This window comes from Gavia stellata, chromosome 1 (genome assembly GCF_030936135.1).
Source record: "Gavia stellata isolate bGavSte3 chromosome 1, bGavSte3.hap2, whole genome shotgun sequence".
NCBI lineage: Eukaryota > Metazoa > Chordata > Aves > Gaviiformes > Gaviidae > Gavia > Gavia stellata.
In genome coordinates this window covers 32,871,657-33,015,835 of record NC_082594.1, presented here as the reverse complement: position 1 = coordinate 33,015,835, position 144,179 = coordinate 32,871,657, and the positions used below count along the sequence as shown (strand labels likewise).

Genomic DNA, 144,179 nt, shown 5'->3' with positions numbered 1-144,179 from the left:
TCCCATCCCCTGCGTCGTCACCCGGGGCAGCCCGAGGGGGGCGTACACCGCGCATCGCCGCTGCTTTCACAGAATCACAGAATCACTAAGGTTGGAAAAGACCTGTAAGATCATCAAGTCCAACCTAAAAAAAAAAAAAAAAGAAAAAAAAAAGAAAAAACACCACAAAACAAAAAACACAACACGCCAAAAACCAACCCACCCAACACCACACAGCACCATGCCCATCAAGCCACATCGCACAATGCCACATCCACACGCTCCTTGAATACCTCCAGGGAGGGTGACTACCACCTCCCTGGGCAGTCTATTCCAATGTTTCACTACTGTCTCAGTAAAGAAGTTTTTCCTAATATCCAGCCTGAACCTCCCCTGGCGCAACTTGAGGCCATTTCCTCTAGTCCTGTCACTAGTCACTTGGGAGAAGAGACCAACCCCATAACAACCCCAGCCCATAGAGCCAGCAGCTCCCCAGGCTGCTGAGCCCCCACCACCCAGGTCAGCAGGGCAGGGTGTCTCTGGGACAGCCTGACCTGGCTGCTGCTCTCAGCCCCTGCTCCTGCCACCCCGGAGCCGCCTGCTTCGCAGCACATTTCCCTGCTGTGCTCCAAGGGCCATGTCTTTGGGAAGTATTTTTGCAGCAATAAAGCAGCATTTTCACTGGGCAAAGCTGCATTTTAATAGTAAGTGGAGAGGGCTGTTAAAAGCTGCAGCAGGCCCTGTTTGGCGCCAGTCATTGCTTTTTTTTTCTCCTCCATATGTACCCCATATGCAAGTACAGCTGAGAAGCTGACATAGAAATTTTTTAAAAAGGAGAGAAACGTCTGAAGCTGCCCTGAGAAGGATGTTCTGGGCTTTTTAACTCTGCTTTTGCAAGAGCTGTGGAGACCCCAGAGATCTCTTACGTCTGCACTTTTGAATTCCCTCCTTGCAGGTAATTAATAATACGGATAACTGTGATGGGGGTGTAGGGGAGAGACATTTCCGCTCCTTATGCCCTCTCCACAGCCCAGCTGCTATTCAATGTTTTGGTACTGTGCCGTGAGAACACCTCCACGGCTGACAAGGCATAGGCAGGTGGGTCCCAATAATACCAACACACTATTTTGCACAGATTTGCATGGCTGTGATGGATCTGGGATGGCGGAGATGGGTCTGCGATGGGTCTCCCACCCCAGCCTCTCCTACAGCCCCTCCACTGCCATGAGTCCAGGGCATCCAACACTGCCTGGTGCATCAACCTACTCTCACCCCAAGAGTTCCTCCTAGCACAGAGCAGGGGGTCACCCAGAACCAAATCCCACCTCCAGGCTGGACTTTATGACCCAAGTTTAGCTGCAGAAGAGGCATGGCAGTACCCTGCACTGTCAATGGGGAAGTCATGCTCACAAGCTCCTTCTTCAGTTTCAGCTGAATAATTCATTGCCTTTGAATTCATCGGTTGCACGTGGATGGGATTGTCTGTGTCCTTTGCTCCCTGCTGCTCATAGGCATTATTAAATAGCTTCCCTTCTTCATACACCCACGTGAAATATGCCATAAAATAAAAAAGACATAGAATAATCTCTACACAGGTGCAAACATTGCTTGGAATCCTTCCTTTCAGGCCCTGAAGCACCCTCTATGCTCACCTTTGTTTCTAAACCAAAACATGCTCTTTAATCAGGCAGCATGAGAAATACATAGATGGGGGGGGGGGGGATGACCCCACATCCTTGCATTTCTTTGGTTTAGTTTTCTCATCATCCTGGAGAACTCTTTGGGATTAGATGGTATCCAAAATTCTCCTTTTGAAACCTCTGGCTTGTTCATCAAGTTTCCAAATCTGTCTGCTCTGACTTACTTTGTGCTAACGGTCATGCAGCTAAAGACAGCATCATACTTGCTATGAAAGGGGCTCCTCTCTTCCTGCCTCCTCTCCCATCATTTCCTGCATGGCACTCTGAGTCCTCCACTCAGCGCTGCCTTGGTGGCCCACACACATCATCACCATGTGGTTGCTCCCCGTGGGCTCAGGGACCTTCTGCTCCCCAAAGGGTGCCCCGTGGAAAGGCTTCTGCTCAAATGTCCTTCCATGAGAGCAAGTGGAGGGGAGACCGGTTCTTGCGTGCATCTGAAGAAACAGAGGGTATGCTCCCAAAACTAAATACATTGAGCTTGCCAGGAGCATTTTACACGTGGACAGACCCTGTGATGCCATCCCCTATTTTTTTTAATATTTGTCAAATGTACATTAGCATAGAAAAGTCTGCAACTAATACTTACAAAGTCACAGTCTTTCCCTGCCCTAATTCCCAGACCCAGATTTCCACTCTTGTTTGCTGTATCCTCGAGCTTCTACAACTCCTCTAGCGTGGTCTTGCAAGTAATTTGGTATTACTTGTATTTCAATGGTGTTCAGCACTATCACTGTGCCAGACACTGTCTAACCAGGCAAATCAGACAAAGCAAGGGCACATGTAATATTTCCACCCCCATTTTACAGCTAGGCCAAGAGAAATTATGGGGAGATCTTAGCATGCCACTTAAAAGGACCCAAACTGCAGCATAAAAAGCTCTTTGTAAGCTGCTCAGGCTCCTGGGTGGCCGCAGTGCCTGTGTTTCCACCAGCAAATATCCGCTTTTCTGAAGTTCTGGTCCTTGTTCCCACATGGACCGCAGGGTTTGTGACCCTTTCAGTGCCACGCATGAGCAAATGAAGGAGCAGGCTTCCCCAGGCTCCCTGCCACCCCTCCCAGCTGGTCCCTAACCACCAAGGATGCCCTCTTCCACAGCCAAAACTCCAATGTCCCATTTCCAAGTTCTTCATGGCAGCAGCACCCAGCTCACAGCAACGTGTCCGCGATGGGGCCACCTGAGGACCAGTCGCTGCAGCCCTTACCCTCCTCACAAAAAGCATGAGGAGCAACAACTGGCTTCTGGGTGCTCTCTTCTGCAGTGCATTTTAAAACATTACCTTCCTTTTCATGGCCCATCAGGTCCCCTGAGTCCCTCCCGGCTTGTTAAAACATACCAGGAGGATGGAGATGAAGATGTGAGTCCTCTTGGCTTGTTCCCCAGCTAAGAGAAATTGGGGGCTTCATCCCTTCCCATGGGGAGAGGAGAAGATGGGGCCTCCTCTGGGACCAGCTTATTGGGGACCAACCCTCAGGCAGCATCCCCCTATCTCAGCAGTAAGACAGAGAAGAGACGCAGATGAGAAAGGAAGAAGCGTGGCAGGGAGTAGAGCTGAGAAGTGAGGGATTTAGACAGTGGACTGTGACAGGGGAAGGTATTTTTTACAGGTTTTCATATTACCTACTGAAAAAGATAATTTCTTACTCTATTTTGACCTTTGTTTACATTTCAGTAGAGCAGACAATGATGCAGTACATGATTCTCTCACAAAGAGCGAGTATTTTTTACAAAGATGCTGCACTGTAATAAATACAGCTCTTGATGGTACTTAGGTCACTTTCCTATGGGGAAAGTTAGGCAAAATATTCAAAACCCTACAGCAATTAATATCTTTTCTGTAGCTTTTAGGAGTCATCCTTGCAAGGAGACACAATTCACTGGAATATCCTATAGGATAGAAAAGGTAAGAGTTGTTATTTTCTATTAAAATCTTTAGGTCATTTTCTGCAAAACCTCTTTAAAACGATTAGTCTTTAGGAGATCCGAACATCTCTGAGTTTTGTTCTACTGCTTAAAGTGTAGTTTTAGAACCACTTCAGCCCTGTTAATGTGCGTCTGCCAGACAATACAGCTGATATGAATTCACCATTAATTGGAGAGCAGGGCTCCGTGTGTACCAGACTAAGTGATTTACTTTCAAAGTGCTGTTATTACGGTTGTAGACTGCGTTTGGTTGCTTAGAAACCATCCTTATCGATGACTCAAGTTTTCTCCTGATAGCACGGTAAACGGATAGCACCTTTATTTTTCTCTCAGCAGTTGTCAGGAGGAACTATTTTATAAAAAACACTGCAAAAGGCAGTATCCCTCCATGGACAGGCAATAGTATAGCTGGCATGTTGATTTAGGCCGAAGCGGTACATTATTCCATGGGAGAAAAATTATTTTAGAAAACAGTATTCGGCAGCACGATGCTCAGAGACCTATTGTTTAGCTGGGGGAAGAGGAAGAAAAAAACTTTCCCATCAAGTGGGAAGACATATCTGACAAACAGCATATCTAACAAGCAACAAATGCTAAGAAGAAGGTCTCTGTAATGTTTCATTGAAACCACAGACACATTACCAATGTGGACTTTAGGCTGCAACTCATTAGTAAATGAATTCTATCTGTGACAGCCTTGTCAAACCCAAGCTTTACTGATTACATTTGGCTTTTAGGCAGTAATCCCTAGGGAAAGTGATTTATTTCAGCACTTGATGAGTTACTCCATCGATAGTAGTGATAATGACGTTATCTTGACATAGGTTAGCATTTATAGGCCTCTTGGAAGGAGTGAGTGTTCAAGGGGGATTTAAATGAAGACAGGAGGGAAGCCAAGCACAATGGTGCGAGAATAGAAATGTTTGGAAAGCGCAGCCCACCTGTAATAGCGAAGGGTTTTACAAAGCTGGGCAAATGCTCCGCTGGGCACTTTTCACAGGCCAAAGCAGAGCACGCTGAGATGAAATCGCTCCCAGGTTAGACAGCAAGCGCGCAGCAGAGGGGGACCGCAGGCTGCCCACCACCCTCCCTCCTCTCCCAGCCCCGTTCCCTGCTGTCGTACAGGGACTGAGCAAATCTGGCTTCGTCTCCTCTCATCTCGCAGCTAAACTAGGGGCTGCAGCAGGGAATGAAACCATTCTCATGTCCTGCTATGACAGGGAAGTTTTTCCAGGTGTAATGAGGAAATTAAGTTGAACGTGTGATTACCAGGGGGTAATGATGTGCAAAACCAGAGAAAGGTATGGACACAAGCAGAGCACTGAGTCAGAATGCTGTGAGGAGTAGAAACAGGGTGTTAGTGGCTAAGACTAATGCCTACATGCTTCCTCAGTAGTCAACGAAGAGAGAAAGGGGAGGGAAGAGGGACAGATCAGAGCAGCCAGCAGCTCTGACTCCCCTTTAGACAATCCTTTTTTCTTCCATTGCCCTTGGATCAACAGAGAGACATTGGGCTTCCTTAAGAGAATACCCCCCTGAGGTCCAGGCATTAATCCTACACACGTCTGCCATGGTAATTCATGTGATACAGACCTGGTGGCCCAAACAATAAATACCCATCTTCACTAGCAAGACATGGAACAGGAGCTCCAGGAGAAATCAGAGCTGCCTTTGAGGTACGCCTGGTATAGGTACCACAGGTGAGATTGCTCCACAGGATCCCAAGTTCTGGCAGTCTGAGCTATGAAGATGCTCTCTGCAATGCAGGGGACAAAACCTGAGCCCAGCCAAGGCCAGGAACCAAGGCTGTCCCAACAACAGCAGTTTGGAAATCCCTTAGTTTGAGAAGTCTCTTCCATCTTAGAAGAAATCAAACAGGGATCTTCAGACGCTTGACAACCCTTCAGCAGATCCAAAGTGCACCTGTTAAGGTTTCTGTTGTCATCCAGCTGGCCTAGCAAGACTCCTTCTGTACGAGGAAATGCACAGCGAGCCACCCTGGGTGTGCCATGGACATAAAATTGAAGCACTAGCGTATTTGAGGGTTGATGCTTTCATAATCTCTAAGACAGCATCACAATCTCAATTCTGCTGATCTGCCTCTATAGAGAATATCGCAGAAACTTACTCTGTGGCAGCAGCATCTGCGGGCCTTGTGCAAATTCAGGAGAAGGTTTTATGTCTGCTGAAATTGTTCTGTCAATTTTCACTCGAGAATACGTCTCTCAAAGTGCAATGAACATGTGCCATGTCATACTGATCCAGTATCACCCTAGCTTTAACAGTGAAAGCAAGAACAGCTTATCTTTTTCAGTAATTAACTCTAATCTGAGAAGACGTGGGTGAGTAATGTGAGAATAAAGGCTATTACACCTCCAAGAAATAAAATTCAATCTGCTTTTTCTTTCACCTCCACTGTTCAGCTGGACCACAAAGTTGCTTCTGTGGCAAATCAAAAGTGTGATATGATTAAATAGCAAATCTACTATTACTGTTTTTAAGGCAATACTGTTTAAGGCAACATCACGTCAAGTGAGTTTGAGATAGGTCCTGCAAAATTCAATTAGAATTTTTGGGAGGGATTCTAAACCATAGGTAGCAAACAGTTGGATTTTAGAAAAACTTATTTTCTTATTTAGGGAAAAAGGGGCAGAATGTTAGGCTAGTACATAGTCCTGAGAGGCTGTTTCAAAATAAAAAGTCTGCATATTAAGTCTTTCACTGGATCGGTGTCATACATATTGTAAAAGGAAAGGAGTGGACTTCAATTTGCCAAATGACCATGGTTATCGTAAATTGTAATGAGTCGTTATCTCGGAGTGAGTGTCAGTAAAGAGGAATTCTGGAGGAACTGCAGGAGGAGATGAAGAACTGAAAAGATGTTTCCTCCAACACACCTAGCCCCAGCTGGTACTGGGGGCAGTGTATGAGCAAACCATTGTGGGGCATCAGCTCCGAAGTTCCCAGGAATATTGTCTAGAGACCAGCTCAGCTTATGAAGCGGTTGGAAGTGCTTGAATGTTGGAAGTGTGTGAATCAAGATAAAAACTATAAGGCTAAATGAAGGGAATTGTTTAGCCATAAGGCTGAATTACCAAATAATGCAGAGAATAATACTTTTCATCATGTAGCCGTATTCATTTCCATACACACCAGTGAGTTTTGAAAACAACATGGGTCAGAGCCACCAGCAATACGTGGCTGCTGTGCTATTTCAAGTGGCCTGTCTGTGCTGAAGACAATGAAAAATATGATTTTATTAATCTTTCATTCTAATTTCATGGCACTCAGCAGTGTTTGTGACTGCGCACAATGACAGGCACCGATCCAGAGCCTGGGCTGGCACAAGCTAGGTTTGTTCCATTGACCCCAGCAGAGCCGTGCTGATTTACACCAGCTGAAATCTGACCCATAATTTCTGCCTCGGAAGGATTAAACTTAATTACTTCTTTATGTTTGACCCACAGCGCAGGGATATCCCAGCATCACAAACCCAAGGGTACCCATCTCTCCCCTCAGCTGTAGTAAACATTCCCATTCAAGCCAATCTCACGACAGCTGACTGGCAAGAAGCAGAAATTGTGCAGTAGCACCAGACCCATTGACTGGTTGGTTTGGCCATGAGGGGTCACACGCCAGGGTTTTCGGAGCCGCGGAGGGCTCCTCAGGGCTCCCAATGCCCGCCCTGGCGGGGGTGGCTTTCAAGACCAGACCCACTGGACAGCAGCCCCCGAAAACCGGCTCCTGAGACGTCCCCCACAGGGAAGAGGGGTTTGACCCTTCCAAGGGTCTGGAGATGCCCTTGGGGTGCCCTTGGTCTGGTGATGCTGGAGAAGGGTGAGTGCGGGGGCCTCGTCTGCCTTGCAACACCGCACACGTGTTTTGTCTGTCACCGCTCCATCCACGTCACCCTGCTGCTGGCTGCCTCTGCCTCCTTCTTCTTCTACCGCTAAATTACCATTCTTGAAAGCTAATATGGAACAGGCAGACTCATGCATAACTGCAGATTTTGCAGTATGCCCTGAAAGTTTCCAAATCTTGGACCGACAGGGAAGCAGAGAGCACTTTCCAGGGGACGATTTAACACCCAGGTCCTGCTACCTGGACGGTGCTCCTGTTTGCAGTGACCCATGGGCAGAGAAACATGATGTAGGCCCTCTGAGGATGTCAGAAGCCAAATCATTTGGGACTTCAGGGGTTAAAACACCTTAGATTGTCTCCCTGTGCCAGAGTCAGGCAGTGGCTTGCCCAGTTCCCAGCATGATCCATTGCCCTTGGGAAGCGCTGCTGAATGAGGACACATTGCCACACTGTCCTGCGCTCACTGCAGTTTGACAAATGCTTATAAGCAGCATCTTACATAGAGCCCATTGTAGCGATCATGCCTTGAGGCTGTCTCCTTTCTTTCCAAGCAGACGAGGTTGAAAGCATGCATGGAAACTATTTCTCACTGGGCACATTGGTGGAGAGAAATCCAACAGCCTTTTTCCCCCGTGCTTCTCAGCCTGCACACCCTCACTCACACTCCTCTCAGACTTCTGGTTTATGCAACTATTAGGACAGTTTAGGGCATCTGCTGGTGAGCAATTTGCAATGGAGGGGTTATTTTCTGGTCTCCAGTTAAACAGGTTCCCTGGTGATGGAGAGTGGACAGGAGGAACATGCAACACAAAACGCATGATGTTCCCCCCTGCGTAACCCAAGACAAGGCAGCATGCTAGGGAAATCCTAGCTCTGGTAAAGTCAATGGTCACCTGCTCCAAGAGCGTTAGGATTGTGCCTCAAATTGTATTTTTTTTTCTATAGGGAACTGAGCAATCTGTTACGTGAGGAACGGTGGCTGGGTTTGTTTTGCGAAGCATAGCCGCGAATGTCATGATGCCTGCCTTCCATGTAGGCACAAACCACTGGCTTGAGTGTAATCATTTAAAAATCTCCTGTTGCTAAGCTGTACCTATATGGAGTAGATTTCACTCTCTCCCTTCACTTGAAGGCTTGCTGAAATGCAGCTGTTAACCCTAAGGTATATCTCCTTACATCTCTGAAGAGTATTCACTGGTTCATTAATTTTGCCATTTCATCTGGGAAAGATCAAATCTAGAAAATTTTTTCTTTTTTTTTTTTTTTTTTCTGTTCTCTTTAACTTGGTAATTACACTGTCTGTGAGAAAACAGAGCAGAAAGGAAATTGTTTCTAAAGGACATGGTAATAAATGTGTCACGTATATCACTTAGCTGGGTTGTGTTTATTATTAACTTGGAATGGGAGAAGACTTGAGCAGCAGCGCGGGAGCATGAAGGACTGGTTCTCCCGGGAGTGCAATTCCAGACCGCGCTGATTATTCTGCATTTGCACCAAGGGGACCCAGCCCATGCAGCGTACCTCATTAGCCGAGTGAGGGACCTGGGAATCCTATTGCTGCATACATTTCTCCACAGTTCAGCAGCAAGGAATTCCCTAACATTTCCCTCTTTGCTAATTTCCACTAACTGAGGATCTGACTAATTTTGATTAAACCAGTATGTACCGAGAATAACTCCTCTGACTTCACATCAATGCCAGCCAACAGAGATGAAAATCTGCCTTGCAGTGCCTCCTCCTTGGCAGTTGTCAACTCGATGAACTTCAGCTGTGATTAACTGAACTCTGGCACCCGTTGAGATGAACTTAAAGATGCTGGCTTGTGATGAATCTCAGATAATTACCTGAAAGGGGGTTGCAGAGAGGTGGGTGTTGGTCTCTTCTCCCAAGTGACTAGTGACAGGACTAGAGGAAATGGCCTCAAGTTGTGCCAGGGGAGGTTCAGGCTGGATATTAGGAAAAATTTCTTTACTGAGAGAGTGGTGAGGCACTGGAATAAGCTGCCCAGGGAAGTGGTGGAGTCACCCTCACTGGAGGTGTTCAAGGAACGTGTGGACATGGCATTGTGGGACATGGTTTAATGGGCATAGTAGTGTTAGTTGATGGTTGGACTTGATGATCTTACAGGTCTTTTCCAACCGTAGTGATTCTCTGATTCTGTGACTCCCAGGGTAGTAGATGCGAAATCCTAGGAAAAGTCTCATAAATTTCTCTGTAACCAAGATTCCATTTCTATCTCTAAGGAATGTACATATTCAGGATAGATTTGCTATCCTACTGCTTTAGATAAATCCCAAGCTGTAAAATAGAGTTAAATCTGTTAAACAAGTAGCTACTTAACCTGGGTTTACTGCTGCTCTGCATAAGTGAAATGGCAAAAAGCAGCTCACATGTGTAGTTGAATCTGGCCAAAGCTTGCCCAGATTTTTCTATTGGAATAATTTCCTTTATAGAAAGACCATGGATGGGCAACCAAGTAGCCATTACAGGTTGGCTTTTGGCTAACGCTGAAGCTAGAGAAATGGTTTGAGCACTCAGTTGTATTGTGGAGCTCCTTTGTTTTTAGCCAAACTTGGAGTAGCTCTGCTTGGAGGGGTGAAAGTGGGGCAGCTGCACCAGGGCCCTCAGGGCAGAGACCCCCTGGCTTTGAAAATGGGGGGAAGTAGGAACAACCTCTCCATGGTGCGAGGTGGGGCCCTGGACCCATCCCAAGACACTGAACTATCACTCAGATTTAGGGAGGACATTCAGATCAGCTGGGTTTGGGTCACTTCATGGAGGTGAGTGCACAGGAGCAATGCTCGGTGAGGAAACGGATGCTTTGATGGGGGGTGGGTCATGGTGATGTCCAGATCAAATGGGGCCAGTTTAGCTCTCTGTGGCCAGTCCCCGGTCAAATACTAGACACAATTAAAAAAAAGCACACACATATCCACAGCTCCTTCCCTGTCACATGAAGTACATTTCTCAGGGCATGTATTTTGAAAGATGTACATTGGCCTTTGTTTTTTTCAGGAAATTAAAAAGGTGGCATCCACCCCCAAAAACTGTTTCTGCCTAATTGAAATTAATAAGCTCCACCAAGACAGCAATTATTCTCCTGTTTGGCTGCTGCCTCTATTCATTATGTGTGTGTGTGCGTATTGTTGTTTATCAGTAATCTCCTTGTAGCTATACAATGACACAAGATTATGACATTCACTGCTCCCAGAGCTTTCTATACCAAACACAAAAAAATGATCAGCAAGAACCATAACAACTGAGCCACTGATCTGAGCCAACCTTTGGTCTGTGGTTGAGGATTCGAGGAATCAAAACATGGCTTGTCAGATTATCAGGACCTTGAGTTTTTACATGATCCATCAGAAAAAGTGGGTACTTTGGCTAGGGCACATTCAATGCACATTCTTTCAAGGATGCTAGGACTTTTTCCTTGGTTGGGGTTTTTTTTCCCCACACATGGCATTGGTTTGAAAGTATTTAAGTAGTGATTATCCCTGATTTTCCTACTTTACTGGCAACAGTGAATCGTAGGGATAAACAGAATATATGCAATGGTGCAAAAAAAATAAAAGCACATTTCTGAGTTAAGAAAATGAACTGTGGAGCAAAGACCACAGCACGATTACACAAGCTTATTCACTGATGGAAATAAGTGCTGTGGCAGGCAATTATTTCCAGATCTTACCATGCAAGAAAGGCAAACTGTTTGCTGGAGAGCATTCATGAGGGTCAGATGATGGAGGGAAAGGCCAGGAAGACAAGAAGGAAAGCTTTCACATCCCTTTTTCAAGCTGTCACATGAAAGAAATGCCTGCAGTAACACTCAGTGAATGTGAACAGGGAGATGTTTGCAAACTGCCAAAACGTCCCTCAGTGGGGCAGAGAAAGGAGGGAGAAGAAAATTATCATTAAATAAAACAATAAGAGAATTGTTGCCATTTCATGTTATTTTTGTCACCCGGAGCTGAGTGAAGAGAAACGAGTGATACCCATCCGGTATGTCCTACCACGATGCTACTCTAGGAACTGCATAGATTTCTCAGGTGCTGCTAGTGCAGAGCAACCCCATGCAGTTGCTGATTATATGCCTTGAGTATTTAATGGCAACCAGGAGGAACTGATCACAGTAAGAGCAGAGTCAATAAAGGTCTTGGACTTGACTCACCACCACATGAGAAAAACAGTAGTACTAAAAGCATGTGCTCTGAGCCCTGTCCCAGCTGCAAAATCACCTGGGCTTGTTCAGAAACCATACTGGTCCCAGTGGCATGTGTGCATACGCTGAATATGCCACACGTGCTTACAGACTTCTGCTGAGCGGGGACTATTGCTATTTGCTGTTCAGCCCTGAGTCAGCAGCTTGCTGGCTGCAGGACCCCTAGATGATGGGCATCTGCCCTAGATGGTGGGCATCTGCCCTGTATAATGTGCAGAGATCGGCCCCTTGGAGGGTCCAGAGTTGCCCCTCTCTCCCCTTGATCGCAGGGGGGACCCAAAGCATACATGCTTCTACCAGAGACACCTGAGTGAGGTGTTCAAAGCCAGGTGGGGTGGTTCTGGACCTGCAGGCACATGTACAGCCTTCCCAAGGCTCAGGTGAGCGCACCCGTTCCTGTGGGTACAACAGCTCCATTAGCCCAAGGAGCTGCTCAGGACGAAGTGATGCTGCAGAGAAAGCTCTTCAGGAAACACAGCTGTTCGGGCGTAAGAAAGAGGGGCCCTGCTATCTATAGATAACAGGCTTAAAAACAGGAAACGGAGGTCAGGAGTAGACAGCCAGTTCTCACAACGGCAGCATGATAGCAGTGACCTACCTCGGGGGTCCGCGCAGCGACCTCGGCTGCTCGGTATCTTCATAAATTGCATGGAAAGGTGGTGAGGAGTGAGGTGGGAGAGTTTGCCGCTGATAAGAAGTTATCTGAGGACAAGGACACGCTGTGAGAACTGCAGACAGGGTGAGTGGTCAAAGGGCAGATGAAATTCAACACATATAACTGCAAAATGAGGTATTTGGAGGGTGAAAAGAGAGTCCTAGATTCACACAGGCTCTGCACAGGCCACCACTGGTCAAGAGCCAGGTCCTGTGTTTAGTGTCCACCAAAGCATGAGCTCAGTCCTCAGCAGCTGTCAAGAAAGCAAGGCAAGCACTAGGAACCTGCAGGAAGGGAACAGAGATCCCAGAGACTGGCAGGGGAAGTATCATAAGCCCTGTCCTGCCTCCTCCCAAAACATCTGGACACAGCTGGAGACGGACGCTGGGCTGGATGCGAAACCAGTCTAACTTAGGCGGCCAAGCCTGCTCTGTCAGCCACCGTGTCACCTTGGTACGCATCCGGGGCGGGAGGTCTCTGCACCACACAGCGTCACGGACACAGCCTTCCTCTCTGCATGCCCAGTAAAATGAGAAGATACGCAAATAATATGAAAATGAGGCCCCTACACCTTTCTACAAAGATAGCACAGTCCCTATCAATGACTGATGTTCTTCCCAGCCCTTAACAATGGGGCATGAAACGTCGATACCCAAAGCAAACACCAGAATACTGACCTTGGGAAGGTCCATCACGTTGTTTGTTTGTCAGCTGAAAGTTGGCTTAAAAAGCATGAAGCAATAGGTTTATTGCTTTCAGGTTGGTAATAACAACCTACGTTGGTTTACGACAGGAGTCACCTGGCCATGCAGCTATGCCATGGGGCACCCTCTCTCTTTTGCCACATGTAGTCGTACTTTTATGCCACAGGTCTTGTTGCAGGGCTACTGCAAGCAGCTGGACAGTTTGCCATGTGTTTTCCTCACTACAGCTTGAAGTAATTCCTGAGGATGTGTTATATCCTGAAAGCTGAGACAGCCCCGGACCAAAGGAGCCAGAGAGCCATCTGCACTCTCATTTCGAGAACCAGCCGGTCTGTCACAAGTGGGCAAGTTACACCAAAGCACTCATGTTTCTACTCCCAGATTTCTCCCCCAGAGGAAAGGCTGTACTCAAAAGGCTCGAAATAAGCGGTGCTCATCAGAGGGTGACAACGTGCATCACAAGAGGAAAGGGGTCTTTACTTTTATCTCAGACAGCACCCTCACTGCTGAGAGATGTTTCTCCCAAATTCACAAAGTGCCACCTCAGGGTATGGCAGCGTGTTGTACTGACATGTCGGCAGCCTCCACTGCCCCAGGGACAGCAAGGGACAAGGAAGCAGGGAGAGCTGGTGGGGGACACACAGGGAGGGTGCAGGGGATGGGCATGGAGGCTTGGTGGGACATGCATTGGGGACCATTGGGGACATGCAGAGGGTTTGGTGGGACACTTGGAGGGTGTGGGGGACATGCATGGCTTGGGGGAACACTCATGAAGGTGCAGAGGAGCACGTGGGGACATGGTGGGACACATGGGGCATGCATGTGGGGGCATGGGAGACACATGAGGGTGAAGGGGGACACTCATGGGGGTGTGGTGGCACACATGGCAGCGTGGCAGGACATGTGGAAAAGCGTGGGGGGACAAGCATGGGAGGACAGCAGGACACACATGGAGATGCAATGGGATGTGGAAGCATGGTGGGCGCATGGAGGGGGGCATGTGGGAGCATGAGAGAGATGGGGGGCAGGCATGGTGGGGCATGGTGTGACATAGGTCGCAGGACGCAGGGGGGTCGCACAGTGGGGACACACCATGGGGCCAGGGGGACACACACAGGGTTTCCCCAGGCAGGCATGCCCACCTCCTATGGGGCCCCACGTGTGTCCCGATGCCATGGCCTGAGGCAGTCAAGGGGACTCGGGCGACTGCGCACACATGGGGGGCCGGAGGAGCAGGTACCAGCAGCCCCAGCTGCATCTCCTCCCCCCTAAAAAAATGTATGCATGATGGATTTATACACGATAAAACATATATAATAAATATATATATAAATTATATGCATGTATATACTTGCAATTAATTTTTTTTATATATATATATATGAAATAAGAAAGCAATGATAGCAAAACAGTGGATCCGGATGGCAAGTGAAAAGCACAGCAAAACCCCCACCCACCGGAGAGGAAAGGTAGCCCAGCCCTGATAAGGCGATGCCGGGGTGGTGCAGGGGGTGGTGGGGCATTATCGGGGTTGTCAGGGGGGCACCTCAGGTATGCTTCCCTGGGGTGCAGGGCAGGCAGGATTTCTTTTTCCCTGGCTTCCTCTTTGAAAGGGAGGGAAAAAACCTGCCTGTTCATTGCAAAGCATGCGTCTGCCCCAGTGAAACCAGTAGAGGAAGCATCAGACCCCACCCTGTAAAAAAACACACGTGTGAATGTGCATGTATGTCTCTATATACAGATGGCTGAAGGGAGTGGTGGCTTTGTGGCCAAAGGGTGCCGAAATCTCTCCTTCGCAGCCGTGGCGGCTGTGCCTGGCTTGTGCCTGGGCTCCGACTCCAGCTCCGCTCCACCGGCGGCATGTCTACCCAGCCACCAATGCCACTCACCAGCGTTTGGGCTGCTGAAGCTGACGATAGCCAAAACCTGGCTTATGAAAGAGGGCTTTTAATTTAAACCTAGTCTACCTTTATTTAAAACTCATTTACAGCTCTTGCTTGGTCTAGATCCACCAACAAAAGGAGACAGCTGGAAAGCAAAGCGCAGATGTACTTCTTTCCTTTCCCTCCATCTGAGCGATGCATCTTTCCTGGGGAGGAAGGGGGTGATTTTCATGGGCTGGTGTCCCGAGGGGGGAGGAGAGAGATCTGTAACCAGGATTTTCGGGTGGCCGGGAGCGGAGCAACCCACTCTGCCTTGGAAGTGGGACTCCACTTCAGCTACGTTTGGCCACAATCCAGCTTTAGTGTTGAATCACCCTCACGTCTCTGAAGATGAACTTTAAAAGAAAATGTTACGGCTCTTGATGTTTTCCAGTCCTCAGGAAAAACTGGTAGATTTGCTTTTCTTCCAGAAAAATGCAACTCAAAGTCAACTATTACAAGCTAATTTAAAACGCAGTGTTTCTGCAGCCCAGTGCCTTTCTGATAACGAGAAGTGAGGGTTTGGTTGGATTTTTTTTTTCTTGTTTACTTTAAATCAAGTCAATCTGTTTTTCTTTTTCGCTCCTGCCACTTGTTGATGTGCGAAGCAGCGCTTGTGCTTGCAGCACCCGTGACTAACGGCAGGAGTTACTGCTCGCGGCATAAACAGCCTGGGATCCTCGGTGGCGGCTCCGGTGCCTCCTCTGCCCGCAGCCCCATGCGCCTCCAAGTCTCACCCCTTGGGTCAAGAGGATGCTCCCGCTGAGTTGCGTTGTGCCAGTTAGCAGGATTTTGCACTTTCTGCCCCAAAACAGTGTTTGAAGCCCGGTTGTCATGCTCGGCACCGAGCAGGGGCATTGCTCCAGGTGGGAGGGGGACCGATGTGGATAAGACCCCTTGAGTCAATGGCCCTGAACCTCCCTCTCTGCTCAGCGGCTGTCTCGGGGATGGGGCACAGCTGGCGGGGCTGCCGAAAGCCCCCCTCGTGCCAGCGGGGACCTGCCCCAGGACCCGCCTCTACGGCGTGGGTACCCAGAGAGCGGGGAGGAAGGGAGGGCTGTCGGAAGACACTAATGGCGCTGAAATTAAAAATGGAAAGGAAAAGGAAGAAAAAAGGGAAGCCAAAGTAGAAATTCAGTTACCCCTCAGAGCCGGGGGGAGGGAGTCAGCCTGTTACACAGCCTTTACTCCGCTGCTGCTAAACTCTACCCATTGAACAAGCCTAATGAGTAATTATCAGTTGATGTCAGCTGTTATTTAAGTCCTGGCAACATCTGCATTTAGAGAACATCTGTTTTTTCTGTGAACCTCTAAGTGCTATAGTTAACATATCAGTATTTAATTCTTTTTTATTTTAAATCTTCAACCTGTTCTGTGAGTACCGTGCTAGCAGTACACATGAAAATGAAACTCAGCGGTCCAAAATTACTATAAATTAATGAACTTCTCCTTTCTATGTTCTTCCCCAGCCCCAGAGCCCTGCCTCACGCTGCTTCATTGTACTGACTCAAAATAAACTGAATAGAAGTTGCGATATCTTAGCATATTCCACATACCAATATTCCTGGCACAGGCTGAAAAGCATCTATTTTAATGGGATTTGAGGGAGGGGGTTAACAATTTAGCTGGTTGTTGGGAGGAGGTGCCTGTGTCAATAGCGACTGAGGCATCTCAACAAAAGAAAACGAAGAAGAAACCTCCTGGGAGAGAAATGCTACGGGGCTTTTGAAGCTTTCAGATCTCAGAGCATCCTCTATTTAATTCACAGCTCCTCTGTGACTAAATACTCTTTTCCAATTACTATATTGTGTTTTTTTTCAGTTAGGCTCCTTATCCTTTCTTCGAAGCAACGTGACCACATAGTAAACTGTTTTTGAGGAGCGTTTGCTTTTGAGGTTAGAAGCTGAAACCACAGAGTTCCTTATCTTGTCTTTCTGCGACTGTTTTTATGTGAGCTAGCAGGGCAAAAGAGCAAAGCGCTAACAACCATAAACTTCTTTTTCCCCTCTCCCCACCCATATTTTTGAGGCCATAGGAGGAGAAGTCCCCTGTAGGACCCAGATGCTGGCTCTCTTTGGTTTTGTTGTCCACGGACCAGGTATGAACATGCTTCCAAAGGGTGGGCAGGGAGGGGAGACAGGGGGCTGAGCTGCAAGGTGGAAAGCACTCACCAGCCTGGCGTGGTTCCCCCTGAAACCTATCTTTGTGGCTTAGGAAAAAGCTCTGGAAAATGCAAAAAAGTTCATTTTGTTACCTTTCCTCTCCAAACTTTCAGCGTTCACTATTGAACTGCTGCTGAGTCTTGCTAACAATGTGTCTGGATGCTAAAGCTGGCGGGAGTCTCGCTCGATACCTGGTGGACTGGGCAGTGTGGAGGTGCTGGTTGGAGTCTTTTCGCAAGGGCTGCATGTTGGCATGCGGTGTGGGAGGGTAGCGACTGCCACTGCTGCCGTCTGAAATAGCTTTAGTAACCCTCAAGAGAACTTTGGATAAGCCCAGGTGACAAAATCTGCTCTAGTGGTTTGATTTTAGGTTACAAGCTTATTAGGCACTTCAAACTGGGATGAACTGGGCCACCTTCCCAGGCAGGGATGGGGGTCCCAGGGGGCTGCTAGATGCAGTCCCTGTGCTGCACCATGCTCTGTTAGTACCTAGAGGCCCTTCAAACCCCTTCAAGCTTTCACAAGTCTTGAAATGCATTTTGAAGGCATTTGTTTTTCACACTCTCCAGTGGTCACACTGGACACATCCCAACAGGATGTTTTTATACCAGGACAAGCATGCTGGTGCAAATCATTTTGAAAGGCTATCTCCTGGAATCCTCCCAGAATTGCATGGGTTCAACAAAGTCTGGCCAAGTTGGGTTTTGTACTTAGTCCTGATCTTTAACAACAGCCTTACTTGGGCTTCTGTGGCTTTTTGACTCTGTGACCTTTAACTAAGAGGGAAAAGATTAAAAAAAAAAAGATAAATAGCTTCTTAGACATATCTGATATGTTATCATTACCTCCAAACAATTGTTCCTTGCCGTGACATGGTATCCAGCCATATCAAGGATCCTCGGGCAGACAGCACAAACGTTGGGTCCTGCGCTCCCTCCCAGTGTGTTCGTCACATCGAACCAGCCCCATAGGAACAAACAGCACAAAATCTGCCCCAGAGCACCTGGAGCACCGGGAGGCCGAGGAGGAGGAAGAGGAGGCAGTGAGTGCGGGAGCTGAAGCATGTTGTGACCGAGAGCAAGTCAACAGTGCACAGCTGACTAGGTAGCCTCATCCGCTGAAGCTGACGGCTGAATGCAGGAGACGACACTGTTTTTCTAGCAGTAAATGATTGCCTCAATCGACAGATTGATTTCTGAGCGAAAACATTTGTAGTATTGAACCCCGAGCGGCGTTCATTATTTGCGCTCAGCCATCAGCAAATTACACGGAAATTTCGCCTGAGAAACAGTATTAGTTTTATTATCTGGACACCCATCTTGAAAACACACTGCGGATAATGACCTAGGTTTAGTGCTGGCTCTCAGAAACTCTGACTTTGTTCTTGAATAAGACGGCCAGGGGGGCTGTGTTTAAGCAAATGCTTCCGGCTGGCAGAAGCTGTTTCCGAATTGCTTGTCAAGCTCCGTGCGAGCCCAGACAGCTTCACCTCGGTGGGTGGCTTCTCCCCACCGCTCGGCCATTATCTCAGAGTCTAACCTGAACCCTGCTCCTCCTTCAGCTTCAGGCCATTGCTCCTCAAAGTAACTCCCAGCTTTCATTTCGGTTGGCACCTGTCACTAGAGCTGTTCCCATCCTCTCCTCGCTCACTTCTTCCCTGGGAGGACCCTTAGCAACCCCAGAAGTTACATGCACAGGTCCATGTCAGTATTCTATGTATTTGAGCTAGTTTTTGTATGCCTTTACTAAACACCAAAGGTCAAAACCACAAACTGCATCTCAGGTTGGCCTCTATAGTTTCATTAACCTCATAGCTTTTACTCATAAGCCCTCCTTCCTATGGGACCAGACATCACTTCACTTCCCAGTGTTTTCCTCCGCAACGCCGTGGCGTTTAACATTAGCCTTGCTGGTAACTGCTCCCCATCCCATCCCCAGGGGCTTGGCAGGGGTTTGGGTTCACAGCTCTAGGGTCCCACGCAGGGGGGTGATTGCAGGATGCGACGGCATTGCCTTCCCACCATGTGTGACTGGTAACCTTCCCAGATGGAGACTCCTGACACGCTATGTCACATTGGAAAGCGCATCTTCTTGACAGCTACTTCATCTCCTAGATAGAGCAAGGCCTGATATCTTTTGTACCTGAGGATGAAGTGTCATTCTTCCCCTCCTTCTTCATTAATTTCCTTCAACAGCCAGTAGAAGCCACCGGCCCCCAAGGCAGGTGCTGCTCGGCTGGGGCTACCTGGGGCTGGAGCTGCAGAGATGGGAGACCAAGTGGCACCTTGCGGTGATGGCGTGAGTGGACCAGAGGTGTTCATCCTCCGAGGCATCCCGATGTGCAGCATCCCTGCCTGAGCACCAGCCCAGGCACTGCTGGGGGTCAGTATGAGGGCAACGTGTCCCATCCGGAGGTAACATAATCCAGGTCTGGAGGGAGGTGTCTCCTCCTTCCCACTGGTTATCGAGGAAGTGAGGTGATGTGCTCAGCTCTAGCTACTTGTTAAATATGTACAACTAAAGCCTGTATGTCCCACTCAGGGTTAAATTAAGGCTTGCAAAGTGCCCGGGAGTGAAAGGCTTCCTGTGGATGCGCATTGTCACCCCTGCTGAAGGTGTCCTCATCTGCCTGCACAGCGGTGGGAGACTGAAGCACGTTTCCATGAACTGGAGCTTGCTGAGGAACCCAGTGACTTCTCTCTTTCCGTATTTTTCTTTGCTAATTCATCTGTTGCACGGGGGCGGGGATTGACAGGTCTTGCAGCATGTTCCGAACCATGGGTTGAGAGCACCCTTCCCCCAGATGCTTGCAGAAGGTGCAGCACATCTGGGTGCTGCAGGAGGCAAAACAAGCAGCCAGCACCCACTCTTCTCACAGCGTCTCCCCGCTTCACCCTTAGCAGGTCGGGGGCAGAGCTGATGCAATTGCTTTTGCTGGTCCCCAGGGGATATTTCCCCATCCAAACCTGTCCGGGTCCCCGTCATGTGTCTCTGACAGCACCCAAAATCTGGCGCTGGCCACAGGCCCGCGTGCTGAAGTGAACTCAGCCTTCTGGCCTCGCTGGAGGCTGAAAGCATCCCTCCATGTGCCCTCCTTGCCTTGGCCCGTCTCACTCCCTTTCTCTGCTTTATTTCCTGTGACAAATTTGCTGTGCCGGGTTTGTGGAAAGCAGCTGGAAGGGTTTCATGCCTGCAGTGTTTTTCTCCTTCTTTATCCCCCTCAGCAGGCTTGGATCTATTCAAATCTCCCTTTCTTTTTCTTTTCTTCTTCTTTTCAGTGCAGCTTCCTACCATTTCAGCTTTTTGGCTGACTCGGGGCTTGAAATCTGTCTTTCCTCTTCCCCCGTGCTTCCTCCTGCAGTAACCCTTCATGCACCATGGGCTTGCTTTCCACAAGCACATGGAGGTGTGTTATGAAGAGCACAGAGGAAAGCTGCTGCCTTTTCAGTGGGAGGGCTCCCAGCACTCCCAAATTACCCCCTTAACCTCCCAAAGGGGGTGGGGGCATTGGCTGCTTCACCCCGCAGAGGCAGACACAGAAGGGAAGAACACTGGGGTGCCATGCTTACAGCATCTATGCAGCTCCTCACTCTCCCATGGGCTTTTCCAGGAAAAAGTGGTTGTGATCTCTGTGTCAGAGCCACTGGGACATGGGGTCTGCCTCCTCCCGCAGCCTTCCTCATGTTTTTAAGATTTGTCATGAGGTTATTGACATCTGCTCTGGGTGACAGTAAATCTCTGAAGCCACTGGTAAAGAAACAAGCCTGATGCCCCGGCTGAACATCGTTCCCTTTCAATGCCCCGCTGTCCCCCTCCTTTCTGTCTTTGGCTTTTTCCTAATATTACAGGCGACACCTGACAAAGCCACATATAAGGTATCCCATGGCAAAAAGTTTTCAGGGCACACTGCAAGCTGTGCTGGCTCCATCCTGCAGATAGGTAAGGGGGGTAGATGCCCAGCATCTTGGCACGCAGGAGGACTGCAGGATCGGGCCCTTAGGGACAGTGGGGGAGTGCAGCCACTTCATGTTGCAGCTGCCTCTCCTGACAGACCAGCTTTGCCTCGGGCTTGGAAACCCCCAGTTTTGATGGCATAAATGCAAACGCATTTCTGGCCATCTCATGTCTTTTGGGGACTCGCCACAGCCTGATCCAGGAAGGCCATCAGTCAGCTGCTCTTCCATTTGGCAGATGCCTGTGCAGCTGGGAGCCCGTACTGGGACGCCAGTGTGATGCTCACCACCAGCCAGCCACGCCGCCAGCAACTGCCCGCAGACATCCAGCGCTTTCGGGACACAGGTACCCGCCATCTCAGCTGCTGCTGTATCAGCAGTGATGGTTTCACATTATTAGATAACAGTTAAAATAGGGCAGGGTGAGTTATCAGAGGGGAATGGGAACCCTCATTGGACTTTTACCAACCTACCTAACAGCAAGGAGCTGCAACAGAAAAGGACATTTTTGCTTTTATACTGATTTTAGCCATGTTGGTAAGCTGGCCCAGAGCTGGTCTGCTGATCTCCCTCCGCTCTCACCCGGGTGTATTCGTGTGATGACTCTGTATGTGTTTGTTTCTGGATGCCGTACGTTGTGTGTATACCATCATATGGTTCTGTTTGACACTGGTACTTTTAAAACCATTATTATTAGTAGTAGTATTATTACAAACGAATGCTTACGCACAACAGTGTGACGTTGGCACCCACTTCCCAAATAGCCAGTGCCTGATGGTTTGAGTCAGATGCGGTGCTCAGTATGCTGATTCCTGGAACAGATCCCCAGCTGCCACAGTTAACCATCTCAAGTTTATGCTCCAGACCAGGCAGTTCTTTCAGGCTTTGGGGTTTTTTAAGAAATATATTCACCAAAAATATGCTCTTGCTCATCTAGAATTTTTTTTGGATGTGAAACAAGCCAACAGCAACAAAGCAAGAGTATCCTTGTTGGACTGCTCAACCTCATCTCTCTTTTTAAAGAAGCCAGGCGTTCCCAGCTCATAGCCCTGCTGACTACACGCCCCATCCCAGTGGCACCATGCGGGAGAGGCTCAGCACCTGGCAAACCCAACCCGGTCAAAAGTGGATGGCAAAGAAAAGACCCCCACCAAAAAAAAGTCACTCTCTAGGAATGCTCTTTCCTACTTTTGCTTCATTTTTTTCTCTGTGTTGGGTTTTTTTCATATCATTTCATGGCATTTCATTAGTGCTGCATATTCTATAAGAATATCTTACTATTTTTTTATTCTGTTTCATTTTAAAACTATTAAAACCATCTGCCACTTAGTAAACACTAACATATTTTCTTTTCTAGATCAAAGTGTCTCCTGTCTGTGTTGTAATGGAAGTTTGACATTATTTTTTTTACAAGACAGGCAGGACACACTTTGATCAGGTGCCAAACCGTTTCACTACAACAAACAGGCAACACTCTGAGCTAGAAATGATAAGATGTTATTATGTGCTGTGATGATTTCACAACATGTCAGCCGTAATGTCAAAAAACCCACCCTACATAACATATAACATTCAACATATCAGTGTGAAATTCCAGATTTTTTAAAAAATGAACAATTTACTAATTGAAAGCATTCCTTTTATATTTTTTGCTACAAAACTGTGACCTTTTTGTAGTGTTTTTGAATATCTTTTTGTAATCCTTTTCATTTCAACAAATCAGAATCTTCTGTCAAAAACGCTCCATTGAAAAAATTCTGATGGACTCGACCTGAAAAGCTTTTCTTGAAAGCCTTTTTTACATAAAGATTATTGTCCCTGTCAGAGAACAAAGAATCACCTGCTGGCTTTTTTGTCATTCCTAAATAAATTAATTGCTCAAGGATTATTTCATCCATATTTCTCAAACATGCTGCTCCCCACTGCTCCCACGAGCCCTCTGTACCCCTATTTGCCTTTTATCCCGAGATGCAGGATGCCTCCACGGAGAGCCCCCAGCTTTCCAATAACACAAACACTGCAGCTACACGCTGGGGAAAAAAAACCATGCACGTTGTCATTTCTATCTTAATTTGCATGCTGAAGAGGAGAAGGGCTCTTCCATAATCATCTATGCCAAGCACCTGGGCACCGAAGAGGGGCAGCCCCTGAACACAGGAGCTGCAGATGGAGCAGGTAAAGACAACCAGCCCCTCTTCTTCCCCCTAAAAGCAGGTCTACTCCTGCTTTGTCGTGAAAAGCTATTCTAGCTTTCCAGGTGGACAACCTCAGCCAAGAAAGGGTTAGTTGTCTCCAATGGACAGGGCAGCTGGAGGGGATGTCCACAGCCCAGAATAACTGGTAGCAGAAGGGCAGCACCATGCATGAGGGGAGCCCGTCTCACCAGGGGGGAAAGATGGGCACTCCTCATTCAAAACTTGCAATTCATCTCACCCTAAAAGAGGTGAGAAACTTCAGAGGCCTGAAATTTGGTTCTCTACGATGATTATAAAGGCATCAAAGATGTCTCTGTTGTACAAACTGGACAAAAGTTGCATCAAAGAAAAGTCTGATTGGGTATTAGGGAAAAAAACATGGCAAAAACTGGAAGAGGGTGTCCACAGGGGCTGTGGGATCTTTGCCCTTGGAGGTTTCCAAAATTCAGGAGGACACAGCCCTGAGTGACTGCTCTAATGCCAAAGAGCCCTGCTTTGAGTGACCAGTTGGATCAGATGACCTCCACAGGTCCCTTAAAGGTTCAGTCATTCTACATCCATGTTATGACATCCCTACAATTATACGGGATGAATCCCAGCTCAGGAGATAACAAGTCTCAGGTTTGCCTGAAGCTGGTCTCGCGTCCTTACCTGCACCCCACTGCAGCAATGATGTTTGCTGCGTCAGTGGTGGTACACATCACCATCTCCCGTGCCCAGGATGTGCCACTGGAGGCACAGCACGCCAACAGAAGGTCCTTGGCTTCCCAGATAACTTCATTTCAAAACATGTGTTCGAACCAGTCTGGGGTTGAAGGACTCGTATCACATCGCCCAAGGTCAGGAGGAGACCCCAGGCAGCACCAGTCTGCGGGCGTTTCAGCACGGGGAGTTGTTTGTAGCAATAAAGCCGCATGCCGGTGCAGCGTCAACACACGGAGCACGTCAGCACAGCCCAGGCCGCCGCACACCGGGGTTTTGTGTCAGTATGCATAGTAAAAACAGACGCCAAGCATGGGCCATTTCACGTTTAGGTTTGCTTTCCTCCCCTGATGCTTTGGGTCAGCGGGTGTCACTGTCCCAAGAATGACTTTCCAGCATCAGCGGAGCAAAGGCTGCTCAAGAAACGATTGTGCCTTAGCTCATCTTCTTCCCTTTTAAATGCAGGCTGTTCAGAAACAAAAACCGTAGGGTTGTGTACATTTGTCATTTCAACCCAGCGGTAAGTACTTTAACATGTAATAAATCATTATTGAGAGAAAAGGTCAGAAATCCAAAGCCTGGGAGGCTAGAGGGGTCCGTTGGGCGTTGCAAACCAACCGACAGGAATAAGTGTCAGGTGTTTCATTCCCTAGGGTTCCCCTAAAATTCACAGCTTTCACGCTTTTCTTCCTGAAAGACTGCATTCAGGGTGCGTCAGTACAAGGCAAAGTTGGTTTATCCTGGAAAGTTGAGAATTCAGTATTTTTTCTCCTATGAGAAGAGGACCTGCTCTCCACAGGTTGTTTATTGTTTGTTCTTACTGGTTCTTACTGGTTTCTCGCCCTCTCCAGGCAAAAATCAAAGCCCTTCCTACCACCTGTGATGCTTTAGTACTCCACAGGGTTAGCAATTAGCTTGTGCTGTTCCTCCACGCTGGATGACCCAGCCGACCACATGGCCCAGCATGCCTAAGGGCTTCCCTCCTCACCAAGAGAGGGAAATCACCGGGAAGTGACAACCACAGCTCCCAAAGAGCCCACCCTTTGCCGGCAGGAAGAATTTGAAGATTGCCAGGGTACCGTGCTGAGGTGCACTGTACGCTAATAGTCCAGGTCCCAAAAGTGTCATTTAAACATGTTTTCGTAAGATGTTCATGCCTCTCCCAGCACCAAAGACATCTCCAGAAGGACTGATCTATTATCTTGCTGTCCCTCTTTGAAGTGCCTTGCCCCCATTAAGTAAACAGCGCAGGAAACCCTTCGTATTTACCCGCTCCAGAGAAGCCCTTTGGTTTAACCTTGTCAGGATGCATCTGCCGGAGCGGCAAAATACTGTATGTTCTGTCTCTCTATTTGCATGGGTCGAGGGAACAGGCTGCCTACACGACCATCTTCCAGATGGAGCGGTCCCATACGCATCCAGACCTTTGTTAGCAGTTGCCAGACTCACGCGGAACATGAGAAATGCTTTACGTGTAATTATAGGGCTGCAGTGTTTTGCTTAATTGTTTGGCTGACAGTAGAATACAGCTGTCGAAGGAATTACCCCTTTGGAAATCTCCCTGTCCACACATTTTAGGACAGGCGAGATAAACTAAATCTCATTATCTGTCTCATGATAGACAGATACAGTTTCATGGGGGCTGGGAGAGAAAAGGGTCGAACTTCTATTTTTAATAAGATCATCTCTTCTCCTTTGCTACGCTCCCGATGTAGTTCTGCAAAGACGACAGCACACGTAGGGGACTGGAGATGGGATCGTTACTGCGGCTGGTTATTTTTGTTGGAAATGGCCCTTGCTATTTTTCAGTCTGGTTGATTTAGCCAGTGGTTTCCGCAGAACAAAAATGTCAGTGCTTTCTCTTGACCCTTCATTGCAAAATGCAACCTGAGCTTTAGGAAACTTGTTGTCAGAGGGCTCCTGTTCCTCGACCTGCCCTCGCCATTGGGGCCACTGTGAGAAAACGCCGAGGGCTGTAGGGTGGCCGCCCACCAGGCACAGAAGGGCACTAGCCCTGGCTACCTGGGCATGGTCTGGGAGAGCCCCTTCTCCAAGGAAGCTATCTACGGCAGAGCAGTTGGTGCTGCACAGTGCCCAGGTTGAGGATGCTATAATAAAAGCACTCCAGAGAGTTTTTTGGGGTGAATGAACGAACGCCATTGCTCCTGAAGCAAAAGCAAAGTCTAATTTTGAGAGGCTCAGTACAACTGCAGCACTGGTGCAACCCCAATTTGAACGCTGCTTCTCCTCGCCTGTTTGCACAGCTAAAAGTGAGCGGCCGTTTGCATTTTCCATCTTTGTACAAAAGGTCAAAACCTTTATTCCTGCCTTAAGGAACAGATTGAAGTGCTTTTGATGATCCAGAACAATGTCATCATTCATTCTCTCTCCAAAAGTAATTAGTATTTCAGCTTGATTATTTGCATATAATATGAGTCACCGGACAAAATACTGTGGGTAGATAAATGCCCCCTAATAAAGAAATCGATAAAAGGTATTTAAGATTAAAGATCCAACATGCACGTAAATATCATGAAACTGCCACACATCAAGAAAAAAATTTCAGCCCTACTTTGTGAACCGGGAAGATCAATCCTGTATTTCTGTTTAACCCCAAACCCTTAATTAATTTCTTGCAGGATCAGTGTGCTGTAACACCAAAGCTTGTGCCACTGTCAGAGCACATGAACATGGCACAGCAACTTTGCTCCAACACAATTTCAGAGCTGTCAAAGCATCCAAAAACCTCCTAAGTCAGGCCCGAATGTGTCATTTAATTTTAAGAAATAATTTCGGATTTTTTTTCTCTCATTTCTTTCCTGATTTCTGGCTCGATGTATTGCAGCTCATTGGTATTTTCAGCCCTTTTCCTCAGAAACTGAAGGCTAGAAGCTGACTCATTCTTAATAGAAGGTATGAGTCTCATAGGAGCAGCATGATTTCAGGAGCTCAGACTTTAATGGGAACATCAAATCTATCTGGCAGTATGATAAGGTCATCAGAAATTAGCAATACTGAAGGTGTATCCCGGGTGTGCTTCTAATATAGATCATAGCCAATATATATATGTCTGTCTGTACTGATGTTGCCAAGTAGCCTCATTGGCAAACTTCGGAGTTAAGTATAGCGAGAAATGGAGTTTTGTGAAAATTTAGACCAAAAGTAAAGGTTGTTTTTCTTTTCCCTCCTTTTAAAAAGAAAAAGGAAATTGATGTCTGTGAGTTTTCATAAGCAACATCTCAAAAAGGTGGAAGTGCTTTCATTTAAAACTTCCCTTAGCTGGGTTGGCCTCAGCCCTGCCAGGATGACGTCCTCATCGGAGAAAGGGAAAGCAAAAGTTTGCACAGGAATGAAAGTGAGCCATTTAACAATGTTTTGTCTAATGATTCACCCTCAAAAGCAAATAAAATCAATGCTAATAAGGGATGTTAATACCCAAAGTCCTCTCCTTTTCCGAAAGCAGAGGATTACTTCTTTTAAGTAATTGAGTGAGCAGGTGAGGGTGGTGGAGGTGAGGAGACAAGGTCTGCGGAGGACACCACGTTAGCCGCACGACCTGAAACGTCAGGGCGAGGACTTGCAGAGGAGCTCACAACAGCGAGTGCCAGGCAACACATGCGGAGCAGAAAACTCCACGTCTGAAGTGATGCCCATGGGCTAACAGCACGGATCCGGGTCAGTGCCGGGCTCCAGCGGTGTGGCTATTTTGGGGAGTAAGTGTGAGCACCAGGGAGCCTGGGGAGACAGACTGCAAAGGGACAACTGGGGAACAACTGCTCTTGCAGAGCGAGCGCAAGAATGGAAATTAATTTAAGCGCATGTCGGGAGGACACATCCAATGGCAACTCTAAAACGTGGGTGTCCAGCTGCAGCCTCCAGTTTGGGAAGTCCCTAAATTGTTCGCTGGGTCAGTTTAGCCAGGCTGGGTCAGTCCTCGCTGACAGCCCAGGCAAGGATGTTATGGATGGATAATACTCCAAGTTGTTCACTTTATACTGAGCAGAAAGCAACACTTTAAATGCAGCAACAACAGTATCACAGTACTTACCCCACCTGGGGTACTGCGTCCAGCTGTGGAATCCTCAGCACGGGAAAGACATGGACCTGTTGGAACAGGTCCAGAGGAGGGACACAAAAAATTGTCAGAGGATCACAACACCTCTCCTATGAAGACAGGCTGAGAGAGTTGGGGTTGTTCAGCCTGGAGAAGAGAAGGCTCCAGGAAGACTTTATTGCAGCCTTCCAGTACTTAAAGGGGGCTTATAAGAAAGATGGGGACAGACTTTTTAGCAGGGCCTGTGGTGATAGGACAAGGGGTAATGGTTTTAAACTAAAAGAGGGAAGATTCGGACTAGATATAAGGAAGACATTTTTTACAAGGAGGGTGGTGAAACACTGGCACAGGTTGCCCAGAGAGGTGGTGGATGCCCCATCCCTGTAAATGTTCAAGGTCAGGTTGGATGGGGCTCTGAGCAACCTGATCTTGTTGAAGATGTCCCTGTTCATTGCAGGGGGGTTGGACTAGATGACCTTTAAAGGTCCCTTCCAGCCCAAACTATTCTATGTTTCTACTTACACTGGATCGATTAATAGTAATAGCCACTGCTGAAATACAACCGTGTTCACACCAGGAGGTCCTGCGATCCCATCCGGGGGCTTGCTCTCTTAACAGAAACCCCCACCTTTAAGAACATAACCAGATTTTTTTGGGCAGTACTTTAGCAACAGCTTTTAAGGGACAAGTCAGCGGGCAGTATTCCAATATCAGGGTGCAGTATTTTTATGCCAGGCACTTCGTTAAGCGGTGTGTTTTCTGCTCACGCCGCGGGTGCTGCAACACGCACTTGGTCAGGTGGGAGCTGAATGGTGATGAGCTACCAGGCTGTGCTGGAAAGACTCCTTCTTGCCCCAGGGATGAACTGGGGTAAGATTTTCATGACCAAAACCACCAAAAGTCACCATGTGCAGAATTGCCCTCGCCTCTGCAGGGGTTTTTTGTTTATTTTTGTTCGGTTGGGGTTTTGCATTGCTCATTCTTCTTGATTAATTCAAATGTCTACCTTAGATTTATCTTGAGAAAGGCAAAGGATCTAACCATCCTACAAACAACAGACTGTAGACATGAGAGCTTTCTCCTCTCTAAATTACTAATAACTGATACCTGTATTTTCACATCCCCAAATTATTTTTTTTAACAAAAGGGGCGTTTGCCGCTGAAGCAGCTAACTCATGGCGAAGTGCAAGCAGAGTTGTGGTGCAGGTTGATTTTACCTCCAGGCTGACTGCGAGCAGCCACGCCGAGATGAAATAAGAGTGCCATGGAAAACTGGAGTGTTTTCCCCTGGGCTACGGGGTGCAGAGGTACAGTCCCCTCCTTGCCCCAGCACTCGCTGGGGGCATTAACCCCCACAAGGAGCAGCACTGAAGCACGCAGGGGTTGGGGTGGCCAAGCCAGGCGCCGGCGGCTCCTCAAGGGAAGGGTGGATGGGCAACGGCGGGCTGAACACCCCCATCCAACGTCACCTGGTCTTATGGGCCCTCCACCTCCTGAACCAACAGGCTCAGCATAGATGGCCTAAGAGGTCCAGGCACGTACATCTGCTCTGTCAAAAGCCAGAGGCTTCCGGAGCAAGTTTAAGCACTGCAAGCGTTGAGGATGTTCCAGTAGAAGAATATCCCCAAAACTCCTCCCCTGGCAACCCTTTAAAACAGATAGGGGCCCATGCCAGACTTCTCTTCCCCTGTAAGATTTCACTTCATTTATTAAAAATATATTAAGAAAATCAATATTGTGAGAGAGGGGAAAAAAAGGGCTCTCTCTTCAAGCCTTTTCAAATTTCCCCTGCTCTACATGGAGGTCATCGTGGCAGCTTGGCCCTGGTATCTGCTCCCAGACCCCGCTGGCTACCAAGGCCACCAAAGCAGCCCAGGGCTGGAGTAAAATCACTGCCCAGCTCTGACATTTCCAATACCAATATTGGCATCCAGCAAGTCACATGAGAATGTGGCCTCTGCCATCATCTCCCTCTATCCTAGATCTACCTGAGCACCCCCAGCCCTGACTTATTTGTGTCCTATTGTTGGTTGGAGCTGCTTCAGTTTTCTTCACACGCCCTGGCAATGCAGCTACTGCCGTTCCTTAGGAAGCCCAGTTGCATTTATGGCACTTAGGTAGTAAATAGGAGTAATTGCCTTCTGAGCAGACTGTCCTGGCTCAGATCCTCTACACAAACCCATTAAATGGGGAGCTGCTGTTCATTAAGAGCATGACTGAACTTGATCCACCACCATTGCTCACTAAAGTTAAAGCTGATGGAGATGGGGAGAAGGGCTAGAAGACTTTTTCCTGCACCGCCTACAAGCACTTACACTTCCATTCTCTTCTCACCTCACTCTGACAGACATGAAGTGCTTTTATTGTCACCGTTGGGGTGGATCCCTTGTGAACGGCAGATGCAGAAAGCCCATGGCTACAGGGTGCTTGCCAAAGCTTTGCTAAATCCTACACGCAGGGGTTACGAACAGGTACAGCACCCCAACCCATTGGGGCTACACTCAGCTGCATTGTCCCGATCCCTGTTTGCTTTTCTCCCATCCCAGGTAAGCATTAAACCTGCTTCTCTATCAACCAGAGTCCGCTGTTCCCTGAAGGCAGGAAAGCTTTCAGTGAGCTGCAAGCCACATCCACGCCCTGCGCTCACCTTCGCTTCTCTTTGGGTTTGGGGTTTTTGCCAACTACATCTTTTCTACAAAGAAGCCCACACAAACCTCCCTCCTAACTGCTTTCACTTGTGATTTTGCGAGCCTTTATAATCAGTAGAAATGCTTTAAGCAAGACCACTAAAGCACTTCGTAACATGCTTCTGGAGCATTTTTAAACAAGGTTGTGGTACGTGTCGGGGACCAGCCCAACATCACTTGGAGGTTACCTTTACCTCGAGGGTCATGGAAGTATTTCCAAAGAGCTGTTCCTTGCAGAGGCTTGGTGGTCTGGCCTGCCCAGAAGGCATTTGGACCTCACCTTGGTCACCTCATAGGATCACTGCAAGCAAGAACGGTGGCCCTGGAGCAGCCAGCAGCAGGGGATATGCATTTACAGCACTGGAGACTGAATTTAAGTCTATGAAAATAAAGAAGTCCGATTTCTTTTGGTATGCACGTTCCCATCAATTCATCATGCTTTCATGCCCATGCAAAAGATGCAATAATTTACCCCTGGAGCACCTTTTGAGATTCTTCATCCTACCTCCCAAGGCAGAAAGACACAACTCTGCAGCAACCGCTTTCAATATGTTATAAAGAAGATTTTGTGGCTCCTAAGTGGTGCCAAGTTTCTAGCTTCTCTCATGCTTTGCAAGGAAGAAGAAATAAACTCCTACCAGTCTCCAATGTATTTCAAGCATCTGTAAGCTGTCGCCGTGCCACCACAACAGGAGGGGGACAAGCCAGTGGCAGGAGGCAGAAGTGCTGGAGCAGGGCCCTGTAGCCCCAGCGAGCCCATGGCGTGGAGGGCACTGTGTTCTGGCAGCGGCCAGTTTCACAGAGATCATGAGTTTAAGCACATATCTAATTGAATTGCAGATGTCTTTTCTGATGGCTATCTGCTAGCAAAGCTTTGATTAAAGCAGCAGCAGAGAGGCAGAACAGGCTGGTTCTCAGTAATAAAACTAATGGAAGGAAGAATGACCATTTACTGCAGCCTCCACAGGGAGCATAATGCAGGCAGATAAACAAGATTTTGGGGGGAGATCTGAGAGCTCAGCACAGATACCCAACTCCCAGAGATCCTGGATGTATGTTGGACTGGAAAGCAGCTGACAGTAATTTAAATAATCCACAAATAAGCTCATCTCCCTCCCTTGCCATACTCCCTGATGAACAACAGATCTGCTTTCCTTTCAGAAAGCCATATAGGTTTGTTCTGCTTGACTTTGTTTTTTAAAGGCTGACAAATTTTTTCTTCCCTTTTGGTACCTCCAAGATTCAGGTGGATTTGCCTTGAGCTTGCACTTGCCAGATCTCAACCTGTCGGTGTTTTATGGTGCCTTCAGAGCTCCAAAGAGGGAGAACTGAGTTCTCAGTTCACCCAAACTAGAAGAGTGTAAATTGGAGTGTTAGGACCTTTTCTTTTTTCTTTGCCTGTAGCCACTTTCTCATGATGACTTGAACCACATCCAATATGTATTACCACATACACATCACTGAAAAGCCACCCCCACCCAACGCAGCTGAAGAATCAAAGTTAAGCTTCAAGATGACTTAAGAACCTGGCTTAGCTCAGGAACGAGGTTTTTGAGAACTTTTTTCCCTTTCCTCAGCTGGCCATTACACTGTACCCAAATTCCCGTTGTTCTACATTTTGGGGGCCTCTTGGCCATGCCCTACCCAAACTCTCTTGCCTCTTCGCCCAGCACAACTCTTCTGGGGGCATCTCAATGAACAACCACTACCTGGGACTTAGTTTCAAGGAAAGTCATGGCAGTTTTGCTCATTTTCCCCGTTTGAACTGCTGCCCTTTTCCGATGTATTTACAATGTAAGGAAGTTAGTTTATTCATGGTTTGGCTTTTAACTTCATTGTTGAGCTTGGCTTTGCTCCTGTTGGAAATTGGACCCCGATTCAGGAGGGCAGTTGCCAGTGTCTGCTGGAAACTCCTTGCCATGGGATTTTCAGGCACACCGTTTGTTAGCCTAGCTCAGCACATACTAAATGCAGTCGGAAGAGTCTGCTTACTCATCACAGGAAAAGGACTGGGCCAGTGGCAGGTGTTTTTCAGAGTATCCTCAAACACCAAAGCTCGTTCCAGACATCCCAGGAGCTCCCTCCAGCAACCATTCTGCATTTAGTCTCATTCATCTGAAGTTAGACAGACCAGCAATGGCTGGAATCGGGCTAATTTCCAGCTTAGGCAAAGCCTTGGATTTATAACTTGTTTCAGGTTCACCCCAGCAGAAAACTCTCCAGAAAGCTAAAATGCATAATCCCGAAGAGAGGGGAGAAAAGCAAGAAATAATGCAATGTCTGTAAGATGTGAACTGTTACTGAAGTACTCAAGATGCTTAACGAGAGGTTTTGCAAGTGGCATATATTAAGCTAAACAAGAATGCCTTCAGTCAGCAAGCTCAAGTACTGCTATTTCACCCTACAAGGAATAAATAATAATTAAAATTCTTTGTATTGAGATTAATACATTCACTGTAGCTACAGTGAATCAAGGGTGGTAATTCCCAAATAGCCTTGCTGGGTTCTTTCCCCAGTTGAAAGACGGGAAGCTGCCTCCGAGGCATTGATTTATTCCGTAAGAATTAGGGAGAGGCATCTCTAAGGCATTGCTTTACTCCACTGCTGCTGGGAGGTTTTGTCTGGGTGCTCTCCGGACAGTTTTCAGGCATGTTACTGAAGCATATTTCTCTTCCCCAAATATTTACAGAGCCCTCAGAATTTGGACAATCTGGACTTGCCTTAGAATTATTTGCCAAAAATTATTGTTTTTTTTTAAAAAAAAAAACAGGCCAGAAGAGGTAAAAAATAGCAACTTGGTCTCCATGATAATTTGCTTAGATCAGTTTATCATATTGCTGTTAAAAAAAAGCAAGCATGCAGCTAAATGTCAACAAGACGTTAAATGACAAACAGCTTGAATACAGCCTGAAGAATTACTGAATTGGAGAGATGCAGGGAATAAAAAGCCTGACATAAAAGACAGATTACATTTAATTCGATTCTCACTGTGGATGAAAACCTGAGCATCTCAGAGTTTGTACAAAGAAAAATTCTGGTGGAAAAAGACAATACTCTTGACTATTGACAACATTTGATTTACAGTGCTCTGAAAAATTATTTGTTCTAGAACAAAAGCAAAAATCAAAACAATTCATTCCAGAAGTATTACAACACAACCGACTGAAACATCTACTCTTTGTTTGGGTCTCAAGGGCGATTTTAGTCAATTTGAATCCATTTCATGGAGAGGCTGCAGTTTTGACAGAGCTATTGCTAAAATCATCTCAGCAACAAAATAATTGTTCTGCCGAACTTTAGCAATTAATAAACAGCTCCAAAGAGTGGCTCCATAGTTTTAAAACTATTCGGTACCTAAGACTAAATGATGAACACTGAAGCACAGTGTACTAAAATTGTCAATGTATTACCTAACCAAAAACCTTCAGACTTCCAGATACTGTATTAAAGAACAGTTAAAAAAAAAAAAAATCTTAGATTTAGAATATGTTCAGGCTGTTCTTTAAGCAAAGTAAAAGAAAAACTCAGAGGTCAATTTCTTTTTTAAACAAAAAATAATTCTTTGCAAATTTTGGTCAGTGAAGTTGGTGGAAAAGCTTATCTGCATGTTAAAATGGACTTTTTTTATATACTCAATATTATGGCCTGGAAGTGCTAAAGAGACATTCAGAATATAAAGGCAACTGGAGACAATTAAGCCATTTAAAAAGCACCAAAATTAGCATTCCTTTTGTCAGAGCCAGATAATTCAAGTGCTGTTCTGCCACAAAGGCTATCATCAATTTCTAATTTTAGCTTAATCCATCAAAAAAAAGCATCTCACATTTCTCTCTGGCATTTCCTTATTAAGGACACTGTTAAATTATATATTGAAATCTCAAGAACACAAACTACAAACTCAAGTCCTCACTCCCACAGAGACACACTCATGCACGCTCTTTGATACACTAATCTCAATAAAGATAACGCAACCGCTTGCGCTGATACAGCTAAACAGTGCCTGAACTGCTGCATGATGAGTACCCAAATGCAAGAATTTAGCTACAAATCAGACAAGCTGATCTGTCCTGCCTTTGAATCCTCAGCCTTCTTGTTCCCTCTGCTACACCTGACTATTCTCAATAATAAAGTTCCACAAGAATGGTACCTCCTGATTTTCATTATACGGAGTAAGCAGTCATACAAGACCATATAAAAAACTTTGTCATTAACTCTTACATTTTAAGTCAGATTAATTCCTTGTATTCAAAATTTAGGACACTGCTTTCACAGTCAAAGTACTGTCCTACTACTCCTCAAAAGGACTGACCATTTTATCCCATTAATTGTGAATACTGTAACTATCCAAGATTCACATCCTTAACACCAGTAAACAGAATCCACTGTAAAGCTGCTAATTCCTTTGCTCCCCAAGCTGCAGGCTATCACACCACAGCTATAGTATTTCACCTAAAAATTTGTAGGTTTTGACTCAGTTCTATTTTAATTATCATGACTAAAGAGGAAAAAAGTATTTTTTCAAACTGAAGGGAAACAATTTTATCTTCGCATAGGACTGGAAATTCTCCTCAACACTTTCACAAGGCAGAACTAATACAAGTCTACACGATTTCAACTCACAAAAAAAAATTATGAAATAATCAAGGTAAGATCTGTGGAGGTGAAAGTGAGAAATTCTTGGGACATTGAGATTTCAGCCTGATCTCATCACTAGAAGTTTTCAAGAGAAGGCGGCATTAGAGCTGACCTGCTGGGGAAGCTGTAATGCCCGCTGCCTTTGTCACCCCAAATTGAGGGTGCTGGAGCCGCTGCCAGCACAGGATGACTCGTGCCCAGGCACGGGTGCAGTCTGCCACTAGGGAGCAACTGTTGCATGAGATTTATACGTTTACGGCTGATCATACAGCAGAAGTCTGTGCTCCTGATTATCTACTATTAGATGTACAGAAGGCACCCAACAGTCCTGACTACGTAGTATTGGACCAAAACACGGACATTTGCTCTGAGTCAGGCCCCTACTCCTCCCTCCTTCTTATGACTTCACACTCGCTGCGTTTTTAAGAAATTGTGGAAAGCACGAGCTGAATTTTTAGTTGAAACTTTTGAGAAAGCTCTGAAGCTGACAGACAGGATCTCACACCCAGACCTATGCTTCCTGACCTCACTGCTCATGTAAAACTGCATTGCAACATGTTGAAAGTGATTGCAGTTAACATCAGTACAATATACAAACAGTGATTTATCAACATTGTATGCTTTATTGAAAGTTGACAAGTGCAACAGTTAAATACATTGACGTGTTACAACTGTTTAGAGAACATGCACAAAAACATATGCATACTACTATACAGATCATATGCAAAAAATCCATATGGGAAATCCAATTTTTTTTTTTTTTTAATTCTTTGCTAGCAGGGTTTGATAATTTTTGGAGTGGTTTTTCCTGTCTTGAACCAAACTACAATGAACAAAGATTTACTTCAAGATAATCAGCAGCCAGGGAACTTCAGAAGTTACACAAACAGCATAAATCTGCCAAATTCTGAACAGTTGCGTAGGTGCATTCTTATTTATGTAGCATTAAAAAAAAACAACTTTCCAAACTTCTTGAGATCAGCCAATGAAACAACTAAACTTCAATCTGTACAACCTAAATAGTTACAGTTTTCTATTTTACAAAGTAATTACACTAAATACACAAATATACAGTAGGCAAATAACCTTCATTGTAATTATCCTATGACCCAACTGTACGTCACCTACCTGCTTTCTATATATAATACAGCTTTATGCACCTGTCCACTGCTTCAGAAAACGGTGCAAATATTTGCACTTAAGGTTTCAGGTGACAATTAAGTGTTAAACACTTGAATTTACCTTTCTCCCTCTTCCTCTTAAGATCCTATGCACCAGACCTCACTTTGGAACCCCAGTGCACTATGGGGGATTGAGCCATCGCTTTCTACTCCAGTCTATTTCTTCATATTTCCAAGCTCGAAAAGCACTTGTATCAGTTATGTCACTGGATGAGTGGAAGATTTAAAAACAAACCAAAAAAATTCAGGCATGCAGCTTCGTTTCTTAGCCACTTGCAGAAGCTGCTCAAGTCCCCAGTGTACTTGTGCTAATTCTCTGGAAGAAGTTTATTTTATTCGATCAACCTAAGAACAAAGACTCCTTCAAGCCAAAGGGGGGAGGGGGGAAGAGAGAGACAGATGAGTGCATAATACGGGGGGAGAAGCCTCTCCTGATGTGTGCAGGGCACGGAGTCCTCAGTCTGGGTTGCACTGTGCATTGAAATGGACGAAGGGTGGCTGTGGCGGATTCCCGCTAGTCCTCCTTGCTCTGGGCAGTCCAGAGGCCAGCGATCACGATGGCAATGACATCTTGAACTATGCTGAAGGCCCTGACCCCTGTGATGCCGGCTGAGCAGGCTGCTGTGTTGTCCCTTGTGACTGGGAAGAGGAAGGCGGGGAACCAGTCTGCAGCTGTGCTTGGAACTGGGCAAGCTGCTCCGGGCTGGCGAGTGTTTTTAGCAGAGTGTTTTCTTGCTCCAGCTGGGAGTTCTTCTCTATCAGCTCTTTGATTTGCTCTTTGAGGACCTCCACTTCCTCCCTTACCGCATACATCAAGTGACTCTTTACCAGATCCTGAAACGCAGAAGAATGTGTGCGCGTTAGGAAAGCAGCCCAACGCCAGGCCCGGGCTCCCACCCAGCTCAGCTGGAGACGCATCAAATCCACCTTCGCAGAGAGCTGGTGCAAACCCAGCTCTGCTCGGGCGCAGAAGGGCATCCCAGCGAGGGCCACGAGCACTCTGCTCGTGCCCGCGGGGCCAGCCCCACGGCCAGCAGCGCTTCAGCGGAGGGCGTCGGGCCGGACAAAGCTCTCGTTCGCAGCGGCCAAGACGTGCCAGGGCTCGGCGACCCCAGCCGGGGACCGGGGAGGGCTCACAACCCGCTGCCTCCGGCCCCGCCGCACACGTGCGGCCCCGGGGCGGGCGGCGGGCCCCGCCCCCGGAGCCCGGCCCCGCCCCGCCGCCAGGCCCCGCCCCCCGCGCACCGGCTGCAGCCAGTTCTCAGCGCAGGTTGCCGCATTTCCCTCCCTCCCGCCGGCCGTGCGCGGCCGCGGGTGACGTCAGAGCGCGCCCCGGCCAATGAGCGGCCGAGTTATTTATAGCCGGGAGTTAAAGGCTCGGAGTTTGCCTAGCAACAGTCGGCAGAGGCTCCCGTGAGAACGGCTCCAGGCACCGCTCCAGTAACAAAGGGCGGCCGGGCCCCAGGCGCGGCGCGGCGGGACCGCGCCGGGGGCAGGGCGGGGGCCGGCCCGGCGGCGGCCCCCGAGGGGGAGCCGCCGGCCCCGGGTACCGCGACGCCCGTGCCGGCCGCCGCGAGAAAGGCAGAGCGGCGGAGGGTGCCCGGCTGCAGCCCGCGGGGGCTGCGCCCGTTTGGCGGGGGTGGCCCGGAGCGCGATGCGCTTGGAGGAGTTCAAAAAAATAAAATGAAAAGCACCCCAAAACACCACCACCACCCCCCCTTAAGGGGGTCAAAACCCCCAAACAAATGCCGCTTTCCGCCCCAGCATCGCCCCTCCCCCGCCGCACGGCGCCGGGATCAATCGTTCGGGGAGGCAGGAGCCGAAAGCGATGCCGTCATTCCCTCCCCGGCATCGATAGAGAAACGTGAGCGTTCCTCCCCGCAGGAAGCCTTTGATCAATAGAACAACCACCCAAAAAAAGCCCCCAAAACCAAGCCCGTGCCTCCCCCTCCCTCCCCGGCCCCGCTATGAAAACGCGTCCGCGCACGGGTTAACCATCGCCCGCCGCATCCCCATATTGTTTACCGCTTTAAACACCAACAAGGTTTTATGCCCCAGTCGGTACGTACCATCGCTTGCTCGATTTTGTTGTCGATAGCTACCACGCTTGCACCAGAGGAGCTGCAAGAGAGAAAGAAAGAGGGGGGGGGAAACATACAACATTAGCAGCGGCTGAATTATTTAAGAGACAAGAGACGCGGGCATTGGTAGCCAGTTGGCTGAGAAAGTCATCCTCACGCTGCCCTGCCGCCGCCGCCGCCGCCTCACCGGGATGCTCCAATGCAGCAAAGCAACCTGTGAAGCCGCTCCGAACCCCCCGCCCGCAGCCGGATCAGATATCCCGACACTTTCCCCCCAGCGGACCACAAAGATGGAGCTTAATTGCAGGCTGCGGCAGAAGCGCTCCGCGCCGGGGACGGCAGCCCCTCCGGGAGGGGAGGCGAGGCGAGGCGGGCGCCCGGTGCCGCTGCTGCGGCTCCCCCGGACAAAGGAGCCAGCCCGGCGTTCACCTGCCCCGCTACCACCGCGCCGGCCGAGACCCTCGGACACAACACTTATTTACCTACTGTCGAGCCTCAGGGATGAGTTGTCGGTGCCCAGCAAGGACGATAAGAAAGAGATGGAGAAGTGTCTTAGTTGATAAACTCCTAGATCCATTGCCACTGGTCTACAACATTGGGCATTCATGCGATCGCGGCCAGAAACGCTCCCCGGAGAAATCAGGTCTCCCTCTCTCCGGACGTGTGCGTGTGTGCGAGCGTCGGGCGGCAGCGCAGCTCCGCCGGGCGGCGGCGGGACCCTGCGGGGCGCGGGGCTGCGCTCGGCCAGCTCCGAGGTCAGCGCTCCGCCGCGCCGCACAAAACCTGGCCATCCCGGCCCCCCCCATAATTTATGCGGCGCCGCCGCCGCCCATTGGCTGCGCCGCCGCCAGGGCCCCGCCCCCCGCTCCGTCGCATCTCATTAGCAGCGCTCCCCCCGCCGCGCAGCCCCCCGGGCCGGCAGCGCCCTGCCCGCCCCGCAGCGCCCACGCGGGACGGCCCCGCACGCGCGCGTGTGTGTGTGTGGGGGGGCAGAGTCTGCCCCCCGCACCCAGGAAACCCTGACACGCGGGGTGCCGGAGCGCGGCTGACTTTGCCGAGTCCCACCCGCAAGAATGGAGGGGGAATTAAACAAAAAGTCGTAATAATTAAAGGCGCTGGGGAGCGGCGGGGAAGCCCAGCGCGGCCCGGCGGGCTGCCAGCCGCCGCCGGCGGGAGCGCGGGCCGCGCCGCCGAGGGGCCGCCCGTTGCCGCGCCGACACCGCCACCTATTGGCACCCGGCAGCGCCGCCCGGGCCGGGCCCCGCGGGGCAGTGGTTAGCGCCGGCTCCCACGGCCGCCCGCCCCCCCCGGGCGAGATCCACCTGCCCGTGCCACACCGCCTCTGCCCGGAGGTTCGCGCGCTGCCCCCGGCGCGGCACACTTCAGCCGCGGAGAACGAAGTCCGTACGCGGCAGCTCTGCCCGCTTCGCCCGCCAAAGGCGGCGAAAGCAGGACGCACACAGACGTACTGATGCACGCTGCGGATGAAACTGTTTCAGTCTCCTACGGATCTGCTAAAGCTGCAACGATCCCTCTTTATCCCTCACAAAGGCCTTATTAGCCCGTAAAAACATTTACCAAAAAAAATACTCAACCAACAGATCATCCACAAAAAGCGCACACAGCACAAACCTGCAGATTTCTAACAAGCCTGATGATACTCTACTCACTCCTTTTTAGATCGTACCGTACAGCACTTACGGCCTTAGAAGTTGCAGCACATGCATTAATAATATAGGAAAAATTATTCTCCCACCCAACTGTGGTGTATTTCTCAACAAACGTTATGCTCTCGCGTGCCATGGCACACAACCACCACAGTCACTGCCAGCCCAGGCCATCCTCTCTGCCAGCAGCAGTGCAGAAGGAGACCCAAGGCTGAACAGGACTACCGCAACACACTGCCACAAGAAACAGCCAACCTCTGAGAACACTATTTTCTAGACCTGCACTTTCATCAGGCATTACGTGACTTAAAGGCACAAAAATAAAGTCAAAAGCCTCTTCATTCTCTATAGCACACTTCTCCCAAACTAGAAGTCACACATGTGTCACAGGTGTTGCTCCCTGAGAAGCAGGAAAGCCAGGCAGCATGGAATAATCATCTTAAAGCTAAATATAGCATTTGCGTATCTGCATCATCCTTCTTAGTTTATTTATGCTGTCCTAGCCTACTATTCTTTCATTCAATAATGCCAGCAGAGTAGTACAAACTAATCCTATTCACGGGAGAGGTCACATTTAAGAACAGGAGTTCCTCATTGCTGATTTCCCGGTAGCACATACGATGCACGTCCCACAAGGGTACAGCTCTCATCTCGCCCTTCAGGCACCTAGGGAAGTTGCACAGGATAGCACCTAACAAGCTGAAAATTAAAGGAAGTTTTTAAGAAAACCAAACACCTTTGCCTGTATTGACTTGCAAATTCAATAGCAAGTAAATTAGAAGTAACACATTAAAACACAGGCATCAAGCTCCAGCTTCCCACCTCCTGACAGACAAACACCAGTAACCATACGTTGTATGTACACTTCAACTAACCACTTTCTTTGCAGAGGTTACTTGCTACCCACGATGATACTCATCGTATTCAGTGATCAAGCGAGCCACTTAATAAACAGCTCCAAAAGCACAACATCTGTACCGGAATCTGTATCAACTTCTGTCCTAGACTTGATTAAATTAATGTTTTATGAAGGGTTGGGCTTGAAAATCAGTAATGTCTCAAATGACTCCTCGTCATGGCAGTTACGCAGGACATTAGAGTTAATGAAATTGCAGCTGGACACAAGCTCGGGGGCAATCTCGGTCCCCTGAAGCTCTTAATCAGAAAAGGGCAGATTAGGTGTAAAAAGCGGGAAGTCCTATCTCTGCTAACTAGGTCCTTATAAAATAACTCGCTTAAGATAGCAAACTCACATGCCTGAACAGACACACCCTTGAAATGCCTGCTTTGCTGTTGCAGGACAGACAGCAAACATCTGTATGTATTTTCATTTGTGCATGTAAAAATAAAATCCTGGATGCATTCCAGGATGATTGCTGGTGCCACCATAATGATAATTATTGAATGCCATCATTCCACTTACGACAGAAAAATGATACGATTCTTAGACTAAATTAACAATAAATAACATTGCCTTCTTCTAATCTGTATTAGTATATCTTCATGAAGATGACATACAGATACGATCCTAAATCCAATTCCCACTGAACTCATTAACCATCTTCCATTAACTTCAGTGGGCTTTTAGCAAATTCCTTAATTTATTTTTAGATGCCTACAAGCTGAGTTGTGATTCAACAGAAAGCTGTCAGCTGTGTAAGTAGGACTGCATATTAATATGCACGTTCTGCTCTGCCCACCCTATAAAAAGGCAAACCGTAAGTCTCCCTTTATGGCTGAGAAAGCTCTGAGCTTGCAGATCGTCTAGGAAATAAAAAACACGACATGTACTACTTTCATACCCAAAACTGGGGAGGTGGGGGGTAGAGCACCACTAGTCTCTGATGTTCTCACCTCAACACCCCATCATCTGCCCGACAGGGACAGAGACTGAACACTATATTTAAAGGTTGAGGTTTTGCTGTTGCCTGTTTAAATATATATTATTTATTAAATAAAACAACCTATAGACGATCTAAAGCAAAATACCCTCCGAACTCCCTTTCCCCTTGCTTGCTCATCAATTTATCTCCCCTCCTGCCTCTTCCACCATGACATTCAACATGCACTTCACTCAATTCTGTTGTTTTGACTCACCCACCCTCCCTTACAGCACTAGAAGGGAGTCAAGTTGACTAACATGTTACTCAAAACCTTCTAACCATCTCTTCAACACCTCATCAACAGATACTACACGGTATTAGACATCAACTCCTCCTGCAAAAGCTTACAATTTTACATTCCTGGGAGCAGAGGTGAGAAAGGCTGCAGAATTCCTTATCTGTGCAAAGCCACTCTGGGTCTGCACCAGGCTGGACTGATTCATGCCCCTGTTGGATACACGACGAGGGACATTTGTTGAGAGTCCCCTCACATGGAGGATCACACACTTTGGAAGCCTCCACATCTATGGAGCATCCCAGGTGTTCACAAACTGCATAAAGTAATAGAAAAAGACACAAGATGGGTTACTGAGAAACGAGCAGGGCAGAATACAACATAGTGCTAAACAAGTACTTCACCAGCATCTTTGATCCTCAAACAAATTAACTGCTTCAGTTGAAACATATATGGTAGTCAAAGACTTTCGCACGCTCCACCTTTTGTAGTGTTTCAGTTCTTAAACATTGTTTCTCCCACTAAGTAATTTCCTCTTGTCTCAATTTAATCACCCTAAGCATTTGAAAAAAGTGCTTTTCATCTTAAGCACATAATGAGGTAAGCTGCAGCATAGAATCATTTTGTCTCTATGCAAGTCTGGTTTGGCATATTTCTCTGTACGTGTTAAAAAAATTCTTTCACTTAAAAAATTTATCTTTCAAGTACCTTGTCAATGTATGCTCCCTTCAGAAGCCAACATTAAAAGCCCTAGACAAGCATCTCCTGAACTTAAAATAAATCTCATCTTTTGACTATGTTGCAAAGACACCACACTAGAAAACATATTAGAAAACAGCGATTTCTGCCACAGCACACTTTCATCATCCACTATAGACAGGCTCAGATCCTGTGGACTTGAACTACAGTTTTCAACTACAAAAAAGAAGTACTGAAGACGTTAAAAAAAAAATTTGTTAGTTACTCAAGAAATGACTACAGTAATTAGATTCTACATGACATCTGACTTTACATTTCATTTCAAATGGTCAATACATGGCAAAATACTATTCTGCCTTAAAATTCATAAATTCAAAACTATTTATGCATTGACAGGAACCCCCCCAGTACGAAAACTTAGACAAAATTGCTCCAAGCTAATAATCTAAAGAGGAAACTTTGGCTGCAGCTGACATCAAGGACTAAAGGATTATTTATTTCAATAGGCCATGATTTTTTTCTTCATCTCAGTAAAGGTACAAGATAGGCTGGAGAAGCTACCCAATGAATTTTTTCCCACACACTGTCATAATTTTTTTTTTTTTTTTTTTACAGATTAAAGACAAAACAGCACCACATTCAGATAGTCTAAATAAAGATCACAGCATCTCAGCCAACTTCCTTTTCCAGCCCCAGACTTGTAGCTAGGATCTTGATTTAAAGAAACCAAGTAATTGAGAACTTACTGCTCAGCTCCAAAGGCTAACAGGTATTTTATTTCTAGTTTGAATTCTGCAGATTTCAATTTACACACCTCTGCTAAATTGAAGAATCTCTTGCTACCAGATATTACTCTATCAGTTTTCCTAAATGTGTGCTTTTCCTCCCCCATAGTAAAGTTATTTGCATCTATAATTTGGTTTGCTAGGAACTGGCTTTTAGTTCTATGAAAAAAAGATAAAAGGGAAAGCTATGCAAGATGCTAGTAAAACAAAGTACTACATTAGTAAATCTTTTTTTTTTTTTTTTTCCAGATGTGCAAGCATAACTAAATAAATATTCAGCGGAAAGAATACATACACCCTACTGGGGTTCTGGAAATAACCTGACAGTATCTCTAATCGCAACGCATACACAGAAGTATCACGCTGTGTGCTCTGCACAGGAGACAGAAGGCTGCATTTAAAAGCAAGGAGATAACCATGTAAGATCAAAAGACAAACAAGGAGTGGTTCTCACTGGCTCCTTTGAGGATAACCTCTTTCTTTTACAGGCAACTAATTGCTAAGTCAACCCCAGTTGTTTTTAATGAGAATTATAATGGTTCTACCAATTTTAATGCTGAAAAAATAAAACATAAGGTCTGTGTCAAGTACCTGGCTATAGACAAACACAGAGATAATCCACTCTTCACTGGTCATAGAGAAATATTCAAGGAAATATGAGCCATCTTATAGCAATTTTGATGCTTGGAGAAGGACGTGTGGTATCCCCTTTCCTGAGATCATCCGTAGATGACCATCTAGCAATGTGGTTGGGATGAAGGACCCTGCTGTTCCGTGCACATCCACTGAGATTCAAAGTCTCCTTACAGAGTCAAGTGAGGTCTATCACAACTCAAAACCTGAAATTGCATCCAGACGCTACACCACCTGAATTTAAAGAGTTATACATTTGCAGTAACATCTAGTTTGGGAATCACAGGCCTCCCTAATTTCATATTCAAGCTTCAAAGGAGTACGTGTAAAATATTTAACTTCATTAAAAGTGAAAGCCCTCCTCAGTATCCCATAAACTGCCCTTGACCAAGGACTGCAAGTGGGAAAAGATCCACCAACCGCGTTAGCATCCTGGAAGTTTTAAGTGAGACATCTGAGCTGGGAATTGATTTTCTTTCCTCCAGAAAGCGGCACACAATGTCACTCTGCACGCTATCACTGTCCCCAGGATGGAAGGGGAGAAAAAACATTTAATGCCATAAAGCAGCATATGTAGAAGAGTGATAAAATGTTACAACTGTTGAATTTCACTACCCAAAGCATGGAGCTGAAATTTATTTCTCCTTTCTGGGAAATTTGGTTTAAATAATTTTAGATTTGACTCATAAAAAGAGCGCTCATTTCCCTGGTCTTATGCATAACTTTCATGTGCAATGCTTTTCTCAAAGCCAAGGAGAACACCTCAGAGTAAAAACCACTTACATTAGCATTTAATCCCACTTGTTCTAAATGGGCAGCAACATATTTTGTCAACCATGTACTCGAAAACTAAATGAAGAGTGGACGAAAGACAGTCACTGGAGCATTTCAACTTACACCAAGCTTAACAAAAGAAACATAGCAAGTATAGGAAGTGGTTTGGCACAGTGACACAACGAGCATTTGGAAAGCTGAAGTTCTCTACATTAAACAGCATCTCTGACCCAGGGGGCCAACAACCCAGGAAGAACTTCGGGACAGTGGCTAACACCCACCTGCCCCACCCTACCTTGATAGCACACAGTGTGATTTAGTCATCAAATTAAAAACCAGACAATTTAACCTGTAACTGAGAAGGATCATCTTTAATTATTTTTTAAAGTCTTAATATGTTCTATTTCCTTAAGGCTGCAGGAAAGTCACACCAAGTCACATGAAGTAGGAGTACTACATCTTACTGACTGGTGCTAACGGTGGAAGGGGGGGATGGAGGACCGTAAGTCCCTCCGTTTCCCCTGTCCCCAGCCCCCGGTAAAGCCTACGCCCATTATGCCTCTTTTTTTTTTAAACCACTTAATCCCTTCCTTCCTCTTTTCCCACCTCCTCCCCTTTTTCTAATTGTTCCCCTTGAAACTGTATTGAAAAGCTTGGATCAGTTAATAATTTAGTCACACTTATTAAGAAATTATTTATATGGCATAACAGATGGCCTACACTTCTCACTGAACATCATTTTCCCTTTAATGGCCACCGTTTGATTCAACACTTGAAATTAAGCTTGTATTTCCCACAGAAGTGTATCACACTAGAAGCCAACTGAAAGGTGCTAGGAACAAAGCCAAACCCCCTGCAATTAACCAGCATTGTCCTATGGTCTTCAGGAACTTTGGAATGAAGTCCCCTACTCCAGCTTCTACAGAAATTATCAAAAACAGTCAATGATGATCAAAGGAGAAAAGTACGGAAACAAAACATAAGGTAAGACTGCAGGAATGGAGCACCAAGGATGTGGAATCCAATCTGTCATGAATGAGGATGAAGGTCCACCCACTGCTTGACTTTTGACACTCATCTGAGTGGCAGATCACTCGTTATCACCCTGTTGTGCAGAACCATTTTTAAGGCCATTCTGTTAAACAATAATAACCCCTCAATACTGCAACTCGATTACACATGTAGTAGAATAAAGACAACAAGGTGAGAATTCAATGCCACTTTCCCTCCTCGCAAAGAGGCCAAGATGACAGACCTCTATCCCATTGTCCATTTACACTCCTACAATTTTAATCTCTTTGCAATCACTAGCAAAAGGCTTCAAAAGTACTAGTAATACCAATGAACAAGTAGGTGAATGGCTTTCAGATTAACTCCCCCTGCGCTAATGCATGTATAGTACAAAAATTTGTAATACCATATTTCCTAATTTCTGAGTGGTCAAAACACTCTACTTCAGTTGTGGCTGAACCCACAGTTTATCATCTTTCAGTGACTTCCTAGAAAACTTAGAGAAAATTCAAGACCTGATGTTCTATCCAAACAGAAGTGCACTTTAACAGGCTGAAATCACTCTCATGTATTTAAAGGTATTTTTATACCTGAATGGAAGCTTTCATTTATAGAAATCAAACTCAATGTACCTCCACCCATTCAGGAATCATGGGGGAAATTTCCAGAAACGTGCAAGAATGTGACCTGATTTACCAGATTTATTGCACAGTGTGGTGTATCCCAAAGTCTCGCTTCCCTTTATCAACCACCACATTGGACATTTGCTGGATGATTTCCTGCCGAGCCTGTGGGGTTTTTTTTTCCCCCCCTTCCTGTGGAAATAAGGATATGAGAGGAATCTGATGTACACCCAAGCTTTTAACTCAGTACAGCATTGAGAAACAGGTACAGCTAAACACTGGACTGGGAAAGTACTCTCAAGCTTCTTAATCCAGGCATAGCTTCAGTGACTTCAGAGACACAAATCCTGCTGACTCACGATCGCAGAAATCCCAACAGAGGATCTCCACGTAAAAAAACATTTACGCTTTCCTTGCTGAAGAAACTGTAAAGCAATACTGGTTTGAAATAGAATGCAAGATACCTGCGAAAGTACATAAAACTATGAAACGAGGTGTGCTTAACTTTAGAAGTTACCTAAAGACAAATAAATAGGTATTTTAATATGACCTGACTGTGCCTTATGGCTTTAGAGATGTATTACCCACTTTAGCACAACACTTCGTTCTTGTAATCTTGCCACACTGCAAACCAAAGAGAACAGTCAGAACACAGATGTGCTGGCTCAGCATATTTTGAACATGTCCCTGGAGCACCTTCTAGGCCAGAGACTGCAAACAGCTGGCATAGGTCCACGACATCTACAGAAGGCCTATATATTCTGAAGTCCTGGTTCTCCTTCAAGTGGGATTCAACCTTCCTCAGTACCCTACTGCTCCTCTAAAGGGACCCCAGGCAGTAGAAAACCCTCATTTTCTACAGGACTGCCTCTTCTAACTTATAAACAGCAAGTACCTCAAGACTATTGGATCCGTGGTGGCCACGTGGAGCAGACACCACTGACATTTAGCCACTGCTGAGTCAGATGTTCTGCAAACAGGAGAAGATACACTCTTAATCTTTTAATACATAACTTGCGAAGGAAAGATTATAGCATATTATTTCATACCTATTCAATATCTGGGTAATCGTCTTTATGCAGAGATGGCTAAATTTATGAGTGGCACCCCGTTTATGAAGCAGTCCTGTCCACTCCCTAATACTGCTGATACCTGTTTTCTGGTGGGTATCCACCTAAAATATGTTTCATTACCTGTTCCAAGAGTCTTTTGTACAAAACAAGGTCTGAGCTCATGTATATACTGTGTCAGGCACCCAACACTTCTTGAAAACAATTACATCATCCACCAGAAACCACTGTCGCTAAGATGACACCTTGAACCTTTGCGGTTTAAAAAAAAAAGCTCAAAACAAAACAAAACCCCCACAAAAACAAAACCCAACCAACTCCAGTATCAGAAGTCTGAGATGAGTAACCCACTTAGTAACGCATGGGAGTCCAAAATAGCTCCCAGGTACGCTTCCTCATTCTCACACAGGGTGTTAGCCCAGATGCCCAGTGGCCACTGTCCTACAGCATCAATGCAGTGAGCTGCCACACTGCTGTCAAGTCATAGGGAAGAGAGAAAAACCCTGCTGCAACACAGGATATAAAACCCCTCTTCCAGCTTCAGCAGTGGAGCCAGGGAACCACTACTGCAGCGTCCCACCAAGCACAGAGGATAAGTCACCTCTTACAAAAACCACCTTAGGCAGCTTCCCATCTGGGGAGGCACTGCCTGCTCCCACACGAGGTACTGAACAGGGGAATTCCCCTCGGACTCTTCCTGGCGACTACTAGTTGCTAGAGGCTCTGGGCAGGTAGACAGTAACATCAATCAGCAGTTCAAGTGCAAGCAATCATGACAGCTATAAACAAAAATATTTGTAAGTGAATGTTTGAGTCACCAGGTAGCACTGGCACAAATGAGATAGGCTCCTGCCTTGAATTAGTTTGCCCAAACCTGCTTTTCAGCCCCATTTCTGAAGAACTCAGCATTTTAAAACAAGCTGTTGATAAACTGAAATGGGTAGAAAAGAACCATTGAACATTCAGAGATTGCGGTTGGGGGAATTTACTTATACTGATAGACTGAAAGATGTCAAGATACTTGAAAGGATCCTTGAAATCCTTGGAAGGACCAAGACCTGATTTAACTAGAGTGAACAACTACCTTTAAATAGAGAAAATACCAGGTTTCAGGGGCTGTCAGATTATTGGTTTCATTTTTCATACTAGAGTGCATCTATTTAGTATTTATCTTACGATTAATTAAAGCCTGCCTTTTAAAAACAGTAAGAAGGACTAGCTCATAACTAAAGCCTGCCTTTTAAAAACAGTGACTAGCCCTTGGTATCATCAGATAGAGACTAGATGCCCTTCATTAAGGTACGCTCTAAACAAACTGAAGTTACTGAAGTTCAGATAGGGATGACCTAAATACAATAGCACAAGACACAGAAGTTTTTGTCCCTGCCTTCAGTATTGTTCATGTATTTTAACCAACTACAGCCCACCTTAACCATCCCAAGAGTCAGCAGGTACACCCAGCACTCCCTTCTTATAACTGATGCCATAATCAGAGTGAAGCATCTTCTGACTTGGTGTCACACACACACACACACACACCCCCCCCCTCACATCATCAGCATTTCCAACAAAGTTTCAAAAAGAAGTATGGAGGATGCCGCAACATCGTTCATTCAGTATGAATATGGAGAGGTACTGATATACACCCGATCTCAAGCGGACACAGCCACCTGTCTGTGGTCTGCACCACGAGAGAAGCAGCTCCTGTACACCCTTATAATCACCATTTCCAGCTGCCTAGTGCTAGACAGCTCCCCAGTAGCACAAAGACATTAGGGATCACTTTTCCAAAGCACTTTGGCAGAGCTCCAGTGCCTGAACTCTAGATCTTGGACTTCATTCTGGCAGCCAAACTTAAAATGAAAGCGTATTTAATTTTATTAAGAGTAAAAGCTCTTCTCAGTGTGCTGTAAACAGCCCTTGACCAAGGACTGCAAGTGGGAAAAGATCCACCAACTGTGTCAGTATCCTGAAAGCTTTAAAGTAAGATGCCTAACCTGGGAACCACCCTTCTTTCCTCCAGAGAGCTGCACAGAACTTCACTCTCTCTCAAAAGAGATTCTTTGTCTAACCCAGAGAAAACCAAATGCTTCTTTGGATTTGGCCCACGAATTCAGTTGGTCAGTTTTGGAAAGAAAATATAACCATATGCAACATTAGCCAAGAACAGCTGCAAGAGAGGCTGAAGTTTCTCCTTCATTTGCAATTTATGGTTAGGTGACAGTCAGCCAGCCTTAATTCACAGAAAATCAACTAGAGCAAAACCACTGTCTCTGCAAGAGAAACAAGAGGAAAGAAAAGCATATGAGAAGTAAACAGGAAGTAGCTTGCTGAATAAGAATACAGGAGAAGTAATCCAAATTTTCTGTATAGTGTTAACAGATGCAGATTTTGGTTTATAACTAGAGGTGCTACATCATGCTGCTATGTGTATCAGTAAAAGTCAGTTATAGCAAAACCTCTTAATAATGCAAAAAGGTTGAAGAAAATCACACATCTACTCCACCACACATTTTTTATTATACATTTTGGAATAGATTGGTTCGTGGTAGGAAACAATCTTCTCAATACTACCTCTCTTGTTCAGCAATATTTAATGACACAGGTCATCGCTGTATACACACAGTGCTCAAGCATAACATACCTGTTGTCACTATATTTCAATTGCTATTATAAAAGATTTCCATTACACTGGTTCCTTAGGCATTTAGATGAATCAATTTAGTATAATTTTTAACATTCGTTTGAAAGTCCAAGCATGTTTTCAGGAACTGTCAATTGCTGAACAAATTAAAAATTAGTTTTTAAAAAAAGTTTTCCAACATATAAAGTTATATTCTTTAAAGAGGCACCATTCACAGAGGAAAGCTATTCTCCACAGGCAATGCCACAAACATAACATGACAAGAATATCAAGTGAAATGTATTAATTGGTATTTGTCGAAATTTATGTGATAAGAGCAAGGTTTTTGGATTTTAAGGGTGTGGCATAACAAAAGCACCAGTTCAGAGATCAGAAGTTGCAAAGAACACATTCGGTGCTCCCTCCCACAGAAGGGTATTTGCCTTCTGTACACCGAGCAACAACACTGCAACATGAAGACTCAGGGCATTTTTTTTTCCCCCCACTGTCATATATTTTTAACTCAGTAAAATAATTCTTCCCATTCACCAAGTTACTTGGTATTACTTTTAAACTCTAGAAAGGAACCAGATCAAAGCCATGCATTTCATATTTCACTGCTTATATGGAAAAGGGGGTTAATAAATGTGACTTGCAGAAGACTAAGCTGTATATTTCACTGCCTCTCCAAACATTTAACAAAATGATTAACTAAAAACTTTTCTTTAAATGTTTCAAGACAGAAGATAGTATATGCTATGTATGAAAAATATTTTAATTAATATGAACTTGTTTGATAATAAGTTTCAAATCATGTTAAAATTATAATTTTTGGTATAGTATTACATCACTTAACATTTGGAATAATTGGAATAACATGTTTTTGAGAAGAGGAAAGAAAAGTACTGTAATGGCAAACATTTTATAATATGGATTATTTTAAATATTGCAGTAAAGATATTTCAAGACATGTAGATTTTCAATGAATAAGTAAACCACTCTGCGTGACACAGTACTCAGGCAGCATGATATTCCTAGCTTGAAACAGTTTTAACAAGTACCAAGCACCTTGGTTTAGAAGTAGCGTTTTTAAGTACTTGCTCACAAAATAGTTTAAGAAACCATTAAAAAAAGAGGAAGACAAGTTTCAAGCATGTAAAAATTAAAAATTTTATAAATACCTCTTCAAATGTTGTTCCAGTTCCAAGAATAACACTTTCATGGTTATTTGGTCAGAGCCTTGTTTCTGGAGAAGTGTCACTTTCATTGATGTATCTATTTAGTACCTGCTGATTAGTTTCCCCCAGACAGAGGGTCAGTCCTCAGCAGCCTTAAGATTAGCATTAGTATTCCATTATTAACCATGGGTCCTGAACTCCGCAGCATTTTCAGGAACCACAAAGCTTCACCCGTTAAAGATTATCGACTTGCTTCTATTCAAAGTTTGCCGAGTTTAATAGTGGTTGGTCACGATCAACAAAAACAAGAAGGGCGAACAGTAGTGACACTACAGATCCTGAGATCACATGGTGCTCTTACATAAAGCATCAAGAGAGATTAAAATCTTCACGATTAGGTTTTCAAATCTCAAACAAACGCATCTTCTTTCAGCAGTGCCAAATTCGCCAACTCTCAAGCTGATTCAGCCTGCTCCCACTTTTTGTAAAGCATGTGTTAATCACTACAGGTAGCTAATTCTGCTTAGAGAAAGGCAGCTGAGTTGTACTATTTCTCAAATCAAAGTTTCAGTGCTTAGTGGCAACTGTAATTAAACACAGAATCAACAGCACTGGGTTTGCCAAAAAAATATTTTACACAGGCACATCTTATCCCTGACTACTATTATTACAAGAACCAGTCACGAGAGTTAGACATTGATCTGATTAGAGTCTTCTGCAGACCAGATAAAGATAACTCATCATGCATCACTCCAAAATTCAATCAAATATTGCATATTCTTCCTCACAGAAACACAGATCTCCGTAAGGAATTTTTGGCGCATTGTAGTATACCTATACTATGTAACCACAAGCCTACTTGCAAAGGTACCATTATCCAACATTGCTTCAAGGTAAACATATTCCTTCCTCTATCACGATGAATGCTTTTCAGCGCGAACAAAAGTCGACTGCCCACAGTACACTGTAGAGAAGTGAACAAGATCCACCTTCCCAGTCTACACACAAGCTGAAGAGCCAGAGGTAACCCCTCACCATGGGAATAGCCAGCTACTTGCAGCATGTATGCAGGAACCCCCACCAAACAAGAGAGCATGGGTATTGATGTTACACTTTTCCATCAGACCGAGACCACAAAAATGCAGAGACAAAACTAGAAATCAAACCTAGCAGATGTTACTTGGACTTCCCACTGACTGCTAAAGCAACGTCAGGTGTGTTTCCTCAAGTAGATTTGCCTTGTAAGACTATACAGGAAAGAAACAAAACAGAAGGGCCAAACAAGTTGGCCAAGAGCATGGCCATCTACTATTTAGCTGCATTTCTGCTGTACCTTGCCAAGGCACTGAAGAGGCAACTGATGGCAAGAGAAGCAGATATTACATGATAAAAAGAAAAGTCTGGCTTGGGGGAAGGAGGGGTAAAACCAATCCTACTTATTAGAATCAACAAGTCTAACATCACACAAAGGGAGTGTTTTGGTTAGGAGATAGAAAGGAAGCAAACAAAAAGAAGTATCACAGTAATTTTTTTTTTTACTGGGGTCATATGAGGGGTGTGGTGGGATTATAGTTCCCCATTCTCAGAGCCAAGAGGGAATTCAGATAATTTAAACTGGGCCTCAGAGCTACTAACTATGAAGCAGTGCAGAATATTTCTAAATGGTCTTCCCAGAGCCTGGTACACCTGGCTTGTAAGGACAGAGCATCACGTTCCTTTTAAAGCACACTACGGAGATTGAAGCAGACAAGTTACACTTTACAATAAATGTTTCTCTGATTACATCAAGTCATCTCCCCCAGCACAGCACGGAAACAGGTAACAGGCATGGCTCATTTGAGCGTTCTCCTTCACTCCCACCAAAAAGCCATGGAGGTGGGACCACTAAGATGGTAGAGCAGTTGTACTCCAGGATCTTGGTCCTTGGAGAAGAGGCAGACAGGTATAAAGGCCCTAAGAGAAGGATGCTTGCTCTGAACGCGGAACTACTCTTGAAAGCTTCAAGTGGAGAGTAACATGGTACAACCACATATAAAAGGAGGGGGGAATGGTTTGTAGAAGGAAGACTTCCAACAGGCTTTCAAGGAACAATAAGCTAGGAACAAAAAGATCAACAATTATAGCAATCAACAACTATTAAAATGAGAAAATTTGACTCAGTATTGAGTAACATCAATATTCAAGATGAAAGATTACTTATAGCAAAGAGTCTTGCTTATTTTAAAGAGCCGAAGCAACAACCTGACCAGAGAAATGCTCAAAACCAATTCCAGAAAGCTGAACCAAGACAAAAATTGTAATCTGAGTGTCATCCTTCCATATCCTTTCATAGTCAGAGACTTAGTACAATAATAATCCCTAATGAATCCTGCTGGTAACATTATCTTATATATCACATATCCTACAACCTCCCTTGGCCATTCTATAAACTACATGGCTGACATGTGGCAGTCAGGCTCAGGTGAGTCTGTATCCCACAGAACTGCACCAGCAGATCGACGGCTTCAGATTTTAAGCTTCCCTTCTCCGAACCCTCTTTAACATCCTTCTTGCCATCTCTATTGCCTGTATTCCCCTCTGTAAAGCTGCACAGTTGAAATCAGCTAGGAAGACAATCTTTCTCCATAACTGTTGTGTATACAGTACATGCACTGGTCACAGGTGTTTTCCAAGATGCCTAAAACAATGAATACACATTGAAGCACACTGGGGTAGGAAAAGGACGAAAGCAGTGACATTAACCTTTCCCGTGAACAGTCTTTGCTCTCTCCTTTCCTATTCCAAGATGCCCTCTGAACAGGAGCTCCATCACGCTAGGGGCTATGTCAAGACAGTTAAAAACAAGGTCCAGTTAAGTTGTGCACGTCTGACCAATACATCACTCAGCTCCAGCGCTGCTCTGACTCAAATCCAGGTTTCCTTTATAGTCAAAGGGATCATTAAATGTTAGATGACATACGGAAAAAAAATCAATTTCTTGAGACACACAAATCTAAGCACTGAATATAATTTATGAATGATAGATAACCAGCTGTACTATCAACGCATGCCCACACACAAATAAAAAGATACTGTAAAAAGTTATCTTTCCAGCATCCTCATGAGCTTACACCAAAATCCTTGTAGTTTGCTTTGCATATTAAAAAGTTGTGTCAGAGTCAGTTTGAAAATGAAAGGCAAATATATATACACACATATAGATGCATGTATGATGCAGGACTACTGATTATATGCAGCTGCTTCATTCTGCAGAGAATCAAGTACACTGCTGGGCCCATGAAGAAAAGCCATGGGTAGCTCCATCTCTGGTAACACTAATCACCCTTCCTCACGCATCAGCCCCAATTCTGGTGATGACTTTACAATAAGGCAACACTCACAGGCTTCATTTGATGCTGATTCTCCAGTTATGCCAAGTAAAATGGTTTCTATACCACTGATCTAAAAGCACATAATTTCAACTTACCACTTTTTTATTTGGGGGTTTTGTGCCCCAGAGAAGTCTTACCAGTTCCATTTATCACCTTCATGAAAAACAGCAAACGATTTGCTTTGTCAGTTACCAGAGTGAAATCAAATTAAATGTTAAAACATAACTGCTTCAGAGGCAGATATTCCAATAACCATGATTCTTCTCATAAGCATTCCCATAAATTTGCCAAATCTGGTTACAATGCATTCAAGTAATTAAAAGTATTGCTCAGTTATGTGTAGGTCAACAACTTACAAGTAATAGAAACCACAAAGAAATTGTAAGTCAACTGGATTAACTAAGCAATGGAACGTTTTTACTGCTTTGAAAAATAGCCTCCAGCTGCAACCGAAAAATGCCGAAAGTACAACGATCTTCTTTCTTCTCCTGTCACATTCAAGAATTCAGCACCGAGCTATGCTTTCCTTCCTTTGTCCTGAACCATTCTGGCTGTTATATAAAGTGACAGATTGCGCACAGATGAATTATCATTGTGGGTACACTAGGATGTCAGATATGGGTAAGTTTTAGCATTTAATGAAACAAAAAACAGCAAGATTTCATGCATGATAGCATCAGGGTACCTAGGTTGCCCCCCACAGCTCTTATGCCCAAAGGGAAGGAGAGAGGGTATTTCAAGATACTTAACTTGCAGTACTCTTTGACAGTTTTGCTTTAAAAGAAAAACACCATCCGCCCAAGTTTAGATTTAACCTGGTAAGTGAATGAATCTGGCATTCAGCCAACAGAATTTACTGTTTATGTCAGTCTGAATGAAGTGCAGCACTTGAGCACGAATTCCTGAACATGTCACACATCACTGAGTTCGCTGTCATACCTTCATGGGGTAAACATTTAGCAGGTTCATTTTCCACGTACTATAGAGGACTTCAGAGTCAGCTTGAAAAATCCAGACTTTACCATAGGAAAAAGCAGAAAATAAAGCACAAGCCAACCTTTAGACTACAGACATAAAAAGCCCTGTGGTAACAATGTCAATTTTGATGTGATGCAACAAACTATGAATAAATTTAAAATTCTGATGTGCATATGAGTGTTTGACAAAACAGAAAATACACCAGACAAACATTCAAGCTCTTCTGGAAGTCTCAAAGTTAAAACCATGCAATCCTTAAGATATTCAGGGGTTAAAAAATTACTAAAATAGTGATCAGAGATTAATATAAGCCACCAGGCTACTCTGAATTTCTAAGTTACTTTTCTGATTACAGCACAGTCTCCGAGACTACTACTTAACGGGTTCAAAAAGAGCAAACAATAGGAACGTGTGGACAAGGCATTGTGGGACATGGTTTAATGGGCACAGTGGTGTTAGTTGATGGTTGGACTTGATGATCTTACAGGTCTTTTCCAACCTTAGTGCTTCTGATTCTGTGAAGTTGCAGTGCTTATTGTTACAGATGCCCCAGATACCATTTACATCATAACTTATGTTTTTTTTAACACTTTGCCTCCCATCTTAAATCAACCTTTATTGGGTACTTTGGCACAAAGCGTTTTGCAAGGCTGCTAGTCAGCGACAGCAGCACACAAACCCCAAATCTGACTTCAGAAAATATTCATTAGAACTCAGTGAAGCAAGGCATGCTGGATTACCAAAGGAAATAAAACTGACAAGAAACAGTAAAAAGCACAAGCAGCTGTACAAAGACATCTGCACCATAATGAAAACCAAAGCACTGAAGTGAAAGACAAGTGCGTGGATGCCAAGTTGGGAAGTATCTCATTCCCAAATGCTTGCAGCAGAAATCACTGCTATACCTTTGCTATCCTCATATTTTGAACAGATGTAATGAAGTACAGTTCGAGAAGATAGCTTTATTACAGTCCATCATTAAGCAACTCAAAAAAGTGCCTTTAGCTATTAACATCCTTAATTGAGCACCTGAGGAATATTCTTTACAACCTTCATAGCCATCACCAAGTGATACAAAGGTAAGGCTTTCAGTTACACAAAGATAAGCATTACAATTGCACAAAATCAGCCTGTTTTTACACTTATTTTTATTTTCATCTTGGTACCACTACATATACTGCCAAAAAAACCAAATCCTCCCTGTGTGAGAGATCAAGAAACATGTACAGGAAAGATCTTACTGGGTCTGAAACACCCATCTAGCCCAGGAGTCACCTCTAGGCATGGCCAAAGGCAGAGGCCTGGGGGAGAACCCATTTTTGGTTTTGGCAGGCAGATAAACGCAACTTTCCTCCTGCTTGTCAGCAACCAGCAGCTTGAGGAGTTCCTACACAGGAAGGGATAACTCAATGTTTAATAACTCAGGAGAATTTTCTTCCAAGAACTGGTCCAGTTGTTTTCTTTTAAAGAAATTACTCACATCACATAGTTCCGAGACTTTGTTAAACTCTTGTTGGTTAATTCTGAGTTAATTACCCAGGGAAGAGAGTTTTCAAACTACCAAATATGAAGCATCAACCACCCTGGCTGCTAAAGAGGTATGAATTTGAATCTCTAGAGCAGACCTGATTTAAGAACACGTTAGGAACACTTGGAAGCCACCATAAGCATGAAGGAGCTGCTACAGGGAGTCAGTCTTCTCCAAGAACCACAGTGAGCCATCTGCAAGTGACTGCTTTACATTCCACTAACTGGAAGTCACTGAACTTCTAGCATTTAATCATACAGAAGAATGAATGTCCTCAAAGCGTATTAAAGCTGTGGAACTATGTTAGTATCGGGACAAAGAAACATGTTAAAAAAACCTGAGTAAAATATCTTGCGGGGGAAGAAGTAATTAAGAGCATTGGTACTGAATATGTATTGCCAATTAGAATATTTACTGGTTACTGCTTTTTATATTGTGGAGATCAGTAAAATCAGATTAAGCCTACAGGAGACAAGTCTATTGTATCTTCTACAAGTAAGGCATCTCTTTACCCTGGTTATGCTACATTAGCCTAGTCTGAAGCAAGTGCTCCTTTCCTTTGCTGTAGCACCTGTGAAATCCAAACCAGTAGAACCTCTGATTAACAAGGAGCCTGATTAACATGGACTGACACAGCACAATAACAGGAGCTCAGCATTTTCTGCTGCAAGGGACTGTCAATTTATTTTGCATGTTACATCAGCTGAATACAAAATTAGTAATGAAGGACTTATGGACATTCAGCTGGATTGGAGGGGAAGGACCCCCCCCCCCACATGTGTTTGGTTGTGTTGTTTTTTTTTTTTAACCTATGCATGCAAGAGAACTTGAGACTACTACAAAGTTGCAAGTCATATAATCCATGAAATGGAGCCTCATGGTTAAGGGTAAATTAATTTCAACAGAAAAACACAGCACAAAGCAGGACTCAGAAGCCTTCCTCTTGACAAGGGCCATCCAAAACCTTCACAGAACAATCTGCATCCTGCCCAAACCTCCAAACTGAGATGCATCCCTAGATGTGGGCTAACAAGTACCAGTTACAGCTATTCCTGGATACCAGAAACTTCTCAGTAATACAGGAACTTCACAAGACTAAATTACAGCTGACATTCCTTAGGTATTTGGTGACAGCCTTATTAAATAAGTAAGTTAATGATTTACAACAATGTAGTTCTAACCATTATCAAGATCGGAAAAAATTTTAACTCCACAGCTCTCTTCTCCCAAATTTTTCCTTTCTTTCAGATTCCAGAGAGCAGCCTGCACTCAAGCACTCAAGTTCAGGCCCAAAAAGCTTCGGGCTCTGTGAGGCTAGCATCTTATTGTTAGGAGGTCAACCTGTCTTTAAAAACAGGCAAATAGTAGAACAATGCAGCATCACCTCTGAGACACTACACAAGCACAAATTCATACCCTTTTGGTATCGTGAGCACAGCAGTTGTAACATGACCTTCAATGCTCCAAAGCAAGCCGCAGAGACCAGAGAGACCACGTTTCTCTGCCACGCCCAACATTTTCCCATGGAGGGAGCAATACTTTGCCATCCTGACTCTCTTCTTCATTGACTCTCTTCTTCATTTAAGCCAGACACTCTGTGAGGCAAGATCTAGCTGAAAAATTATTCTCTAATGTTTAAATCAGAATAAAGCCCTCCAGGAACCCATTGCTACCAATGGCAAGGCCACTGCACGAGGCCTGAGCATTTGGCTCCTGGACCACCAGAACGGGAGGTACTGCAGCAGGAACTCTCACAAGCAGCGCAACACAGGCACTGGACATGCAGAAGGAAGAAGGGTGTAACTTGCTGCTGAAACTGAAACTTCAGGGTCTGACAAGTATTTTGCATATAATCTGTTCTCATACAAGTAACTTTCATGGTGCTGTGAAACCTACTCAAATATGCTGATTTCTGTGAACACATACAAGCTTAGAGAGGTCTGATAGGAAAACAGCAGCAACAAAATAACACCGCAGGTAGCAAACTAAATACCTTGCCATTTTGAGCCACTGGTACTACAAGGTTTTTTTCCTGTAATGAAACCCATCAGTGGCCCACCATGAATGACGATGCCACATTAGTTCAAGTGTCAACAATACCCTAACATCAAGCATTAGTTTCTTTAGCAGGCATTGGAAGATAGCATTAATCCTATATTTATTTTTACTGTAAACACTTAACTCTTGCACAGCTTTTACCCTGTATCTATTTTGGTATTCTTCTAAATTGAATGTGTTCAGCAATGTTTATTTCAGAAAAGACTGAACGTCACAACCTTCAATTTTCTTATCTGGCTATGTAACAACAGCAAGCAATTCTGAAATTAGCTGCTTCTGACAAAGCCTTTCCTTCAGAGGCCTTCTGACTATATTTGCGTTTCTTCCATTATCAGTAAGGAGCACAGAATGTGACTACATTGCAGATGTGCTGAAATGCCCCTCTTTTAAACCAGAAATTGTTACTTCAGTTCCATAACCGGTAATTCTCAGTCGTTTTCTTGAAATTAATTGCTCTAATCAGGTAAGTAAAAGCTATGGAGGTTATCTGGGAGACCAAAATAGAGGTTTGGAAGAGTATTACTGCATATCACAGAGGAAGAGAGATTATTTTTATATACGCTATTATTAACGAGACTGAGAAATGTATTTATCATTAAATTAAATATTAAATAACAGAATCATAGGAAAACCATCTAACTACAGATTTGGAAACTAGAAAAACACATCAGTGAACTATAAAAAGATGTACCAATGAGAAGAAAAGAAGTAAAAAGGCAAGTGGAAGCAGGAAAGGAACAGGGAGAAAAAGCGGTCAGAGAAAACAGCAAGGAGAACAAGGCATTAGAGAAAGAAGGGTCAGGAACTGCATCAGGGAGTGAAGAGGATAAAGGAATTATGGGCTAAAAATACCCAAAAGAAAGGTAACAGCAGATGTTATTTTTTTGGTACATTTAATACAACATCTGAAAAAAAGAAAGAGCATTTCTGGAAAAGCCAGATTTTTCTGGAAAGAGAGAAATATAGGAAGGGAAGGATTAAGAAACTAAATCTACAGGGAGCAGCTGCCAAAGCCCTGTAATTTCCCTTGGCAGACCAGCACTTTGATTTATTACCCAATGCCATGACATCACTGTCCTACGATGAAAAAAAGGAAAAAAAAAAAATCTGACGTTTCAGACTCTCAATCTCTCTTCTCCACATACGTAAGCAAAACCATCCAGCCTATGATGACTCTCTCCTTAGTTCACGTTCCAAATACAGTGTACTAGAGAAGCAGTTTTAGCCTAAGGTACCAGAAGTAAAAGTTATGTTAGCCAAGATCTTTATGTGGCTCGGCTTACCCCACTGGAAAGGGCTAAGGTGGCAATACTAGGGTAGCTCGTTCCAAAACATCTCATACAGCCCTGAACTGTGTTGTCCTGCGTTTTGCAGCCATGCACAAAAGCCTCTCCACCATGCAGATTCCCCTGCCAGGAGCACTGCAGTTCAGTGTAGCACCAGCAGCCCTTGGTTTAACCACTATGGTAGCTAGAGATGGCTTAAACAGTGCAGTGATTAAAAACAGAAAGCCAGCTTACACCCATCTTTCCACAGCCACAACTGATTTGGTCACTGCAAGCATGAGGATTTTTTAAAGACAGCGGCACTCTGTGTGAGCTCCAAACAATACAGCAGTATTTTCACTCCTCTTCAGAGCACAGGGAGGAAGAGAGAGCAAACAGGCATTTGAGTGGGGAAGACAGATGGATGGACACAAAGCTAGTTTATTGACCTATCTGCATTTCAGCTGTAGTCAATTATGGCTAACACTTCGTATTGTTCACTGAAAAATGTACCAGAAGCGGTAAGGATGATGGGTTCTAAGTGTATTCCAAAAAGCCTCTGTACGTCTGGCTTCTGAATATCAATTTATCAAGTTATAAGAACTAAGAGTTCTTGTTTCCAAGGTGCCTGAAAAAAATAATCAAAGTTTACTACTTTCTCCTTCAGTGAACAGTTCAATATCCCATTAAAACATCTGTCGTGATCCCTATTGGTACATATGTACTGATCGAAGTCCGAAGATGTAAGTAATCTGCACAGGCATTCATGGCAACAGGCTTTCTACTGACAAAAGCTGAACTTCCATTTTTTAATAAAAGGCACCAACACAGCTAACAAGGCAAGTTAAATAGCATTGTTTTCCTCTCACTCCATTACACATATTCCACTACTGTATTTCACAATGGGCTCCAACTAACTGCCATGAAAGGTTCCCCTACTTCATCCCACCCACACGTTCTTGCTTTCTCCTTTGCATTGGATCTGACGGAAAACCAAAAATTATTACCTGCTACACCACGTGAACAATATAAAAGTAAGGGCAGAAATGAGTGACTGGCAGAGCGGGGAGAGTGAGAATACGTAAACATTTTTCATTCTAGGCTGCCTTCCCCTTCCTTACACACACGCCAACTCCACTATCAGCATAAAGTCTTCCAGGAAACACCAGACAGGATGCGCTACCACCAAAAAGCAAATGTGAAATTTTTTTGTTGTTATTGTCTGTCTGGATGTTTTGTTGTTGTTTTTAAAGGGGAGGAAGGAATCAGAAAACCAGATAAGGAAGAAAATATTCAGGCCATTTTCCTGGCTAATCATCTTTTCTAATGATACCCATCATGGCAGTAGGATTTCCCATTCCCCATCTATGGGTAAGTGTGTGGCATGTCTGATTCAAGATTCATTGCACACTGCAAAGCAGAGGGCATGCTCAGTAAATACAAACAGGCTGATATTTACCTGTGTCAGAAGTTTATCAGAACAGTTGAAGAACCACATTCCAAAGAAGATAAACAGGCAGGCAGAAAGGACAGCAGAAAAGAGAAAAAAAAACCTACATTATAATCAAAGCTATCATATTAAGAGATACACAACAGCAAGTACAAGGATACTTGAGAAGTGACCAAGTAATTTGTGCCTAGGAGCAAAGAGGTATTGACAGAGATACAGCATTATCCAATTACTTTATTAAAAAAAAACACGGTTAAGCCATGGATTTGTCACCTGTGACACTGTCTGGTCCATTCAAAGGAACCCTTCAAGATAAGCACATGGTTAAAAAGAAAAACATCTGCTTGCACTCATACTGAAAGTAATTCACATGTTGGATATCAAGAGGTATTTCTCAAAGCTCACTTTAGCATAGGCAAGGTTAGATGTCTAGAGAATAGTATCAAGCCTAAAGCCCACTGTCCTTGCCTTTCTCTCCACTAATCACAGAAGCAGCCCAATGCAATGAATCTTGTGTGCTAAGGTTAGCCTTTACAAATATCCTCCCCTCTTATAAAACATTTCTTTTTCCAGTAGCCAGCATAAGCCAAGCTCTAAAAGGGAAGCTTATAAAACAAAAACATCACACACAAAAAAAAATAGTTCAGTGGACTAATAGAATTCTGGTAGCTAAAAGCCATTCAGCACAGCACCTAACAGCACTCTGACTTCACAAGGTTACTCAAGCTGAGAGTGAAGGAGCTTAGTAGCACCTTTTCTGTTCCTGTGTTTTGTTCTCTTGGCTTCTGAGCCCATCCACCTCTCCTTCCCCACCTCCCCCGTATTCTTTTCTCTGTCCTTTCTGGTACTTTTCCCTTTGGTTTAGTAGACTGGCACACAGTAAACCTTCCAGGTGTTCCCACCCTCCAGAAGACACAGTTGGCAATCAAGTTCCAAGCATGAGGGAAGTGTAAGAAGATGGGTAGACAGTGAGGGCAATGGATATCAAGCATGCATAATTCATCTGAGCTACAGCTGTCTCTGTAGAGAATGGAGAAAAATTGTTTCTTCTAGCACACCACACTGTAAGGAAAATGAGACGCACAGCACACCAAAAAAAGATGAGTCCGGCACCTTTAACAAAGACAAAGTTAACGGGGGAAAAAAAGAAAAAATCATTATATGTTATCCTAAACTGCACACACTAACCTTAAAACCATTTTAGGTTCAGATAGTTTTACATTTAGCTCAACAGCTCCAAAAAAGTGCTGAAAGTCTAGCTGAAAATCTAGCAACTCCCATTGCTCTCAAGAAGAATAGCTGGATTATGATTTTTAAAAACCTGAACCTTTTTGCTTTTGCTGTGCAATTGAACAATCTGAAGAAACTGGAACATTATCGTCCTAATTCTGTTTTATAATTTGTCTCAATTATTTTCTTGCCAACCTGAATTAAGAGAAAATTAGGTATTTTTCAGTCTCAAATTGCTGCTTATGCATAAAAGAAAGTTTTTACTAGGACTAAAAGGTACTCCATATAGCACATTTTGACACTGTGTTCACTGACACTGCAGCCCCAGCTGAACATAACCCAGGCCTGGCAGCTTTGAAGCTTTTTCTGTCTTTCCCTCCTGTTGGGGTCTGTGGGCTTGAAGAGGCAGTCACTCCTCTAGTCAGAGACACACAGCTGGCTTGCAGAGGTCAGGCAAGCACCTAGTGACAACTTCTCCACAGAAGTCTAGCTCCAAACATCTTCTAAGTTAAAAGCTGAATATAAATTAAATTTAAATAAGTGACCCCAAACCAGAACTCTGCAGAATCAATCTATAAAAAGGCGAAACAATCACCATCATGCCTAAATGCAAAATAGCCAGATATAGTGTCAGAAAAAGCAACTGTAATGCTATTAGATACTTCCATCAACACCCCCCCCCGCCGTCAAAGCCTATATATAAGGTGAGGGGAGAGCTCTGCCTAACTTACTGAGTACCATTTCACCACTGTCACGTGCCAGCAGAGTCTGCCTCCTTGCAGATCACTGTAGATCACAGCCGAGTGTCAACATTCCTTCCCCTGACCCACTGCCCACTAACCCTAATTGATGTTAGTTTGGTCAGATGTGGATACAGCTGTGTTTCTGACTACCAATACATGCAGACACAACTTATTCTTGACCAAAGCTGTTCTGTTTTATACTGGTTATCAAATGGTGTTCAGACCAAATGCTGCTTCTAGCAAAACAAGCTACTTAAGAGTAAAGCCCAAATCAATAGTTCAGAACATTAAACATGGGAAAACGAAGACCCCAAACCATGCAAATTCCTCATATTCTGCCCATTTCGTCCACTCTGCCCTCTCAACACCGAACTGCATCGCCTTTTTTCAAGGAAACGAGCACTTTGCCTTTTTCCCCTTTGCAAGGCCCTTCCTCTGATACTGCATTCGGTGTCACTGCAGCTCCGGAGATGAAGCTGTCACTAAGAAAAACCCTGCGTTAGGGACAGTTTCTCACGGTTCCCGGGGATGCTACGTCCACTCAAGTAGCGCTTCTGTTAAACAGGGTTGTTTACCCTGTTGACGTTAACTCGGCAAAATGCAGAGAAGCAAAGCCTAAGGCCAAAACGCCGCTGGAATCGCCTATCGGAGCGCACCAGCCGCTAACAGCTGACGGCCGCGGAGGGCGGCAGCGGTAACTCAACCCCGCCACCTGGCGGCCGCTGCCCGAGGGAAGCCGCGCTCCCCGCCGCCGGTTGGCCCCTCCGCGGCGGCAGCGCACTGCCGCCCGCGCCTCCCACCGCCACGGCCGCCGCCTCTCTCCTCCGTACCGCGCGGGGGTGGCCGCCCCCCGCCCACCCTCTGCACCGCTACGGATTGGGGGGGCGGGGCAGTAACCCTCCCGGAGGCGGTGAGCTGCTGGGAGAGCCCGCCCAGCCGCGGGGATGGCGGCCCGGCCGCGGCCGCCAGGGAGCGCTGTGGGCCCGGCCGCCGCCGCCGGTCCCCGCAGGGCGGCCCGCCCAGCTGCCTCCTCCCCGCCGCGCCGGGCGCCGGTGCCCCCGCAGCCCTCCCCGGGGCCGGGCAGCCCACACCTCCTGCGGAGAGTCCCTCGGCGCGGGCCTCCGGGCCCGGAACCGCTCTTAGAGCCACTGGAAGCTTGCTATTGAAAAAAATAGAAATCATGAGATAGCCAAATAAAACGGGAAGCAGCAGTTCAAGCTCTCCTTCGCTCCTCCAGAAGACTGTTTTATCTCCCTGAAAACAGCCTGAAAACTTGAGGCACAACAGGCCAATTCTGCCTGCATTTACACAGATAATGGCTAAAAGGGAAGGGCACAGGAGCATTTCTTTTCACAGCATCCGACACCAGCAACAGCACTCAGAGATGCTGCAGACAAAACCCGACTCGCAGCAAAAAGCAGGTTCTAGGATCACTGTGGAGCACACCCCAGAGATGGGAAACTGGGACCTGCAGGGCACATCTGTCCCCAGCTGCTGTGCAACGCCCCCAGGCGCGGTCCGCACACCTCCTACCTGTTTTTATACCCTCCCCTACTCATTTTCTGTACTACAGAGTCAATGCATGAAGAATGCACAGAGGGGAAGCTCGCAGGGACAGAGTCCTAGAAAAAAACTGAGAAAGTAAAACTGCCCTGGGCCAATTTCCTATCAGTGTCTCCTCTCACTGACTGCCCGGAGCAAACGGGTGCCGCCAGGACGCAGTATCAACCCCACCAGCCAGCCCCTTCCCCAGGGCATCCGTCCGAGTCACTCACCACACTTTCAGGTCTAAAAAAGAGCTCAGGGCCAAAACCTGTGTTGGTTTTCCCTCTGAGTAAATATTTAAGGCTGTGTGCATGGAGGAGAAGCCCAGATAAATCTCCCCCGTGCTCCACATACAGGAAGCCAGCGCAGCTTTGATTGCTGGAGCCTGTCTGTGCGTGAATGGGGGCAGAAAGAGACAGTGATCTGAACCAGACTGGGAGCACATCGTGTTTTTCTCAGGAGGGTTAACCTCCAAAACGCCACAGCAGATAGGCTTGCCACTTGCCAAGTCAAGCTAAAACACCATCCCTTCTCTCAGCCCTCTGATCAGCAAAGCCACAGACAAGGGTAGCAAGTTACTGGTGTCACACCAGAACATCCACAATTGATTAAAAAAACGCATTTCACATTATGCCTCCATAAATTGAGACATGTGTTTTTTTTTTCCCCTCTTTTCAAAACACTGAAGTGACAATATATTTAAAAATCCTTCTCCTTTCCCAATTGCAAAGCCAATGTCACTTCTCAGATTAAAGTAATCCTTATATTAATTGGATTACTAGATTCCCTCTGATGTCTTCCTGAAAACTCCCCTAATTTTACTACTTTCCATTGCTAGGAGGTCATCAGCTTACCCACAACAAACACATGCCCACGGCATTGCAGCTTTATTGAGAAATGACCCTTATCCTTTGTGACAGCCTTGCAGCATGTGACAGGAAAAAGAAAAATCCAAAGAGTTGTTTTAACCAAAGATGCCAAAGGGTCATTGTACTCTCCCCCCAACTGAATCCGACTTTGCTCACTGGCAGTTACCTTTGATCAAATACTAAAGCAGCAAGACATCGTGCACTCAAATTCTGCTGCTATTCCCAGGGAAACGATGACGGAAAAACCAAGTCCTTGCTGAACCTAGCCTAAGAAAATACACACAAGTGCATGTGTGTGACACAGGCTCACAAGTGAGGTTGGTATATCAGAACACACAGATTTTAGCCAGTCTACATCTCCAAGACTTTTTACTGCTAGAATATACTCTTAAAAACCAGATTATTTTTTTGAAGTGTTTCTTTATGAAAAATGGGAATCTTAAAAAAAATAAATAAGAGTACTCCACCAGGCAATCATTTTCAGTGCTGGTGAATATGTAATTCTGGGTTTTTCCTTTTTATGGACACCCAAACAACTTGAAGGTATTGGGTTTTGGTTTTTTCCTTCCTTGTTTTTTCTGTTTGTTTGTTTTAACAGAGCATCAGCCAACATGGCAAAGACTTATTCTTCAACTGCCAAAAGCATCACTAGTATAAAAGTGATGTCAGCACTGTTTTGTTAGTAAAGTTGGCCTTCCTTCTGAAGAGGCAGAACATACACATTGCCAGGTCAAGCATTAATGGAAACAATTGTTAGTTTACTTAGCCCAGCAGTGTGAAAGCTCGTTAAGACAAGACAACATCATCAAAAAAGATGTGGGATCACCTCAAACTTAATCACTCCAACTTGCTGCTTCTGAAGATCCATAGGCTCAGAAATCCAAACAACTGAAGACATGGCAGACGTAATAACAAGAAAGGGATTAAGCCTTAACTTTCTTGCACTCCTCCACCTCACCTTCCCCCCCGCTGACTTACCTACACATGCACTAGAACATGGTATACTGCAGAAAAAGAGATGTGCTGCCTACAAGATTGTGAACTCAATGAAAAACAGGCATTTATGCAGTCTACCCTTCCAAATTTAGTAATGAATCAACTCTCGTAACAGGATTTGACACAAGAGTCTGAATCTTTTGTTACTGTGCCAAGATACAGTTTTGTCTACTACTGTAGACAAAATACTGCACGTAGACTCCATGAGTTAGCTGATCAAAACCATATTTATACTTTAATTATCAAAGCAATATTTTATTCAATTATTTTAGTGAATTGGCTTAGTTTTCTTGGTTACTTTCTCAGTAGCTGAGTTCTTTCTGCTATCTACTTCATACGAAATTACGAGAAAACTCTCCGAAAATTGACCGTGACAGGATACACAGAAAGAGGAATACTGAAGGGCAAGTATGCTTAATTGACCCAATGTCTTTTGCTATAGGTTCCACAAGTTAGAGAATTGAAGTTTATACCTTCAAGGTATGGGAGCAAGTAATGACATGGCAGGTCCAATAAAAAGAAAAAAGCAATCAAGAAAAGTAGCTAGAATAGAAGGCTTGGAAACTACTTAGTGGGTGCTACCAACCACTGAATAACAGAAAAATTTAGATTGGAAGGGTTCGTTGGAGTTCATCTAGACCAACCTCCTGCTCAAATGAGGGCTAACTTCAAAATTACATCAGGTTGCCTTCTGAAGCAATTGAACAAGAAGAGACAGAGCTCAAAGTTCATGAGCACTACTACCCTGACAGACCACCACAAGTTGGAAAGCACCATCTGAAAGACTCAGCCTTAGGAACACCGAAAAGCAGTAAACAAAAAAGGTGTAGACTTCATACGAACCTTGCAATTCAGACCAGCAAAGGCCATGTGTTTGTGATCCCCCACCCCCAACTAAAACAGAACGAGTTATTTTCTGAAACAGCAGAAAAGAACAGAGCATCAGAAGAACTAGCAATCGGTTCCCAAAATACTACAGCTCTAGGATATGAGAATCAGGAGACACTGTATGGCTCATCAAAAGTACAGTTATGAAAGCACAGCAGGCAGCTCCTTAGAATTTACCTTATATTAAGCTATATTTTTAAAATTACTTCAGCTATTTGGTTTCTGCACTCCTGGTTGGAGGCCAAACCAGAATCTCGGCTCTCCAATAGCAGCAGCTTTTAGTATGTCGTGCACATTTTCTTGCAACAGTTTAAGTTAAGAGAGAATACTAGCCTGAAATAAAAAAGTATAAATAACTCTTCTCCCTCCTGGATGTTTTTAATGAGGAAAGTCACATTCCCTCAGTCTTCAGGGTGGTGTCAACATGCAAAGTGACAGTGGAAAGAGGACCAAATACATCAGTCACACAGAAAGCACCTGGTTTTATAGTATTGTCCCAGATGAAACCCCATTCACTTGCCTTGCAAATGTAAATACAACTAGGTTCTGGCTCCGAATCACTCAGAAACCTTAAGAACTCAAGACAGTGTAACTGTACTACCAGATCATGCTAATAAGATCCAATTACATATTTAAAAACAATGGTCACAAACAATTATGTTGTAATTAGGTATGATGTCATGATCCGGGGTGCAGACAGCATTGAAAGAAGGCTATATCCAAATTGGCAAGAGAGATCCTGTCTAAAAAAACAACCCCAAGAGACTGATCCAGAACATTAATGCTCTGAAGACCAAAGATTTCAGACTAAGTAGAATCCATTTTAAAAATGCCAAGTCTGTTTAACAGGCAGCTATAGGTAATATTAAAAAAAGGCAATAATTAGAATACTTTTGTCTTAACTTTATGTTAAAAACCTGCCTATGAATCATCATGAGTTTTACATGCTTTGGTGCTGTTCTGTAACACTCAAATGACCACCTCTAAAAAGTTCAACACCTGCGTATCTGGGGACTATTTCCTTCATAACATATCACTCTGAACAGCCGTTTCAGTCCAGATGTTTAGATGAATGCTGCCTGAATTAAACCACCATTAATAGTTTGTTAAAGCACAAAGATATGTATTTGATTAATAACTTGGTGCTTACTGCTCTCTACAGTCACTTCTGGAACTGAAAAACAAAATAAAGCAGAAAAGGAGAACAGAAAAACATTGACTTAATGTATAGATGTAGAAGTGAATGTTGCCAATGTCTATAGTTCAGAGAAAAAACACAGAAGAAAGCCGCGTACGTGAAGTGTTAAGACTATATAAATGAATTGGAGACGTATCTTAAGCTTTTTATCATCCTATTTAACGTTATTCTCAAAATGTCTGTGTTTCACAATTACAATCTAAAATATTTTTGAAGTCTATTAAGAGCCAGTTACTTTTTGAATCCCAAGCACTCTTGCCTGCACGGACTGCCAATAGTAACCACACGCTTAACCAAATGTCTTTCTATAGCTTCTACAAGTTAAAGATATAACATTTCTACTGTTTCAGTAACTTGATGGTCACAAAGTTATGACGGAATTTTCCTTTTTTTATGCTAGAAGTTGTACTGCAGACTGAGCTCTAACAGCAAGGTTAGAGACATGCTACAAATGTTTGCAATACATGTTTGCTGAGGTTAAGAATAGCCCAAAGATAAGCAGTTGCCTAAACTTGGCAGTTATGAACTGGGACTCTACACAGGCACAAAACATTCTTCTGATGCTCAGACTCATTTGTTCTCAAACACTGACTGTCCTGGCTCCAAAGCCATACAAAAGTTTAATGAGGTGACAATCCCCTGCTGTCACAAAGTTTTGAGAGATTCAGGTCACAGCAAAAACAAAAAACCCATGGGTAATTTGACACAACAGGAACTTGCTGAAGAGAATTAGATAATAGGTGACGGGAGCTGGGTTTTTCCTATCATAAGATAAAAATTCTATTTTTCTTTCCCCAACATTAAAAGAGAAGGCTTAATATCAGAAAATGTGTGTATATTTGATCCTTGGATTTTGGGGAGGATTTAAAGAAAACCTCTGATAAACCTGTTCTTTTCAGGGGAGTCACCATTCACAATAATTTCCTTCTCAAAGCTCTCAACAGCTTGAAACATCTTAAGACAGTCTTACCTTTATATGCATCTATATTAAAACTAAACGTGGAGGGGTAGGTTAGCAGGGAAAGGAGAGGAGTAGCAATGCATGTAACATCGTCCATGGCGATTAAGTCTGCCTTTCATCAGCAAGAGTGGCATATTGAATCCATCTTCATTAACAGCATAGAATTTCCCATAGCATTTGTGGGAAATAGCGATTTTGCAACTTCAGCATTATTTGATCTCACATGCCATCTACACCATTTCTCCTGAAGCCACCATAATCCTATAGTTACTGGAAAAATAACTTAAAGTCATGGCAGTAATAAAAGAATTCCCTCAGCCCATAAAACACATCTATTTTGTTTACAGTGAAACACTTTTTTTTATTTTACATTTCACTGTCAAAAATGAAGTATATTAAGGCCTTGTATGTACCAGTAGAGCCCATCAGACTCATTATTTCTATTTAGAACTTGATGTAAGAACGTTCATAAACACCCTGAATACAGACACACTAACAGCAACTTAAGTAAGAGTAATTGTACCGGCCTGCTCTGCATTAATTTTATTTATCACCAGTTAGCCTAACATGTAAGGGTCCATTAAGTTCAAATGCTGCCGTATTAGAAAGCTGTACTGAATTATTTTTCCACTGATTGTAATTAAACAGGACTTTTCGCTGGAACTGGTGATCAGTTTCTGAAAGCAGATCATGCACAATGACTAATTCAGGTGAAGAATCTGTCCCAGTCATTAAAATTCTTTCATCTTCTTCCCTTTCTTCATAGATCCTTACTAGGAAGTACCCACGTTTCCATTAATTTTAAAAGCAAAACCAGAAACAATGGCATTTTGATCTCTGAAAATAGAAGAGGGTTCTATTTTCAGTAAAATAGCACTGCTTCGCATCGGTATGCAAGACCATTACACTGTCATTACATTTCACAGTCATGAAGAAAATGGAACTTCCAGATTAACAAAAGGCAGACACAACAATCTGGATATTTTCTCATCACATGTAATGGACAAAAATTAAATTATCACAATTTTAGACTCAAGCTTTACCTCAATACCTGTCTCCCCGTCTGCACACAAAAGAAACTGAAGACTTTTCATTCTTCTCTAACATAGCTCCATCTCAGAATTAGCTTTCATTGGAAAGTTACTCTAACTAGTGATGGATACTACCCGCTATAAATAGTTACTTGAAATAAAGTGTTGACTAAATTGTTAAGCTAAATGGAAGACTTGTTTTCTTCCTCAGATTGACTCTCAAACACACCAGCCATAATCAACAGTATGATCCTCAAATAAAATACCAGCTAATAAAAATACCAACAGAAAACATGAGAATTAAGAGAAAAGTTAGCAGAGTCAGAAAGGCAGAGCTATAAATATTCAACATATACCAAAACACAGGAAAGTATCATCAACAAAATAGTCAAAGTTATATATACAGCATAAAGAATCTCAAAGATTTTTACTCCTTTCTTACCCTAAAGAGCATAGAAAAGAGTGAGAATTTCATTCAGCTTCTCTCCCAGCCATATCATGGGATATAAGTTTCATGTTTTCGTCTAGATTACTACTACTTTTGTCTTTTGTGAATTACAGTGTCACCCATTTCCAACTGAAACCAATGCATTTATTATGTGAGAAGGATTTGGGCTTCAAGTTATTAAGTATTTCAGAAATATAGGTTAGCCTAGCTATAATTAGCATTCCTGATGATTTAAACATGGTTTGATGATTACTAAATTCATCATCTTTAAATAAACACTTCTGACTCAGCATCAGCAGAACAGAGACATTTTCATCAACTAATTTAGCTTAAGACTTTTTGGCAAGCAAGAATAGGAAAGACCCAATAGCTTTTATAAGATCAGTGAAGGCAGGAATAGGCATGCAAGTATGTTAACAAGTAAAAGGAAAAATATTATCATGAAACTGAATCCAGAATCATTGCAGACAATTGTTCCCATACTCCAATGTTTTGCATTTTAAAGTGAGTAATCAGTACACAGACACAACACAGACAAAAAAAGTCCTTATCTAAGTATTCAGGTAAGGGACCTACCCTTTTTTTATTATGATTAAATACTAACATGCTTTAGAAGTCAAGTTGTATCTTGTAGAAGCTAACAGAATATAAAATGGAAAACATTTATTTCAGTACTTCGTGGTCAAAGAGGATGAAGCTAATGACTTCTGAATCAAAGATTTAATCCTATAATGGAGCCACAGTGTTCAACTGCCAACAATGAGCAGGAGTCATCTCAGCAAGTCACCTGCTAAGCAAGCCAGGAAACAATACAAAAATAAGAAGCGCCATATATCCATAGTGGAACAATGTACAAAGCCTGAAAGAACACATGCCCACTAAGATCCTTAGCAAACAAACAAAAACCAAACTCAGGTACCAGCAATATTTCATCAGTTTATTATTGTCCAGAATTGACACCTTTCCACAGCTCTCAAAGATCTGACCCATATTCAAAGGCCAAATCCAGAACTTTACAGGGTCATCTGAACTACAAATCCTATTTTCAACACATTGTGTCACACAAGGCTGACTGTAAATCTTTCGAAACACTCACAAAAAGATTTTTTTTTTCCAAAGATTCATATAATCCTTTATCCTGGTTCATTAATAATACATACACACCCCAATAACTGTACTAGAACACGATTCATTTTGCATATCAAGCCTTAAAGTTTGTTTTGTCTACAGACTCCTTGGAAACTTGGTTTGCATAACACATTCTTTCCAAGACTCCTCTGCTGAAATTAATATATGGGTTTTTTTTCTTTTATTAAAGATGAGGCAGTTCTCTTCTAGTTTCAAAAACGCAATCTAAATTTTTTTATCTCAAATACAGCAGAGGACCCTTCCTTCCATCTCCGAGGCAAACACACCTTTCTTCCCTGCAGATTTTAACTGAAACCAGTTCCTTCCAGATTCAGTAACACCCTCAGCTTTTATATATTGCATTGACTTACTTATTCCACATTGCACATTAAGATATCAGAGACCTTTAACTCTCTTTTCTAGTGTGTTACATCAGTCTTCAGCTACTAGGCTGCATACCATTCCTCAAATAGCACAAGCCATTCAGTTTTTTTAGCAGTACACACACGAAGCAAACCATTCCCCATTTTTCCCCTACATCAGTTGCTTTAAAATAGAGGAGACCTTAGAATGATGCTGAGTGTCTAACGTGAGCCTCTCCAGAGGTCTGACCATATTTTAAAAATAAAAAACGGTGAGAAGTGTATCTGTACTGGGTACAAAAACATGGCTGAATACAATAGCAACCTATTTACGCAGTGCCTGTGACATTTTGAAACAGCCTTGCAGCAAAGTATCTGAGCACAACAGCATCAAACATTTATTCACATGCTTACTGCAAGTAGCTTTCCACTTCTCCTGTTTCTTTTTTTTTGTCTGGTGGTTATTTCCTCCAGCCAAATAGGTGGCTGAGAGAATTCAAAGTATTTTTTAAAAGCTGTCAACTTACATAAGATTAGACAATATTACTAAAGAACAGTTTAAGTATCTAGAAGGTTTATGAATGATGGCTTTTGTTCAGACTAAGTTTTTTACATCATTACGGAGAAACTTATTACAGGTTTAATATGATTTGCAACCTCTGCAACCTCTGCTAAATCAAAATAGAGGACTATCCCAGGAACTGGAGACACTTAATTACATGCTGCTTGTCTGGATTTTTCTTTAGGGGACACACGCGGGGAGAAGGCTTCAAGGTCAGAGCTAGGACCGTGAATTTTGCCTAAGTAGTCTAAAAATGAAGTCTAACAATAATAAATAAATGACAACGTGCTACCAAAAAGATTTCATCAGCAGTCTGAAAACCCACTTAGTAGAGGTCTATCAGGGGAACAATGCTGTCAAACACAGTATGCCCATTTAAAGTTGTATTTTAAACCAAATTCTATCTTCCAAATGATATACATTCCAAGTTAGTTACAAATGGTGTAATCTCAGACTTCTGACTTTTTGTAAGCCACATCTGTAAATCTTTACCTTAAACTAATCTTCTATTATTCCATTATACTAAGTTTCTTACGCTTTTCATCAGCACAGTACATTTGAAAACCAGAGTCAATATCTCCTGAAGTCAATGATCTCAGATGTTCAGTTTGAGCTTTAATAAGGAGAGATTTTTCAAAGAGCCTCAGCATCTCTTCTCAGACCCACACCCCTTTATTAGCAGCTGCCGAATCCAGCAGTGCAACTGAGGTGATGTAGCCCCAACTCCCTGCCCCAAGATCCAGCCCAGTAACACGACTGAGCACACGTTCCCCATAGGCACACACACAAAAACACGTGCACAGCACATACATACACAGCTGGCAACACAGGTCAACGCAAGCTCGGCACTTAAGTAAACATAAGCAGCACCAACTGCCTCCTCCCGCTCCTCTCTGGTCAGGGTGAAAGTCCATTAGGAGAGTATGTACACATATGCACACACACAGAGAAGACATGGATATGCCTGTAACCGGCCTTGGGCTCACTCTCAGTCTTCCTAGCAGCTGTCCCCAGACCCTCCGTCTCCCCAGCTGCCAGCATACAGCACACAAGCCCCTGTGGCCCCACTCCAGTCGCTCGTACTCAGACCCCCTCGCAAACACACTCACTACAGATCCCTCTAGGATCTGGCCTTGGACTCTCAGTCTAGCCAGCAGCTGGTCCCCACACTGTCCTGTCCTGCCTCTGGTTACTTCATGCACAGATACAGACACAAACAGGGATGTCACCAGACTCCAGACCCCACAGTCTCCCCAGCAGCTGGCCTGGACCCCAGTTTCTCCAGTAGCCAGCTCCTCCAGCTGCCTCATGCAGATGCACTCATGTTTTGCCCAGACTTCACAGCCACTCCCAAGTCTCTTCTCCTACTCCCTGGCTAGGCCTGCTAGTGACCACACACACCGACGCACGCACCCTCGCTCGACCCAGCCACACAGGCCCATCACCCATGGTCTGACCCTAGCTGCTGGCACTGAGACCCCCATAGCACACACAGTAGGCAGCCCCCTACCCAACAATTAGAAATAGATTTTAATGAGAAGGCAGGACAGACTGCACTGATCAGGGCAGGGCATGGCCAGACAAGCATACATAAGCATACTGCCCAGCCACCTGCTTACACACAACCAGCCCACTTTATCCCTTTGCCCCTCTATTTTCCCCACGGTTGTTCCCTCCCCCAAGATCACCCTGATCTCTCCTTTCCTCAGTCTTGGTCCCTCCCCTAAGCATCCCATCCTGAGTTGCATACAACCCCAAAATGTTCTTCCCTGCATCCCGTAAGTCCCAGGGTGGCCCTACCCCCCTTCCCAATCTGCAACCTGTCCCTGCAGAGCTTCTCCATTTACTCATCAAGTGGCTGTCACCAAGGGGACCTGACAACCTCCAGTGAGAGCCCTGGCAGAAGCCAGGTCGGGGGGCTCGTTTCTTGTTATCAGGGTTCCCCCACCTGCCACTGCACCTTGGGGCTTCGCTGTGTGCACAGAGACAAGCCTTTTGATCACATAACCTATCACCCTTAATATTTCCAGACTGAACATCCAAAGCCATTCCAAGAGTACTTACCAAAGCCATGAAAATAACATTTCAAAGTTCAAAGCTAATGCATTTGGAAAAATCATCATGTTCACCACTTGTTTTAAGTTGTGGGGTTTTAGATTAAAAAAAAAAAAGCACATCATTTATCAGAGTTACTTACTCAAGTTGTTGCTCTTAAGTGTCAGGTGCTTGCTCATGTGTAATCTTAATAAATGTTTTCCAACAGTTATCAGGACACTTAAGTAATACAAAAAGCACCACATACCTTGTTGACCATATCATATTATATTTGCTTTATAAACACTCATGACTGTTAATGTTATTGCTAAGCAACTGGACTATCTACCATACAGTATTTGCATAGCACTGTCTATCAGCAAACAAATTATTTTGAACTCTTAGTTCACAATTCACAGAATTACACATGTAACTAACTGAACAGATCTTTTAAACTTTTGATAAATTATCCAAATCATTGGATGACAAAAAAACTCATTCACCACTAGCATTTGAAAGACTGGATCTGTAAAGATATTCAAAAGCATGGGAGGTTTAGGTTGTACAGGAGATGACAGGAAAGTTGAAGTTTTAATTATAGGGCAGCTCTGGAAGGCAGAGGAAGCAAAACTAAAGACATTATCTGGAAGTTACAAAGTACCACTTTACGCCTAGAAGGTAAGGGAACTCGGCTCTCCTTACTAGCTGTTACAGCAGCAAGATGCTGCTGATGCAAATCTGTTCATGCACAAGAGGGAAAAACCCTAGAAAATGGAAGAGGAACAAACAAAGAGGAACCAGGGCTGTGCTTCTTATGTTACAAATGAAAAGCTGCCCTCTACCATCACCTCCCACATATTACCTTCTCCAGTAATCCTAATTCTGTCCTTCTTTACCAATATGTGGGGTGATAGCTCTTTCAGATCCCTCTCATTTCCACTTTCTCTGAAAAGCAGAGATTTATTTTTATTTGAATTAAAACCTCAGCATTTCCAACTTACTTGATCCCAATGACATAATTTACAATCTGGCAAAACAGCTACTATTACTGATTTATACTCTTAACACCCCCTCCACGAGTTTCACTGATGTTAATGGGTGCATTCCCTTGTGCAAGAAAACATACAACAATTCATATTCCAAAAGAGCAATGAGCTTGGCCAGACAAGCTTAGTGAGGGTGCACAGCTGGGCAACCCCACTAAGGGCAAGCAAACCAGGTTCTTGCAGGGTTTATACAGGGAGCAACATTTTAACAGCTGAATTTCAGTGAGGAGCTCTGAACGTCTGACCTAACAAACAAGTCATGCTCTCATCACTGCAATGATGAACTGAAACCTTGTCAATCACAGCTACGGAAAGGTCAAATATACAGTAAGAGTCAGCGTAACATTTAAAATGCCCCATTCTTCCATGTAGAAGCATCATCTCAGTTGAATGGTGTAAGCAGCTGAACAGCAGCAGGAGCTCACATATTCCTGTTACTGTCAGGTCAAAACAGTGGGTAATTTTAGAACTACTCCACAAGAGACATGTTTAAAATAGACAGATGAATTATATGAATTTGGAGTGGTGGGTGAGACTACAACAATTCTGATTACCAAACGTCTGGAATTGAATGCTCTACTAGCTAGAGAGTAACCCAAGTACTAGTTAGGCAGGTTTTCTAGGCATGGAGCTTCTGAAAGTCTATGGCCGCCCACACAACCATATGCTTAGGTTATACCAGACATTCCCAACATAAATCACCTTATTTTTTTGTTTGATCCTTCCCTTATCATTATTGATTTCTCACCTGTGCTATTATTGGGGAAGCTGTGGCATCACTATTAGCAGCCTACAGCTCAACATGGACATAAGTGCAAAGAATCACACGTAAGAGTATATACAACAAAGACCACAGAAGAGAATATACAATGGATTTAAGCTGCTTTTGCACAAACACTGACCCGTTAGCACTGTTTGTGAAGTTTTTAAGACAAGGAATATCTTTTCTGTATTGAACATGAGAGACGAAGCTTCAGTTTGCTTGTGAAGTCCACATTACAACACCTGGGGTAACGGGAGGAAGAAGTGGCAAGAAGAATGTCATACCCACCAAGTGGAAGTGGGTAGCCAAAACAGAAGAATATTGCTACCCTTTTAAAAAGGAAAAAAAAAACTTCCAAGGCAACACTCTTAAGATTTTAAAGCATATAGCTAACAGCAAGAGTCAGAAGTAGAGAGTAAGGCTGAGGAGAAAGGACACAACTCCCTACCTCTCCAGCCCTACAGTGTCTACTTAACATGCGCTGCATTAGTAAAATCACGTTCCCAGTAGAAGAATTAATTTAAATAATCACTTCCTCAGGTTAAAAAGTTTCATGAAACAATACACATTTAATATTTATACAATGACAGTACCTGGCATCATACAGGCCTGAAGGCTCTGTGGATAACGGACTACACATCAACTCTGTCTTCATGTTAAAACGGAAGTTATTCTGGAGGCTACATATCTGAATTTTTCCAGGCAGAGTCAGGGAATACAGGAAGAAGTGGTACAAGACAGACAGATCCTTTTAAATACATTACATATGCTTACTCAGATCAACAGTCATAGGTTTTTAAATCATATCATAAAACCACATTATTTTTCAATATAACAATGAAGGAAAGATAAGGGAAACAAAGCATGCACCATCAGCGTCAATGGAGAACTACTCACGTACTGATATACTGGGATAATTTTAGTATTAGAATGCAATAGTGTCAAATTTTTGCTGGTTTAATTCCGTTACCAAAGTAACAAGTTGGACCAAATTTAATGCTAAGTCCTGGCACATCCGATTATGCCAGAACTTGGATAACACAGTGGTAACAACATGAAGGCACAAAAAGAGGCCTTTCAGGAAGGTATCTTTAGATACACCTAAGAGTTACACATGGCCTAAAATTCTCAGAAGGAGATATTACAGAAAGAATTAAGAGAATTTCATCAATGTTGTTGATCAGAGAAACACAAATTTAAAAATCCCTAGTCAAACTGTTATCATTTCACCACTCAGGTTCGAGAGGAAATGACTAACTTAACATCACCAAGAATCTGTTATACTTATATCAACATTATTTTAATTATTCTTTGTGCAGATTCTCCTTCCATGTAAAATCACGAGTGCAGTACTTAGTTCAAAGTGTATGTATGGCAGAAGGAAAACAAAGTCTTTATGGCTCAAAGACCATTTCCTACTCTCACTTACACTTTCAGTCCTATTTTAAAAGGCAGTCAACAAGACTTCAGTAAATTACTTCAGTAAATTGTGGTTCCTTTATAGTAACAACTAATCTGCTAAGAACTTTCATTTGGTCTATGTAACATCAAAATAAGGTCTAGAAAAAGGATTGGGAGAAAACAAGAACTCCAGCCTCAGATTTGTGTTAGCACAATTAAAACGTTACGACTAAGCTGTGTAAGGTGTTCTTTAAGTCATGTATCTGTATAAGCAGAAAGCATGTGAAGCACCATCTGCAAGCAATAAACTTCTCTATCTTATTCTGGCCTCCAGGAACATGAATATTGGCCTTTCACACAAAAGATAGACAGCTGGAGAGGGTGCCAAGATAAACCTTGAGTACTTGTGTTTACTGTACCAAGTCCTACACAGTCATTAACAGTTCCCAGGAATAGCCTCTCCTGGAAGGCTGTGTCTCGCTTCTCCCTACACATGCCCCAAACTACACCACCTATTCTGACATGCTGTAACAAATAGGTTTAGTGTAACCCAAAACCTGTTAATAAGCCCCAGGAGGAGAGGAGAGCCTGCAGAGCTCCAGCTGAGATGTTAGAACAGACCCTCTTAACAGGACTAGCAGGACTGCTTAACACAGCATTTGGGGAAAAAGCACTGCCCTATGCACTGTTATCCTTCCAAGCAACAGTGATGTCAAGTAAGCACGTTTAGAGTCAGAAGACACCCCATAATTTGCAAGACAAATACAACAGGCAACTATGTCTACCAGAAATACCGACATGCCCTTCAAGGGCAGACCAGCTCACAGAGCATAAGATAGAGACAAAGATTCCTAAAAGGTAAGATACTCCAAGTTGGTAACGGTGTTAGACAGTACTTGTCTATCTGTAAGGACCACAACATCTCCATGTAGCCACCTCTCGGGGAGGCTGCACTGCACTAACAGGTCCTCTGTTAATGCCATACAGAGTTCTTATGCCCTCCCCACAAATGGGAAATTAAAGTGGTATTAATGAATCCTCTTGAGTTCTCAGATGGAAGATCTTTTTATGAAAAATCTTTTTACAGATGGCCTCAGGACTCAAAAGCATCTCCTCAAAATAGAAATCTTGAGTTGATGCTCTTGTAAATACAACACAGAAGTAGGAGAGCCATTTCAGTGTTCGAATCCACTTCTAAAGCAAAAGGATTTCAGTAATTTTTTTCTCTTCAGTGGGACCTTTGGTCTTGGTCTTATATACTGCTATGCTTGTGACTGAGAAATACTCAAGTCCACCACACCTGAAGTTTAGAACATACTGAAAAATTAAAGTTGAATTGATGTTATTTCATTACCATTTTAGAAGATGTGATTCCACCTTCCTCAAGCCCTAGCCCACTTCATTCCAAGTTTCACTGAGCTAGCTCACTCAGGTACTAAGCCACAGGAGCGGCAAAGCCACCTCTTGATCAGTAAATCTAGTGTTGTTTTGTAACACAAGGAAATCCCTTCTAAAAAAACACATTTACAAATACTTGTTCTGAACCAGGCTTGCACACTCTTCATATTCATTTACAACCTTCATCTTCAAACAAGTTAGTAACATACCTGTTCTTCATCACTGCAATAGCTACCATGAGCAAGCAGATTCAGCAACTCATTTCTTTAAACTTCACAATTTAAGATCGAGAACTAAAACCACCAACCACTACAAATGGTTTAAAAATCCACACTGCTTACATAACCCATCTCTTTTACTTAAAACGCAAATCAGTGACCACCAAACCCATGTTAATACTTGATTTAAAAATGAAAGAATTAAGTGATTTAATGCCTTGATATCAGTCTGTGCTCAGCATTTAAACCTTACTGCCCTTACAGGGCAAGAACATTCAGGTCAAGTCAAAAAAGCAGCACAAAGGAGCCATAGATGGCAAAAAAAGCTTCCTACAGCCTTATCTAGTGACAGAGGAACACCACCGCTGCAGTGACTGATCACCACTCCTTGTGGGGACAAAACTATTCAATTGAATGTTAGTGCAGAATCATCAAGAACTAGATAAATGTAGTATAATAACAGTGTTTTGAAAGGCTGTGGAAAATTATTTTAAAGCCCTTATCTATTTAATGATTAGATGCTGGGTTTGATGGACTTTAAAGTGAAAAGGAAGAAATTAAACTTCTGAGTCCTCAGACAAAGCTGTTTACAAAGTGATATTCTGCACCAACACACTATCTACACTATCTATCTACAGAAATATCTATATATCTGTTTATATATAGACATATATACATATAATCTCACTTGCACAGAAAAATATACTTGATACTCCAACATGCTCTTACAGGCTGCAGGAGTTTGGAGTTGATATAAATTCATGCTTTTAACTTACTGAGCACTTAAAAAGATACTAATAGTAATGGTTTTAAAGCTGTAGAAAACAATATCCCCTCTCACTGAATATCCTCACTTTAAAAATAGCCATCTGCATCCTTAGCCCAACCTCCTTATAACCAGAGGAACAGCCTCCCCTGGAATCCTCGCAGAACTTGTTATCTTAGTCTGCTTTCTGTAGACAATCACCTTAGTTGCTTTAGTTTGAGCTTATTTGGGATTTAGCTTTCATTTTAAAGGTTAGCATGAGCATCTAGTGCTATGAAACAGCTCTTTAAATAAGTTTAAGACATCAGAATTTGATTTACCACCTTTCTTTCACCCTTCAATATAAATGTCACACAATATACAGTACCATCTCCAAAACTCTTCTTCAGTGAAAAAAAAAATACACAATATAGCGTTATTCAACTACATATCCCTTTGTAACCTGATATATACATATTTGTGTATGTATATGCACACCCACACCCCCTCCCAGATAATACTCATGGGGTGGAAAGACACTATTTTGATTTCTTCTATATACAGGAGCATAAAATTTTATATAAAACACTAAAAATATATATTTAGTTCCCTTACCTGTAAGAATGCTTTCATTTAGCAAAAGATTAACACAAACTCACAGCTAAAGCTGTCACAGCACAGTAGAGAAAAAAAAGATAGTTAAACATTTAAATGTTTAACTAAAAAAAAAGTCTTTCTACCACCTTTACAGGAAGATGACCTTTACAGGAGGAAGACACTACTATAAACCCAGTCACAAAGATCAGGTGTGCTAAATAAGACAGGAACTAGGCAACAAGGGCAGAGGGCTTATTAAAAGTAGGTGGTCTTCACTAGCAAAGCCTCACACAACTCACAAGTACAAATTACTCCTTTTTAAAAAACTTCAAGCTGTGGGAAAAAACAAAACAGGGTAGAATCCTGTCTTTGAAGATAATTATTTTGTGTCATGTTAAAAAAGAAACATTGTATCCTATATTTTACATTATACTATAGGTCTCAAAACGCCAACTTAGTGGGATTTTTGACTTAATGTAATCCTGGTATAACAGCCTATGCTTAAGTCAGAATTTTGAGGGAACAATTTTCAACTTTCAGTGCAAATGAGGAAATTCAAGTTCATTTGGAGTATAGGTAACAACCCTTGTCTTATAAACCAAATTAATTGATGTTTGTACTGAAATACCATCCATTGGTCTCATTTAATAAGCAAAGTAGTCTTCCTGACATAGAGAGAAAAAGGGGGAAAAATGACATCCTGAATTATTTTATATAGACTAAACTGAAGTTTAGATTTGAGGGGGGAGGCGGAAACAGCATTCAGCACACATTACAGTCACTACAATTCTAGGTTAAAAGGCGAATTCCTTTTGATACAGGTCAAGGCTTTTTTAAGTATCAAGATTAGTGAATTTCATAAATTTGGTAATGGATCACATTGAAAGCAGTTAATTTTCCAAGGCTTATCTAACCTGCAAGGATTCTCTGATGGGTGGGGGGAGTTTGCTAAGTAAATAAAATATCTTCATTGTGCCAGAAATTAAAGAGGCAACACAGCAGTGAAGAAGGGGGAAAGAAATATGCAACTCCAGCAGTTTTATTATATTTGCTTTTAGCTAGAGCAGAAAGAAGTTCTTTCAGGCAACAAGAACACCAGCCTTGCAGAAAGCCAGTCACTACGTGATTTACTCCAGTGCAGTCCACATAAGAAATGTTCTAAGATGGAGTGTCCTGAGAATAACTGAGTATCACATGCCAATCAAACTGGTGAGACTATTCACTGAACCAAGGCCTTACACAATGTGGTTCTCAAATATCTCCAATTTAAAATTCTGCACTCTGTGCAAAGAAACAAATATGAACAGCTAGTCAAGTTGTAACATTTTGCATATACTTCAGTATTTACGTAAAGGCAGAAAGGAGAGTTTCTTTATAAAGTACATGGAATCACAGAGCAAGCCAGATTTTGAAACAGTAGGTGCTCCAAGAGGGACACAAAACACATGGTAGTTCAGGGTGACAAAATGTGGCAATATAAACCATTCACTGTTGAAGTGTAAAGGCAAGTGAAGGTCCTAGATTTATCTCATCCATTCATACATGGTGTTAAAGCCCTTAGAAAAATGTTTAACTTGCAAAGTCGTAAGGAATGGGCAAGGAGCATAGCCCTTTGTATCATTATTGTACCACCACCAAGATTACGGTTTTAAAAAGTCTTTGAAGGAGGCAGAAAATTAAACTGAAACAATAACTTAAGTTCCACTACAAGCAGGAATTTAGGTGTTCAGATTACCTGGAGAGACAAGCAAAACGCCCTGCAACTGAAGTACTGCCACACTGGAAGCACTGGTTTGACTGCTAGTCATGGAGATATAGTTGAGTCTTCCAAGACATATGTATTTTTGGAGAACAATGTGAGGATTAAGATGGGGACAAAAGTTTCCTTGATTTTGCTTAAGCATTTATTCTCTGAACAAACATAGTATTACTGTTCATCTTTCTCATTTGCAAAACTGCTTTACTAACAAAACAGTTCTGAGCTGGTTAAAAAGGAAGTATTACAGAGACCTGACTAGTATACTCTTTCAATAGAGATAGATGGAAAAGTCTCCAAAGCAGATGCAACTATAGGAAAGAACTAAAAAAAATCCAATAAAATTTAGCATTAATACAAGGGAACAGATACTTAAAAGATATCACCGGTACAAGTATAAAGGGAACAAAAATGTCAATACAGAAATCACTTCTTGGAACACTCCTCAGCATAATACATAACAGAATCAAGCATTATTGTTCCCTAAAATACTCAAAGAAAATTTCATCAGGTGCTTTGTAAATATTGTTTTAAAAAGTTCAGAGATCAATTAAGCTATGTATGAAAAAATATTAGTTGCGTTCTAGGATACTACAGAGGTAAAACTGAGAATAGATTAACACATGAAAAGCTAAAAAGTTTGTTACAGCACATTCTCATGTTTACAACAACTCTTAATTTATTAGGAAACGAACTAATGTAAGTTCTTTCTGTGAATGTCCCTATTCTCATGTCCCTATCAATTTTTTTTAACCTATTTCTAATTTCAACCAGATCCAACAGAGGGTTACAGCTTCCAAAGATACACACAAGCTCTTAAAAAGTTACATAAAAATGGACAAGTCCACAAGTCCTTCTAACTTGTCCCTACTTTCCCCTTAAAAAAAGCTGCAGCATTAACTCAACTGTTTTAGACATCATTAGGTGATAAACATAACCAGTGCCGAAGGCATAATAAAGCTTCAAATCAGCTCTTATACTTTATTAGACACCAGAGAACCTAACCATACAAGCTACCAATCTATAGGAGTCCAGACTTTACTAGTGTCATTGCTGGTAAGGGGCAAAAAAGGCTTAGCTGCTGCAAGTGATTTTCTGTCAAGTCTACTGACTGTTAAAGGGAGAGTTTCTACATTAGCTGGCTGCTTGTTACTCCAATTCCTGCACTGTTCCATTATCTGACTCAAGCCTCAATTTCTCTGTAGTCCTCAAGTCCCCCAGGAACATCCCATCTGTACACAGCAATGGTGCTGAAGTCAGCTGTTCTTCATTTATTCTTACGTGCTTCAGTCTGATTTCATCTCTCCATCATTTATGCACGTACTCAAAGATTTTGCAGATTCATTTTTCATGCTTTCTCATCTAATGCAAAGTACTACCAGAGATCAGGAAAACATTTTAAGTATTTAAAATGTTACTATTCTGAAAAGTTCTGAACGCATTCCAGCAGCAGGTGTGTGAAAATTCCCCTGAAACACTTGAATAGATAAGGATGCTTTCCCAAATCTCAGCTTATGTGTGTTCAAGGTAATTTCTACCATTTCTCAGAGATTCATGTTTCACATTCACATGCTACTTCACTTATACTCCACATTAAACAGTATTTCCTGGCCTTCCATAATACCCTCCCTCACCGGTAAATGCCAGGATATACAACTGTGGGACAACATAATGAATGAGAACAGAATTAAACTTCTCCCTTAAGGAGCTGAGATTTCCTGATTTTATGCCTTAAGCCTTCCCCTAGCCATAGGGATCCCAGCTTTGGAAAAATAGGTAAGAATCTATTATTTGTCAGTAACGTCTGCAAAATGACATGTCCAAATAGTCTTTCCACTCTTCCTGTAGCCCCACACAAAGAGTGCAGAACAATGTATTTTACCTTGTGTTTTTAACAAAGGTTTCCTACCAACAAGAAGCAGAAATTTTGCAAGCTCATACTGCCTAGGCAGTTAAACCTATTTTAATCAAGATAATATACAGAAAAAGTGCATAAACTGCAGAGAATTCCATCATTTTTACTAGTATTAAAACTATGAAAATATGCTGATCTACTGTTTAACCTACAGCTTCTCTACAGCTTTGTCTGACAAGTTGTGCTTGACACAAGTCTTTTGATTTTTCACTAAAAAAGCTAAAACCAAAGAGACAGTTAATTTCTGTATATGTCATGCCAATAATTCTAAAGATTACTTAAAGTTATATTAATTTCTAAAGACTGCCTTTCCTGAATAGCACTTTACATTTGCTGGCAATCTTTCTGCATTAATGTTAGCACGCTTTTAACGTGGGCTATAAATGAGATAATTCCATCAGACAAATAAACCTCAGTTCCAGTCAGCACAAAGCTAAATTTTGAAATGTGATTTAGATAGATTTCCCCAATCTTCAAGAGTAAATTATGATCACATTAAATGTATTTATAAAAGTTCTGTTATTTGTTCAATTTACTTCAGAATTACAGATGATATCTTTATCCGAATTTGGCAAGAGGGGGTCAGATGTTGGAATCGTTGAAGTAGTTACTAAGAAGAAAACCACCCCAAGCCATACCCCACTCTAACTGTTTGTGCAATTTCTTACAACCATCCATCAGGATAAATAAAATGATTTTCCCTCATAAAAGTGATACCCATTTGCGCAAGATCGATTTCTTCACTTACTGTTCCGTAACAGAAGACTAAAACCCACACATTTTCCTGACCTCCACTTGATCGGTACACAGAAAAAGCAAGAAACAACAGTTTCTACCAGGGAGAGACAAAAGGAAAGCCACCCACGTGTGAGAGCAGATCAAGGAAATTAAATAATATAGAACAGTTGATTAGAACAGTAAAAATTTGTATTTTTCAAAAAAATTGGCAAGTGATCAGGGAACTTTCACTGTCATCAGTAAAAGAAACACGAACTTCAAAACCATTTTTTAAATAGTTAATCCATCATGCCTTCCATGCCATTTAGACAACCCAACTTACATAGCAAAACCCAACAATTCCTGAAACAACCCACCAACTCACCTCATGTTGCTGGTATCAACTTATGGACCTGGCTTAGGAGCTGTGCAGCCGCCAATTCTTCATGAAGTCCATGCAAGAAACAAAACTGGAAGGGTTCAACCGTTCGTTACCACTACTTTCAGAGAACACTTTTTTCCAGTTTTCAAGTAAAAACACTTTTCTAAACTAACCCCTAAAAAACACATTCATTCTTTCAGGGATCAGTAACAGAGGTCTGGCAAACCAAGGTATCAATCTACTTTCCTCAATAAAAAAAGAGCTGAAAAAGGATTTTTTGTCACTGCTACCTGCTAAAATCCCAATGCCCTGCAAACAGGACCGGAGAAATTAAATTCAACTTACAGCACACCACTCCTGATGGAACCAGTCTGGCTTTCAGAAGTTCATAGGAATCTGTTGATGTTTTGTTACCCGTCTCCCTCACTATAAAGCAAGGGAATATAAACACCCCAGAGCCTATGCTCTTTAGTCTCATTTTCCCGTTTATAAAATCAACATAATTTTCTGGTTTACAAAAGGAACAGATTTTTCGATGTATCTCCCTTCCTTAAACTAGTCTAAGCTGACAAAGCATCTCTCACACGAATGGCAGGTTTAGCTCTGGTTGAAGTAGCAACTTCAGCAAAATTTACCCCCAAACTTCTTGACCTTTACAGAATACACCCTCACTCTCAAAGCATCTGTAACAGAGGAAGAGTTGCAACATAAGCCACAGAGGGTGTATAGAAGGTGGAAAGAAGAAAGCAGATCTTTCAGGTTAAACAAGATAGCTCTTCTGGGACAAGAAAAAAGGAGCTGTCAACAGCCAGGATTTTATTGACTGGCTATGAAACAATTAGGAGGAGCTGGCATCTGGTCAAGAAGATGTAAGGGATTATGTGAAGTGCATTAGGTACCTCAAATGCTCAAGGAATCTTAAAGGGAATAGAAAAAGGAAAAATAGAAACGCTACAAGTCTATTTTGTGAAATTCTGTTAGTACTGGGGATTAAAAACCTCTAAAATAGTACGGTGTTTTTCCATGTTTCCTGGCATTCTGGAGTCAGAGTCATCACTCGATACTCAAGCAATTATGTTCAGTACAATATCAACAAGAAGAAAATGGTTTTAGACATCTTTATTAAATAATAACACAAAGGCAGGAATTACCGCTCTAAAGATGTATCAAGAACCCAGGATTCCAGCTGCAAAACTCAGAGCATCATAGTAATATGCTAACACAATGCTGATAGACAAGAAGTATCAAAATACTGACTGTAGAACAGCAACAGGTTTTTTGGTTTGTTTTTTTGTTCTGTTTTTGGGGTTTTTTTTTCTAATTGTGACTATGGGGGAGGGGAGTAAAGTCATTCTAGCAACTGAGACAACAACATTAGAAACAGTTCTCAGTGCCCCTGTTATTTTACTTTAAGTATTTAGTGTTCATAAGTATTTGATGGTCTTAAATTTACCTTATACTACAGAACAAAATGACCAAAAACTGTGGCTGAGGCAAGTATACCTATTAAGGAAGGCACAAAAGATACCAAACCTTAAATGGACTAGAAATTAGAAAAACAGGTATTTTCAACTAAAAGCACTGCTGGCACAGATGTCTACCCACAGATGTTAGTATTTTTTTCTGAGACTCACAGATCTTCAGCTTATAACTTCTAGATTACTCCTGTTCAGCACACAATTCCTGTCTATACCTATAACAACTACTCAATTTTAAGGTCATAACATATATATTTCCACATATTAATGTATCAAATTCAATGCATTTTTTTTTAGAGTTAAACTGATTTCTCTTTAAACTTCAAAGTTCACAAGTGTTACTGTGGTTGCATAGTTTAACACATGTATCTGACTATCAGTTGTCTAAAAATAACAGGTTATAAATTTAGCATTTTACTTGATAACCACAGAAGCAGCAAGACAAAAGAAGTGGGATATTCACAGCAAAAAAGATATTAAAAAGCCATCCAACAGAGAGCTAAATTTCAGAAAGTCCAGTGAAAATGGCTCACTACATAAGTATGTACTTAAACAGCACCATCTGAACAATTATTTTTAGAATGTATTAAGACTGCAATGCATTCCAGCATAGTAAGAAGTCACAACTGCCATGAAGCAGTAGCCTCAGGGCTACGTTAAGACTGTTCAACAATTTAAATACCTTTGTGAATTTAATGAAAAATCTAGGCATTAGTTAAAAACAATGTTTTGTGGTAACTGATTTAAGAAATTAATTAGATTCAAGCACAAGCATCTGACTAGTTTACTCCAACTGCCAGAAGCAGAGAACAGGAAAATAAAAGTGCTCTTTACCCACTGCCAGAGGGTCTGGTTCACCTTCCTGCCACACTCAGCTTCAGAACAAAGCTTTCCCCTTTCCTAATCTGAACATTAAAAGTAAGTCCTATTCTTCAAAACTAATTTCCTATAACGAAAAGAACAGAAGTACACAGACATGCGTGTGTGTTGTTCATTACTGCCAAACATAAGGTTTTTATTTGAGATCTCGCAAGACATTTAGTTGATTATGGAATCCCCTAGGGTGAAAACAATTAAAAACTTTCTGCTTTCTAACAAGTAACTTTTCACTCTTAAAGAAAAATCTAAGTTTTTCCACTTCCATAGCTCTCAACACTTCCAACATACCTTTTCTCGACACAAAACCACAGGAAGCCTCAAAAGATGCAGTACTTCCCATATCGCCATTGTGACTTTTTGGCTCAAATTTATTTTTAAGTAAACTTGGAGAGGTAGGAGCCTAATTAAATACCATTTTCACAAGACGCTTTATTAATATCATTTCTAATATTTTAAATGGACTGTAAGTAGAAAAGGCTTTACAAATATAACAGTCTGAACCACAGCAGAACCCTGTTTCACAAATTCACATGGCATCTCCTATGCAGGGGACAGCAAGATCCGATCACATTATTAGACCTGTAAAATCTTAAACTTGGATTTATTGACTCGATCTTCAGATAGGAAGATGCCAGGTTTAGGTTTTATAAAAGACATCTTTATGACATTGTAACAAAAGGACCATGGGAGGCCAAACAAATTTCCTAAAGAATGATGCGTTAGAAGTAACTTTCTGCCTAGGCCTCCATTTCTAGGTGGCTCTGTGTGATGGAAAAAGGAGTCATTTCTTTCCCAAACCCATTTTTGCCAGGAGATCCTGCTTAAGGAAGGCCAAGATCCAAACCCAGTCATCTTCCAGCAACATAAATGGCTCTCAAGATCTTCTGCTGAAGGCTTGTGGTGCAGTATAAAGGTTAGAAGGTGTCCTGAAGCAATTTGGAGGGAATGAAGAGGGAGAGAAGAGTCACAAGATGCACCAAAGTAATAACGCAAGTAACATAGTTCCAAATGACTTCAACTCAGCACAAAAGAGGAACTGGTAAAATCTCCTTAGAACTTCACTGCCAGTTTTCAAGTGATTCCTTTTGCTAAAAATCAAAAGGAAATTTAGAATCAACTTCCTGTGCCAGCAATGACATAGCTGGAGAAAGAAAGGTTGACTATGGGCTACCGATGTTTGCAAGGAAGAGGCTGTTGCTCTGCACAGCGTGAAGCGAGGAAGGCAGAATTTACCTGAGCCGATTCTACTGATTCCCGTTCTCTGGGCCTGAAAGCCTGCCAATCATGTAGGTTAGTAACACATCCCCTTAATCAGGGCGTCCCACCTATTTCCTTCACATGGACAAAGAAACAGGACTTAAACCCAGCAGCCACAGGCTCCTCTGAAGGAAGAATGTATTTACACATTTAGAACTGGGGAGCTTTCAGTGCTGGGAATCAAGTCGGATTTCAAACCCATTTGGCGACCTCCACCTTACTGTGCATTCAAACCTAGCACCAGTGTAAAGAGACAGGGAGGAGATGAAAATTGTGCAGCTATGGGCCATATACAGTCACTGGCCTTACCTTGGCCCCAGCCACCAGTTTCTGCTCTTGACTTAGTTTCCTGTCTAGAAAAGGGTCAGATGAAGAATGTCATTAGTGCTTCAAAGAACTGATGTTCTTTGTCCTGACCCATGGACAGGAAGCTTACACAGAGGCATAAAACATTCTTTCAATGTGCCCAGGATACTTTCTTCTCCTCTCTCTCTCCCCCCACATTTTTTCTTCAAACTGCTCACAGCCTCTCAGCCTAGAGAAGTGGAAGACAACATCAACAAAAAAAAGCACAGAGAAACACCAAAAGTCCATCCTTCACACCTGGGCGGATGGCAGTTCAAAGGGGCCCTACCTACCTGCAACCCTGTTGTTTGCTTCAAGAACTCTGTTTGCCCAAGGAAAAAGAGACGAGCAAATCCTGGAAGCAGATCCTTCCCCAAAGGAAGTTTCTTTCTGAGTCTGCAACCTGGAGCTTTTGCTTGAGACTCAGTCCTCTGAGCGGATTCTTTCTTCAAACTCTCACTGGTTCTTTACTTTTGTGGGCAGCTGGAAAAAGAATGAAGCCGTAGGCTGAGGCAGGGACTCCATACTTCCAGGATAGGGAGGCAGAAAGACTGGAGGGGAAGGAAAAGTGCTAGTTGGTAACTTCTTGAATAATGATCTGCATTCCCTCATTTTCTGCCACACAGAAACATACACATAGTCACTGCAATAGGGGAGGATGACAAGAGATGAGTACTAGACATGCAGTTTTTCTCATGCTCTGATGCCAAAAAAACCCCCAAAGTGTTGAGCTGTGAACTTTCAAGACTTAAGACATCTACCAATAGATGAGATCAACCATAAGATGTTTTGTCCAGAAAGTTCTCTCAGTTTCTTATAAGTAGATGGGGGAAGGGAAGAACAAAAAACGTTTAAGTGCTCATTTCTTGGAAAAAAATTCCAAATCTCTCCTCTGTTCACTTTCTCTTAAGTGAATTTAAAATGGCATCTATTGCAATGCAATGAACATCTCCCCATAATTTCCTTAAGAAGAAACGATCATACTTACCTGAATGTTTCCCTTACCAATGACTTCCTAACCCCACTCCCAACTCCTCTGTAAAGGCCTTACTCCAATCTCAAGTCTTCTGCTCTATTCGCAAAATCAGATCGATCAAACACTGACAGCAGTTTAATGCTCTTGTGACAACCTCTGACTTAACCCTGGCATATTATGATTGCTGTGGAAGCTAAGAACCTATGCGAGTTCCTGGATCAGGTTTCTGGATCTCTAGAATATTCCTCTTTTTTTCCTGAAAACCTAGATGTCCTAGGAGTTAATTGTTGTTACCTGAACAACAAAAATATAATGTGTAAGAGCGCTGAAATTTTCTTCCTCACAAATCCTGAAGGCTGATAGACTCCTGTGAAATTTTATCAGCAGCATGGAGCCAACATGCAACAAAACAGAACTAGAAGTCACTGGACTTAAAACACAATTATATGCATAGCCACTCATGTATGCATTTACTGATTATTATCCATTGCAATACTTTTTGCACAACAGCAACAGTGTCTGGTATTTGCATGTAGGGTAGCCGTTGAGCTGTATGCCTCAGGCGAGGCACTATCATTTTACCTGCAGTGCTCTTCATTGCTCTCAAGAGACCACATAGAGCATGATCCAATAGTTAACCAAGAAGGTATGCTACTCATTATGTTTAATACAATTTCACTTAGTTCATTTTGGGGCAGTTTTGGTGGTGTTTCTTCATCCTCTCCTTTAGAACACACACCTAAACAAAACAGGTTTATATGGTTAGGTATTTCGTGTGTCCTTCAATTATAAGCTTTTTCATCCTCCAAGAAACTTTCCTTCATTGTGCCCCAACCAATACAAGGAGAAGTTGGAAAAAAACCCATAGGTTTTGTCATTAAAACCACAGCAATAATATGTTTTTGAAAAGGCATCTTTAATTTTTGCAGTTAGATTAGCAGACAGGGAAATTTCCTTTGTATTTTTAAACAGGTGGCAGATATAGCCAGAGGACAAAACCTGATATCCTACAGTAATTAAAACAGAAAAAACAGCAAGTTTCTTCCAGAGAAACTGCTTGGGCATGCAGAAGGATACTCTGCTTCTTGGTTCCTCTGAGGACACTGAATATGGTGACGGTATCTCAATTTAAGGTAAGAGGTTTTGCTCTAAACATGATTAATTGTCTTTTAGTGGAATTTCATTACTTTTCAACAACATGAGACCAAGATGTGTTCCTGTACCTTTCAATCTGACAAAACATTGCCTTTTTGATTATTTCAGATCAGCTTTCAAAGGTTAGAGAGTCAGATTCAGTCTTTTCATCCCACTTGCATGTTTTTGTGAAACAAGGTCTTTCTGTTTGGAAAGAATAACTGACCACCACACACAAATGTACTTGGCCAACAGATGCCTCCAGGACAACGTTTATGCTCTCTTCTTCCAGTAAGGCAGAGGATACAAGATAAAAATAAAAGAAAAGAAAATATAATAAACATAACACATTCAATGCAAATTTCTACTGCTCTGTACTTCCTGGCTAAGAAACTATCGTAAGAGGACACAAAGAAATTAAAAGTACATTTCTTCTTAAGACTCCCTTGTGAGTAGAAGGTTCTTTTTTATCAGATAACTTGTAATACCTTGAATCTCAGTAACTCTTCAAGTTGCTAATACTAGTTACTTACAATTCATAACTACAGTGCCATATACAGCATTATAGGCTTAATTTCAGGTGATGCATTGAAGCCTACAAACACTATTAACACTTCTGAAGTCAATATTCTTTTCCAGCTCAAAGCAATAGAAGATATCAGAGCAAATGAACCCAGATGAAGCAGCATGACCCAGCTTATTGCAGGTTCCTTTCGAACAGGAATCTGCCTAGGGCCTCTGTAATATCAAGAGAAGGCTGCCTTTGAGACATCCTCTTTCACCAGGGAAAGATCCTATTCACTGGAAAAAAAGACTCCAGATCACCTTCAGTATACTGCACAGTATGAAATCACCTATTGAAGTTTCAGGGTTGTAGAAGAGAGGATTACTTGGTCTTACTCTATTCATGTAGCAGTTCAGTAGAAGAGACAAAGATCCAATGTAGAATTTAAGGAAAAAAGCATTTTTGAGGACTTTGTCAATTGGTGTTTTCCTCATGGAAACAGCTGAACAACAAAACAGTTTCTGGAATATCAATCTGAAACATGCTGTTAGGAATAACTTGTTTTTAAACTCCTTTCCTTACATCAAGGTGACAGTATCTCTCCTTTTCCAAGAAAGGGACAACCTTTTACTTCTCATTTTTATCCTTTCACACATCTTTTTTCCCCTTGAACAGACTTGTCCTGAACTCTAAAGAATAAATGAGGTTGGCAATTTTTGTGTTCTAGCTATCAGAAATACTAGCCTGATTGATTCCTATATGCAGATGTACATTTCAGCGTGAAATATGTACATCTTTCTGCATTTTGAGATGAGAAATGCTAATAAACACTCCTTTGCTCTTCTAAAGATTTAGAAGAACGGAAAAAGAGATCTAGGATAGACCAAAATACCTGAATCCCTCTTACGGGAATTTTGGGAGACATTTTATTGTTGCCTCACATCAATCATCAGAAGTGATTCACGCTACTGAGATGGGATGTTAAGCCAGCTTAAGGAGCCGAATATGTAACAGCTCTTCTCTCAGTCACTGTACTGTAGAGTTTGCTGATTTACCTTAAGTGCAGGCTGTGATGGGATCCTTCTAGTTAGAGCAGGAAGAAATTATGGCTGTGATGACACAAGAACAACATATGTTGATGATCTTCAGATACAGATGAAGTCAGGAAAGGCACTGGTATTTCTGTTTGTGAGCATACAGAAGACAGTAAGGAATCCTGTAATCAATGTTCTCATCTCCTTTGGGCAAAGAAAGGAATCTCTGCAATGTCTTTCCATAGTGACCTGACTGTTGATAGATACTCTGGGAGGAAAACTCCCTTTAGTGCTTTCTTCCACCTTCTCTACATGGCAGGTTTCACTGCCATTCTCTAATTCCAGAGCCAGTGAAGAATGATCCCCATTTTTCTGCATCAGCATAGTTCTGCTCAATAGCCAGTAAAGAAAAGTTTGAACAATTGTGAGTAAATTCTACAGAATACCATCTGCAAAATAAGCAAAAAAACAAACCTATGTATTTGGTTAAGTGGTATAGAGTATATGCAGCAATACTTTTTTATTTATAATACTGCAGCTCCAACAACTGCAGGAGGCAAGTGAAAGAACATGGAAACAAGACGCAAGCTGCCACATCTGATTCAAGTTACCTACAGCTAGATCAACTATTCCTCAACTCTCTAACTGAAATTTTAAAGATTCATGCAATTATTTTAGATTTAAAGTACAACTAGCCATATGGAGTATTTGCAGTTCCCAAAATGAAACTTGTTCTAGGTTAAGTAGTTGTTGCCCTGCTGCCATTAGTCATACCTCTAGAAACATGTGCAGGCTGCAAACCCACTGCAGGATCTATGCACCAGCATCCAGTTGAACTGTTATTCAAAATAAACATTACAAGAACAACAAATTTTAGTAAAGCATCTTTCTCCTGGAAACTAGCACCAACTAGACATGCATATTAAAGTATCAACAGGAATGATGTAAGGCTGATTGTTTAAATTCCAAGCTACTGACACTCTGAAAAAAATAGTAGTTTCCCAAAACTTCGTGGTTGGTTTGGTTGGGTGGGGGGGAGGGGAATTGACAGGAGAGAAGGGAAGAAGTCATTGAGCATTACAACAGCTATACCAGATAACGTTATCAAGTCCCAACATGGAGAAAAGGCAACAAAACAATTGATCAAAGTGTTGATTTTAAAAGATTAAGTGTCATGCAACTCATCATTAAAAACTAAACTTGCAGACAAATAGAACAGCAGAAATCTTGACTTTCTGAATTTCAGAATTTGTTTTAAAGCATTGGGCCTCCCTCCAGAAACGTTTTGTGCTCAACTTCTTTAAAGGCCTACTAAAAACCAGAGAGGGCCACAGAGTTGTCTAGATTATCAGACAAGGCGTAGGACAATACCTACTCAAGACTGGCGTAGGTACCAATCCCTGAAAGACTCTTCCTATTGCCAGTTTAGGAGTGGTAAAAAGCTATGGCTTTTCTGAACTTAGCATGATAGAGAATGCCAAAATTGTATATAGCTGTCACAGCAACACATATTTGAAAAACACAGCCAGTATTTCTTGGCACATATGTAACAGCAGGAAAACACTAGCAGTATAAAATTGAATGATCGGTTGATTATAGAAAATACTACCTTGTAAAAATAATTCCAATTAATAGATGTATCACTTATATAAAATTAAAGAAATGGGTATTTTTTTAAACTGTTACAATTATTTTTTCATTTTTAAAACTGTTCACATTGCAAGAATATTTTTAAATGTCTTTATTAACATGCTTTTTGTTTCTTGTCAACTTTGTACGCCAAGAACAGTTGAGAGTAAACTTTTTTTTTGGCCTAACGAAAACACATTTTAAATCAGATTAATAGACTATACTGGCACTAATATAAATTTCTGCCACAAAGACAGACCTTCGTTCAGCCTTAGGGAAATTCTGTGCTTCTGGGCAGAGTGCATGAGCTGATACGAAGAACAGAAACAACCATCAAGTGTTTTTAAGAAATCATATGATGCCAGGTTGTTTGCTTTTTTCTCCTTAAAAAAGCCAACTATAGCAATAAAGGCTACAGCATTTATGTATACCTTGAACTTACTTGAAGAAATTACACAAAATCTGTAGTTTCTTAATATTAACAGTGTCTTTGTACTTTCCTTTTTAGCTCAATACATGGCTTGCTTGATTTAATTTGATTCCATTTACATGCAAATAGCTTACATAAATTTCTTACACTTTTTTTTTTTTTAAAGCATCATTTCTCTTACTGAGCTCTCAATCTTCACATAATTCCTACATTTCTCTGGTCAGGGTCTTTCAGCCGGTCTATCTGCAGAACCTGGAAGCTGAAATACTACACATAAGCAGTGTTAAGAGTGATTCCAGTACTGTTCAACAGCCATACTGGACTGGATGCCTGTGATTTTGGTTTTTTTTTTTAGGGGAGTGGGGTGAGGTCCAAACTGAATTTTCAGGTCAGCATAGCTCAAAGCTTTCCTCTGTAGGTCTTAACCCTTGATTATCTCCTTCATACTTTCCCCTGGTGTTTGGCATCTCTGGAGAACTCAAATACAGCAAAAATGCCCCTTTCATGCAATCTTTGCTCAAATATATGTATTTAATATATTAATGTTAGTAAAGGGCAACATGGACGCACTGGAAAACAAAAGCTAAACAAATGAGTTGCTTTTTTCAAGTCACCAGTTTTAAGAAGTTCTACTTTGGAAAGTACTCAAAACATGCATTTCAGAATTGAGCACTTATATATTACTTTTCATATCAAATACTAATTTCTACATCTTTTATGTTAAAGCAACTTCCTGACTCTAGAGTTTACAAATTTAGCATGGTATCTGACCAACAGGCTTGATCCTTTCCTCATTTTCAGTAGCAATAAGAACTCTACAGCTGAAATTGTACTGAGTTTTCTAGTGTTACTGCCGAGACACAAACTGATGTCAAATGCTATTGTAAGCTGTGTTAGTTCTCCAGCACTAAGTAGTATCTGATGGAACTAAGGCTTATTTTTGTCTAACACGAGCTGGTGACAGTGGAGACAGAAACCAATTTAGAGTCACGACGTGCAAATGATGTGCAAGCACACCATGATACATCTGCAATATATAGTCTGACTCTTAGGTTCAAGATTAAAGTTTTAAAGTCTCATGTGCAGTCAATTATGTTTTAGATTTGAATTACATGTTGTTTTTACCTAGTAGGTGTTAACAATACATGAAATACGCATTCTAGATTATCTTGTACTGCTACCACTGCACAAAACACGCTGTCTTTAATTAGCTAATTAAATGTTTTCTGAACATTTGCTGACTTAACTTTCCTTATTGGACTACTGCATCAAATTCACCCATGTTTTAGTACCAAATTAAAATTGTGTCATTCTCTCAAATAAGACTTGGAGTAAGACCACCACAAGTTTTATAATAAAAAAGTTCATAAGTCAGCTGGGGTAAAGCCCATTTGAAATGTATCATTTGGCTCCACTTAAGTAGAACTGTTTGCATTGAGTTGCCCCTGTGTCTTCTCTCCATGAAAGCACCTTCACACCTACCTGCTTTAATCAGCCAGAACTCCCAGCTTTTGCGCTAGACACAATTAACTTTGGCAGTGCCTCTTCACAGGCATACCAGCGTGCAGTGTTTGACTGTCATTCTGTATCTGTTGAAATATTAGCACTTGGTTTATGTTGTGTGCAAGAAGGAAAAAAACAGTATCAAGTCATACATAACAAAAAAATACATAGGAAAACACATAAAGATGTGTTTCTAGCCTAGGCTTACTACTTCCACAGAATTATTCAGAACAGGGAAAGAGACAGACATCAAACATCCATACCAAAATAGAAACTTACCCCACTGACTGATCTGGGTTGGAGAGTGTTTAATCATTCCCTGAATCTCACAGGACCCTCTTTCCTCCATTTGAGTCAAGACTTCATTGACAAAAATAAACACAATCCAGGGCAGATAAAGAGCTTCCCATGCACTCAGGCAAACATGTAAGACACTATGAACCCTCTTGATAAAAACACCATTTGAATCATTACTGAACACTTCTGTATATGATTAATACATCCAACATGCATAGTTTATTTTGAAGTAAGTTTGACAACATACACCAGAGACATTCTTAACATGACTCTCTTTTAGCATGAAATTAGTTGCCTGATCTCCAATTTCTGTGCCAAAATGTAAAGGCCAGTGTTTCCTCAAAACAGTTGTTATATTTAACGCTTCTGCCTGTAAGTTCCTAAGATCAGCTCTCCTATAAAAGACCAGCAAGGCTCCTTTCCTTCCATCACATTTGCTTTTTAAGGCAAGCTTCTAAAATTAGTTTGCACCAGGACCAAGAGAGATCTGCATTAAAGTACTCAGGTTTTAGCCATATGCTATACGCAAACTATCCTATTTTCTATTTAATGGCTTCGCAGCTCCCAAATAAAAGAGTTAAAAAATTTCACAAGCATTCCATGCTGCCATTACTTCTACGTGCAAGAAAGTTCATATTATAAAACTATCTTACACGCTATTAATTAAGCCAAACTCCATCTTCTAGTTTACTAAAACATACAAAAAGGAAAGCATAGTGCATGTGACAAAGCTTGACATAGCCAACGTAAAGAAAACTGCAACACAGATGCCTAATAAAGTAAAAGTCCTTCATTGTTGGCATGTGTTCAAAATCCATTCTCTAGAGGCTGTACAGTTAAGCATTACATACAATTCAACTGAGAATGAGTCTATATTTAAGTGCAGTTACTCTTCCAAATAGCTGTTTCCCCAAGTTTTAAATGATTCTTAATGCATAGTTTAATATCTGCAAAATGCTTATGCAGATTTCAGTTGTGCAAACTAGACCAGAGCAGAGTAACTGCTTTTTTCCCCCTCCTCCTTTTTTTGCTGGACAAGCATTATATTGAGTGTTACTTCATGTATATAATTTTACACATGAACATCAAGTAATTTTCTATTATTTTATTTCCTAACTATTTTTATTGTAGACTTCAGTCCAATAGAAACATTCTTCAAACAGAACTGGCAACTTTATACTTAAAGATGTGACTTACTGCAAGAGTCTGCTCTTCCTAGCCCAGGCAATCTTTTAATGTCATTTTTTCAAGTCATCAGGGAATTGCCATTTACCAGTCAAGTTCTTTCATTCTATTTTATAAAATGAAGCATGCATATATATTTAAGTGGCCTGCATGACAGAAGAATCATATATGGTACACACTAAAATGCATTCTAATTGTACTTGCATAGGCAACTGGACAACTTTGTTGGAAAGCAGCTATAGGAAGTATTGGGGTGAGCACTAAATGGTACACTGCAAGACAGCATTAAAACTTCCCCCCCACACATCAACTGAATGCATGTTTCAGAAATAGGGCATATTCAAGCCTGCTCTTCCAGCAACATACCCTGATATTATGACTCAATATTTTAATTCATTAAAATTTTTCTCTTGTACATTTAAAATATAGACAGAAAAAAGGGGTGTAGTAGAAAAACCAAAAGCACTGAGAAAACACTGATAGTCTCATTACCACAATCAAGTAATAATTTGTTTTCACACTTGCTGCAGTTCATTACAAAAACATGCAATGAAACATAAATCCTGAATTCAAGATAACTATATGGAAGATGCTTCCCATCTCCAAAGTGGGAGCAGACAGTGGGGGGAGGAGAAGAGGGGCGCAGAGGGGGAGGACATGGGGAAGGGGATACTACACAACTCCAGTAGAATCACTTAAACACCTATTAGCAGCATGCACATTGGCAGACCATTCCTGAAGAGCCAATAATTTAGCCATGATAACCTTGGCCTTTAAGGAAGTGAACGATTAACTGGACTGGACAGATTTGAGCTCCACGGTATTTAGAGCTCTAACTGTAGCGAAATAATACTAAATATAGACTAAAAATGTATGCAAACATATAATGAATCTTTAACTGCAACTTAATAAACAACGGGTAAAAGACATTATTGAGAAAGCGTAAATACTTTAAAAGGAAAGTGAAGAGAAAATGTAAATCTTAAAATTCTTCTCACTACAGACAACCATTTCATGTCTTCTTTCCCCACCCATTCCCCATCAAGCATTAACACAATACATATTCCTTCCCTCTTATCACTTAAATCAGAGCAAATGGTTATTCTAAGCAGTGTCCTAAATATTAATGTAAAAAAAATTATGTCTATTTAGCAGCTAGCAATCAGAGAAGTCAGTATCATCTGACTACCCTGCTTTCCATCTATCATAAAGCAAATTCAAGCTACTACTACGTGTTCCTTTAGAGCATGAATATAACAAAACAGTGTAAACAAAGTTAACCTGAGGTAAAAACATGACACTATGGACAAGGATGTCAGTCTAGAGTAATCCATGTCCACATGGCCTAGTCAAAGCACACAATTCAACGGGAGAAACCAGAGTTACCATGAGGAAGCCAAATTCACACAAGCTTAACAATCCATTTCAGAATTGCGGGTACCATTAAACACAAAAAACCTACAAGTTATAAGAAAAGAGGGCTCAGCTAGTATAACACTAAACTCACCTCCATATTTTATTAGAATTATTCATTTTGTTTAGTAAATTACTAGAAATTTATATAGTTTACATACACAGTTCAAAACTCTCTAAACTTGCAAATTTTTAGTTATTACACTTAAATGGTTTGCAATGATAAACCACTCAGACCCCACAAGATTAGTGCACATGGCACAGTTTTATCTCAATTTTGATTGGGTCTTCAAACAAAAAAACAAAAGAACATGACAAACCAAGTATTCTGCTGCATGTTCCCCCCAAAACAACTTTTGAAGCCACTGTTCAATTTAAATCCAGTTTGACACCTCAAAGAATAGAGGAGTGTCACGACAGCAGTAGAGTAGATGACCACAGCCCTATTTCTGCCCCCACAAGCACAAGGCAAGGGATGGCAAGAAGCACCCCAACATTACTCAGTCTGATGCACAGTGACCAGCTATCTAGGTAGCGCATCCCAAGCTGAGAGAGCAACAGCCCAGCCTGTTTTTTTCAGGTAGCTAGCAAGCCAAAAGACACAAAGCCAAAGGGGAACTACAGTGGGGAAGGCAGAGGAAAAAAGATACAAGAAGAACTTAAATTATCAGGGCAAAAGGAAGAGCAGCATGGCAACAGGGAAAGGATAACTGCAGTGCATGCCACAGTCAAGGAGACATGATAGAAATCCTACAAGTCCTACACACAGCCCCCCCATTATTATTAATTTTTTTTTTTTAAACTCCAGTACTCATGTACTTTTTGTTTGTTTCTCAAATACTAAACAAAAATACCCAGCAAGGGAAAGAGACATGAAAGTCAAATCTTTAAAAGTTGGTTCCTACATCCTACACTCCCCCTGTAGCAGGAACCACTGACTGGAGTGAACTCCACTGACTTGAATGCTCTTGCAACATTAACTGTCTTCATTTATGAAGCCATTGGCAGGACTGAAGCCAATGTTATGGGGATAATACTTAGGCTTCAACATTAGCCTGACTATTGCATCAGCCACGCTATTTTTAAATACAATTCAGATTTTTTTCAATATTTGATGCAAGCCCATATGCTTTTTGTTTTTAAATAGTTTAAAGGCAGTTTGTTCAATACCACCTTATTTGCCAAATATTTAAGAGCCATTCTAATATCATACAACAATGTCTACCAGTGAGAACATTTATTAAAAGCAACTATTGTTATGCTTGATAAGAGAGCTGCTAATATTAAATTTATCCTTCTAAATAATATGCAAAGCTGGCAAAACATTTTTTGTTATTACTTCCATTTTACTACTTTAGGCTGCATGAAAGACAGTATCAAAATGTTTGGCATCACTGTGCAAGAAAGTTAAAAGGCATCACAGGTACTAAACTCTGAAACCCAAGCTTTTCTAACAGAGAGGCACACACTAAACAATCAAATAAAAAGCATTACAATTTACAATGGAAACTTTGAAAAATCATATTAAGTTTTAAACAATCAAGTAGGGGGATTCTCAGAAAGACAACTTCAAAACTTAGAACCAAAACACATTCTTATTTGTGCTGTATTTCAAAGAGCTTGATCAGTTGAAATTAGGTGGCCAACTGTATGAGTGAGATTCAACAAGGCTAAGTGCCAGGTCCAGCACCTGGGTCACAACAACCCCAGGCAATGAGTGATGAGGGGACAAGTGGCTGGAAAGCTGCCCCACAGAAAAGGACCTGGGAGTGTTGGTCGACGGCCGACTGAATATGAGCCAGCAGTGTGCCCAGGTGGCCAAGAAGGCCAACGGCATCCTGGCCTGTATCAGAAATGGTGTGGCCAGCAGGAGTAGGGAGGTGATCGTGCCCCTGTACTCGGCGCTGGTGAGGCCACACCTTGAATCCTGTGTTCAGTTTTGGGCCCCTCACTACAAGAAGGACATTGAGGTGCTGGAATGTGTCCAGAGAAGAGCAACGGAGCTGGTGAGGGGTCTGGAGCACAAGTCTTACGAGGAGTGGCTGAGGGAACTGGGGTTGTTCAGCCTGGAGAAGAGGAGGCTGAGGGGAGACCTTATCGCTTTCTACAATAACCTGAAAGGAGGTTGCAGAGAGGTAGGTATTGGCCTCTTTTCCCAAGTGACAAGTGATAGGACAAGAGGAAACGGCCTCAAGCTGCGCCAGGGGAGGTTTAGATTGGGTATTAGGAAAAATTTCACCGAAAGCATTGTCAAGCATTGGAACAGGCTGCCCAGGGAAGTAGTTGGGTCACCGTCCCTGAAGGTATTTAAAAGACGTGTAGATGCGGTGCTTAGGGACATAGTTTAGTGGTGGTGGACTTGGTAGTGTCAGGTTTACAGTTGGACTTGATGATCTTAAAGGTCTTTTCCAACCTAAACAATTCTATGATTCTATTTACAGCTCAAAATTTTAATGCAATTTTAACTTGAAACTTGTACATGCACTTTTTTTGTATGATCACTGCACACATTAGCACTTAAGCAGAGCTGGCAATCAAGCATTTAGAAGAAATTAGGCCCTGTCAAAAATATTTTGCAATAGATATAATTGTTCTTCCCAACATTTTAGAAATCCCTTCCCCTTTAACCAACCAAAATGTTTTGCAAGTGTTCTCCAACTGCAAATGGTTTTGAATGCCCAGTTTGAAGTACCCTTGGCTCAGTTTCAGGAGCATTCTTTCTTTGAGACCACCAATACAAGTGCATTTTAGAAAAATACGAAGTGAGACTAGTCTGCTAGAATAAATACCGTCCAAGAGACAGCATAAAATAAAGACTCAACTAAAACCAAAGGGGTTTCATTAGAACATGAAGCTGCAATAAAACAGAATGCAACAAATGAGTCAAAAGTACAAGAGAACTACACTGGAAAAAATGTTTCTTCCCAATCCTCTGGGGTTGGGGAAGAACAAATGCCCTTCACTATATATTACCTTATTTTTTGTTTGCCTAGCACAAACCAAAGTTCAAAATATTTCCATAGAAGCAAAACCACATTTACAAAACATTTATGAAAGGTACAGCATACTCTCTTAGAAAAAATTCAGCATAAAAAAAGCTTAGCCAAAAGGCTAGTTGAAAAGAATTTAAGAGTTCTTAACCTAAGATTGCAGCAGAAATGCAACAGAATTCTTTGCACAGTTTTGCTGAGTTTTCCCCAGTTCCTACACTGTGTATCTATAAAAGCTCCTTCCTACAGTTTTCAGATAGTTTATAACCTCAGAAAAAATGTTAGAGTCTGATTTGTCAGGTAATTTAACTCAATTAGGTAGCTATAATTACCAGTTTGTTTCTCATGCTGACTTTATCCTTAGACTTGCTTTCATTTTCATCAAGGTACATTCAGGACGACGTTTGAAATATTGGCAATTTCTCAGCCATAACACTAATGTATCTTAAAAATGCATCATGGGAAATGAGGCTTATCATTTGTGAAACTCCTGTTGTCATGGTGATATAATCAGACCCCAAAATACAGGACCTGGCAAGGGGAAGAGGGACTTACAGATATCTGCTCTCTCCTGTTTCTTTTACTACTTAACATCCTAGCTTTTTCAGAAAGTTTCACAGAAAAGGTAATCACCAGGCTCAAGACACAGCGTTTGAAGAGGGACATGCAGCTGCCAATCCCTCCACCTTTGTTTTGCCTTGAATTATCTACCAAAGACATTTAGCAATTCAACAAACAGGGAAAAAAAAATAGTTCGAGTAAATCTGAACAAGGATTCAAAGGCATATTCCATTTTCTTGGCTCCAATACACCCACTCTGGTCTGCTCACCAGCCAAAGCAAAACCACAAAAAACCTAACAAGTTCTGAATTACTAGTATAACAAAAAGTCTCAGCATGTTATTTTCACTCCATCATGCACTTATGGCACATTCTCTACTAGTTCAGAAGACACAAAATGAGAAAAGGAAAGTGATGAACAGAAACTTTCCAATGCTAGAATATCTGGGAACAACAGGTCTAAAGTATCTCGTTAGGCCTAATGATCCCTTCAAACTTACCAAGATGCATACAGCAAGTCACTTGTGTGACATTTTACACCCACCTAGCTGCTGCTTCCTCTGGAAGCAGTTGCAGAGCCTGCACAGGTCAAGAGCTGTCCAGAAGCCTGCAGGCTGCTGCCCAAAGCAACAGGGTTAACAGCGTACTATGAAAAGTGGAGGAGTTAGCAAACAGACAATGGGAGGTCAGCAGGTTCTCCTGCCATACTCTGTCAAACTTTATAGTTCTTTACGTCAAGCTTCTGTCCTCCTCTAAAAGCACCAGTGAAAAGGAATTCAGAACACAAGAACAAAACCAGTACTTTTTCCTTCCTTAGAGGTCTCCCCAAAAATATGCATAACAAAATTTAAAATCCCTCAATCCCGAAGGGTTGAACTCAAGGCAGCTTTGCTGATTGCATTGTGGATTCCAAGACTGAAGGAGCCAGGAAAGGGGATGTGATCTGGCTATAAGGCAACAAAGGGCAAAACGGGCAAGCATTAGTTATAGTTCCCAGAAGAAATAGTAAGCTTCCGTATGGTCCTTCTAGAAATTTTACTTTACAGAAAGCTAGATGTTCTCTCTCTCAAACTACAGTGTAGTAAATTAAATTCATTGAAAATAGATATTCACCACACAAACACTTAAGATACAGAACTGTACAAAAATTCTGTAGCTTGCTAACACTTGCTACTTTTAAGTCAAACTGACAATTATATAATATACTAAACTAAATATGGACAATAAGCAGTGCCAGAACTGTGGGCTTAACAGAGACTAAATACCACAAGTGAATTCACTACACCTCCTTTCCTTCCCCTCTTCCCAGAACAGCCCATCTGAAGCCTTCAAATAAAGCAAACTACCAAGTCAGGGAGGAAAGCAAAGATACAGACAGCAAACAAAGAAAGGTAAGGGAACTTAAGAAGGAAGCAAGCTGCTTGAAACAAGACAGCCATTGGAATTTACAGCAGTACCTACACCAAGTTTCTTGAAAAATGTTTCCGGGGAAAAAATAAATAAATGAAATGCAGGTGTGGGTCAGGAATAAGGTGAAGGTGTTCTAGAGAAACAAGAACTAACTGCAAGCTTAAGAGGACTAATACAAGTCAGGCTTGCAGGCTACACATCAACCTAAGATATTTAAGGTTTTCAGTTCTGTGATGGAAGAAGAACATTATCTCTGTTTTAGTAAAGCACCGCCTTCAGTTCCTGTTTTACCATCACAGGTCCCAATTTTTATGTTCATTTCTTTAAAAAAAATAAAGACGTAATCATGCTTCCTTGCTGCATAATATTTTTTTTATATAAATTTTTAGAATTTTATAAAAGTGTATTGAATTTCTCACAGGATCACTGACTAGTTGAGGTTGGAAGGGATCTCTGGAGACCACCTAGTCCAAACCTGCTGCTCAAAGCAGGGTCAGCTAGCAGAAAGGAGTAACAAGCTACAAAAGGAATAGTAAGTTGTGAGATGTTCCAGTGTACCAACTTCTGAGACACAGACCACGGTCCCCTCTTCCCACCCATTTCTTAAAAGGTGGGTAGCAACAGTACTTGTACGTCATCATGGGAAACAGAAGCTGCTTTTAAAGACCTCTACACTCATTTTTGGAAAAGCCGGCTTTTTTTCTTTACAGGAACTATCACACATTCGGTGAAGCATAATGTGCCACAAGGCCATTAAGTAACTATATTTAACATATCATTCTGACACATCATTATCAAATCGGTAAACTTTCTTGTTTACACGTGCGTCACAATTTGGTATTTCCCAATTTAGGGGAAGCCTTTCTCTATTTGTTGAGAATATTTGTTGGCAATATACCATACCTACACTGACGGGAACAGTCTACTATTGTTTTGTAACTAAAAAAATATCTATATACAGCAAAACTAGGGCATCACATAAAAAGCTTGCATCTTAAAGTTTTAATTTCAAGAGTGGAAAATGTTCAGCAATGATGGTAAATTCTTCCCTAACTAATACAGTCCTGAATCTGTGCAATAACTGTATTTTTTAATTTATAACTACTTGTTTTGAAACTGAAGAGCCAAGAGACAGCTACAGAAAATGTGTGAATTTTCTTTTATCTATCCATATGACTTAAGCCAGGAAACACCAAAAGACATGAAAAAAGAAAGTGCGAACAGGAACAGAAGCTTCAAAGAGCCAGTTCCAAAAAAGAGCGAAGATAGCAAGTAATATTCAGGGACACTATTTTTTTATTGACTTCAAGGGATTTTCATCAGGATGCTTTGGGACACATTACATTTGAAGAGAGTACATGCCAAGACTGCTAAATAAACCAAAAGGGCAAGAAAACAAATAATGTAAACGCTCTTGAAACATGAATATTAGCATGAGGGGTTTGTTTAAGTGTTGAGTTGTATTAACGTAAATCCATAAGCAGAATTAAGGAGACTAAATTGCTCCTCCCTAGTTGTCAAGTAAACACTTACAGTCACATGGGACCCTTTAAAGATAGTGATTTATTTAAACTGGGCCAAAGACTTTGAAATTAGCATGGCCATTTCATATTACATTTGTGTATTATGTATTATAAAATAAGGTTTTAAACATCAAAGGTTTTGAGATTTTTAAAGCTATGACATCTGTTCTAGTTTTTATCATTAATGTGGCTGTTAGTTTATAAAAAACACTATACTGCAAACACAGTAGAAGAGATTTAACATGACTCATGAATAATCCCACTGGCTTCAATAAAAACTCTTTAAGTACATATATGTTTTCAGCTAAAGCTACATTATTAAAAACCTTAAGGATATAAGAAGTTTCAGAAACTATTCAAACAAAAGTCAAAGTTGTGAAAAATCAAAATCCTCAAGGGAAAGGTATCCAAATTCCTATTTTTGGGGTTCATTGGTGCAAGAGATAGATGAGATGTTCAAAGAACTAATATAATCAACTCTGTCAAACCATACCAATTCACATTTCCCCCCACTCCTGCTAATGTTCCCTTAGAGAGCCATTCAGACAAAAAAAAAGAAACATAAATAAGCAGTTGCAGTACAAAATCTCAATGAGTTTTTAAATGGCTATGAGTAAATTCCAATAGAAAATTCTTCCCTGGCTATATCACTTTTATTTTTTCCTCCAGGGAAAAATGGGTTCCAAATATCTAGCACTAATAAGCATCTGTCAAAGGCTTTGAAATTAATCCTGCCTAGATACAGCACCAAAATAACTATCATAAGTGCTAAATATCTTAACAATCCTTTTCCTAGATCTATGCAGGATTGCAAGAATTATCAAACATCAATTAAAAAGTTAAGGAAAAGATTTCTTTGTCCATCTCCCTTCACAGCTGGAACTTCCATGCATTAAGCCTCAGGTGTTGGGATTTTTTTAATTATTAAGTAGGCTTTCTATTACACAGCTAATTATTTGAACAGATTATGTTAACCTTTAGAGAACAAAAACTATTAGTATAAACAAAAGAATTTAACAGCTTGTTTTGATGCTGGAATGGGATGTAAGGTTCTTTTGTGCAGGAACTGAAAAGCTTATGTAACATGGGGGATCAGATCATCCAAACCAAAATAGAAAAACAGTGTTACAAAAGTATCTGAATCAGGTTCCACAGTCCTTAGAACAGTTCATATTTCCATATGAATTTCAAACAATGCAAAACTATTTGCATTTCAGTCTCGTTCCAATGAATAATACATTTATTGGTAAATACAATCACTGAAATTGTACTTCTATTCTTTTCCATCTCTTATCTCCTAAAGCTTCTGGATTTTACCAGCTTATATTTTAAAATAAGTCATATACTAACAAAAGTAAAAAGTTTTTCAGTAGAGATCTACATAACATGCAAGTGTGTCTATTCCCTTTTGCAGTTTTTAAGGTCACTGACATCAGGACTCACTGATTTCTAAGCAATTTACACAATAGGAATTATGCACTGAGCTGTTCTTGTTTTCTGATTTTTTTCCTCTGAGCTTTGTCTTCATCCTCACTCTACTTACATAGATTTTAATTTTTTTTTAACTTAAAAAACTTCAGTACCATTTTGGTATACAGTTTAAAAAAAGTATTTGAGCCATATCAATTAACCAAACCAAAGTATTTAAATACTAGAAACTCAGCAATCCCTTTCATCATTTTCTTCCGTTAGTCTCAAACCATAATTACAAAAGCATGATCATTTCCCAAACACAAACAGCAATGACAATTCTTTTCAAAGGCAAAACAGAGTCAGAGTCAACATTTACACTTCTCAGTCATAAGTAATTAGAAAGAAGAGTATCAGGAACACCTTACCTTAAGTCCTCATCCAACAGAAATAATATTCCATCCATCCCCACAGCCTATTAATCAATACTGAATACTTCAAACACTTCTGCTGAAATCATAACTGATTGCATAACTGAAGTTTTTGCAGAAGTCACCTATTAAAATTATTGGCACTAAGTTATGAGACTGATCAGATTTATAAACTTATCCAGCCCAGCAGCCAGCATCCTACAGAATTACTTGGCTACTTCAGAGAACTTTAGCCCCTTATATTGTTGAACTGCTTATCACAGGCATAACCTGTTGTATGCAGGAAGCAGCACATACACATACAATTCTTACATGCACATCTTAAAAATGTTTCCACAGTACCATAAATATGGAAGGTAAAAAGACAAGATTAACACTTGTAAGATCAGCAAAAAACCTCTGGTCAATGACAGTGTGGAAAACACTTCTGAAAAAGGAGCTATCCAGTCTCTAATTAGATACACCGAAACGTAATGAGTAAGTATGGCAGCTTAAAATAAAGGGTTAAACCAACACATACTATTTGAGTAATAACTGGAAGAAGATGATATATTTACAATCAATGGACTTGGCTTTATCTTCCCACCTGCCCCTCCTCACCCACCAGCATTTACAAACATTCCCCACCAGAAGATTACTTTCTTAAGAACGTACTCCTTTTAGTCTTATCAGCACCCCTTCTTTGTGCTGTATTCTGGCTACTTAACCACCTTCATGAGCATAGTTCTCCCCTGCCATCAAGCTTCTACTCCTGATCTTCAAAGGCCCTGCTGTCTTTCATTGCTCAGCAATATACAAATTGCTGTCTTTTTCATGATACAGATCAAGTCCAAAAACCACAGATCAATAAAGTCACCAACTTCTTCAGCCCCCTTTTTCCTAGGATGCTTTACAGATATCAACAAAGTTACGTTAGAGAGGGTGAGGTACATTTTCTTAAGAGTAAAGCTACACATAAGTTTAGACATGTGGTTGCATCCCCCTCCCCGATCTTTAGCACACAGTTTATTTTCCAAGAATGTAATATGCTCATGCTTGTCCATCTTCCGGTAGATGTGAGCAAGACATGGCACGTGCTAAGCACTAATGTAATAAGAATTATGGTTGTTATTTCTTTATGGATATTTTATTCCACTTCCAACAACTCTGTATCCATTTTCTCAGAAGTTTAAGATACTCAAAACTAACTGAACAATTAATTCATCACCTTACTGTTCCCATAAACACAGCATTTTACAATATCACATAGATAATATGCTGCAAATTTCAAACACAGACTATCCAGCATGAGGAAGAAATAAACAGATCTCCAGAACAGTAGTCAAAGTATAAATAGAACACTTAGCTAATCCTATTTTAGTTAGCATTATACAGCACTTTCTAATCTCATATTCAACATGCTTCATTAAGGCAATGGAAAGATAGTCTAGATGAACTTATTACATAAAGTAGGTTATAGACAAAAAAATGGATTAAGTATAGAAATTCATGCCAAGTCACTAAACTAACGTGCAAAATCACATTTCCTAACTGGTCTTATACATTAGTTATATGCCGTGCAATGACTTGGAGTATATTACTTTGTTTTTTGAATTTTGTATTTTAAGCCAAACAGCAATTTCCTTCAATACTACCTGATGTTGCACCCAACAGGGAACACTTGAGATAGCTTAACATTTTCTAGGTATCAAATACAAACTAATTTATTGGCTTTAGTAACTGCGACTAATTTAAAAAAAAGACAAGTAAGTTTTGCCAAACTTTTTATATTTAAAACAAGATCAACAGGCTTCTTGCATTTCTAAATTTCTCATTTTACTGCTAACGTGCAACATAACTGCATTATGTGTGTATAATCCACGTCACACTCTGCTTTAAAATCTAATCAAACATCCTCTCCAAACATGAAGCACAACCCCTGAAAAGTCTGCAGACTCCTCCAGCTTCTGAAGTAGGATTCCTGGAACAGGTGCTGTAGATCAAATACAATACTAATATTTAGCTGATAGCCACATGATAAGGAGAGAAACAGGTAGATACGGTACCTGGGGCTTGTCTTAACCCAGGTTTTTACTTAAGTCCTTCCCACAATGGTACTCTTTTGGGGATCATATTCAGGTCTTGTCCAAGCACAAACTCATTAAGCAAAACATTCATTTCCACAAACTGGACAAGATATACATATTCTACTCTGTATAAGTATTCTGCTGTTGGATGGATTAGAACAGAAATACAACACAATGAAAAGAATGCTATTTTCAATAAATTACAAACTAGAAGTTCTAAATAAAGTCAGAAAAAAAAAAACACTAAGTAGATTACTTGTCTCCTCTAGGGTTTAGTGACCTCTGATGCGCTTGCTGATCTGCAGAGCATCCAATACGCCAGCAACTCTAGAAATCTGGAAGTCCTGAAAAATGTGCTCCAGAATTTATCAGTAGCATAAAGTCAAATTCCTCCTCAACATTACCTACTTAAAGGATTTGAAAAAAGCAACACTGTGATGAGGGAGTGTTTTGAAAAAGTTATGACAGATCTCAGAGTCCTGGTAACACTGTTTAAAATTACTATTAGTGCGCTGGTCGCAAATGCAACCACACCAGCGTGAATCAAGCTGAACTGTCCTGTTCTCTTTTTTTTTTTTTACCATGAAGACAGTTCACAGCAACTTGGTAACAGCGTTTACCTGGCAAAATTGGAAGAGGAAGCGCAGGAAGCATTTCACATCTTTTATTCAGAGTCCTTTGCAGGCAGCAGTAAAATTGAGAACGTGGTAATTTTAAATGCTTGTAACTTGCCTATTTATTCATTAGCAACAGCTAATGGAGTTATCCACAGACACTCTAAGAGGGGATATCACAACAGAAGGCATCTTTCCTCCCCTGAGGCCGGTTGTAAGTACCAAGGATGACTCAGGGAAGAGCAAGGAAGGAGGCTGCTAAAGGCCATCCCTCTCCTGGTACCCACAACAGCCTGTAAAAGGACAAATGACATACTTCAATTCCATCACATAACCACTAAACATATAAATATGTTTATAAAGAAGAACTAGCCCAGAAAGGCCTACAGCATATCCTGATGTACAAGCAAGCATTAGAAAAATACGCAAGCAGGGAGAACAGAAAAATCCAACTGCTGAAGTTTATTTCTTTTTACCTTACTGGTGCAGCTACCACTTTACTTTGTACAACTTCAGTAATTCTTTGCAGCTAGCTACCGAATGTGCACTCCTATAATAGAGCACTCAGGGAACTGGGGTTGTTTAGCCTGGAGAAGAGGAGGCTGAGGGGAGACCTCATTGCTCTCTACAACTACCTGAAAGGAGGTTGCAGAGAAGAGGGTGTTGGTCTCTTCTCCCAAGTGATGAGTGACAGGACAAGAGGAAATGGCCTCAAGTTGCGCCAGGGGAGATTCAGACTCGATATTAGGAAAAATTTCTTTACTGAGAGAGTGGTGAGACACTGGAATAGACTGCCAGGGAGGTGGTGGAGTCACCCTCCCTGGAGGTATTCAAGGAGCATGTGGACATGGCATTGTGGGACGTGGCTTGATGGGCACGGTGGTGTGTGGTGTGGTTTTTTTGTTTGTGTGGTGTGGTGGTTTGGGGGGTTTTTTTGTAATGGTTGGACTTGATGATCTTACAGGTCTTTTCCAACCTTAGTGACTCTGAAATATTTTGTGTTGCCAGTAAGAATTGTTTCTATCAAGTGACTCTACACGATTTTAAGCTCACTCTCAAATATTTTGTTAAATAGGCATATGATTTTAAAATTTTAGAAAATTTAAACATCAGAAGCTGCCTTTTGAAGCTTTAACATTTAAAGCATTCTTCTTTTACAGGCCTCCTGGATGTTGGCCAGTGGGGCTCTAATGCCAGTGCTATAGCATCCAAAATGCTATTTTAAGCCATTGCTGTGCTGACCATTACATTTTTCAAGCACGAGAACAGCTTCCTGAAAAATAACGATTGTGAATAAGTGTTTTTGTTGTTAATGAAACCATGAATATCTTGCTTCTACTTACATAACACCTTAATTTCTGACCTGTGCTTTGAAAGAGTATGTCAGTTTTTACAGTTTTCCCTACTTTAAAGATGCTACCACCTCTAAACTTTTGCTACTCCATGAAATCAGTAACACATCATTGCATCCCAGCTAGATTCCAGCAACCATGGTCTCAATTGCAACCATTCACATTTCTATAAATGACAGTTAAGGGTATGGCCTTCTGTACATCTGTTTTTCCATTTGACTATTAGTTTCTAGCAGTTTCCTCTCCTTCTATTTTCAATAAAGTGTAAATTTAAAAAAAAATTAATAATTAAGTTGTAGTTTATTTCCAGTTTGGAATAAGAAAGTACGGAGCAGTATCCCACCTTCAATAGTTGCCAGCACCAAGTACTTCAGAAGTCACTGCAAAAGGTGGAAGAGGTAGCCACAGCAAATCTGCCTCAAAAAGATGTACTTGCTTACCCTGAATTAGCTAGAAGTAGTCCTAGAAGCTGAAGCCAAAAGTAATTTACTTTTCCACCTACTATTGTAATTCTGTATAGTTTCCTACATAAGCATTCATAACATACATGTACTCATATGTTTTTTTTCTTTAAGTGCTGCTAACTTCTCGGCCTCCACAACATCTTGTGGCAGTGAGCTCCACAGACAAAACCTTTCTTGAAATTAGCCAAGGCAGTTTTACCCGTGTCCTCTTGTTCCTGAATTATTTGAGGGCACATAAGGTCCAGATCTTGTTCTAGACTAGTTCTTATTTACAATTTCAAGTAGAAAAAAGTGGGTATGTTACCATAGCTTTAGGCTGCTTATGAGTCATTGTCTCAATCAGAAGTCTGATGTACGTTTACCATTCAGCTTTACAGATTTGTTTCTTGGTTTAGGTATTACTTTGTCATTTCATTTTGAATTCCTTCTAATCCCTGTGGATCATCTTTAGTCATTAAAAAAAATATAACACCACAATTGAATTCTGAGATGTTGTAGGACAAGCTCCAGTGACACAGCAGGCCTTACCTCATTAGCTTTTTGTTTTCAAAGGCTCAAGTTAAAGTACTTACTTCATTTACAAGAACAGACATTCTGGGCTTTGTGTCTGTCCACACCAAAACCAAATTACCATTTTGGCACATTTTGCAACAGATTTGGAACTCAAACATATTAATTCACCACAGTAATAGTGGGTAAGAGTGGAAAATCCTCAGGAAGGCAAAAGTGACCAGATTAGACACTCCACTGTACTTGGAGAACGTATGCATTAAGTAAGAGAAAAGGAAAGCCACTGGACCTAACACCGACTCCACTTCCTGCTGGCACCAAATGTTAGGAACAAGCACACCTAGCCTACAAAGACAATACAAAGGGCTTCCTGTTAAGTAAGAGTGACTGTAGGAAAACAAAGGGAAAAGAATACAAAAGGACATCTTTCCCACAGTCTGACAAGAGGAATTAGCAGCACTCAAACTTATCATTTAGTTAATCGCTAGTACCATCCTTTTTCTCACCCCCTTTCATTGCTTCTGCTGTAAAGACTCACCAACAGCATCATTTTCCTGAACCCAAGTATTTACCATTCATCAAGAGTTCTCAAGCAAAGAACAGCAGATGCTGAACGAAACTGGACAAATGGTCAAAGCACAGGACGCAGTGCTGAGGCAGAAGAACTGTAAGACACCATTCCAGGCTTAGAAACAGGAGGCATTAGTTCAAGCAGCATAACCTAGCTCTGCAAGCATTACATTTTGCCAACATTATCAGGCAAGGAGCAGAACAAAGTTTTGAAGCCTGTACCTAGGTATGTAAGCAGATCAACACAGTGAAGCTACAATACAACAGCTCACATCAAGAAAAGCAAATACACCAGGGTATCTTAAAATGCAATTTGCGTGCACGTAAAATATACTAACCCGGTAATCTACAGTTAGCATCAACCAATTGCTTCTATTACTTATAATTCTGGAAGGTGCTGGCCTCAACAGTTAAGCATGAATTAAAACACTCTGTCATACTAGACAGACTCTGCAAAACCCACTCTAGCTGACCAAAAGCTTCTCCACTAGTCACTTTTTCCTATGGCAGTGGGCCTCTGGCCATAAGCCATCAAGAGGGAGTAGAGAGAAACTCTTCCATCCCTTCCCAAGGAATTGTATTGAAGCTAAGAGAAGCACATACATTTCTAGATACCCTTCTTGTAGAAGGCTAAAGGTTCAGAATCTCCATTGCAAACTGCTCCAAACTGCAAACCTCAATTCAGGATTTTCAAGCTCTCCACTTCACGGGGCTCTATTCAGCTTCTTTCTTCAGCAGCTGTTTCTTCTATTACTTTTATCAATTACTTGATTAGATTAATTAACACAAGTACATCCTTCAAGAAGATCAAGCTGCCAAGTCAACAGCAGCCATCCTGGCATTTCAGGTGTTCATTGCCATGTTTCAAACACAATTTTTTAGTTTTAGTTTTCAGAAAAGCCAGAACTGAAGAGATAGTCTTAATCTTCATGTCTGTGCAATCTTTATTCAACCCGCTAACATCAATATACTTACAGAGAGAAAAACTGCTTACTTCACTAGAAGAAAATGCAAATCTCTCTTCAGATACTGCGTTTCAAACCATTTCTTACCAGTTTGAGATTACAAACAACCTTTGTCACTGACAGACACTATAATTAAATAGTATTCAAGACATGGCTGGATCTTCTTTCATAAAGAAAAAAGCCTACTTTTCCCAGCAATTATGTTTGGTACATTTCTTCTGTGGTCACTTTAGGCAGATTAGACTACCAATAGTAGTTACTTCTTTTAACTCTTATTTCTGAAGCAAAATGTAGAGCTTTCCAGCAACCTCATGATTTCTGAAAGGGCTTTGTTTCTAAATCTTGCCACTTCACTAGAAGCAGACAACATAAATCAGTGGCTGAACACATGCAATTGATGAGCAAAATTAAAACATCCAGTGTTCACCCATCATGAAGTATTCTGCACAGGGACAAATAATTTTAATAACTTCATTATAAATTTATACCTTAGGATAGAGTATATATTCAGTATATAAAATGCTACAGAAGATACTAGTTTTGTATTATATATTTTTTCATATTAGAGTTACATTTAAGAATGGTGTCCAAGAAAGTTGAAGTTTAGTAGAAAATGCATTAAGAAGTTCTAGCATATAACTTACAGAAGCTCTACATATACACATTACAATTTACTACAGAAAACTAAAACTTACACATGAACATTCTGAACACAGACCTCACAGTGCCAAGTTACCTATGCCAAATTGTGCAAAGCTACATGGCAATATTATCCAATGAATGCAATCCGTGTATGACTGTTCTAGCGATCACAGTAACAAAAGCATTGGAAGATTTGTCTGCATACACAAGGGCTATAGAGTTAATCCGGAAGCTATGAACGTCTAGTGCCTGTCATAAAGTTACTTTTGTTCCAGAGCTATCTGGCAGCAACTTTGAGAAAGTAGTTCCGAAGAGTACCTGTAAATTCATTGAATTACAGGATTTTTAAAAGCCAAAGCAGAAGACAGGCAGGGTGTTTGGGATTTTGAATAACTGCATGGATCTTACATTGATCTGACCTGATCTTCCATCTAATATAATACACAAACTCCATCATTTACGAAAAGGTATCCCAATGTTTTAGGCATTTTTTTTTTGATGCTGAAACATAAACATGAATAAAACATTTCAGATATTTAGAAAATGTTCATGATTCTGAAACATTAAGAATGGTTTAGTCTATCATGTTCGGAAGTTGGAGTAAGAAGGAACTCCTTTTAAAAATAAAACTTAAAAAAAAGCAAGCTTCCTTAAACATCTCTCCAATTAAAAAGTATTAAGAGGGAGGGTTGCATAGCTTTCTTAAACACTTTTTAGGTCAAGACAATCTTCTATTTGAAAATACATATGAAAACACAGTTTCAGTGTCCTTTACAGAATTCTTTGGAGGACTGTTTGTGATGCTTTCAGAGAAAACACTTTCATCCAATAGCTTCACAGGCACTAAAAAAGTATGTTCTAAATATTTTAAGTATTTGGACAGTAAATATACACATTTAAGACTCCCAGAGATTGGATTCTGATGGTCAGGCAAATACAAAAATTGAAGATAACTACTGCTAGCCAAAACTATCTGCTATAACATGTTAATATTTATTTTTCCCCTTCCACAGACCACAGTACTCTCTAGAAGCTGAAAATATCAATGCAAATCATCATCTAACATTTACCTGTTAAATTCCAATGAAATAAAAAAGCTGCTCAATTACTTCACTATGCTCCAGCATAAGCAAGCAGCACTGAGAATCTACACATACCATGAGCAGAATCAGTGAAAACTTAAAAAAGGGGCTAACCCATGCTTTGGTGACTCAATTTTCAATGCAGTAGTATTCCAGAGATGTTGTACTTCATTATTGACAGGGTAGATCTCTACAGGAATATACAGATTACCATCCTGCTTTGCTGCTCTGTTTTTTCATAAAGCACTAAAAACATTTAAGATTTTGCCTGCTTTAAAGCATCACTGTCTTAAAATCAATTCAGAAATTATATGGACTTCAGACAGCAAGTCATTTAGGATCATCTTTTCTGCTCTTTGTTGTAAAGCAGCCAGCAAAGCAGAGCCCCACAACACAACTACGCCTTTTAGCTACTATCCCATAAATAAGAGACTGTATTGCCCACAACTCTACGTATACTTGGCTCTAACACACGCATGCCTGATACCATTTCAAAAACTGAAATCCCTTTCCCCACCAGAAGAAAGAAGAAAACCAAAACCACCATCATAAACATTTCACACCTTCTTTCCTCCCTCCTCTCTTTCCAATCAAATACGTGCTCAGAAACTCCTCTCTTTCACAAGCAATTATGGAATTGGAAAGAGTCTCACAAACTTGGAAAGAAAAGAACATGGAGGCACATGCACAGCCTGCACCATTCCCTGAACATTTATGAGTAACTTGCCATTTCACCCAATTGAGGATATTAGGCCTACTAAAGAAACACTTGGCAGCGCAGTATGCTGATCCATTCTTAACGTAATAACCTCATTCAATAAAGAGGTACATTTATACCTTGAATTCATTTGAGTGCTACAGTAAATTATTTAACAAGTACTTAAAATATATAGTCATTAACTCCTGGTTCCTTTTATTTCATTTTCACTTAGTCTTATTTTGTAAGAATGCGAGAAATGAAACCATAAGAGCAGCAAATACTCCTCTCACCTGCAGGTTTGTTTTGGGTTTTTTTGTTTGTTGGTTTGTTTTTTTGTTTGTTTGCTAAAAGAATTAAAACTTTATATGTTCTCATATACATGTATACAGATAAACAGCATTCAGAATTTTAGAGCATTAATCAAAACATTTAGTAGACATTTCAAGTTAAGGCCAGGTCAAGCTTTTCACTAAATAGCTTTTAACATAAACAAACCATAATGCCAAATATAAACTAATTATTACTACAAAATCCTTCCTTGCCAGATTTCAGCATCTGAGAATCCTGTACTGCAAGTAACATCAAGGGACAATGACAATTAATGCCTTGCAGAATTTTCCACACAGACAACAATCATAAAACATCTTGAGTTGTTTCTGTTTCCCCTCACATGCCTTTCTACAGGGTAGGCAATGCTGTACGAACCCTCGTAAAATCCTAGAGGAAACAAAAGCATTCCACTTCTGTCAGGCTCAACCTGGAAGTAAGAATTAGGATGCTGTTTACAGTCTGCAGACAGACCTCAGAAAATACAGAATCTTTGCACATGGTACAAAAACACATTATGATACTTTGACACATATACATACAACCAATAAAGTTACCAATCTGAAAATAATTTTCCAAGAAATCTACAGAAGTTCTGTTTGTTTGTTTTTACTATGCTTATCCCAGCTCAGAGGCAATATATGCCAAAACAAGTCACTCACAATTCAGATTTTGCCTGGGAAGTTTTTGCTTGCTCTTCTGTAAAAAGAAATATTTCAAAATTGCAGTCACAATAGAAGTCAAAGCAATCACACATGGGTTACTGGGTTAATTTTTAATCACCATCTTCCTTACTAGCTACAATAGCACTAAATACTTAACACAAATTTAGTATGGTTACATTTTTAGTTCTTTGATTTCTTCAGTTTCTTATATGAATGCCAGTCATCATCTTTCTCTCTCATCTACACACAACTGTAACACAGTTAGGTGAAGTGAAGGTCAGAGGAAGCTTAAAAGGCATTTAAGTTTTCTCTCATCTTGACAGGGATTTCACCCCTCTACATTGCACAAGGATTTTAAAGTTACTGGAAAAACATTAAAAGGTATTGCTATACCATACATTTGTTTACAACGGTTTAAAGGAAAATACCATTTCTAAACCAAGCAAAACCAACTCACAACACATACTAAGTTCAGAAACTTAACCCTTTATGCAATTAAAAGGACTGCTGACTAGATACGTAAGCACCAAAGATTAACACTTGGTTACCAATAGCTAGGACTGTTACTGACCCATGAGACAATGGATTACAAATAAAAGCTCAACAATGTCTGCAAAAAAATGGTGTAACTTAATTTGATTTGCACCTTCTGATCTCACAGAAATTAATCAAGTGTAACACTGAAGATACAGAAACAGGAATACGCTAATAGCACTGTGTGCTGAAATTACCTTATCTGCATAACTCATCTTTAGGAACTAGACTGCAGTATAGTATTAAAAATAGCTATTATTAAATGCATTAAGACACTAAGACTATTGTTGAATGTGTATCCACATTTTCAGCAGCTTTCAGTACTGTCCCTAATACTTAGCACAGTACTTTGATACTGTTGCTTAAGCAACTGCTGGAGAAGTTCAATCTTCATTACACATGAAGAAATCAGAGCCCTGAAAAGTTCCTGCTGGATAACCATTCTAATTAAAACAACCAAAAAAAAAAAAAAGGCATACAAACAGAAGGTTGGACAAGCACTTAAGTCACACACAAGCTCAAACAACTTGCCTGGCCAAGTGGTTTAGCACACTTAAGCAGCAAGTTATAAAACACTCTACAAATAACTTCCAGTTGCTATCAAATCTATACCTTACTAGAAATACTGTCAATATTTTTTTTAACAGACTGTGGGCCCAACCATATCTTTCTGTTAAGCCTAAATTTATAGAAGATCTTCTGGTGTCTGTTCTAGCAATTTCTAAAACCATACTCCTCCAGTATACTTAAAAGAATAGGTTATTCAAAAGTATATAAAGAAATGATCAAGATACCCCTCAAGTTTTATTAAAATAAATACGAAGCACAGTTTTCTGAAAGTTTCCTTGAGAGGAAAAAAAAGTGGTACCTGCATTTGTTCCTCTACAAGGATTATGCAGTCAGCTTCAAAAAAAACCTGTTAAACTTCCAATCCTGAATTATTAAAAAAACCCTTAAACTGCTTTACTTCCTACTCTATTATTCTAACGTACTTTCAAAACTCTGTACTCATTTCAGCTAGTACGCTACCTACAACTCCCAGCAAGGAAAGCTAATAATAAAAGATAGTTTGTTTAGGCAGAAGCTCTCTGCTGGCAAAGAAAAGTTACTTTGACTCTCCTGGACCATCGCTAGCCCTGCACGGCAAGAAGAAATATAAACTGCAACAAGAACTTCAAGCTTGGATGCCTACAGGACTTTAATATGTCCTGATTGTCAAAGGTACTCCATATATTAAGCTTCAACACTACACACCTCATGAAAGCAGTATAAACACTTAAACACAAAAAACCCCACATGACAACACACATTGGCCTAAGTGCCCAAATACAGACATACCTACATGTGAATTCTTCACGCTTAGTACAGTGGTGAAAGCTTGACTTCATATATAGATACGGAGCAACGCTTAGACTCAAACATATTCCTATGTTTATACAGCCCAGTTTAAATGTTTTTTAATAATTCATATAGCATTATTTTAAACTTACAGCAGTAATATTTAGGCTCAACGTACACTTTCTCTAACTTTAAATATTGTGATAAAAAGACTAGTGAAATTTGAAAAATTACTGAATTAAAAAAAGGTTAAATTACCAACAGCATTAGAACAACTTAGATGAAGGCCAGTAAGTGTACATTAAGACTGTGGAGTAGAAAAAAATTCAGGAGTCATTGCTGAAGTACAAAAAATAATGCCAAAATAATTTAAAGAAAGTCTAATAACAAATTAATTGCTTGCTGAAAGAAAAATGGTGAAGTTTAGTGTGACTTTTCTACTCTACCAAAACAAGTGTTCAAGATTTTACTTTGCAAGTGTAAAAAATGTCATAAAATTGAACAAGTTCAGTTATTAAGGCGTAATGTTGTATTTGAACTATGATGAGTACTATTAATTTCTGCACAGCACCGAAGTCAGAAGTCCTCATTTAGTAGGTCATTAGCAAGTCATTTAGTCCATAAGGTAACGAACAATGGTAAAATACCCAAACTATCACAAGCAACAGTCTCTAGCATTTGCATATACGGGATCATCGTAATCCCTGCCTGCGAAACATGCATAATCTCTACTCTGTCTCTCCGGAAAGTCTATCCAGCTTCAGTGGAAGATGGAGACTTCTGCATATAACTGCAACCACAAACCAAATCCTGCTTCAAACACTGACAATGCATAACAGGTGTTTGGAGGCTTGCACAAAATGAGCTGATAAGGGTTTCTACACCACAACTGACTGTAGCACAATTACTATCTTTGTTAGCAAACTCCAAAGACAGACCAAGAGTTAAAGTGTTGCAAGACATTAAAGCCAGAAGGATGATCAGGTGCTCCAGTTTGATACCATAATTATGCTGCACTTCCATCATGCAATTCATAACTCTGTGAATGTTTTAAAACAGGCTAAAATAAAGTGGTATCTCCAGTCACTCAAGAGCTCTTTCCATCTTAGCTGTAGGCTATGGTTTCTTGTACAATCACACTGAGAATAAACTAGCTCCTTATTTATGGTGAGCATTACCATGAAATGATTTACTGAATAATCTTACCCTTAGTCCTTGCTTAGCATGCTGCTAAAGCATGCATTTGCTTAACAGCATTGCTTTTGGTGGCCTAAGTGCAGTAAGTGAAAGGTATAGGCCCACTTTTAAAAGTTTTCAGTCATTTGTAAAAGTATAATACGTATTACACACAGCACATTTTAGTCTCATAAATTAATCAAGAATAGAAAAGAACCAGTGCACTAAATCAATGAGAACAAAGACTCGCTATTCTTTTCTATTCTTATGTTTCACCTACACCAAACTGCAAACCCAGATCACAAATTATTCCCAAAAAGGTCATACCAAGAACACACTTGCTATGATTACACTGATATTCAGGTGTGCGTAGTTTCTTTTTCTAAACAACTATACTAGCAATACTACTGTTTACAACTCTATCTACTTCCTAAGCTGTTAGAGACAGGTCTGAAAAGGCTTATTTACTTTACTATTCTCTGTACAGTGAACAGCATTATTATAGAGGTTTTTTTGTAGCATAGGTGTGCTATCCATATGTCTTTTTACTTACGCTTAAGCAAGGTACATTAACATTTTGGGGGTTTTTTTGGTTTGTTTTTTGTTATTATTTTGCCCTGCCATCCTCATAACTTTACTAGCTTACCACTGACTGTCGCAGTCATTACTCTATTGTGGCATTATCTAGATAACCTGTAAAGGCTGAAACACTTCACTATGAATACACAGACTGACAAACAGATAATTCTGATTTGCAGATTAGCTTGTAACATAAAGAATGCAAATCCTGAGACAGTAACAAAGACTGCTTTTCAACATTAAATATTTTAAAACCTTTTGTTTGTTTTTACATACACATACATAGATGATTTAGTCGGCTTATACACTGACAACCTCCAAAGAGCAGCCAAAACTGTAGTGCTAACGAGCATTTTCTGGAAATCACAGTATCGGTTGGAGAGGTACATTTTGCAGCATCTCCAACAATCTGCCTTATCTTAAGTGCTAAATTACTGCTTTTACAACTCCCTGAAATCTGTTGGTTCTTCCTGTCTGAAGACAATGCAATACCAAGCACTGTAGCAATCCTTAGATCAAAGCATAGCATGGCATGCCAAAAATGCATCTATAAAAGACACCAGAAAAAGCTCCATCCAAACAGGTATTGCCACCTACAGCTGACCAGCAGACATACAAGGTGCAGACCCTAAATTCTGCATTGTTTTTTACATAGAGCAGAGAGCTAACAATGTCAATTCTGCCAATGGTACATATTTTATTTCATCAGATGAGACGAGAAGCCGGACTTGTCAGCATGACACAACAGCAACCACATTTTCTACACCAAAGCACTGTCTTTTTACTCATGTGACTTGCCATTACTGAGGGTAACTATTTTTTCAAGTTCCCTAAATAGCCAAATTGAAGATCTGAAGAGACTTTTTTTAAAAGTCAGCCTCCTAGAACTCAAGTTACACAATTTTGAAATTGGTGACAAGACTCTATTTAAAATCTAAGTTTAAAATCTGAAAAAAATGGAAAACAACAACAGTGCCCCTAGGATGCAACTAAAAAAAAAAATCACTGTAAATCTATGCTAAGCCACCATAAATCCTTTGTTGTGAAGTATCTTCTAAAAATATCTTCTCCCTTTTTCATCAAATACACAGAAGCAAAACTTACAGCAAATAAAAAAGCCCATGTAAACTCTAAAACAGCTTACAAAATAAATATAAGCATGCAAAATAGTTACCACACAAAAAACATTTAATTGAAACTTGCAGTTCTACTTAATATGTTCATTCACTACTGCTTACTAACATTTTCAACAAGTATTCAATTACATATGTAAAAATCTCATTTGCACCTTATCAACCTTCCTACTACATACTCACATACACGACAAAAATTCATTCCATTTCTTGACTATACTCTTGCTTTACAAGCTAGTACTAGTTACTGCTACTAGAGATTCTCAAAGGCTGTTCACAAGTCTTTCAATTCTCACGTTCAGCTTTAATCTACCAGCCTCCTCACAGACTTAATAACAAGCCAAAACATACATCCTGTACAGAAAACATTTCCTCCACCTTTCTCCATCCTGCTGTAAAGGGATCTTTTAATAAAAACTTCTCTTTAAAAAGACAATTATGAGAGATTGTCAGATAATAAATACTTCAAATCTCTATGTCAGTTTTATGTGTTTATCATCACCTTTTCCTCCTTCCTTTTTTGCCTCACTGCTGGATGAAATGTACAAACAAGTGAAAACAACTTGCATGAGACTAAAGAATGAAAACAACTCTACAGGAAGTGCTGTCAAGGACAGGGAGACAGTTATTAGTTCTCTTATCCTTCATTCACAAAATCTGCTTTTGAGTAATGGTAAACAACATTTCAGATAAATTTATTTTTAAATTCACTTACAACAGCCTTTATAAAAAAATCAGCGTATTTTACAGCATTTAAGTTTTCATTTTACAGATAATTTAAGCATTACACAAGTCTGCCCAAAATCTTATTGCAAGCATCTATAGCATAATAAAGCATTGTCTAGGAAGATGTAAAACTGATTTTGCAACACTAAGTATAAGTACACAAAAGAACTCACTGCAATATAAATACGTATTTTCCATACTTAAGTTTCAAAGGCATGAAAATAAAAGAAATCCTCTTCTACAGTTCATGAGATGAAATACTAAGCTCAAAAGACCATGTCTAAAATTGACAGGATTTAATAACCGAACTGACTAAATCAAGGTAATCGCTGCAAATCCAAGAAACTATGAGAATCACGCACTAAAACGAGTCCATACCATGATTCAAGCTAAGAAAAAGAAGGTACTTAACATCCAAAAAACAGGCCTGCGTTTTTGTAGATTGAAATATTAGAAGAGATGATGAATGTACCAACATACAAACATCTATGGCATACCCAACAGGCTGAAGAGAGACTAGTCAGAAGAACTAGGGGTGGGGGTTTTTTATTTTTGTTTTGTTTTTTTGTTTTAAATACAGAAACTGTAACAGTATTATTTGTATCCTCTCTTGAATAAAGTTTGCACATTAATTTTCCATACGGCATTCTGCCAAGCAGTTCATTTTAGTATCTCTTATTTCAAGTCATAGTGAAGATTAAAAAAAAAATAATTCATACTGGGGAAATAAAGGTTACAGTTCTCAAACCAGATACACTCCATACTGTCTATATTTAAAAGGCCATGCCCTGATAACAGGCATAGAAAGAGCTGCAAATGGTGTTCTAAAAAACTGAACAGGGCTAAAGTCTTAAAGATACCAGCGCATCTTTAAACGCAATTATATACAGGTTTAAGGAAAGCTGAGAGTTAATCTAAAAAGGCACACTAAATGGAATTTTACAGCTTCTTCACTGGCCCAATTATGTCATCACTTAGTTCTTTCTCCTACCTTTTCCCTTGCCAGGTTTAGAATCACTTGGGATGTATTGATATAAATCTTCAGTGACGTATGTGTGTGTGCACAAGACAGAAATGGGGATTTTATACACACATATTTACAGTATACCTGCTTCTTAAATGTTTATGTACTTTTATAACACACTACCCTTTACCTCCTGTGAAAGAGGGAATAGTCTAACAGGCAAAAAACTCTCAAAAAGAACTCTAGTTAGAGACATCCGATGGCCAGAGAAGTGAGGAGCCAAGCAGAATAACAGCATATCTTGCACTACCTTTAGTGAGTGATGAGGTCTGAGCTCCAGACCAAAAGAAAGTCCAGTCAAGATGACAATACAAATAATACCTTGCCCTGAGATGCCCTGAGATCCCCTGGAAGCAGAAACAGAAGCAGTCTCACTAACTTTTTAAACATTACAGGCAGATATACAAGTAGAAACGCTGCTGTAAATTACCTAATAGCACACAAAAGTGACCTGACCGCTACTGCCATGCTAAAAAAAAAGCTACAATTATTTTTGGTCTCCATTTAACAAGAGTCATATCCTGCTCTTTATAAAGAATCTAAACGATTTTCCAACTGCAGTTAAACAAAAGTGTAGTCTACCTGGAGATGACAGATTGAACAAAGACACAACGTGCATGGGAGAAGAAAGGATATGATCTTTGGCTAGCCAAATAATAGAGGAAGAAGGTATTTCTGGCTATTGTTACCCTGAGGGATTTAAACATTCTGGAAAAACTACCAATCATGACAAACAGCTAACATATGCTCTTAAAATCAGGGCACAGTCACATGCTAGATGTCATTTTCCAAAACACTGAGCATCAATGAGTTTGATTCTCTTACTCGGCTAGGATCCCCTGAAAGCTTAGGGAGCTTTTTTGGTTAAAAAACCAAAACAAACCCACAAACAAAAAAACACACACACACACGCCCAAACACAAACGGGACCCATGAAGAGAAGGATTAGTGTCCTGGTTTAGAAAGATCAAAGGAAGGAAAACCAAAAAACATTTCTGAGAAAATTGACTGCTAGCAGCGTAACGGTGACACTGGGGGCTTTAACACCTCAATATGTCTTCTACCACCTTCACGTACTTATTGACTAAAAAACATAATCAGAATGAAACAGTGTTGGAACTTGCCTTTTAGCAGTCCTGGAAGACAAGCTGATACTCATTATAGCTCTCTGGCATCTTAGAAAGACGTGATGAAAGCCACTAAGGCAGTCAACACCTCATGATCAACACAATCAGAGACTGCTGATAGAGTTAGTATTTTCAATATTAAGAAAAGAATTCAGCCTCTCCCAGCAACCTCTTTTTTTTTTTTAATAAAGTTTGGCCACTGATACTGCTCCTGATTTAAGCCATGGCACCAAGAAGATATTTAAGAAGTACTTCACCTCCCATTGCTATGGCATTTTTCCCACCTTTTAAGTGTTTAGTGCTTTATTTTGTCTCCTCACCTGAGTCTCAGTTTTTCTTTTCTAGTGTTCTTTTCTGTCCTCTCCCACATTCTCAAGACAGGTTATTTATCTTAAAGTTACTTCTCCCATTAATGTAGCTTCTTCTTAGACAAGAAGTTTTTTGGGAGAACCAGTCTTCCTGTCCATTTGTAAACACACATCACAAGAGGTCCTCAATACAGTGAGGAATTTCCATGTGTAATTAGTATCAAACAATTGCACTTTAAAACTGCTGTTCGGATCGCTTCAGGCTTCACATGCAAGGCCCTTTCACAACTGACACAGCTTCTCTGCACACACTGTCAAAGAAATGAGAATATTCACATGCACATACCATTAAGACCAGCCAGTGGTCATTTACTTGAAAAGGTGAAGGTAGGAGAACGTGCAGTTTCTTACTCTTACTGGACAGAATTGGTGCAAATTCAAAGGCTCATCACCCCTCCACAGGCCTGAGCGGCTCTCACAATGGATTAATGCTTTGAAGCAAAACCACCAAGACCAAAAGTGCCCCAAGTTCAATTTAAAGAGCCACAACAGTGTTGCTGAACCTCCCTTTTCCCACCATACTCATTTGCCTAAAGTGTCTCTTGGCTGTCAGAGAGAAGGCTTCTATACACACCACAGACTCGCAACTGGTTCAACCTGAGTAAAGTCAATACTTGAAAAAGAGAAGCTGAGGCAGGATGCAGTCTAGGCTTGCGAAGAAAAAAAAAAATGTACCCAAGAATAAATATTAATTATTTCAGCATAATAAATAATCTAAACTACAATCACCACTACCATACCCACATTCCACAGTGTTCTTTTGTATTCCTCCATACAATGGGAATATACACACTATCACAGATTGTTAAACACAACTTACCCACGCAGTAGTTTCAGAGCATAATCAATACAACCCACCCCCTCAAGAGAAAAAACAAGTATTTTAATATAATACCTACATGCGCCGGGACCTGAGAAACAATACTTCCAATTAAACAAAAACATCACACTGCTTCATTTCACAGAACAGCTGTAAAGAGACCTGCAAGTTAGTGCAAATCAAACTATCAGACAGTTTATCTTTTAATAAAGTTACAGGCAGTCTTACCTCTCATCCTCACCATCTACGAGGGGCGTTGTCAATGGCAGCACCTTCAGCGGAAAGAGGGAAGCAGAGGATGGCATGTTGCTGCTACCGCCATCTGAAACGGCTGATGATGCTCCAACACAACTCTCACCACCAGCAGCTTGAGGTAAACCCACTAGGGAAGGTTCTGTAGGGCGTCTGCCATCTTCAATTTGGCTTACAGTTGACTGAGCTAGTGATTGTGCGGGGAACTGGGTAGAGCTTAGCGGTATCTGCTGTGGCACACTCTGTGCCACTGGCATACCTATACTTGTTGATATCAAGGGAGGCTGACTAACACTTTGAGCCAAATTCCCGTTCTGCACAGCCGAAGCTTGTGCTATGTTCTGTGGCTGTCCCAAACCTATAGAAGCAGAAGGTATGCCAGGAGGCACAGCTGAACCAGCTTGACTTGGTGCAGGAACAGTACTAGCAGAAGGTATAGGGCTAACCGCAGGCAGCTGCTGGCCAGTCATCCCTTGGACTACAGATTCCACTCCTTGTGCCTGCGGCTGTACAGGTAACAAGGTGTTTTGCTGAGCAATGACCATTTGCTGAGGAAGGCCTGAAGCACTAGCCTGTAATCCCTGCTGCATTATTCCTGTCTGCACAGGCTGCACTACTTGTGAAGATGGAGGAGCAGCCGTTGACGGCATGACTGGAGGTGGAATTTGGTTTGCAGCAGATGGTGGTTGCACCACAGCTGCTACGGTTCCTTGCTGCCCAACATTCAGCATTTGACCACTGGTACCTACACCTGGTATCGCTGACGGAGCATGTGCAACAGGCTGAGCTGAAGCAGCAGCTGGATGTGCTGAAGGCTGCATGCTCTGTGCCTGGGCAACAGGAACCGGTTGCCCTGCTCCTACTCCTGCAGAACTGGGCTGCATGGCAGGGGCTGGAGTCTGAAGGATCTGCTGATGCTGAATGTAGTCTGGCATAGCCCCCGTAACAGAGTTTTGGTTCACTGGCTTAACGTGACCTGCGGCCATCTGTGCAGGAACTGTCTGTTGCTGCTGCTGTTGTCCATACTGCAACTGCTGCTGCTGTACAACTGGCAAAGTCTGCACAGGCTGCACAGGCTGAGAATACGGTAGTTGCTGTTGAGCCATACTTTGAATGGCAGGTTGCTGGTGGCCCAGAGATGGGGATACACCTAGTATATTAACTGGGGCTGGCTGAACCCCAGTAACAGTGGTTAGACTGGCCTGTGCAGGAGGTTGGACCCCTGGCTTCTGCTGTGGATAGTTTACTTCTTGAGAATGCAGCTGGACTTGTGCAAGCTGTGATTGAGAAACACTCTGTGGTATACTAGATGCTGGAATTGCCGGAGGAGCAGCACTGCTAAAATCCATCTGCTGCGGACCCACACCTTGAAACGCTTGCTGCTGTACCACAGTAGGTGCTCCTATTTCTCCACTTCCCACACTTTCTGTATAGTGACTCAGTGTGCTTACATTGCTGCTAACAGAACTCCCACTGGTGCTCTCCCTTTCAGAAGTCACTTCAAGCGGGTTTTGTTTTATCGTCTCTACTGCTTTGTTTACTGCTACTCCTTCCGAAACTGCAACAGTGTTTTCTTTATCATAGAATTCAGTGCATGTCCATCTACCTTTTTTGAAAGGTTCGGAACTAGAATCTAATTTTACAACCCTAAACCTTGATGTGCCAGATGCAGGCTGCTGCTGGCTCGATCCCACTGCCATTCCTGCAGTTGGATTAGTAACATTGTTAATGACACTAGAGGAAGCACTCGTACCATTGCCAACACCACTCAAGATACTCACATTAACATTGGTGCTAGTTCCAGACAAAGCATTTACATTACCAGTACTCGTGATGTTGCTTAAATTTATAGTACCAAGCACGCTGCTTGCCACACTAGAACTACCACCACCCATATTATTTAAGGTACTAGTTCCAGTAGCAGGACTTACACCTAAATTGCCAGGAGTACTTGTAGTACGGATATTAGACACGACAGATGCCAGGGAACCAGTGGATGATGCAGCAGAAACTGGTGCAGTTGATATAACATTGTCAGAGCTTCCAGTTGTTGATAGTTTTCTAAATGATGGACTGGGTGGTGGTCCTCCAGAAATTGGGGCACTGGTCACCCCAGCATGCGATGGATGATGGTGTCCATGATGGTGGTGGTGAAGATGGTGGTGGTGATGAACATGATGGGGGTGAACACTTCCATTGATCACAACACTCTGCTGTGGGTGATGAGGCAGAGGAGCGTGCTGCTGAGGAAGATGAGGCTGGTTTGGAGAAACAGCCCCAGGAGTCTCTGCCTCTTGGAAATTATTTAAAGTCTCTTCAGAGGAGCTCCTCTCGGGTTCTCCCAAGTCAGTGGCCCTGGATAAAGAAACATCCAAGATTTCTGAAGACGACAGGTCTTCAGTGTGGGACTCATCCAGGTCATCGTAGCTTTCTGTATCCTCAGCTATGCTGTTATTAGAGCTCATACTAGCTGATATTTGAGCAGGGGTCACACTGGTAATTTGGAAGCCACTTTTCTTTTTCATTTGAGCTCCAGTCTGTGCAAGAGGCTGTGGCTGGAGCTGAGACTGCGAGAGGAGGTTCAGGCTTTGTGGAGGAGGGGGTGTCGGCTGTGGACCAGTTGATGATGATGCTGCAGGAGATGGAGGCGGCGGCTGGACCAGCAAAGGCGGCTGATAATCCTCGGCAGAGAGGGCAGTGCTCCCAACGCCGGTACCTGGTGCAGTGGGAGCAGTAACGCAGCTGCTGCCGCTGCTACTGCTGCTGCCCCTTCTAGGAAACATTGCCGGGTGCGCCATCTTCCTAGCACTAATGTCTGCGGCTGAGTCAGGCTGGTGCATTGTATCGGGTGTATTTTAAGAGTGCAATCCCCCGGTATGGAGAGAGACAGACAGACACACACACAGTTAGCTTTGCGCTCACGGAAGGGCAGAGAGACACCACGCACAACCCCCCCGGCTCCCGCAGAGCACGGGCTGAGGCGCCTCGGCACCGCCGCTAACCAGCCCCCTCCCCTCCTCCTTCCCTCCGAGACAGGGAGGGGGCGAGGACCGGTCCTCCGCCGCCTCTAGATTAGCGCCTCTGAATGTCACACTTTCGATCCTCCGCCATTCACTTTCCTTCGCCCTCTCCCCCCCACCCCCTTTTGATTTCCGCCACCCCCCTCCTCAGCCGCCCTCACCCCCCGACTGCGCCTCTCCCGGGGGGTGGGCAGCGGGCGGTGGAAATGCCCGCGGTAGCCGGCCGGCCCCGGGGGCCAGCCCCTTCCTCCCCGCGGCTCCCCCGGGCGCCGCGGCTCGCCGGCAGAACCGCCCTCCCCGCGACGGGCGCCGCCGCCGGGCCGCCGCCGCCGCCTCGGCGGGGCGAGGGCAGCCGGCGGGCCCTGGGCAGCCCGGCGAGGCGGACGGCGCCCCTCGCCATCACCGCTGTAGTAGTAGTAGTAGGAGAGAGCAGATACGTACAGGACTGGCGCACAGCAGGGCGGCAGCGGCAGGCTGAGCCGGGCAGGGACATCCCCGTCAGTGGCAGCCATGGAGCTGAATCATTTTGGGTATTAAAGAGACGGAATAAGGAGGGAAGAAAAGCAGCAGCAGCCCAACAAGAGAGTCCATGAAAAGGAGGGAGGGAGGGAGGAAGGGGGAGCCAGCCAGGCAGCCTGTCTCTCCTCCCTCTGTGTCTGGCTGTCTCTGGAGGAGGCTCCGCTCCGCACGCTCTTCCTTCCCCCTCCGCCTCCTCCCCCTTTATAACAGGCGGCACCCGCTCTTCCTCCGCAGAACCGCGCCTGGGATCAGTCCTCCTCCCGCGTGCGCGTCTGCCCCGTCCTTTCTTCCCTCCGGGTCCCTCCCGGCTTCCCTGCCGCCGCGGGTCTCTCCCCCTCCCGGCCCCGTCTCCTCACGGAGCGCTGGAGGAGGGCGCTGCGCGGGGCTGCAGGGGGGAGGGGAAAGCTCGCCAAAGGGGAGGGCACGCGACAGACAACGTAAGATGGCGGCCGCCGCGCATGCGCGCCCCGCTGGCAGACATAAAGCCCGTCTGGCCGAGGCCGACGGAAATAGGCTCGGCTCGCGTGACGGAAATTGCCGAGCGCCGCCGAGCTTGGGGGGGGCGGGGGGATGTCCCCGCGTGGCGGCGCTCCTGGCTGGGGAGGGGGCGCCGGGCGGGGGCAAGGCTGTGCCTGTGGCCGCGGCGGGCAGGCAGACACCCCCGGCCGCCTCGCCCGCCGAGGTGCCCCTCTCTGCCTCTTCCCCGGGCCCGCAGCATGACTGTGCCTCACATGACCCGCCACCTCCCTCCCCCTCTCCTCGGCTCCGTTGCAGATTTATTCACGTTATTCATCACCTTCTCCTTCCTCCCCTCCCTCGGTCCAGAATATTCCTGCCCATTCTTCCCCCCCGCGCTTGGGGAAAGCGGAGCCGCCTCGCTCGGGGGCCGCATTCCCCTTTGCGCCACGGTGGCTCCCACCCTGGTCGGGGGTCGCGCGGGTGACTCCCCTCACGCCCCGAAATGGCCGCCGCCCCCCCCCAGGGCTCTCCCCGCTGAGCCGGCCGGGCGGGAAGGCTGCCGGGGCGGGAGGACGGTGTCACCGGGCGGTGGCTTGAGGCCCCGGGTGTTGCCACCGCGGCACCCGCCGTTCCAGGGCGCGCACTGAGGCGGCGAGACGGTGTCGGGGACGCGGTGCTGTGGCGGGGCGGGAGACACCGCCGGTACCGCGGGGAGCGGCGCCCGGAGGCGGCGGGGTCAGGTGAAACCGTTCATCTGCATTCACGAGCGACACGTGTGTGTGTGAAGGAGCTTCTTGTAAGAGCTCGAGAGGAAATGCACTGAAGCGCTGCCCCCAAAATGGTGCCACTCGAAGGTATTTTTAAGTTACTAGGCGGAACTGAGGTGAAATCCACCGATCTGCCCTCGCTGTGTCAGTGCCAGCACCCCGCTGGGGAAGAAAGACCACCTGGCCCTCTCAGAGCTGAGCGAGGAACCTCCACGGGCTGGTCGTGGCGGGGCTGCTTCACCTCTCTCCCCTTCCAAACTGAGCCTCTCCTCGTCGTGGAGCCACAGCCATCTGATTTCTGAAGACGCTCGATGTGTGCGTGTCCACAACAAAATCTTCCTTCGTGTCCTTGTGGCTGTTAGTGTGGACAGAGCTGCCCAGCAGGTACCTCACAGCCACACAAGCCAGAGAGATTCGCACCATCAGCATTGCTCCACCTCTCCCATCCGCAGGACTCTCTCCAGGAGCGCTTTCAGAGCGCGATAAATTGGGCGTCCCGCTTTCCTACGGAGGGGGGGACAGGTTCGCACCCTCTCCCTGTTTCTCCAGTGGCCTGGTGGTGGGGTGTGCACCAGCACCCAGAGAGCTGCTGGTGTTCCCACCTCCTGGCAGCACGGCCTTGTCTCCAAACACAGCTGCCCGTGAGCTGGTAGAGGTGTCTCAAAATGCTGCTCTGAAATTGGTCCAGTTTGCATGGAATAATAAAATCTTCACAGGACTTGACTGGCTCAGGCTGATTCTGTAACCTGACTATGAAGCCCGCTGGTTAGGACAGTCAACAGGGCACGGGGGGAAAAAGTAGGGCTTGGTATTTGCTGCAGTGAATATTTAAGCACATCATGAAGAGTAGTGGAGCTTTAACAGGAGAGAAGTTGTGAGAGTCTGAGGTATTATATCATATAGCTGAGTCATTAGAGAGTTCTTGTGGGAGATGTAAATGTTAGTTCCTTCAGGCAGAGAGGAGATTTGAGTTTCCCATGTTCGGTCCGTGGCGTTTAATCACTGAGGTATTAAAAAAGCTGGTTTTGTAGCTCCATTTTGTGACAAGGGTGAGGATTCAAGGTCACAGACACAGTGGGAGCTTTTGCAGCCTGTTCCTGAATGTCATCCTTCCATCTTGCCTTTCCTTGTTACCCTAGCTTATCTAGCTCTCACCCAGTGTGGGGATAGTGGTGGCTTTGAGAAAATCCTGCCTTTTGCAGCCTAATTCCTTTTATGTGTGGAGTACAGACATTCAGCTCAGGTATCCAGGTACCTGAAAGGTAGACTTGCAACTCTTGCTCCTTACGTGGCTCTAGGACACTGCCTGTATACAGACAGCGCCAAACACTACAAAACGATTGACACGTAATTAAATAAGATTCTGCCTTTTCTGAGAGCACGATAATACTATTTTTTAAAACGATAATCAGAACAGCTTGAAGACCATACTACCTGAATGTGAGCTCCCTACAGGAAGGAGCCTTTGTGTAACCCTCACAGATTTCAGGAAAGCATCACAAAGGTGCCCACAATCTGTCTACGTCTTGATGCTTCATGCAACAGTGAAGACTTATATGCATCTTTGATGAGATACTCACATGTGTAACCGTTTTTGAGATGAGAGCCCGAGGTTGCAAGCCAACTTCCATTATAAATTCCTGTTCTGTCTGCTTATAACTTTCCCAGAACAATTTCTTGAGGAATTGTGTCTTCTATGGTTAGTCGCAGCTCAAAGATGATTTTTTGAATGTTTGAACAAAGTCCAACTACTTTTAAAGTACGTAGGCTATGACTACAGAGGAATTTGTTTCTAACCTTAAAAATTTGTGCAAAAGTAACTCAAAAATGATTGAGCTATAAAGTTTGTAGGCACCTAATAGACATGAACAAGCCTGAAAAAGAATAAAACAGTAGTATTGTAAGTGGTTAAATGTTTGCTTTCACCCACACTAACTTATATTCATTTTGAATAGTTAGTAGTCTTTTGGGCTATAAGCTTCTTTGTACAGCATGTGAAACAGTTCTTTAAATTGGGTCCATATAGTTCTCTTCTTATACAAGAGAAACTGAAGAAAAAAAAATTTAGATAACAGTGCTAATTTATCTGCATAATGTGGTCACTGGTCAGTTAACAATCCAAATGATGGTCTAGACTAGACAAAGCACATCTGAAGTGGCATGTTTGAAACTAATCTTTTAATGCTGTTAGTAAATATGAACACTTTCATGTTAGATCTTTTTTTTCTTTCCTTATCCATTTTCATCAGGTATATGCTTACACTTCTCGCTTTCATTTTTAAGCCTTAGTCTAAGCATGAAAATGGGATTCTCAAATATTTTAATTCCTTTTCACATCCATTAAGGTTTATGAAATTAAAATTAAACCATTGAAGTTGATAATTTAATTGTTATGAATTGTGTTATTTAGTTGTTGTTCAAAATGAGAAAAGGAATTTCATCATATACCTCATTTACAAAACACCAAACATTTCAAAATTCAGCCACAACGCAATTGACCATCTTCATGTATGGACAGTAAGTGAAATTACCCAACAGTTATTCCAAAGAAGTCCACCTCGTGTTTTTTAACGAACTGTATCAATCAACTAGCTGGAACCAGAGGTGCTTGTGTCATCACTGGATGGATCCAGCACCTTGTTCACTGTGGTCAGTGCTCATGACTACAGGGCAGACGGTCCTGCAGTCCCGTCATTACCTCCGCTGCAGACTGAAGACTGCTGGAGGGTTGCCAGTATAGAGGAATCCCCTCGGATTGCATCTCCTACATACATGCTTCCCAAATGAGCACACACAGATGGGCTTGATGCAGCCCTTGCTGCCAGGTAGGGAGCGTGAGTGTCTGGAAGAACTCTTATTTCAACCTTAAGATCCTATCATTCAGGTTAGTGCAAGAGAGCAAGATCTTCACAGTGTAAATAGAGGTCTGTCTCCAATATATATAATATTTCTTCAAACAGGAAACAACAAGCCTTGTTGCCACCACAGATTCTCCAAGGATACTGAAGAAGTAGTATTTTAATATTTTCTTTCTTTGGCTCCTTTACTGTTTGACACAGTTGTATGCGTTCATCCTAGCATATGCAGTAGTTTATGTCTTTGCACAGAGTAATTATAAAGCCAACAAATGGAATACTATGGGGTTTTTACTCAAGACAGTCAGAATCATGGCGAATCAGTCTGATGTGTGTTTTAAATCCCATGTGGCTGCTTCATAAATGATTTTTTAAAACCTTTAATGAAAATAATTTTTTTATGCTATGAAGCTGCCATTATTAGTTTAGACAGAAGGCTTTTCTGTGTTTATTAATATTGCTGACTGTAGTCTCTAAGTTGATTTCCAAAGATATGTGCAATTTTTTTCTTCCTTCTTGGAGAAGTACTCAAGAAAATTCTCACCTTTCAGCTCTGAAAAAGTTGTAATTCTGCTTCTGCATTTTCTTAGAAAGTTCAAGTCAAGTCTTGATCTTCCTTTCTTGTTTTGTTTTTAGTTGGCTGATTAGTTGGTTGATTGGGTTTACTGACTGATTCCAAAACGCCTACTGAGACATTTTTCAGTCCTTATTTCAATTCTTATGAAATAATGTTGAACCTTTTGGAAAAGGAAGTTTTCTCACAATTTTTTATTAAATAAGTGCTTGCAGAAATCAACAATTCTAGCGATCTTTAAAAAAATCAGCTTTCTTTAGACTCGTCAGGTCTATTCCAATGTCAATATACTTGAAATCATATCTTTCTAGATCATCTGGAAAAGTTGTTTTAAAATATTCATTATACCTGCACTTGGGGAATGTGGCCAAGTGGGTAGACTTTTTTTGAATGGGGATTGCATTCAAATTCAGATTTTATGAAAGACTTCTAGAAGCTTTATCATCATTTTATAGACTATAGGTGTATAGACCATGTGCACTGTATTGCAGGAGCAACGGTTAAAAGTAAATCCTCCACCAGCCCATGAATGATGCATTACCAGCCAAAAGACCACCATGATTTTATCACTGTTACCATCTTGCTCTCCTTTACTTCTCCATTTCCACTTGCATTTGTAGTCAGCTGATGAAATTGCATCTTACAGAAGCGCCAAGTTCTGGAAGGTATTTCTTGGATACCTCAACCTACAGCTGTAATGGATGCAGTTCCCTTGTAGTCTGAGATCATTTATTTAATTAAGTGTTCGTAGAGTACAGGTCTTAGGTTGTTAACTGTTTGATCTTTGATTAGTCAGCCAAGTGGTATATATAATTAAGCTGAAGATCAAATAAAATAGATTATCAAATCATTGAAAAATGGTCCAGTTGTTAAACAGACCCTCCCTTTTTTACCTCTGGAAAAATCTATAAGCAAAGTAGCAAGTCAACCAGTTTTTTAGTTTACTTTTAATCTTTGTGAATTAATCATAAACATTTGCACGGGACTGTTTGACAGTGTTGGAAATGTGAGCTCTTAGTTTGTAGTTCTCAGTCGCAAAGATTCTGTGGAATTGTTTTCTGTTGACTGATCCTAACCCTGATAGAGGAAAGCACTTAGGAAAACGCTTTGTTTATGAACGCACTTTGTGTCCCCTGACTACACTGGGAATTCTGTGATGCCTAAAACTTCTGCAATTTATGTGTGATTTTCTTGAATGAACAGGAGTGAATGTGTCTGTTGTGATGAGGCACAAATCTTTAAAATCTCAGGCTAGAAATAAATTAAGAGATTTTCGGGTATTTTTTTTTCCCCGAAGCTCCAAGCTTGTTCGATGCAGAATTCTTTGGAGAAGCAGAATGTGCAGCTAGTTAGTATTTAGCACAGCCACACAATTTTTGTCATTGTATTATCACACAGTAACTGGAGGCAGATAGTCTGTCCTAGTTGTGAAGGGTACAGAGAAACCCTTCTTGAACTCATTTAATTGTCTGTATCTTGGGTATCTAATTTTCACCTCCCTTTCGGCTGTGTCAACAGTATTTCTTCCCATCTAAAACATATTCTGTGGAAGCTAATATTTGTTTTCACAAATCCAGAATTTTCTATTCTACAGTACTTGAGCAAATTTACGCTTTGTTTTTTATATGCATTAGTTGTAATGTAACTGAACTGCTTACTGAAAGCAGGCACAGACTGGTCATGAGCACAGCAGAAGTAAACACAATTTTTATGAGTAGTCACTTGGTATGTTTTTCTACAACGCCAATAATAAAAATCACCTATACTATATTATTTCTCTGCTAAAGGACATACAAACTTATTCACAGTAATAGTAAATTTAGTTCCTCCACTTCTTTGAAGTCTTTGGTTTGTTTCCCTACTTTATAATTTCTCAGGCATCTTCTCTTTGATTATCTCTGCATTTTAAATTACTGTATGTGACAGTTTCGCTTCTGCACACATACACTGACAAGCCTCAAAAAGTCAAATTAAATGTCCTTGTGACAAAATTCAGTAGGAAACAGATTTGGGATTTCCAACTGCAGCACCAGAAAAAACTGCCTTTATCAATTTCAGGAGAACAAAAGATGTGCAAAGTCCTGACAGTTCAAACACATAGTCAGAGGCTTAACTTCAGTCATGTGAGTAGTCCCTTTGACTATTAACTTTTGGTCACTAAACCCCTAGAAACTTAGCATTAAATGTGTAAATATTTGTAGGCTCAATACAAAAAGATGAGGTATGTGCTAAGGTGTGGTCTTACAGAGCCTTTGGATTATGTTGACCTTTAGTTGGTAACAGTGTTGAGTCCGTATCAAGAAGAAAGCTACTCCATATGCTGCCAGACCAGGTATTCTCCAATATTTTTTGAAAGATGCTAACTTTTTGTCTGATAGGAGCTTTATGTCTTAGCTTAAAAGGCAGCCCTGCAGTATTTCACTGCTTTAGGATTGAGCCACATCATTACCTCGTTTCCAGTTCTACCACTCATTAAGGCTTTTTAACTGCTGTTAGTAAGAGACTAGAAAATTGCCTATTCTAAATAGGGCATCAAACAAAAAAGCATGTTTCTATTGATTAGAAAGTGCTTTATTTCTGCTCAGTCTTAATACTTTTAGTAGTAGTTCGGCATGGCAGCACTCATGAGAGTTTAAAACCCGTCGGGGTTACTTGCCACATCTTACTGCCAAGTGAATTCTTAGGTAATAAACCAGGAAAGGCAGAAATAGTGTCAAAACATGCCTCAGACTGTGCTGATCAAGTAGCCTGTCCTACTTGAATAAGGGGCAGTATGTCAGTGTGCCTGTCCCGTGAGACAAAATACAGCGATGCCATACGCGAGGGAATTGCTTCCCGCAGTTAACACCCCCTGCCCGGTGTCTCCCCAGTGACCCAGTCATCTCTTTTAAACCATCTGTAGGAAGCAAGAGACAAGTCATGGTGAACACACATGCTAAATCTATCTCCGAAACATCCAGAGCACTTGCTTTCGAATTGACATGTGTCTTCTCAGCAGCTAGCGAGGATGGTCAAAGGGGAGTCCTTGGTGAGAAGACTTGTAACAACTCCCTGTTGGCGTGGGCTGCAGGAGACGGTACTTTTTTACTTCATGCATAGAGGAATAAGTTAATAATAGAATACAAATGAAATTCACAGACATGAAGATGAGAGGTGGTGTAGAAACCAGGCAGGTCCAGGAAATAACATGTGAACTTAGTATTTCCAGAAAAAATACATTTGCTTAGCTCACACACTTAGTAAACATGAAATTAGATATGATTTTGGAATATAAAATGGATGCAAAGTAGTGTTTTTAATGTTTGGTGACATTTGTAAAGATGCTGTTGCTGGTATACCCTAGAAACTGTAATAATTTAAGGGCACTGTAGTACTAGAGGTATATTGGAGAACTGGAAATTGTCCAGACAAATGCAACAAAAGTGATGTTGGAGGAAGCTGGAATTTCAGTCATAATGTGTGTTTGTTTTGCAAGTGTCTGCAGGTCAAGGCATTAAATCACAAGATAATAATCTCTGACTATTTAAAGGAGGGAGGTGATATTTCAGACCCAGATTCAGCTCACCCCCAGTGGGGTACCTGAATTAGAAGTGTTGCTGTAAAATTTCTCGTAGAGAACAGGAACCTTCACTTACAACCTCTGCATCCTTTGGAGCTGCTTATTTCTCTCCATTGACTGCTAGGAAAGCCCAGAAAGCCCAGGGTAATTAGATGTCTAGCGTGTGTTGCTCAGTAGGGATCTAGAGTAAGGTGGGAGGTATGTGAGCCAATGACATAACAAAAAGAGTATTTAGCTGAACACCAGTACAAACAGTTTTGAAGTTGCATTGGACACTAACAGTGAAGTAGAGCCCATGAGAAAGTGATAGAAAATCAATTACAGGGACACTCAAATTTAGCCAGGATAAAATATTAAAGAATTGCCTGTAGAGAGTAATCCTATGCTGATCAAGAGAGGGTTTATATAATCTGTAAGATTATTCCTACCATTAACATATACAATACTTTTACCTGGCAAAAGACAATAATCTATAATTTAAGGCTCTTACCTGATGCCAGGATTAAAGTGACATGTGATTATCCAGTGCAGGAAAGAATGTGATTTTATTCCTCAACATTATGCTGGGGAATAAAATCACATTCTTTCTATAGATAAATATATGTATGTATATAAATATACACATATATGTAAATATTTATATATGTGGGTTTATGTGTGAATATATATATGTAGTATTACTTACATATATATTTTTTTTTTTTTCCTAACTGGAGCTTGGTGGTGCTTTCGGTGTCTGCTAATTGACACTTCTGCATCCACTTGCTGTCAGATACCATTAGCTGAGAGTGCTCTGAGCCGGGTTTGGCCTGGCCTGGGCAGCCGAGAGCTTCTTCCCATGTTTCTTGTCTTCATTCTCATAAAACTGGGCAGCTCGCTACAGTCCACATAAACATGATCTCCCAAACCAAACTCTGGCAGGTAGATGAAAACCTATTTGTGGGTTCAGCCCTGGCTTCATGTTGCAGACATTGCCTGCTCATCTTTGCTTTGGTGTCCACTGCATTTGGAGGTGGTGATGCTTCATGTTGATTTAAAAAGTGTTTAAGAAGACCAAATCTGTATTCTACAAATTTCTTCATTATTCAGCTTCTATCGACTGTCCTAACGTACCTTTAACCTGTCATTTAAATTATATACCATGTTCCTCAGCACACTGAAATGTGTTTGTTGCTGTGCTGATTCTGGGTGTTTTTCTTCATCTGTCTTCTATTCTACTTTTCACTTCTCCTTTACTTTAACTCTTTCTCCTTTCTGATGCTTAGATTATTTTCTTCCCCTGTAAAACTTCCCCTTAGCTTAGATCAACTCTAGCACATCTATGCATAGCTGCCACCACTTTCAAAATGCTGCTTTCAGACTTCCAGTTAGACCAGCTTCTTCTCGGGTAGGGTCACAGAGAGTTTATGCTGCTTCTCAGCTAATTCTCTGAGGCCTAGAAACAGGTTTTTCAAGCAGAATAAATAACTCTGCTGAGCCATTATGCTCATTACAAAGTGTTAAATAGCTGATTTCAGTGTTTTTGTAGACAATGATGAGTGAATACTGCATTTTGTTTCTTTTTTTAGCCTGCTTTCCTAAGGAAACAAAGCTTACACAACTGTTCTGCCTGGCTGTCCCTCTGCTTGTCTGTCAGCCTCTCTTTAATAACTTTGAACCTGTTGGTTGATTTCAGTCTGGGATAGAGATGACAAAGGTATGCTGGCCGTAAAGTTCATGCATTTCTACAGCTTGGGAGAGGACAAAGTCCTAACGCACCCCTCTCATGGGACAACAGGCATCCCCACAGCCATTCGGGGCTGCAGCGGCCACAGCATCACAGTCCAGTCTTCCCTGGACCCCTCCCCAGGGGTAAAAAGCTTGAAAAGGGGGATGTTCCGGTGAGGAGAAAAGCATTAACAAAGTGGGAAGGAAGGAGGCCTGCTCTGTATGGGAGACAAAAGTCTGCAGGCAACTGAGTTTCATTATTGCTGTTGTTCATGGAACAAGTGTATTTATGACAAAGAAAAAAGCGTGCAAAAAGAGTTTCCTTCACAGGAGTCTTTCTCTTCTTGGAAAGAGTGTATGCACATCCTAGACTGACAGTGCGTGAGTATTCATTTTTCAGTTGGGTGACTGAGTCTTAGGTTTGGGTCACTAGGTGCCACTGAAATACAAACAGGAGATGTTAATAATATTGCAGCAGGAATGTTAGACTTCGTTCTTTGGTACCCATGAGATGGATCCTACAGCTTGCAAATTTCAGAGTTCTCCTGGGCATTCAAGTTTCCAGTTCCTCAGAATCTAAATCTTCTCAGCATTGCTACAATTTTCAGCTGTTTATTCTTGCAGGAGGCTGGTCTCCAGATATCCAGAGTATCCAGATACTCAGTATTTGTCCTCTATCTCTCTTTGTGCTGTGGAAGATGAGACTTTGCAGCTGCTGGTTAACAGACTTCATACTTTAAGATTTTAACATTTTCATGCTTTAGGTCTGGAGGTCATGATATGAATTCTCAGTCATGATCACTAATAGCAAATAAGGTAAATCATCTGATTCACGTGTTAAGTGATAAAGGTGCGCATAATTACAGTGTCTCACAAAATCAATCATGGTGGCAGCTAATACAAAAAAACTAGAGAACAAAATATGAACAGCTAAATGAATGCTAAAAAAACCCAACTCATGCATCTGGCATCCAGGGCTGAGAGTTGCTATATCATATCTGAAATGGGTTGCTGGTGGGAGTGAATTCTAAATAAGGTGCCGTCAGCTAAACAAGTCGTTCTGTCAGCAACAGATTTAATGAGGCCTATTTCCTGGGGGTTTGCACTTCATATTTGGATTCTCCATTGTCTAATATGGTAGTGACCTTGAGCCAAGCTTTTCTTATGGATGGGGCACTCCTAACCCCTTTCCTGTGGAGTTTCTCTGCCAGTGGCTGTGCTAAATCAAACAGTCACAGGGAACATTTCTGGCCACTTGAATTAGATCCTCTATACTGTCAAATTGTCCGAATGGTGCTTGGCACAGTGCTAGCCTGTGCCCATAGCAGTCTCCCAAATGGCTCCTAAACACAGTTTGGGAGCGAGCTTTGGCCAAGGCCATTTCCAGCAGGTAGTTTGCATTTGGCCACCCTGTTTTGGAGGGCAAGAGTATTTAATAGTACATGGCATGGGCTGTTCACTGCCTGCTGCCCTTAATGGCAGAAAATGGTCCTGGAAAGTTTAGTGTACGCGTAGTCTCTGATATCTAATAGAGGTTACACCTTTTCCTCAGGACTACTGATATGCCAATAGAGCTTTTATCCATTATCTAACTGCCTATTTATACAGACCCATAGGAAATAAGCATGTTAGAAATCTCTGCTCTGCTGTCAGATTTAGCTGGAATTGGCTAAGAGCTTCAAAGTTATTAGTAGGTGATGGACAGTGATGGGAAGGGGAGTTCATAGATGTGCAAACGTACACACGCCTTTTTGCATGTACGTATGCTTGCATAAAGGCTGCAATCACAAACGTTTCCTAAGGAAATCAGGCTAGAAATGTGGTGGACAAACACAAACTCCTCAAATGTGGTGGAGCATGCTCTGTAACCAATCATTTCAGCTGTTTTGATGGGGTTTAAGTAAGGTGAGCTGTAATTCCT

General features: G+C 42.1%; 1 protein-coding gene across 3 annotated transcripts; it reads right to left on the bottom strand.

Annotated features, from left to right (window-relative positions):
* Positions 1-35,957: 35,957 nt before the first annotated feature.
* On the bottom strand, positions 35,958-132,307 carry TSC22D1 (TSC22 domain family member 1). 3 transcript variants are annotated; one of them, XM_059819539.1, is made up of 4 exons: positions 132,260-132,307; positions 128,775-131,629; positions 38,600-38,651; positions 35,958-37,364 (listed from the first exon to the last, which is right to left on the bottom strand). In XM_059819539.1, the coding sequence occupies exons 2-4, from the start codon at positions 131,594-131,596 to the stop codon at positions 37,107-37,109; spliced, it is 3,132 nt and encodes a 1,043-aa protein (XP_059675522.1). In that variant the 5' UTR covers positions 131,597-131,629; positions 132,260-132,307; the 3' UTR covers positions 35,958-37,106. The 3 variants fall into 3 exon arrangements, with proteins under 3 accessions (XP_059675522.1, XP_059675513.1, XP_059675529.1); XM_059819530.1 differs by lacking the exon at positions 132,260-132,307 and having other exon boundaries at positions 128,775-131,638; XM_059819546.1 differs by lacking the exons at positions 128,775-131,629; positions 132,260-132,307 and adding an exon at positions 39,094-39,325.
* Between the last annotated feature and the right edge of the window lie 11,872 nt (positions 132,308-144,179).

Bases quoted from the DNA above. Each gene is read 5' to 3' on its own strand.
- TSC22D1 (XM_059819530.1), bottom strand. From the start codon at position 131,638: ATGCACCAGCCTGACTCAGCCGCAGACATTAGTGCTAGGAAGATGGCG. The intron at 38,652-128,774 runs GTAAGACTGCCT...TCTCTCTTGCAG, and splicing joins GTAGATGGTGAGGATGAGAG to CTCCTCTGGTGCAAGCGTGG. The intron at 37,365-38,599 runs GTACGTACCGAC...TCTGCGTTTCAG, and splicing joins ACAAAATCGAGCAAGCGATG to GATCTGGTAAAGAGTCACTT.